Below are 144,179 nucleotides of genomic sequence, written 5' to 3'. Positions count from 1 at the left end.
TAAGGCGGTCTGTGGCAACCCCCCCAAAAAAACCTGAAGGCTGAGAGAGGAGCCACACTGAAGGGAAGAGCTTAAGTGGCACTCTTGAGTGCTACAAGTCGAAATGTGGAGCAGACAGAGCAGCAGACCGTGGCTAACATGCTGTTAAAGATCTCGCCAGGCTGCAGCAGGGAGCTGCACGCAGAGCACCCCGGGGTTCTCTCTCTGAGAGAAATAAAATTGTGAGCTTCCTCCTCACTGCTAAAGATCAACTGACACGGCCGCGTCATCAGTGCCTTAGGAAACAGAAAGACATTTGGAAAGCTTTACAGTGAAATGAGGCCTAATGTCTTGACTTACCCGTTCTTAGAAACTCACTGACTGGTTCACTGCCACGATTCTGGACTCTCAAAGGATTCCCAACAGTATTATCAACAGGTCTGATGGAATGATGGAGAACAGGGGCGGCACCAAGGGGGGACCAGAGGGGGCACTGGCCACCCCCTAAAATTTGATGCTCCTCAGTAGTAATAATGTAATAAGCTGGCATAGAAGCTGGTGCCAATCCCTGGACAGATCAATGGTGCATCTCAGGGCCAACATAGAGATAGGCAACAGTTCACACTCTTACATGCTCTAATACTTATTGGTCTTCCCTGTCTTTACATTCTGGCAGAGTGAATCTTAAGCTGCTTCCACTCCCCCCACCAAAACAACAACAACAACAACAACAACAACAACAACAACACACTTCAAACATACTGTCCTGTATAGTTTACATGAATCGTGCACCAAACTTGCAGTCTGTATTATCTGCAGTTCAAGCATGCACGGAAAGTCTAAAAATAACATCTGTTCATTAAGTATGACATCGGGTTTCTTTTCCACATCAGTACTGATGAATGCAACCCTCAAAAAGTCGTTGTTTGCTTTTTCCTTCTGAGGTTCCAATAAATGCTTAACACCCATTCACAGATGATAAAACAATCTGTGATTTCAGTGAGTCGTAACGAGTTACAGCACAATCTGCTGAAAATCAAAGTGGGCCTGCCACTGCGATCTGTTTCTCATAGCAAGTTTCAGGTCTGCAAGCTCATTATCATACTGCAGTGACATGCAGAGAAACCACTTGCCCTGAATGTAGATGGGGAAAAAACCCTATTTAAAACATTAAGCAAGGTTAAAAGTTAAAAGTACAGCATGTCATATTGGTCAGCATAACACATTTCTCTCTTACAGATGAAAACTTGAATTTGTAAATTATAAAATTTGACCTTATGTTGCACATTTATTTAGTCATAGATACAGTCCAAAGACTGTATATTAAAGATGGAATTCACCCAGTGGTTTCCCTTTTTTTTTGGTGGTGGTGGTGGTGGTGGTGGGGGGAAACAGCAGTGACAAGGGATTCTGCATGCTCATATTGTATACTGCTTTATTTTCTATTTTACTCTTTATGTAATCATAAAACACAAAATTATGCATTAAAATACATGTTTGTTAAGCCATTTAACACCAATCTGTGAATCATACAAGGTCAAGAAATTCAGGAGGCAAACCACTGTTGTGTTTTAGAATTGCAGACACCATAGAACTCTTCCTACAGGTGGTCAGGAGAAAGATTCAACAGCAAGCATCCACAGCTATCTGTAAAACACGTTGGAGGCTATATCATGGCTTGGGCTTCTTCTGTATTTGTATTTCCATGTATGTTTGCATGTTTCAATGAATCGCTGCATGTATCTCCCATTTTCTTAGGAAAATATAAAACAATACGGTGGGTTCTGGACTTTTGCGCAGTACTGTAGATCAAGGGAGCTGAGGGTCATTTTCACGACTTCTCCACAGTTTGACATGTTGCGCCTGGCTGACTGAATGCAAGTTTAAGGCATTTCTGCAATAGTGTTATTTTTTTTTTACCTGTCGTTTATATACAGTCTTAGGTCTGAAATGTTTGCTATTTTTAGCACAAAAATAACATTTTAAAGAAAAGTTAAAGAACATAAAACACCATCAATCCATCTTCTTCGGCTTATCCAGTTCAGCATTGCAGCCTGTCCCAGCTGTCACAGGGTGAGAGGCAGGGTACAACCTGGACAGGTCACCAGCCTGTTGCAGGGCCACCTGAAACACCACAAACAAAGGAAAACGCCACGTGCCTTTGTCCTGTATTTGCTACTTCGTGCCACAAAGATAGCCTTTTATGGTAAAAAAGTATAGACTGTATATAAAAGATGGGCGTAGCCACCGTTGCTTGTTTTGAAATCGAGCGTGACGCATGAGGGTTTGCTCTGCTGACAGGTCAAGACTAATGAGTGTTTGCACAGTGTCAATCACAGAGAAGCCAATCCCTAAAACATATCCAGCTTTGTGGTGCATTTTAGGATTGTGTTTAAAGGTCGTACATGAAGTGACAAATAGGTTTGTCAACCCCTTGTTAGAAAAATGCATCTTTGAGTCACTTCTGCATCTTTTAAAGATAGAAGCCATGGGCATCTTTTATAGGCAGTCTTTAGTTTAAAAACAAAACAAGAACAAAACAACAAAATGCTATTTTTGTTGTTATAAGTCAGTCTGTGATGTGGGTTACTCAGCAGCAGGTTGAAAATACAGATACATACAGATATACACTTACTGCCGTTACCACCTACATTATAAGTCTCTAACAACACGTAGGTGTTTCAACCTGCAACAATTTAGAAAATTAAAGTTCAGTTTTCTAATAAATTATTGAAACGAGCAGATCGATATCACCATCATGTGTTTTTTTTAAGAGTGCTACTTCTCTATGTAACCAAAGCTGCTGCACCACATAAACTTTGCAAAATAAAGATGATTGTGGTTCTGATCAAACTCCTTGACAAACTTGTGGTGATCCAGTAGCAGCACATCCAACTATTTGTGTAGACGTGTCATGTCTTTAAATGAAGATAGAGCAGGGAAATGTGTATTAAAAATGTGGCTGTGTCACTCAATTCAGGAAATGCTTGCGTTCCTGCGGCACTGCTGCCATTTTCTATTTTTATTGTTGATGCAAGTTGACACGACTGCACATGGAGGAACTTTGCATGCAAGGCTTTTCTGCCGCAGAGGCGCTGCAAGATGTGAAGCAGCAGGATGACTGTGGGCTTTTGCTAGCACCGACAAGTTTTGTTGCCAACTCATTTTCATTCTTGGACTATTAGAGCAGCATTTCATTGTTTACTCTTCAAAATTGTCCTTGTTTATTTATTTATACTTTTTGCTGGGATTGGAGCATCACTTTAATCCAATCTGAAACAAGCTATGTCTTATGATTTGCTGCCCCTTGTAATCAGGTTTGAACAGTTGTGTGGGGATTGTCTTTTGTGCTTTTGGCTCACAGGGGCTACTCACAAAGGGTAACCTCAGTTTTATAGGCCATATTTAATTTGAGTGCAGCCACTGTGTATGCCAGAAAAAAAGCAAACACATAGTAAGTCTGCTTTGTACAAGTGGTCAGTGCATTATATATTAGTCATCTACAGAGGGTGCAAAATGCCGCAGCTCGTCTTTTAACTGGCACTCGAAAGTTTGAGCACATTTCCCCTGTTTTAGCTTCACTTCACTGGCTGCCCATTTCTTTTAGGATTCATTTTAAAATTCTTTTATTTACTTTTAAAGCTCTCCATGGCCTAGCTCCATCTTATCTCTCTGAGCTGCTACAGCCTTATACACCCACCCGCTCTCTCTTGTTTACCCGCTCCTGAAGATATCCAGGACTGGGCGTAAACTTAGAGGAGATCGTGCTTTTGCTGTAGCAGCTCCCAAACGGTGGAACGAGCTTCCTTTAGAGATTAGACAGGCCACTTCTTTATTTGTTTTTAAGTCACTCTTGAAAACCCACCTCTTTACCTTGGCCTTTGACACCACGTGAGATGTTGGTTTTTTATTTTTATTTTAGTTGTTTTTAGGTGATTCGATGCTGTTTTATCTTGTTTTTGCTTTAACATAGGGCTGTTTTAATTTTATGTCTTATGTGTTTTATTTATTTAATTTGCTGTTTTTTGTTATTCTATTGTTTTAACTTATTTTCTGTACAGCACTTTGTTCCTGTGCTGGGTATTTTAAAGTGCTTTATAAATAAAATTGGATTGGATTGGAAGTGGTCATTGCTCTTGTCCAGACTTCTATACTTGAGTGAATTTCTGAGGCAACAACAACAACAACTTGTGTTCCTGTGGAATTTCAAATACAGAAGAACACACTACAAAAATTTTGCATTTTTTAATAATTGCATTTTATTAATTGAAAACAAAAACAAAAAACAAAAAAATGCAAATTGAAAAAGGAAAAAAAAAAGAAAAAAAAAAAAAAAAGGCAAAAACCAAAACAACATGATTAGGTAAGACAAGCAGAGACACTTAAATAAGAAGAGTTCCATGTTTGTGAGGGGAAAGGTGAAGGTGGGTTGATGCGGGAGGAAGGTGGAGGAAGGGTGTTGCTGAATGGGACATCTTGGATTATGTACACTGTCTCGCTGCAGGACTGGCAGGCCCCAAAAAGAGAGGGTGGGGCAGGAGGGGGTTGGGGGCTCAAAATAGCAGGTCGGAGACACTGAAACACCAGAGAGAAAGGCACTATCCAGAGAACAAGAAAACAGAAACCAGTTATACAAACACAGTAAACATGCACGCACACACGCACACAGGACCAGACATGAAATTAAAATGACAACACCGTGCTTACTGCAGCACAACTTTGAACGAAGAAAACAAACAAAAGACCAAAACAAAATCTTTTACATCGTTTACAGATGATCTCTCAAATTGAAGCAGAAAAGACAATCTCAGGTTTCTGAACTGCTGATCTGTGCCAGCTGCAGATCTACACTGGTGATTATTACACAACGTGATTATCCGAACTCAGCCTCTACGCTACGTGCATGTATTACAAGGAGGAGAGTGTCTGCATATGCATGCATGAAATGAATGTGTTTGAATGTGTTAACTGCCTCCACATATCCTCATTCACCAGTCTCTTCACAAATAAACACTAATTTCTTTTTATTTTTGCTGTTTTTTTCCCCCTCTCTACAAGTCTTAAAATCCCTTGCGTGGTTGTGAAATTCAGTTCTCCGACCTAGCTTCCCTCATGTTTGTGTCTATAGACTCGGTCAGCTACATTCACTGCCCTGGTAAAAAAGAAAAATGGCTGCAATAAATATATTGGCTTTCGGAAAGGTTGCTGACCTTTATGTACAGGGCTCTGTGTGACAGCTCTTGCAGCATTCATGGCTCTGCTATGCTGGTCAACATTAGCTTCCTGACAGGACTTCTTCAGAGAATCGACTTTACTTTCTCTGCGTTACAGACAAAAACATTTTTCAAATGGAACTTGTGACCCTTTAAATGTCATGTGGTTTTATCTGAGAGCCCTCAGATAATGTAAAGGTTAAAAAAAACGAAACAAAATTGACAATTCATCACATTCTAGAGCTACTAGGTCTTATTCAGACTGACAGAAGATTGAACATAATTTACAAATGGAAAAAACCCCAAAACAATTTGTGATGAGAGGTAAAACAGACAAACACATACAAATATATAATATATATTCTTAAAAAAATGACTTCTCTCTATAATTGATTTATTTATGCAGCCTGAGGCTGATGTACAATTCTCTGCCAATGATCTTAAACATGGAGACTTTATGTATTGTTGATGCAATCATCTTTTCCTCTTCTTTTTGTACATTTCTAAAACAGTTTCTTCTTCTTTTTTTTTTTTAATTTTATATATTTTTATGTATTTTCTTTTCTTTAAAACAGAGTTAGGATTCATCAGTAGGCTCTTCGTTCAGTTGATTAAAACAAAAAGTGGCAAAGAAAGCAGAACAAAAGAAAGGCAGACTGTTAGGAAGTTAAGGAGGAGACAGAAGCAGCTGTGGGAGCGGTTGAATCATTTGGTTATCTTCACGGTTGAAGCAGGACGCTAATGTATGCTGCATCTAGATTTCCCTCAAAGACAGTTCGGTCCTCGCTGAGGCGTTCACTGTGAACATTCTCAGCACATATAAAAGTTGATTTTTTTGCTCAGCTGTCACCCACACAGCGTCGCCCACGACAGCGTTGCTCCTGTCATTTTTATTCTCTGTCTTTCAGTTGTTTGCGTTCTCTTTGCTCCCATTATCGTGGGATGGCCGAGAGAGAGGTGGGAAGGGGGTTGGGTTTGGGAAGGGTGGGGTTCAGATGAGATCAAAAACGATGATGATGGTGGTGGTGGTGATGGTTGCTGTTGTGGTGGTTGTTGTTGTTTACATGGTCTGACTGTTTACATGTTCTGACTGACAGGCGTGACGTAGTTGCGAGGGAACATGCCCGTTTGGCCGTGGCAGCCTCCTTTCCACCAGTTGGGGTCAGAGTTGTCCAGGACTTGAATGAAGTCGCCGCGTCGGAAACCCAACTCGCCTTCCTCCTGGGGGTCAAAGTCGAAGAGCGCCTGCACATATGTGGGATTCTGCGGGATCGAAAGATGATGGTTAGCAAAACTGCAGCAACGGGGATGCAATGAAACTAAAGAAAAACACTGGAATCCACACCGACTCAACTGTAAACGAGACAAAATTCATGTTCTGAGCACCCTACAGCCTAACGCCACAATAACAGACAATATCCATGACTACAACGAATTAAATCAATTCTGTGAAGCTTCAAAAATCGGCAGTTTCCTTCATTTCATTTTCTGCTTTGTGATCTTTATGAAACCTCTGCAGTCTGCAGCTTTTGCTCACACACACTTGCTACCTCACTATGTCCTCTCCCACTACCTGCCTCTGACACCCACAGATACACTTGACTCTCTGTCAGTCTCTCTCTTCCTCTGGTTTACCTGCAACTTCTTCTCATCTTTTTAAGTTTGACTCATGTTTCCTCTTCATCCTCTGTGCAACTAACCCTGCAACATGTCCCTCAGTCTGCAGCTTTACCGCATCCAACACCACTACAAAACCACTACTGCTAGTTCAAGGTGACATCAAGATTCAATCCGAGCGTCCAAACACAGCTGCACGTTAACATGCAGGGTTGTCAGAGAAGAGATCACGTGTTACAGAAATAGTTGCTAGATTTTCATCTGACGTCTGGCTGCCATCTATGGTTTTTATACTGACACATTAGCCAAGAGTTCTTTAATAGCTTCAGAAGAGTATAATCTCCTCTAGCTGAAAATGCAACTGCAATTCTCAAATAATCAGCTGCTCTTTTCTAAACCTTGTTCATAACCAATTTGGAATCCAGGACAGCAGGTCACCTGTGGACATTTTTAATCAACCTTCTGCCACAACACTGACAGCTGTGTTTGTACATATTCTCCAGTGAAAGACCAACATAACACAGTGTGATCAGGCAAATCGTGCATCTGCATTACTCATCTCCAAAATATTAATGCAAATGATCTAAGCAAAAACATGTCCTCAGAATACGCACATACAAATTTGAGGGACAGTTTTCCATTCTGCTTCAACATAACATTTCAGTTTTACTCATATACCTTTAAACAGTCAGAAATCAAAGCAACTACCTCCACTCACACATGTGCACTGCATGATGTGCAAGTGAAAATGAAAAGTGCACAACTACATATTGGTCTTAATGGTTCTGCCCTCATGTGCGGTCCTTTTAAATCCGAATACTAAGATGCTAAACGCATGTCTGTGTCTAGAAAAATCTACGTACAGTAGTCTGTCAAAGACACTGCACCGCGTGTTTTTTTTAGCGTTTTCTTTTTTTTGGGGGGTGGGGTGGGGAAGAGAAGAAAAAGACTTCCAACCCACAGCTCATTTCGCTATGTGCGTGTCATGTCTTACCTGGGGGACCTGCTCTATATCTCGAAGAAAGATCTGCTGATTGCGGGAGACTGAGTTCAAGCGGTGGTATTCCACCAAGTCATTGAGGGAGTTAAACTTCACCACCCATAGGAAATACTTCCCAGCTCCGTCACGAAGAACCTTGAAGTGCTGGACATCATTTCCAAACCTAGAGAAGGTCACAGAGGGGACAGTAAGCGACAACTTCTGACAGAAGTACCTAGATGCCCTGAAGGCAGTGCAAATTACACATACAAACCACCACTTATCAAATAGGGATGTCTGACAGCCTTGTAAGTATTAGTCAAATGAATCAACATGCTGGTAACAGATTGGCATTTGTTCCAAAGCAACTAACTGGAATCAGAACAGTTCAGACAGTAATTAAGATCCATATCTTGGCATCAAACTTTACATGTCGCCTACTGTTCTTTCCAGAAGGACAGAATGAACAAAGACAGACAAGAGGAAATGTGTGTGTGTGTCGGCTGTAAAGTTAAGAACACTGAAGGCTCCGGTCCAACATGGCAAACACTGGCCACTGGAGGGCATCACTGAGACTTCACCAGAATAAGGAAGTGGCTTTGTTGATGACTCAAACATGCCAAATATGGAAACTTAGGAACCTGATCAAATGTCAGGAAACCATGTGCTGATATAATGATAATAGTAAACTGTATTTATAGATAACCAAGTGTGATACTAGTTGTTTCTATGTGATACTCACTTCACAGACAGAGAGAAATCCCCCGGTGCACTCTCGCTCTCTCTGATGAGGAAAGCGCCATCATGCCTCTGTTTGTTTAGCATCTCCTCTGCTTTGGCACGGGGAATCTTCCCAAAGAACCACCTGGAGAGCAGAGAGGACTCAGTGTCACATGACCGATGATACAAAACACCAAGCTCTCCCAAAGGTGGCAGGCTTCGAGCCCAGTTATACAAGGAACAACATATGACTGAGACTACATCCATAGAAAACAAACACATAACAAAAAAAGCAACTTTTACTTTGTTTTTACCATAAACAACATCCTACTGAGTCACTTTGAACCCAGTCTGTGGAATTTGGCTACACAAGTCTTTCCTTTTAAGAAATGACTAAAAAACATGTTTCTGCAAGCTTAGGTTTAACACACAGTTATTTATAGAAAGTTATTTATAAATCTGTATTGTAGGTCCCTTTTAAAACCTTATCTGATAACCTTTTACAGTAATATTGCGCAACCTCACTTGACTTTTGCATCTACCAAGCCAAAAGCGGTGTTTTACGAATACACAACTGAAGTAAGGGGAATGTTACGAGCACTTGTCAGTCCTATCTTCAAGAAAGGAAAGTGATCTCCATATTAAAATTAAATAGGTTCTGTTAATGATAAAAGGGTCTCGTAGACTTTCGTAATCTTTCTAAAAACCACACATGAAGAGCAATGAAAACACAGCTTGACCTCAACTCTCACATTGGCTTAGAAATGAGTGACTCAATCTGAGGTTTTGAGATGTGTTTATTAGATTTTAAAGTGCACTCTTTTTTTCTTTTTACACACTTGAACACAGGACAATGCTGGGATAATTATTTTCAGTAGTCATTTCTAAAATATAGCAAATCTGTTTACCATTTACCAATCGTTAAATCTGTTTACTAGTGAAAATAATGTTTGGTTAGAGAAGCTGGGTACAGCACTTACTGCCCACTACTGTGTTCTATGCAAATTTATTAGACTACTAGCTTATCTAGCCCTACACAGATTCTGTACTAACAAGCTTGCAGGGTTAAGTGTGTTTAGGGTCCAGGTTGACTGAGTGGGACAGGCTGAGAAACGTTCAGCGCTGCAGTGCTTCTGTTGTGAGTGAAAGCAGCTTAATATATCACAGTGAGTGAGATTTATAAAGACTGGCAGAGAGAGGAAGAGAAAAATGGGAGACAAAGCAAGTGAAGGCTTTTTACTTGTGTAAATAATTAAAAAGTATAGCCAGCCCAAAGACGAAATCTTGGCTCCTTTACACATCGGTGAAGATCAATAATGTAATGGCCAACTCTTAATCTGCTTTGTATCAGGCTTGGCAGGACAGTGCACCTGTGCAGAGTCCCTTTCCCTATTTGATAAAAGTAATAGCAGAGCAATATTGGAGCCAAGAAAACAGAAGTACTGGCATCAGAAACACGTTCACCTCTGTGAGAGGGAATTATTGAAACCATTTGTGTTCTTATTACATAACCGCACGGATAACCCACAAAACATCATTACTACTGGTAAGAGAAACAGAAATGCTCTTCTGCGAACTGCTGTACAGCACAGCTGTGTGTGCAGTTCTGTTGGGGAGTGCGAGTGCCTGGTGCTTTGGCTCTTTATTTTCAAAACAAAGAAAACTCGATATCAGTGCTGTCACTACCATTTCTACTTCACTACAGTATTGAATAGTTCCATCTGTAAACATTACAGTAAATATACAACCTGGCTGTCTTTCTCAGTGAACATCTGACTTGTGCTGAGTTGAAAGTGAGAAGTACGTACAACTTAGTAAGCTTGTCATGTTGCCATTTAAGGAAAGCAACTGGGGAACAAATTCAGCAGTTTTTAGGTTCAGATGGCAGCAGATTAACTGTGTCTGAGAGGGCCTGCACAATATCTGCTCACAGCATGCTCATTATGAAGCAGATAAGGAAACATGTTTTTAAACAGGAAAAAAAAAAGCCACACTGTTGAGAACCATCATACAATTATAAGTATTGTTGACGGACTGAAGTACTACAGATGATGCATGAAGCCCAGCTGAAAATCGATTCCCCATAACAATAATAAAATTCTGCAAACACTTTAGTATTGTTGTTAAATCTGTACAAATGATAGGCAAACGCACACTAAAGAAAAGGCTGATCAATAAGATCTCCTTTGAAAGGCACATCTGATAGCAATGCTGCAGTAGGTCAATATTCAATTAACTGTAAGAGGCCTTGAGCACGTTAATAAAGAGAGAGCTAATTTGGCACTAAGCACAGGTCCAGAGGTAATTGTCCTCTTGAGGATCAAGCCAGGAGTGATCTCAAGGGCTCTCTCTTACCCTCACACTCGGTCAAGTCTGCTCAGGTTGCGCATATCACTGAACAAAAGCTCCCCTGTTCACGCTTCAAAAATCAGTTAATATGTCCAATTTAATGATTTGCTATGAAAGAGTACAGATGCATAAGTGACAATACTTACGGATGGGGTTTCATCTGTATGTAATTCTTGGGGATGAAGCCTTCTCTTCCATCCTGCTCTGCCTTGTACCAGTTTTGATCACACTCTTCATTTAATACCTGGTGTTGGAAAAGAAAAGAAACCCCAAAACAAAACAGAGAGGTCATTCAAGTTAAAATGTCAACAAATGAAAAGCAAACATAAATTGAGCCTTACGGCAACTGGTTTAATTTCCTGTTATGTCAAGGTGGTGATTGTACTGCATACTAGAGAAGCTTTTGGTAAATATTAGCAAAGTACAAAAACACTGAGGCAAAAGCAGCCTGCAGCTTAAATCAAATGTAGCTTCAACCATAGATTTAAGCTGGCAAAAGAACAATAAATGTGTCCTAAACTTTAAAGCTATAGAAACTAACAAGCCAGTAATATCAGAGAGACACAAGACAGCTGTGAGGCCATTCAAGTCTGACAAGACAGAACCACAGTGCAGCTGTGCTGGGCTTGTGGTTCAACCATGTGTGTCACAATTTAATGTGCCTCTAAATGAATGCGTGTGAGGGAGGTCATGCAAGAGAAGAGGGGAAAAAAACAAAACAAAAAAAAACAACAACAACAACCAAAAAATAGTATTTGGGCATTTCCCAATGTTAACCCCAAATCTTAATCTAAATGAATGTCACGTCACTTGATCCATTATTATTATTATTAGTCAATTACAGAGCCTACCAGAAGTTTCATATATTTCTTGTCTCCGATTCAGTGCGATGGGAGTATAATGGTAGATAATGACTGCATCATGCTCGCCCTGACATGCTTTAAATGTGCTCAGATGAGAAACAGTTTCCTGCCGAGTAGGGAGGAGGGGTTGTAGGTGTTTCACAAATATTAGGAACATAACTGATGACAAATCTAACTGCAAAGACAGAGAACATCCTAATTTTCAGAAGCTACTTCAGAAAATACCTGTGACAGCATGTTGACAATTGCGCAACGATAGTGTGGCTTTTAACACAAGTTTTTTCGGTTTGTAACCCTGATTTCTGTGGGCAGAATCTGTCTCCATGATGTGTGTGTGAGGAGCACGCTATAGAATGCTACTGAACGATCCCCTGTGTTACGTTGCCTAACTGTGTTTGTACTCCATTCTCAGCAGCACAACGTGTTACTCTGAGATCATCGCACTCACATCTGTGCCATTCTAAACAACAGCAGGCAGGAACAAAAATTACTCTCAGAGAAGGGAGATGTAAATAAGGAATGCTCAAGAACTTTAAATCTCAGTGTTGCAGCCAAATATTAGTACTGGCCAATAATAGCATGTTGACTGAGATCGGCATATCAGCAGATAAGATGCCATTCCGAGATATCAGTGGCAGATATTTATCTGGCATGTTGCATAATTCTGCCCTCGCTAAATGGTCAACTGTGGGATGAAGAGCTGAGAAATTTGAAAAGGGATTCTTTGTTTCCCTGACACAAAGAGGAAAACTTATTTTAAAGCTAAGAATTTTGATGCTCCCCTACCAAACCTTCTTTACCACTCACCACTTGACTGAAACCGACAATTATAGAGATCTGTGAATAGCATAAAATACTGAGCATCAGATGCCCTGTAAAATAGACCCCAATAGTTGGGTCTCCATATCCTTGTGGAAAAGCCTTCGCTGATAATTTAGCTTCAAATATATAAGTTGAAGAATTACACTACATCCCTCCTTAAAGTTAATTATGCATTACATAACATTGGTAACATGTTTATGCTTTCAAGCAGCATCTTGACATGTAGATTTGAAGGAAACTAAGCTCTAGCTTACAGTCACATAGCTTTTATGTGAATGACAACACAAAAAGGATTCAAATCCTATCCAAGAATGACTTATGCCCAGCACCAGCAGTGTATAAAGCCTGAAATGAAATAAATATGTGACACACATGTTACACAACCAAGCTGTCATTTGTTTGATTCTTTAAGAAGCTTTTAAGTAAAGCAGTACTGGCATTAAGCTCCACTCTGTCATCCAGTCAGAAATCTGAGTTGAAGGACTGTTCAGTTCTGAGCGAGTAACGTCTGCTAAAATCCCCCCACCATCTTGGATCAGACTTTCTTTGCATAATTTGGAGAAAATATTTTTAGCTAGAGTATGCACCCCATCCCTAATGCAGCATCACACATCAACGTGCCCCTCTATTATAGTCACATTTTCCCACTTTGCTGGCCCCCCTCCCCTCCACTTAAATTCACAATTTACCCTTTGCCCATCCCCAGACAGCTGTCTTGTTGGCCCAGTGAGTGATGTGGGTCTATTTGCCTGCAGAATGCCAGCTGTCCCTCAACTCCCCAGCTGCTAACCCTGCACAAGACCAGCATTACTCAATGAGGGAGCGGCTTTAGAGAGTGAGGGGAAAAAAGAAAATGCAATGAAGTGTGGGAAGGTAGATGTGTCCATATTCGCATGTGCAACAGTGGATACAGGGAGAACTGTAGTACAATGAAGTACAAGAAAGAGTGACTGTGTTTTCCCTAGTGAATGTAGCACTGTCAGAGCTACACAAGTCAAAGGGCCTTAGCCTCTGGGATGGATGCAAGCACACAAAACTGGCCTTTTAAGAACAAGCCTTTAGAAAGACAGACTACCCAGACTAATACTGTGTGGCATCATTCAGTTCTCTGCAAACACAAAGCTGAATAGTTACTGCAAGTGGAGCATAACAAGACAAGACAAAAAGGTGTTTAATCTGGTGGTAGGCTGTATGAGATTTTATAGCTTCTAATACAAGTTTTTCCAGGTCATCCTAGGTCTACAGAAAAATTCAGATCATAAATGTAAGACTAAATCCGAGAACAATATCCCAGTACATTTTATGGTAGGGAAAGTTTTTCCTGAATCACAAAACTTTATGATAGCAATGAAAAGAAGTGAGGGTGGGCGTCAAATCAACGGAGCAGATCTGGGGAGCACACATTCATGCTTCCTAAATAATTGATTACAAGTTACTGCATGGCCCAGACTATTGGATCAACTGACAGAAATTTGTAGAGCAACACTAGCAGACTAATATGCAGAAATCAAACCATTAACTGTATCACTAACAGCCAGGCCATGCTCAACTGAAACACCGTCAGTAAGAGAAGATTTAATGAAAAAGTCAAAAGCAAAGACTGATTATTACCCACGATATCTTTGAGATATTGGGAACGCCAAGTCAGTTTTGTAATACACACACTCCATATACTGTACATGGTCGCATAAATTGTTGACTCACAGGGTGGATCATTTTGAGACAGAAACAGCGCCCTGGGCGCACAATCATGAGCAACATGTGATGGCGCGAGTGACTGATTTGCCTGATCTATGTATGATGAAGTAGAACTCATCCAAGAAATGAGCATACAGTGTGCACCCTGTGGTTTCAGCAGTGCTGCGTATGAGGTAGAGGTGGCAAGAAATCTTAGTTGTCTTCTTCCCATCTACTAAAAACAAACATTAAAGCAACAAATACTGTAGGAGTACAAAATGTGCTCTTGTACTCTAGTGTAGGATGAAGAGTTGCCAACAAGTAAGAAAGGCAATGATTCATCTTCATGACCCAGGCTCAAGCCCACTTGTTGGCAAGCAGGCACTCTGCTGAAGCACCCTTCAACCCAAAGCAGCATCAGTCGTGCTGTTCAAGTCACCCTCCACTCTGACCCCCCTCAAGGAAAAAAACGTTCTCAGCTCGATTAATTGTTGCATGTAGATTGATATGAGCAAAGGAGACTGAATGTGCAACTGAAAATGAAACTTGAAATGGCATTTTACATTTCATTTTCAGCTAGGTGACAAGATCACATTAGATTCAGACATTAGAAACAATGGAGCCCCTTCACAATCAAATACAGTAAAGTGTAGAGTAGGTTACAAATATATTTACCGGAATTAAAGTTTGTCACTTGTGAATCATGTCTCTTTTCTATCACTGTAGAGACTGACTGTCTGCTAGACGCCACAATATGCCATTAGGCCTCCTGAACTCAAACTTAGTCCATGACTAAAGTTAATAACAGAGCACTGAGGTTGCTGCATTATACTGTATGCTTTAGTTTTTTCTTATACCTGTGAGAAAATAGTTAACAGGTAACAGTTAAAAATGCATTCAAATCTTAAAAACAATTAAAATTATCTCCAGTGTTCAAGCAGCATGTCCCCGAGTCATAGAAAAACAGTCTGAGAAGCTTTTAAACTTTTTAATAAGCAAGGAAGTAAAATCATCTCACGTAACCTGAAGATGTGCTCTACTTTGTTAAAATTATAGGACCTCCAGCCACAAAGTTACCATGGTGAATGTTTAAAGAGGGAACTAACATGGTCAAAAAACTATTTATTAGTGGTTTCCATTTGAATGCTTCTGGGTTGGCTTTCAAAACTGAAAGAATGGCAGTCCACGAGGAAAAGCAGAAATAAAATATTTGCAAGGTTGGCAGTTTTTTTTGAAACCATAGAGGAGACAACCACAGCATTCTGTCTGACTGTGCTTTTTTCCTGTCCAAGCTGAGCAAGTATTGTGCCATTGCATTTCTGTGGATGATACACATTCCCTCCCCTTCTCTGAAGATTTTTTTTCCTTTGTAATCCGATTGAACCACAATAGTTGTATGAGTTTCTATTTGAGACGCAGGCAGAGGATTATCTCCTCCACAGCTGCCGCTATAGACTCCCTCCTCCCCCAGCTCTTTCCATCACACACTCTAAAATAATATACAACTTCCACCCACAAATTTAGTGCACACTATAGATGCATAAATGTCATGGCAGTCCTCAACTATTAATTTAGCATGTGTGTATAAAATAAAATGTACAATACAGTGAATAAATCCATGTCATAATGAGGCTTGCTGTGTTTCAATGCCCTTTATCTTCAGAGCCCAGTCATCTTTACAGAGGACGCGTATTTAGACTAATGTACAGAAAATGATGCCACATAACAGGATTTCTTCACTTATGCATAACTAAAAAGAGCTGATGTTTTAAAAATAATCTGCCCTGCAGCTGCCAATGATTAAAAAAAACAAACATAATGTACAAAAGGGGAAATGACAGAAACCATAAAAATGGAAAACGAAATATAACATGTAAATTACACTTGAATGTTTAAAAGTCTTTCACCTCTTCACCACACTATCTGGGCAAATTCAACACTACAAATTAAAAATATTAAACTCGAGCCACAACATAAGGACAGTAAAGTCGATGGGACACACACCCATCAGGCATTGCCATCAGTGAACGTCATCTTATTTGCTGATAGGCCAACAGGCGCCTTATAGGCAAATTCCGACTGATAAATCCAAACATCCCTAATGAAAACTTCAGAAATTAGGTACTAAATTCTTCTGTTATGTTGTTACATTGAGAGAGAAAACTGTTAACTAAAAGCTGCTATGACTGTCTATCAGAGGGCCTATACAACAATAGAGTCATCTGTTCATTACTGTCAGTATTTGATATGGAGTATATGTAACGATTGCATGGAGATTACCTTAAATCCCAAGCTTTAAGCTACAAAATGTACTTATGAAAGAAGAGAAGACACATCCACAATTACGATAGCATGAGTGGAAATGGTCATATAACCAAATACTGGTTAAAACGAGAAAGTGAGGTACACTGGGATACACACAGCTGCTGCAGAAAAAAAACAATTTGCTAAATAAAGCACATGTCTGCAAAGTCCACACAGGATTGCAATAAATCAGCAGCAGGGATTACCTTGGACTGCGGGTTAATCTCAATGTGCAGCAGGTCAGAGAGGGGCCCAGACAGAAACACAGACACGCTAAAGCTTCATCTGACCCTCACAGGCCAAAGACTAATGGATCTGCCATTGGTTCTAATGGACCTGATAGAGACTCATCTGTTTTCTGACTGCACGGCACAGGATAACCTTGGCATACTTCAAATATTGCTCGGTTATCTAATCAGACGACAGAAAATTAGCAGTTACAAGAATAGTATACAGTTTTAATAAGCAAATTCACTGTAAGTCACGGGTAAGAAGACTCTGTGAACCAAAGCTAAGAGCCTACATATTTTTTTTAATTATTATTATTATTATTATTATTTTTTAAAGCAACCCATTTGAAGAAGAAGATCATTTCCTGAAGTTTATAAGACATAATATTAATAATAATATCATCATCATCATCTTAATAATGGGTAATTGATTGGTTTCATGAACAAACTAAGCTCATTTCAAACCAACATGGCAGACTCTATAGATATAAGTGTGCAGACAAAACTGAAAAGGTCAGGAAAAGCAGAAGCCCTTTGAGTGTATTATTAGGGTATGCATAATAGATTGATAGTGTGTGTGCCAAATTAAAGACTGTGCACAGGATCCTGAGATAGTCTTTAGAATCTCCACACTAATGCATCACCGACCAGATACCCTACATCTGTTTTCAAAAGAGAGATAACAGTACTTTGAGACCGATGGAGCGACAGAATTAAAACTTCAGCAGATTTAGAGACGTTAAGGGGGGGGGGGGGGGAGGAGAAAGAAGCTCAGAATGAGTTTGACCTCTTTTGCTCCCAGCAGGGAGGTAGCAGACTTAGAGCAGGGCAGGCAAGAGCCAGGAAGGCAATGAGTGTGCCCCTGATGCAAAAAGACACAGATTACATTAGATTCTAATAAACAAGGCTTGAAACACTATTTTAATTAAAACAATGCTCTAGGTCACTACCAAATGTGGAGCAAAGATTACAGGGCAAAAATCGTGCTTTCAAACACTCATTACACATCTAACCAGAAATAAACTGAATCCTGATATGTTCTCAAAGTGCTTTTACTGGCACATGGGGAATAACCAGTTTACATGGACTGAAAACAACATTGTTTTCATTGTACCAAACTAGTATTCGTTGGGAAAGAAACAGAAACAAAGTTAAAGATGGACGCATTGTGTAAAAGGTAATGAAGAAAAAGAAAAATCTTTATCATTTCTGGAATAATGCATCTAGGATATAACTGTCAATAATGGAGAAAACAATACAGAACAGTCAATCTTTTTAAAATCACTAGAAAGGACCCTGTTATGATTAAGCTGATTTTATTATACATACACATATAAAAAGTAGAGAAGGAAAGCTCTTTCACACCAAGATGCTATTTATACCAGGTTTAATTCTCAGTGCACTCTTCCTTCTAATGGATGGAGCGTAAAAACCACAGATCTGTTGTGCAGTAAACAGACGTGACAGTTTAGACAATTGTATCTATTAATAACAACTGTTGCACTTGAAGCAACAAGATTAGGCTAGTTGCAGTCCAAGGTGACTTTTTTGTTGTGCCAGTGAATACAGGTCACCATGGCTAGGGCTGCTCGATTATGGCAAAAATGATAATCACGATTATTTTCACTGAAATTGAGATCACGATTATTTGACGATATTTATTTAACTCTTTAAGACCTACCATAGAACCAAGTCCACCAGAGCTTATATATATATATTTTTTTACATGTTGTAGTGCCATTTGTGGGAGCATTTCAAGTTGCTATACATCAATACAACTGTTATAGCCCATATTTTAATAATATGTATGCATTAAGTCCATAGTAATTACATAAATTGCAAAAAAGTGCAATAAACTACAAAAAAAATTGAAAATCGCTTTTGTTTTGTTTACATATATTTCTACTTGGAGAAATTTAAGAGGTTTATCCCTCAAAACTTTAAATACAATAAAGTTGCAAAAAAATAGTTTCCCACCACAGGAAATTTATTTTGAGTGTCTTCATAGTTTTATTTTGGAGATACAGCAATTTTTATATACTGCAGGAAAAACAAAAAACAATCCTATGATGCAAATTTGCAAAGAAAACAGCATGTGCATCATTTCACTGTGGGAAGTGTTACGAACAGCTGATAGGAACGGCGAAGCGTGTTTCTGGAATATTATGTTTTTGTTCCTGCAAGCGCTTTTTATGCAATTTTTGCAAAGCTATATGTGGAACGAAACCGTGACCGAGGACAAGCTGATGGCATAAGATGTAAGTACAACTCCTCCGGTTTCATATGCAAAACAAATTATTGCGCTAGCTTACACGGTTCAGGTTCTACAGGGATTTAAAAATAGTTACGCAAAACGGAGCGTGCTGCTCTGACCGGCTTTAAAGGGTTAACAATAACTTTAAAAAAAATAATATAAAATAGTGTGCAACACCACTGAAGTTTTTTTTTTTTTTTTTTTAAACTCTCTTTTCAACCAATGGCAGTCACTCTCCAAATAACTTCTGCTTAGCTTTCCGAGCTTCCCTCAGGTCCTCTTAATCAGCGGTCTCCACCCTTTTTTGCGCCACGGACCGGTTTATGCCCGACAATATTTTCACAGACGGCCTTTAAGGTGTCGCGGATAAATGAGGGAGGGGCTAATAATCGGCTCAGTCATTTTTAATGATCGTTGAAAGCCCAGATCGTAATCGTGATTAAAATTCGATTAATTGAGCAGCCCTAACCATGGCCATATCAATTTTTGTGGGCCATCTCCTATGCTATGCACAGTGGGAACAAAAGCTGAGGACACCCAAAAGGGGGTGGAGGACAGAAAGAGAATAAATTATAACTTTTTGGTTTAAATACAGCTGTCAGTGTCTTTATGGTGCATCATCAGGGAGTGATGTGAAGATGAGAAATAGCGAGACCTAATTACAGCTCTAACTTAACACTCAGAGGGAATGACTAGTGAGAAGGAAAAAAAAAAAGGAAAGGAAAGGCGCAGGATCAGGCAGAGAGAGGAAAAACAAGAGAAAAAAAAACAAAACAGTGTGACAAGAGAGACCAAGAGAGCAAAATAGCTAGCTAGCAAGAAAGAGACGGAGAGGGAGAGAGAGCACTTTGAAGATTCACACTCCTTGTGATCAGCTTAGGAAAAGTCCTCAAGGGCAAATCACATAAAATGAGGCCATTTCTTTTTCAGAGCAGAGAGGCTATGTTTTCTTCTGCAAAGTGCACACGTTCTTTTTTTATGTGGTACCCTGTGAATTCACTGAAGGCTGCATCCAAGGGTTGTTCAGAAATATCTGCGACAACATCTAACCTGCACCTGCTGTGCCACTGAAATGGTTGAGGGCATACAGAGAGAAAAAAAGATCAATTATATTATGTATTGTTAGGATAGACTGATAAGGGTATTGATGAAGGCTTTTCCGTTTGTGGAGAGGGTGACATCAGTAATCAGTCAAGAGATTTGAGCTGGCTTCATTACTACTTTGGAAGACTGATTTAATGAGCCACACAGATTGCCTTTGCTGATTACTGAATGACTGAGCTAATGTGAGTCTATGATGGCCACATCTTTAGGTTATACGAACATTTCTTTTAGCAAATGCAGACGTGTAAGGAGGAAGTACCTATTTAAAGTAAGCATGGTCAACACTATTATCTCTTTATAAAGGGCACTTAGTTCACAGCTACAAAACGGAATGAGTGTCCATCACCTGCACTATCAACCATTTTAATTTCAGTGCAGTTTACTTTAAAGGTCTGCCCTTTAATAGTTTTATAACAACTTACTTTAATTAGCCACTTTTGACAGCTTCATATAAACCGTGTACTACTGTGCAATTAATTACATTTAATGATATAGTATTACATTTATGATCCACCCCCCACCCAAAAAAAATGAAGTTGCACTAACCTACTTTCTGCTGTCAATCACAAAGCAAATGCCACGTGTCGCCACATTACATGTTGTCTACTCAGTCCCAAATACTTTGTCAAGTGGCTGAATATCAGTTGTGAAAGTGTGACTGCTGCGTATGGTCTACAGATGGCTCTTAGCACAGACAATTTATTGCACTAACAAGTTACTATCAAGCAAGGCCACAGAGAAGAGGGAAGGAGAGTGCCAATACAAGAGAGCAGATTTCAACTCAAGTGTTAGCTGCAGGCATAAGAGACTAAGTACACCATGGTCATTTGGGCAGCCATCAGCTCAAAGTGTGCACTCGCTGGGTCAACTGTATGTGAACTGTTCAGACCTGCTGTTGTGTATTGACTCTGAACAATGACAAAGGAACAGGACAGGAAAAAGGCTAGTTCAAACACACTTTCCTCCATTACTAACCTTAGGCAATATTTGCTCATATAACCCCCCCCCAGCCTTATCGCTATCCATTGGCACCAAACAAATGTGTGCTGTCACAAGAGGAAAGTGGTAACTAATGTTGACTCCCTCAAGCTGACCACTGACCCTTTTTGACTGTAACATTATGTCATTCATGAATGCAGTAATGCGCCTAGCTCTTCCAATGACTTGTAGAATTTAATATTGGTTGAGCCTTAGCCTCTAGAATGCCTTGAATAAAATAACTTTACATCGCATAGATTATATTTTGATGTCACTAATGGGATTTTTGCTTTGCAGACACCAGTTACAAATTGTACTTTAAAGAAACATTAATGATAAATTGACTTAATCGACATAACATTATTGAGAACCATTTGAAATTGAACAAAGAACAGAAAGGCAGAGAAGCAAATAAATATATTTATCCAATCATTCTCTACAGAAATTCAACACTTAATCAGAAAATAGCCTGCTCCTGCACAAATCTGATCTCAATACATGCAGTCTCCGAGACGACACAGAGATCCTACAAGTCTCTGGCAGTGTAAAAGTCAAATTTCTATTAAAACAGCATGAATTTATTGACCCTTAAGCTAGTCATAGTCAAATTCAGCACTGGTTTACAAAGATGGCCAAGAAATACACAGTAAAGCGTGGCCAACCTAAACCCAATGATGGAAAGGAAAATAAAAATAGCAGTATTTGGATCCTGTGAAATCTTACAACAGCTCATCAGTTTTTTAAGTTAGACTTATCATTTCAAAATATTCAAGCATTAAAAGATAGCACTGATATATTTTTTTTCTCCATTTAGTGGTCAAGAGGACAAAAGGAAATCAATTCCCCAACTTGCGACGAGGGTGTCATTAAGCAGCAGAGACTGTGAGAAAGCAGTCAAGTAACTGGCTAAACGCTCCATCTTCCTTTATTATGCAACTCCCAAAAGAAGAACAGGTTGTTACAGAGGGGTATTAATAGAGCAGTTTTTGAAAAAAAGAGCACAGGCAAGTAATTTGACAACAATTCTACAGTGAGTATGGTGAGCACCTAGGTTTATCTATGTCAGAAAGGGCAACGCCTGTACTTTTCTTTGTAAACTCAGTGTTACAGTGTAATACATGCACACTGTGCTGCTGGAGTTTGCTGTGGAAACACAGGAAGTTGCTGGGGGTTGGAAGACACATCAAACAGGATGTGAAAACAGCTAAGTTTTAGTATTAACAAATCATATAGATGCATGGACATGCTAATAGGCCAGACTAGACAACTTTACCACAGACTGAGCCAAGTATGATTTAAAATAGGTTTGGGGCACCAGGACAAAGTGGGTGGGTGGTGATAATACAGTTCTTTGAATAGAAAACCACCTTAATATTCAGATTACGTCAAAACCAAATGTTGTGATCTAAATACACCCAAAATTTAGAACTTATGAGTAAACAACAGCTTAAACATATTTAGAGAAGACCTTCATGTAGCTAGCAGAAATATATGAAAATGTGGTGAGGAGTGTTCACTGACAAATGCCAAAACTAACTCGTTGTATTCACAAAGTTTCTTTCTTTCAAAAGGAAGTTCAAACTGCAGCATATATCATCAACTCTACGTGTCAACAAGTCTTTGAATGCACACTCTGTATTTGATTTCTCAGCATAACAAAATATTAGTCCTCTCCTTTGTTGGCAGATACAAGACATCCAATTTCATTAATGCCCGAAATGTGATACTGACAGAGTAGCATAACTTGAACTCTTGCCTACAGATTTAAAACTTATTTAGTTATTTAAAGTGTTGTCAGAGCATATTTTACAGTTGCAGTTCAAGGATATTTTAATGGGAGACAATTCTGCAAACTAGGAGGATGGGCACGCTTTATTTATTTATTTACAGAAGAAATGAGAACAAGTGTGCAGTGCTGGGGGCAATGACCAGATCTGACTGTAGCCTCCTCATGCATGCTGCTTTGCCTCTAGATGTAATTTCTGACACAGAAAACTGACTAAAAAGAATCGTGTGTGTGTGTGTGTGTGTGTGTGTGTGTGTGTGTGTGTGTTGAAAAAGTAAAGAACACCAACATCTGTAACTGAGACAAGAACCACAGTTAAAAATGACACAAAAATGCTGGAAATACAGTAAGCTGCCAGATATGGTATCTTCCCCTTTTTTGTCTATGCATGATGGGAAATCACACTGTGAGACCAAGCTAGTCTGCACTATGCAAATTTGTCATGGGCCCACACACAGCACACTTGTACCGCGAGCCATTTTACACATAAAATCATGCCAGAGAATTATGAATTTCTGAAAACACCTAAGCATGGGTTTAAGTCTAAACGACTAACCTCTCTGTACGGTCAGATTAAGAGAAGTTGTAACGATGAATTGCAAGGCTAAAACAGGAAGGTTGTTGTCACAGCTTCGTCTGCCATTTGTTGATAAGGAGCAAATAAGAAGAATAAAGAGTCACAGCCTTAATTTTAATAGACAGTAGTTTATAAAATGCATTTAATTTTAGGTTGCTTCTTTAAAAGAAAACTCTGTTTATAACAAATACAACAAAAAACAAAGAAACTGCAAAACAAATGTTCTGTGAAGAAACACTGGAAGGGTAGACCATGTCTTATGTCACTCTATTTCCCAACTTACTAACCTAGAAAAATGAGACAACTCAATGTTGGTGTATGACTCCATGCTGCAAATTACTCGGAAGCCGAATAGGGAACCAGATGGGCTAAACACAGTGCTCGCTAGTTGGCTGACAGTAATAGAATATGACTTCTAAATATCTTTGTGACAGTGGGCAAGATAAGACTCCTTTTAATGTGATTGATATTCTTAAATGGGTTGCTGTAACAGTATCAAGAATGCAAACAGAAATAGCCTAACAAGGGGCCAGCCAGTTTATGCATTAAAAAACAAAGTAGTATGACTGACCACAGTAAACCACACTAGTGAAAAATAATCATTGCTAATAAATTTGCATCAACACACAAAACTGAATAAGCTTCTTTTTGCTGTAGTATGGCATCATTCATCACAACTTTCATCTAGTTAGAAAACTTTAATTTGACATACTGATTTGAAAATTAGCCATTGTGCCAATTGAGTTAAAAAGTCAGCACATGTGGTGGGTGTTCAGGCCAAAGCATCTTATGATCCAAATGCAATTCTAATACCAATAGGATCCCCCCCCAAAAAAACAAAACAAAACAACAACAACAACAAAAAAAAAAAAAACCCCAAAACACTGTACCAACTGAAACTAGCCCTGCACACCAAAGGTGCGTTTAAAACCAGTGGAACAATTCCCAACACTGGGCTAAATGCTGCCTGGACAAAAGCTGGGAAATATTTTGAAGCTGATTTGATAAAGATAAAAGTCGTTTTATTCAAAAACTGATTTTGAGACTCGTTTTCCAAAGGGCCACAATGTAAAAATACAGGCAAACCATCTCTGCAACACCATCATATTAGGTGTGTATTAATGTTATAGCAGCTAGTACTAGAATTTACCAGTAACATTAAGTCAAACAGGCAATTCAGTAAAAGACTACTGCTTTTTATTCCAAGTATATCTGGTACTGCACCCAGAGCTCATACACCACTAGATGATTATTTTGACATTTGTGGTTAAGAATGTTTCCTTAGATGAGACGCTGTTTAAAAACGCCAACGTGAGGCCACCATCTCCGAGTGATACTGAAAATGGTGTAAAGTTAAGGATGCTACATACAAGCAAAGCCTTAACACAGGGCTGCTCTCTCATGAGTGGGACCCTTTGTCCTTAGAGCAAAGCTGTTTAGTATTAGTATCAGCAGCCAGATAGCACTGGTGATGGAAGCAATGGAGCCCCAACTAATATAGTCCACCTCAGAAAGGCTCTCTTTATATGTATGAAGTATGCTGTGTTGCATCAGGCAAATCAATGTGTTTAACAGTTTAGACCTTCTCTCTCTCTTTCTTTTTTTACCGTAATGTTACCAATTAAGACGGGAATTTGGTATTAATGTTTAAATAACTTATGTAATCAAACTGATCTTTACTCTCAGCCTTGAGTCAAACAGAGTGAGGTAGTCAGAAAGAGACAGACCAACTTGCGCATCTTCATTTCACTAAAATGACTGTAGCTAATGCAAAACAGTAGATAGTTTACAGACTGACATAAGGCTGGTTGGTCAGTTATGACTGCAAAGGCTGATCTTCAAGGACTTAGGACTATCCTACACTTAAAAAACAATGACAATATGCACAACATCCTGCTCTTACAGGTTTAACATTGTGCCACTTGCATAAAACAAAAACAGAAATTTTTTTTAAGACTAATTACTAGCTCAATCACGAGTACAGGCTTAACTGACAGTTATCAACGGCAGCCACATAGTTACATCGTTAATGTCCAGCAGGCTCTTGAGTGGACAAATTAAATCTAATACTGGATTCTTGGACTAAAAGAGATTGTAGACAACAAAAAAAGATTTGAGGACACAAGCTGAGACCACTACCATTAGACTTCTGTTAGACTGACCCGGAGCAAGGCTTTAAGGCTGGAGCTGATGAACCGGATTTGCACAGTCCAGTGTGACAGCTGCTCCACATCAAGCTTGTGAAAGCACAAAAATGTGTCCAGTGTGACCCTGCTGAGTGCTACACAAATATCCTGAATTGACACTCGGCCAAACATGGACTGGGGTGTGGCCTCCACACCTAGAAGCCAAAGATGACGGCCTCTACAATTCAATGAGTTAATCAGTGGCAGGACAAGGCCTCTTCCTTATCAGGTGAGGCCTTGGAAAACGTTCAGCTGACTATTGGAATTCTGTTGCCTAAAAACACCCACATGGTACACACAGAAGAGGATGGGGTGAAAAGCCAAAAGTATTACAGCTAGAGACCAGTATGACGACCTAATCACCTTTTTGTGACAGAGGTTAGTTCAGGCTGCAGACACTCTAAATCCAAGGGACCAGCATAAAGATGGATGAGTAGACAAAGCCTTTAAAATGCTCAGTTGGTAACATCCTGCCACTGGATAACATCCAGGACTGCGGCATTCAAATTCCAACTTTCAAGGGCCAGGCCAAGGCAGCAACATGGACTGTGTGAAGGTGGTAAATCTCTCATCAGGTCCTGGACAATTGAGAGGCTCATCCATCACTCTGAAAAATCTCAGTAAGCGGTACAGTGCACGATGAAGTTATTTTCACACTACAGCAGAGATGGTGAGGACAAAAGCGATGAGACAACCCAACCCTGAAAAATCCCCCCATCATAAGAAGCCAGAACCCTGCTACAGAGATGACTGTGGTGAGGTCAAGTAAACAAGAAGGCAGTTCTCAGTTGAAAGGAAAAAAAAAAAAAAAAAAAGTTCAAACACTACATGAAGCACCGGATCACCCACCTCTCACACTGTGACACAGTAAGAGAGGGAGGTCTTGTTGAGCTCCAGCAGTGCAATCAGTGCAGATTCTCTGAGGCTCTTTTCTCAGTTCTGTTGTGGCTCTGTCAAATTTCTGTAGTAAGTATGTCAGCTCACCATGACACTTAAGCTAAATTCTGCTAGTATATTTGGCTAAATTTGTTTGACAAAAGAGCTTGCAGCAACTGCAGCCCAAGTTACACAAGCATCAGATATTTTCCAAATGAAAACTAGGCAAATTAATGGGAACGATCTTGATGAGGACAGCATTCCAAAACAACCATGTAACATTTAAAAAGCGCTTTCAAAAGAGTTTACTCAGCACAGTCCACACTGAAATAAAGAAATGTGCTCAGTGACATGCTCCTCCACAGGTCACATAACTTAAGATTATATACAATCATTACTTAAATTCCCAGAGGTAATGCCAATTAATCTCATTTCAGTAGTCAATCTCATTTTGAGATTCTGGGCTCACTAAAGCTCAACAAAGCAAGTAAGACATCAAAGTGGAGCTTGCCTCCGTGTGTGCGCGAGGGTAACTCAGTGAATGACAGGAGTATGTTCCCCTTTATCGCAAGTTTCCTGAGGGGGAAACATTTAAAGCTTAGACTAATGCACAACTACTGAGGTGAGTCACAAAAGAGGAAAAAAACTGGATAAAAGAGGATGAAAGAAACTGAGGGGGGGGGGGGGGGGGGGGGGGGGAATCTACAAAAATCATGCCAATTCTTACATTCAATTCCACAAAAATTAACAATTGGTCCTATGGGCAAAGCAGCCAAGAAATGATTCAGATGAAATATGGACACTGCTCGGGGCAACATTCATCCTGACTTTCTTTCCCCGTTTTACAGTCCTTTTCTGTTGAGACAAACTGTATTACGTTTATTTCTGTAGCCTTTATCGCAGTGCACTTACAGTATAGTACCCCATGGTCATCAACTAGTGTGGAACAATGAATGAGAACATGAATAGTTTTCTTTAAATTTCAAACCTGCATACCCAGTGGGCACGAAAGTCAGACATTTTATATTCTTCAAAGACATAAATAACATATTTTATGCATTATGAGGAATGGAAAAGTAAAATCTAAGGTTCGAAAATTACAACAGATAAAGGAAGAAAAGAAAACAAAAACCCCAAAATAAAATGTTGCCATATGTGTTCGATTTTTCTAAGTGTTTTTTACAGAAGTACGTGACTTTCCCAGTCACTAATGCATGTATTTAATATTTAATTGTGTAAAGTGAAAGAAAAAACCCCATTTCCTATTAATTTCTTGGATGGAACTCATCCATCTGGTGAAAAGCTTGAGATTTCTTGACAAGACAGCTGGCAGTAGAAATTAGTGAAAAAGTTCAATAATTCCTCGTCTCATATGCAAATTTAATAGAATTTATATTTAGCTCAGTGTTTCCTAATCTGACTTTCTCTCTCCCTCTAGGCCTCTCCCCTCCTGCTGTGATAAGAAGTCTTTTCAAGACTCTGCTCAAATCTCTTTTTCAGGGAAACGGCACCCATTCCCCTGACAGAACCGTCAACTTGTCTGCCAAAGCTGACTGCAAAGTAAAACTAAATGATAAAACAACAAAATAAAAAAAAAAATAAAACTCAAACAAAAACAACCCCCACCCCCAATAATAAACTACAAAATTTGGCATGTTGCATGTTATTGCCCCTAATTTCATTCCACCTATATCACAAAGCAAAGCAGACCTTGCCCACAAAAGCAATTTACTGTGATGAGGAAGACTTGACCACAGGTTTATATTACTAGTCCATAAAAGAAACCTTTACAGCTTTTATCTCTTATTGTGACTTCTCAAAAGTCACATTGATGATGTCCATTTACAATAATTGTCTCTTTGTAGGCGTTTTCTCTACCATTAGAGGGCTCTAACCCTACAATATAAAGTGCCTTAAAGCAACTGTTGCTGTGATTTGGTGCTATAGAAATGCATTTAATTGAATAATTCATGATTTTAAAAATAGCAGAAACATTTAACCATAAAGGTTATGCCATCAAATGTAAATACCAAGCATATAATCACATGATAGTGGTGAACTTTGGATATTGAGCTACATCCCAAACTACCTGATGTGTTAGATTTTGTTTCCTTCTATAATAGCCCACTACTGCCGAGATTTCGCTTTATTGGCACTTTTACTCAACAGTGCCAGTAATGGATAAAAACAAAACCTTAGGGCAAGAATACACCTTACAGAGTTGCATAATTATGAGCAAAACAGACAAATCTTAACATTTAATGCTCAAATACTTGTCACTGACCTTGAGGACATCTCCACGTTTGAAACTAAGCTCATCATCAGCAGTAGCTTTGAAATCGTATTTGGCAATGGCCTCCATGGTCCTTATAGCTGCTGTAAAACTGCTTATCTGCAGCCGTTTCAGTGACTGAAGAGAAAAAAAAACAAACTAAAAAATGTATCCAGGCTTCTGTGATCAAATACTTTCTCTGCGTCTCTCCTCCAGTCAATGACCCGTTCCCTTAGGTTTGAGACCTCACATAAAGGTGGCAGAAAGGTACCTGCAAAAAAACAAACCAAAAAACCCCAACGTGAACAAATATAACTAAACAGGCAAATGTTAACCCACGAAGCAAAATTAAAATAGTCTATATTGCATTTTTAGTCTTTAAATTTTCACTAAAAATGCATACTGGACATACGATTCAACTTTATTCCCATTTGACTTCTGAACAGCCTCCAAAACACAGCACAATTTCATGACCAGTGGCAAAGCTCTAACCAGAAATTATCAGAGGATAAGGGAACAAAGTTCACTCTATCGAGTGTCAATTTCAACAGACCTTCCAGACAACCAACCACCTGGCCCGATCAAAGATAAGACGGTGGTTACTTAAGTAGAGATGACAGTGATACGCTGGCTAAACCTACGGCTATTTAGTTAAACAGATAAAGTTAAGCTATCTAATTAGTTTGCTGCTAATATGCTACCGTACAGCCCTGATGGGCTTTCGCTAATACAACCGTGCGTCTAATAAGGCCTTTAAACCTGACAGTCCACCAGATGACCACAGAGGAACACCAAACGGATGAGAAATCATTTTTCCTCTTTTGAAAATCTGCATTTCCTTTTTATTTTTGAGAACTTAACTATTAGGCAATAACAAACGACACATGACATATTTTTCTAGAGAAAACGAGTTGCCGTCACCGGCATCATCAAGTCCAAAACGTTACTACATTCGCTTTCGTTTGTGTCTTTTACAATAACAAAACGCCAAACAACTCATCGCTAGTCAGCGTTACCGAAAACAAAAGAACAAAAGGCATCGTCGCTGTCAGAGGTGGCATTAGGCTTAGTATTAAAAAGGGAAGCTTGAAGTCCAAAGGCAGACTGTAGCTAACCTTAAACATGACAACCTTCTCACACGCCCATATTATTGTGAAAATTATATGGAATTTTTTCTTCATTTCAAAAAGGGCATGGAGAGCAACAGAGTATGGTTTTATACCTCTTTTTTTTTTCTTTTAGTCGCGCTCGAGTGAATCGATTCCGTTCCAGCCAACAGACTGCGCCCACTGTTCTAGAACGCTACAGCTAGCATACCGGCTAACGGTCGGACAACAATAACTGCGATGCAGTATGGTTATCAAACCCGAACCTCAATTCTTCCGCACCGGACCATCTGACATCGACATCACTTAAAGCTCGTGGCTGGTCTGAAAGAAGTGTGGGGTGTTTCTTAGCACCCGAGGCCTAGTCGCTAGTTTAACGCTAGCATATGTGGAAAGGAAGAAAACATCTTTTTTTTTTTTTTTTTAAACATAGCGCAAGCTGTTATTGCTACTGCTAGCCCAGCTAACGTTACTGAACTTCACTAAAACAGCGTCATGAAATAAAACAGTACACAACTTTTGAGTTGACAAAACGCGTACTGAAAACTCACCACTATAGATATTCCGTTTCGATAGTGTCACTGTATAAAAAAAAAACAGCAAAACTCTGTCGTGTAATTATCCACTCCCTGCTTCCTCTAGAGGCAACCAGCAAGGTACGTGTGGTGTCGCTTACACCCGTCCTAGAAGCCTAAAAAACTAGCCACTAGCATAAGGTTTATGACGCTCATTTCCGCTTCCTTCCAAAGAACTGGGAGGATCTGCCTCCGTGTACGTAAGCTCCTCCCTGCTAGTCTTTTTCAGTGTTAAGGAAAATTAATTTTCGCAGAGACATACTAGTTGTTAAGATTCACTCACTCTAAATCGTTCAATTTCTTTTTTTTTATCAACAGCTAAATAGCACCTATTTGTACCACGTGACTAAGGCACTGAGATCAGTTTAGCCAAGATAACTTTTAAATAATCCGGCTTAACTAAACCTAACGTCAGCAATTACACCAGCTAATCACGTGAAAATGGCACTCTGAAAGGTTATCCAAGAGGCAGTGACACCACAGCATGGGCAGAACCAAACTGTTTTCATAATCCTCAAAAGAAGAACAAACTATAACACGGAGAGAAAAAGAGGAAATAAAATATGTAATCCAAGATGAAAAGAAACTCAGCTGCAATTAAAGAAAGGAAAGCTGGCAAAAGATGACAACTGTGCAAGCCAGTATTATCACTAACATCACTACCTGTGAACAGATCGGACTTAATGGATTCAGCCGCTTCTACTGAAAGAAAAGCTATAGGAAATGTCAGTAAACTTGTCCACAAGGAATCCATGTGACTACCTGATAGCCAGGCTGCAGTTTGTGAGATTAGGCAGAGCTTTGTCTGATTTGGTGACGGTATAGTAGCTCTACAGGAGACTCTGCTGTCTCCATTTCCGATGGCTCTTTCCTGTTGAAGCTGAGATCCTTCAATGTATGCAGCAAAAATGATGACCACCTTCTCTAACAGTGATTCAGCTCCACTGCCACATGCTATCACAATATATCTGACAGAGAGGCACCTACCAGATAATATTATCATTATCATTAATATATTCTTATTCACCATCTCAGTTGTGTAACAAACGAATACTCCCAAAACGGGATAAAGATTTATCATCATCATCATGTCTTGTCATATGTTTATCCTTATTCTTTGAGCTAAAATCTTGTGGTGTCTAATGATCGTGAGATGCCAAAAAATCATAATTGTGGTGAATAGAAGGCATTTAAGGTCAACAAGCCTGCAATACTTTAGGACTCTCATGTAGAATTGATTGGTTATAAAAAGCTTGCAGGCAGCAAAAAAATAAAACAAGCGATAAAGTCCCTTATTATTGATCTTAATGGAAAGCTAGAAATTTGAGACCATCTCACTGTCAACTCATTGATCTGTGGGCTCTTCTGGGAATAACTACAGTGTTTTCAGAGAGACCTGATTGGTCAGTAGGCTTTGGATTTGTAAGTGTTGATCTGTTATCTTGAACATAACCTGCTCCAATGAGTGAATGACCTTTATGGCCCTGAAAACTTGTGATGTTGTCTCACGTTGTCTCGAGTCTCTCTTTCAGTCACAGGCAAGCTGCAGGATGGCTATGCATTAATTCATTCACAAACTTTCATTGAGATTTTCAGCTGTGTGTCCTGGCTTAACCTTATAGCTTGGTCATCTTCTAGTTACTTTAAACCGCCTACCTGATTGTCAACACCATATCTGACAAGACAAAAGGACTGCCAAATATGTAAAGGCAGAGAAGTGAACATGTTCACTGTAAACTAAACATTTATCAATGCCACACCCTAGTTCGTTCCCCCTTGCCACAAAACTGTCACCCATATTTATCATTATCCTACAAACTACAATTAACTACTATCACTGTTAACTATAGCCACATACATAACACATTTCTCACTTAGATGCATTTATGTCCATCTCATTCAGTCTGAAATGGGAAATTAAGAACACAGATTCATGCATTTTAGCTGCAGTGTAATAAATTAGTCTACTAGGTTAAAGTAGGACACATTAGAGAACGCAGGAATGCAAATTTCTCAATATTATGTTCAAGGATCCATATGGCTTCAGCCATAAAATACGATATGTATAAACGCCATCTCATAAAGCTTTACTTGGATAATTGCTGGAATATTTGGTCTTCTGTTTTCCTGTTTTCATTTCTTGCACATCTGCTTTTAATCCTGGCCTTTGACAGCAGAGGTATTAAAACCTTGACAATGCTGCCACCTAGTGGGAATAAACAAAAATGGGTTCTTTCTGTCTTTAACCAATCAAGGGTTGCTACCAGAAGTACTTAGCCATATGTTAATACCGCACAGTTGAGATAAGAAATGTGCATATCTTTTCCAAATATTACACAGCAAACAATATGGAGAGTGACACTGTTCAGTTGGACAATTAATTAGACTGTTTATAACAGATAACCTATCGTGTGACCTCCATCGTAACGGCATTGTGAATGATAAAGCTATTTGGTCTGACGGCTAACGCTTTTTAAAAGAAAATAAGGTGGAATGAAGCGAGGATATCGTCCATTAGGTATTCACTCAAGAATGACTTCCAGTATTACTCACACTGGCGGCGGAAAGTATAGCTCACAGCTGTTCAGTGGGTGACGACACAAACTTAGAAATAAGAATGATGATTTTTTTAAGGGTCTCCGAGTTGCGGAGTACTTTATCTCGCAGTTGCCAAATACCAGACTCAGAGCTGACGCGAGCGCGCGCGTTTTATCTGTCGCGTGCCTGCTGAAGTGTCTTGGACGACAAAAACATGCGCGCGCGGCTGAACCTCTGCTATCAAAGCCATAAAGCAACAGTTTAAGCTGGATTTTTGTATGCATATGTATATTTAAAATATGCGTATTTTCTCAAGCTCATCTATCTTCTTTGCCTTAAACTGATATATAAGTTATTTTAGAGTATATTCGTATTATTCTTCGAGGTTGGATGGAGGACTACATTATGAATTCATCTTCTTCGTACCTCAGCTCACCTGACAATCTGGAAAAAGGTAAGCTTTTCTTCTTCTCGTTTTTCTGTTGAATTGGGCACATGCATAGAGATTTATCACCAGAGATGAAATATTATGTTGTTCATTTTCATGCAAAAAGTAGTTATTGACACTTTGAAAACAAATGAATGAAAAAAAGTTATAAGGAAAGAAAGCTGATGGAGAATATTCTGTTTTTGTCCTTTCTACCAGATCATGAGCAGTACAACAATGTGCTCATGCCCAGCATCTTTGGTGTTATTTGTTTCTTTGGGATCACTGGGAACTGCATTCTCATTTACACCATTGTGAAGAAGACCAAGTTCTGCTCTCATCCATCAGTGCCAGACATATTTATCTTCAGCTTGTCCATCGCAGACCTCCTCTTTCTCCTTGGCATGCCTTTTCTCATTCACCAGCTCGTGGGCAATGGCTCCTGGTGCTTCGGTGGCACCATGTGCACTGTCATCACAGCGCTTGATTCCAACAGCCAGATCGTCAGCACGTACATTCTGACTGTCATGACTCTGGACCGCTACTTGGCAACAGTCCACCCCATCCGCTTCAAACACGTTCGAACCCCCTTCGTGGCAGGGGCGGCAGTGGCGCTGGTGTGGGTGTTTTCTCTGGTCTCCATTACTCCGGTCTGGATGTACACTGGACTCATGGGTCTCAAGGACGGCTCGGTCGGCTGCGCCCTCCTGCTCCCAAACCCGGCCACAGATACATACTGGTTCACCCTGTACCAGTTCTTCTTGGGCTTTGCTCTTCCTTTAGTGGTCATCTGCAGTGTCTTCTTCAAGATTCTTCAAAATATGTCAGCCACAGTTGCTCCACTACCCCAGCGCAGCCTCAGGGTGCGTACAAGAAAGGTGACCTGCATGGCAGTGGCCATTTGCCTGGCCTTCTTCTTATGCTGGGCCCCTTATTATATCCTCCAGCTGGCCCACCTGGGAGTACAGCGGCCCAGCTTTGCTTTCCTGTATGTCTACAACATCGCCATCAGCCTGGGCTATGCCAACAGCTGCATCAACCCTTTCATCTACATTGTGTTGAGCGAAACATTCAAGAGGCAGTTCATTGTAGCTATTCGGCCACCCCACAGAGGCTTCAGAGTCGCCCCTGCTCAGGCTGAAGGCTTGAGTTTGAGGGTTGCGCCAGAGAGCTCTCATCCATCCCGCTCGCAGTCATCACGGGAACTGCTCCAAAACATGCTGCCCGTCACCGTGGCTGTGCACTGAGATTGACAGCTATCTGGCCACCCCGACCACTGCTAACTGCCACCCCCAGCAACGAGCCATCTGCCAGTACAGATGTCTCTCTTTTTTCTTTCCCTCCTCGGAAAGCACCCGCTGTTCACATCAACACGTGACAAGAGGAGGAATTTCTATGCCACACACACACTGCGTTAATGTACCAAGTGGTGATATTACCGGTGAAGTTTGGAGACGTGTTTATGTTTGTTGTGAGGAATTAATGTATCAACTGTAGTCGTCATATTTTTAAAGAATGAGAATGAAAAAAGGAACAATAGGCAACTTGCAGCTGACATGTGCCATTTTAAAAAAAAATCTGACTTTGTTTAAACTATTCTTGATTTATCAGTATGGTATCTGTGTAAAGGTTTGATGTAAAGCCAACTTCATCACACAGCTGCGTTGTACTTAATGTGTCTTAAATTACTACATCGTGGTAGCAGAAAAGTGCAGATTTGTCACTGTTTTGTGTTGTGCACTGTAAGTTTATCAATGTTGTGGTGGAGAAGAAAAAGCATGTGAGCACATTTAACACATTCTAAAGGTCAAGCCAGCTGCACCATTAAAGAATAGCACACACGGCTGAGGGCAGATTATGCACTAATGAGACAGTATGCAAAAAACCCCTCTAGTAGCACTTGGAGGATGAGCTACTCCTCTCATGCAATCACCGAGGACAGACTGCACGCCTTCACTGGCAAAGACAAAGGATTTGCAGACTTAGTACTGATCTTCTCTTTGTGTGTGCTTGAATGTCATTATTCATGCATCTCCAAATGTTATTCTGCTGTACCTTGGTGACTGTGTGACCTTTTTTTGGAGGCATTTGTCTCCACGCTGGCTTTGGAGACTCTCACTGTGAATTGGCTGTTGCCGTGTGCAGCCTGTCTTACTGTAACTGTAACTCTTACCTGCTACTGGAAAACTGTGTTTACTGTGCTTACTGTGAAAGCTCTTGTCTCACCCAGTGGGTGGGTTTGTTTTACTCTAATCAATAATAAAATGTGTGTGTGAATTTGTCAGTGTGTGATGGATTTTTGTCTTCAAAGGCTCGCATTTTGCACCGTAAAATCAGACGGGACATCTTGATTGCAGTTTTTTTTCTTCTAAAGAGATCTTGCGATTCTCTAAATATAAGGGTGAGTGAAATGTGGATTTCATTTTCAGTTTCTCACTTCAATGGTTTGAAACATCATCTAATTATCAGTAGTGAAACATCAGAAGTAAAATGTTAGTTTTGATGAGATTTATTCAGCCAAACTGCAGCTGAAATTAACAGAAACTGTAACAAAACATCTTTATTGTTTTGATCCTCAATGGCATAGGAAACAAAGTAATGAAGTAATATAAAAAAGTAAAAGAGTAAATGATTATGATAATATATACTTGGTGGACTCTTTATTAGGTACACCCTCTCTTGTCTTCAGAGCTAAATTCACTCAGAGGTTTTGGTCCATCTCGACATGATGTGAATACCCCATTCTAACACATCCCAAAGGTGACTGCAGAGGCTATTTGAGTTCAGTACAAGTTCAAGAAACCGATTTGTGATGATCTGAACTTTTTTGACATTGTGTGTTATTTTCCTGGAAACAGCCATCAGATGATCGTCACACCGTGGTCATAAAGGTATGGACATGATCAGCATCAGGCGGGCTGTGGAGTTCTCTCCCAAACCACTAAAACTTTGATCCGGGGCAGGATGGATTCTTCCTTTCATACTGTTTAAATCAAACTGTGACCCAGCCATCTGAATGTCATAGCAGAAATGGAGACTCATCAGAACAGGAAACGTTTTTGGTGAGCATGCCTAAACTTTAGCCTCTGTTTCCTGTTTCCCCTGCAATCAGAGTTTGACCCATTGTGCGTTCACAAATGCCACACTCAAAGTCACTTGAACACCTTTCTTCCTCATTCCGATGCTCAGTTTGAACTCCAGCAGACCATCTTTATATTTCTAACTTCAATGAGTTGCTGCAATGTGATTGGCTGATTAGGTATTTGTGTCAAAGAGGAAGTTGAACAGGTGTACCTAACAAACTGGTCAAACTGGTGTTCCAGGTTTTGGTAGCTGTATTCAGTATCAAAAAACAAACAAACAAAAAACCCCCCAAAACCCAGCAGAGTGGGATAAAGCTGTCATTACATCTCATTTAAATGGTAATTCCTTACACACACACTTCATAATGAAATCTCAAGGCAGCCTATTTACTGTCAACACTACTGACAGATTACCTTTGACTGTGGTTATAGCCCTGATGACAAAACTGCGTGGCACCGCTAATGAGTGTTTTTCTGCTCCTGCGCGTCTCACCTCCTAAGAGCAGCATTTTGAATTTAAATTTCAGTTAAAGTCTCCGGAGGGACTTAATTACATAAACCGGTGTAATAACACTGGAGGGGCCCTAAATGAATTCACAGATTATCAAGCTTTAGAATGAACTTCAGATTTTGATTGCAAGACTTTTGTCACACAGATCCAGTGAACGGGAAAGCACACACAAATCAAAGTAGTGTTTTTACTGCATAAGGTAACATGAGGGTGAGTGAATCTCCAAGGCTAAGGAGCATCGGGTTACTGGGTTGAAGGAGGGGGTCATTTCAGGAAGGGACTTATCAGCAAACAAATTCTCAACAGCCAACTAGATGAAATGATGCTTGAAGAGTAATATGGAAAGACAGAGAGAGAGCACCGGGTCCACTCCAGCACGGGCTCAAGGTCAGGCTGACCCAGAATGAGAGAATCTGCAGGGGCTGCAGAGGGCAGCGTGATGTTTTTGCAAAAATATGTTATTTTCTCTACTCTAACCTCTGTGAATGGAGGATTCAGACAGAACTGCCAATACTTGTAACTCTTGCTGTGCCAACCTTTGCGAAGCTCACGTCCTGCTTTGCTCAGACTCCATTAAATGTCAACGTTAACGCTGTAAATGTAATGTTAGTGTAAATAAATTGGTCACAAAGGGACCACAAAAAGTGGTGGAAAATAATCCCATTGAGGTTGAAAAGAAACAGTAAGAAATTCAATGTGGCTGTGTCCTCTTCCAGCGGCCTGTAATTCCATGTTTTCCATCAATAGGTGTATTTGTAGCTCAGTATGAAAATGGCATTGAGCCAAACAGAACCACTGCTATGCTGCACAATGGATTGTTCATGAACACAATGTGGTATAGTTGTGCATGTATCCTCACACCCACTTTCACTGACTAGAAGTGCCTTCAGAAAAGAATTGCACGCTGTTGCTCACTCGCTATCTTGCCAGTGGCATTAGTCATCACCTTCAAGCCAAAGAGATGGAGGAGAGTGGCTAACATGCACTCAGCCCGCATAGATTTCTATAAATGTGTCAGTGCAAATGTGGCAGATGGGATGATTTCGATGCTGAGAGCACATGATCTTGTGATGGAAGTTAGGGGCTCCTGCGTGTGCCCACCTCCCTTTTGATTTACACTGACGCAATTTCATAAATTTCAAAAGCAGCTATAGCCACAGGAGAGTTAACCTCCCCCGAAATTTCTGCCCCAGCAACAGCAGCAATTACCCTTGTTATGATGAGTTTTGTCCACCTCCTGGCCTCAAACAGCCTTTTGATGCACCCTGTTTTATTATGCTCTGTATCAGAGCACAAGTGTGTCTTTGTAGCTATTAGGAAATTGATGTAATGCCATGCTATTTGTTATAACAAATGACACGTGGATTGCAAAAAGAGGAATAAAAGACACGTTTTTTTGCACCCTGATCGTCCCCCTGGCAGGTGAACTTTCAGAGCTGTATTATTCCACGTCTGTTTGATGTGACACACTGACACGGGGCTGGATATCATCTGGTTTTAATGCAGCGTTATAATATCAAGTGTGCAGGATCTGGGTGTAAGTCTATATAGTAAACCTAGTCTTTTGAAATGAGCTTGTATAATATTGTTCGCTCTAAGTGACATTTTGGGAAAAGCTTCTATTGGTATGTTTCAAGGGTTTAAAACTGGAAAAATGTCAAAAAATAATAGAATTCAATGAACAAACCCAACTATAATGAAAGCAATGCCTTGTGAAGGTGTGAAAATGTCAGAGTCATAAAAAGCAGTGACTCCTTCAGTATTAGAGCTATATTGTTCCACACTGGTGTGGAGCAGGAATTTGTTTGGAAGTCATTTTCACTCCAATATTGCAGCAACAGGTGAGCATGAGACTCTGAGCACAGCACACTGGCTCAAAGTCTTTTTAAAGCTGGTTCTTTAAGATGTGCTGATAAAAAAAAGTGCTTGGAATAAATTACAACTTTAATGAAAAACTTATCAGGAATACTATATTCTGTTTGGTATGCTTCATTTCAAGGCTTTCAAATAGGAATAAGTGCATAATTAAATGAAATAAATATGTATATAAGAATGAAGCACTTGCTTCTGTGGGTCTGATGAGAACATTGGTACTACTCTTTTTTATCTATATTTTTATTAGTTTATTGAGGATTGACATTAAAAAGCTGAAGAAAATAAAAGCTAACTTGTTTTCTTCATTGGGTTTATTGAGTCTGATATTTTGGGAGTATTGTTTAAATGACAGCTTGTTAAAGGCGAAGAAGCAGAGGGGGGACTGCTCGTCACACCTGATCAGAACTGTGCAGACTTTATGATTATTTGCAGGCATATGGTTAATATTAGCAGTACTCACCTTTTCCTGGATGTCTTCTCAGCAGGGTGTGGATCAAAAAAGCAAAAGGAGCTCAGCACACGAAGTGTTTCTAATATCCTAATAACCCCTTAACGCCTAGTGTCTCATATTTGATTCATACAGTTTTTTGTGAGTTTTTGAGGCATCTACATCATTGTTGTGATCCCCCCCCCCCCGCATTAAAAATCTAAATAAATGGCACAATACATTTTAAGCAATTGCTACAAACACGATACAAATATGGAAAATAAAATTGAATTATTATTTTTAACTAATTTGTCAGATGGTTCAATAACTAGAATTTTATGGCAATTATTTTATATTTCAAGCTTTAAGGGTTTAAATCACAAATGTTATTGAATCATTTAGAGGAAGTTGTACAATTTAAATGTTTCTTTTCTTTGTATGATACTTTGGTTTGGTGTTACCTTGTGTGGATAATGCCCAGACTTTGTTTATGAATTTAAATCTGACATTTTCTTTCTCTTGTCACTTGTTTTATTTAAAAGCTTGAGTTGCTTCAGACTTTAAACAAACTATAATCACCATATAAAAAACGATCATACAACAATGGAAATGAAGCTACCGACAACTTTGTAAAGTATTTACATGAATTATACTTTGCAGGCAGCAATATGATGCTTATTGCAGAAAAACCAAGAATACATAAATAAATGATAAGCCATGCTTTTTCTGATTTACCCATTGAGAGTACCAAAGGAGTCATGATTTATTCAAGCGCTGTGCTTCTGAACATCCATCAAGTCTTATTAAACACATGAGGAAACCCATCGTGATGCTGAGGAGTAATACCCCATGCTAACCTATGTTGATGTAGGGTGTCTGCAGAGGTAATTCAAACAGTTTGTCAATCAGGCACCACCACACTCAGGGTGATTCAATTCTGTTTCCTCTGAAATCACATACTTGCTAGTGGAACAGAGCCAGATTTGAGGAGAAAAGAAGTCCTCATCTATCAGTCCCATTTCCCTTTGTATCCATCCTGGATAACTGCATTGCAGAAAATAACAGGAAAGTGGTGCATTTGTGAAAAATGTGCTTGAGGAATAACAAGAAACAACAAGTACTTTGAAGTCTATGTTTTACACTTGTTAGTGAAGTGTTTCTGGAATCATTAAAAAAGAAAAGCTGGCATGTTCAGACATACAGCCGTGTTTTTCGCAGAGTTTAAGGGTTCTATCAGAGTGCTTGAGTGTGCATCAGGCTACAATCTTTTGATAACAAGAGTGAACATTGCAGTAACACACCAGACCCTGGCTTGTTTTCCTGCTGACATCAAAGAAAGCACCAGAGGCTGAATATGATGATTAATATTGCTCCAGCACACCGCTTCTCTGTTAGCAACCATTTTCCTGAAAGGTCTTGCGGAAATGTCAAACAGTGAAAGCTGTTTTTATTTACATTTGATCAGCAGTTCTATTCAGTGTCGTGTTGGGCATCTGGCCCTCCTGCTGCAGAAGAGCATATAATTGTATAATTATAACAAGCAGAGCCTCCCTTATTTTGGTAACTTAGACATAGAAAACACATTAGCCTTGTTGGACAACACTGGGCATTATATTAGTCTGTGTATGTTAATAGGAATTTATTTGCACAGCAAGTCCTGTTAATGAAGCAGATGCTGTGAGAACATTTAAAGCATGTTGCTGCATACAAAATAAGCTAATGTCTTTTTAAATGATCTTTGGTCATGGCAAGAATAAGAAAGTGAATAAGAAACACAAACCTCCTCATTTGAGATTCAGTCCATGATCCCTTTGTCTTGCAGTCTATAACCCTCACTGTTCTCCAGGGTATGCTGAACAAATGCAGAATATGCAGAGTGTAGAGAGGCTCCTGACTTTCCCAATTGGTTAATTGTTGATTCTAAATTGGCTCTAGGTGTGAACTTGAACGTAAAAGGTTTGATTGCCGACCTTTCTGGGGTCTTGTTTGGCTTCTGGCTCTGTCACACCTGGGATAACCCCTTCATGCTACCTTCACGCTCACATAGCTGAATGTCAAAATCGTGTCAGGACAGACACAGTCTCTCTTCAATAACACAGTGAGTTTATTTACAAGGGAACAGTGCAACAATAGTCCAACACAAAGTCCACAGTAGTGATGATCCCGCTTCCTGAGTGTGCGTGAGTGTCCTCGCTAAGTCTCTCCACAGGAGCTCTCCCAGGCTCAGTTTGCCCCCTGCTTTTTCGGAGGGGTTTCTCTGCAGGTGTCTGCACACAGAAGACAACAGAAAGTCTTCCATACAGATTACAGAGCCAGACAAGAAGCATGGAAGCCAGAGTCACTCTAACTGTGAGCTATTCAACAATACAGCGACGACTGAAGCTCTGCAGCTCCATAAGTAGTGGCTTTGAGGAGGGCTCAGGAACAGCTGTGTGATGATCAGCAGGAAGATTGGAAAAGCTGTAAAACCTGTGGAAATGGAGAAAGAGCCAGGTGCTGCTAATCAAATACACCTGATTAATTGATCATCTAAAAGTGAATGCACCGCTACGAAAGGAGAAGTTTTGTCAGTTTGCAGGTCTGGAACAATTGGGTCAGTGCTAATGCAATACCAACAAGGAAAGACATCAGCTTCACATCAATCAGGGGAGGGTTATAAAGTCACGTCGAAACCATTTGAAGTCCATCATTCAGCAGTGAGAAGGATTATTCACAAATGATTCAAGATAGTTGGCAGTCTTCCCAGGAGTGGATGTCCCAGCAAATACACTCCAAGGCCAGACCGTGCAATGCCTGTAGTAACTGCCAAAACCCCAAGAGCTACGCCTCAGACTCTACAGGACTCAGTTAGCAGGTTAAATGTTAAAGGCCTTTTCCAAAACAGGACTTTAAACCTGGCTGGGGTTTAAGGTCATTGTGGAAATGCTGGGGTGGGAACTTATAAGAGCTGTGCATACATGAATGACTGCAAACCCCAATGAACTGAAACAATATTGTAAAGAAGAGTGGCCCAAAGGTTTTTTGTTTTTACAAGAAGATACTTGATTATTTTACTGATGCTTTCTCCTGATGCTTGAAGTTTTTTCAGTAATACTGTAATTTCTAGAGTGTGTATATAGGGGCACTTAAGTTTTTACAGTAATAGTGTAATTTCTGCAGTAAGTTATTTTGCAAAATTATAATATATTTGACAGAAAAAAAATACCTGTTATTCATATCTAGAGATTAGTACAAGCTAATTGTGCAAATGTCCCAAATGTAACAGACTCTCTTTAATAATTTGGTCCTAATTCTGTTTCCCACAGAATTGCACTCGATTAGTGGCAGCAGTTTGTGCCCAAAAGAGGTGGCACACAAGCTTTTGCAAATATATTCATGTATCATACTACAAATACTTTTAGGAAATAAATAGCAGAACAAAAATTGCCATTATTCTGAACTACAGTTAGTAATAACAATCCTTATTTCTCTCTATAGCCTCAGTCAGCTTGGCACAGAGCAACATTTGAACCTATTATCTACATATAACATGAGGAAACATGAGATGGGACGGGTCAGTGGTAACCGTTTAGCATCGACTGAAATTTAACTGTAACAGAGGCGACCGCCACTTTCTTCACAGATTAAAAAAATAAACATGTAAATAACACATATGGATGTTGCTTTGGTGGTTTGTCTATATCTTAGATTGGGTAACTCTGATTCCAGCAGTGATTGGGAAATTGTAATTCAAGTATAGTCAGTACATTTGATGTAACAGTCAAATAAACTTCCACCAGCTCCCAGAATGCTTTGCTGTTTACACAATACTACTGGATTTTTGAAACACAGCCTGCTTACTGTAAAATCCTGCTGCAGTTTTTACAGGAATTTGTTACAGTGTATTTATACAAGTGTTGAACAGCTAACACACAGCCATGTTCCTGTTTAAATAGATGAAAGGGCTTATTTTTCTTCCCCTATTTGGCCTTCTTTAGTAAAAGACCAAAAGTTAGACTCCATTTCATTTTATTCTAATGCTGGTCCGTTTGAAAAACACCCTGAAAATGTACATCTCCCAGTCTCAATGAAACTGATGTAACGATTTCTTCTTCTAGCACAGACTCCTTCAGGGTAGAGATGTCCTGATATAGTTTTAGACATTTTTAGATTTTTAGGCTCTTTCAAAGAATATCTCGCACATCTTATGTATCTTTGCAACACCTAACCCAGTGAGGCTCTGTCAGTGTGCAAGAAACTTCTTTAACCTGGGAAACTAAAGAAAAAGAAGGCGTAGGCAGAAACAAAATGCTGCTGGTAACAGCTGTGGTGAGATAAGGCAACCTTGTAGTAATTCAAATAGTTCACCCAGCGCTGTGTTGTGTCAGTGTATGAAATGTGGTGTGAAGCACTTCATGGCACTTCCCTACAAGCTTTGAAATATGGCTCACACTTGGACTATTCACTCCATTCAAATCAGCTCTAAGTTAATACATAGGTGCTAAAGAACATTTAAAAATAGCACAGGTACATACAAAGGGTAAAAGTTCAAGACAGATGACAACTCATACTGAGTTAAAAGCCAAAGAGAAAAGGTTTTAAAAACAGCAAAGGATATAGCCTGCCTGCTTCTGGGGGCGGCTCATTCCACATTTTAGGAGCCAAAGCTGCAAAGGCTTTGGCTCCTCTGGTTTTATAAAATGTCTTTGGGACAGTCAAAAGCTGATCTAAGAGCACGTGACGGCATGTAAGGGTGAAGCAGCTCAGACAAATAAGAAGGGGCAAGATCATTAAGAGTCTTAAAAACAAATTACATCATTTTAAAAGGGATTCAAAACTGAACGGGAAGCCAGTGAAGGGATGCTAAAAATTGTGCAGCAGCATTTTGTACAAAGCGGTAGATGTGAGAGGGAAGCCTTGTGAATTCCACTTAAAAGACTATTATAATAATCCGAGAGATGATAAATGCGTGGATCGGTGCCATCTAGACAGGATGGGCTTGGTTTTGCACTGCCGCCTCAAGTGGAAGGAGGCTGGGGTCCATCTTCACACCTAAATTGGTGATGCTGGATTTTTCATGTGGAGCCAAACAGAAAAAGTCAAAGGCAGGGAAACAGCTGGAGCCACTGGATTTAAGAACTGTGACCTCAGTCTTTTCTTTCATTAAAATGGAGCGGTTGGTCCTGGCTCAGCTTCGGCGCCTAATAAGCTCATCACTGGACCCACTTCAGTTTGCCTACCAGCCTGGCATTGGAGCGGATGATGCCGTCATTCACCTCCTACATCGTTCCCTCGCTCACCTGGAGACCGCTGGAAGCACTGTGAGAATCATGTTCTTTGATTTCTCCAGTGCCTTCAACACCATTCTTCCCTCGGTTCTAAAGGACAAGCTGGTGAACTCTGGAGTGGACCATCACCTCACTACCTGGATCCTGGACTACCTCACCGACCGACCACAGTATGTGAGGACTCAGGGCTGTGTGTCGGACAGGGTCGTCTGCAGTACGGGGGCCCCACAGGGAACGGTTCTGGCTCCGTTCCTCTTCACCATCTACACTGCAGACTTCTCCCACAATTCCACCCAGTGCTTCCTGCAGAAGTTCTCTGATGACTCTGCAATAGTCGGCCTCATCACTGATGGGGACGACAAGGAGTACAGAGGTCTGACCCAAGACTTTGTGGACTGGTGCCAGCTGAACTACCTCCAGATCAACGCCAGTAAAACCAAGGAACTGGTAGACTTCCGCAGGCACAAGCATTCTCCACTGCAACCACTGAACATCCAAGGTATGGACATTGAGGCTGTGGACAGCTACAGGTACCTTGGTGTTCATCTGAACAATAGACTGGACTGGACTCATAACTCAGACGCCCTCTACAGGAAAGGGCAGAGCAGGCTGTACCTGCTGCGGAGACTCAGGTCGTTTGGAGTGGAGGGCCCACTCCTGAAGAAATTCTATGACTCTGTTGTGGCTTCTGCTATCTTTTATGGCGTGGTCTGCTGGGGCGGCAGCATCTCTGCTGGGGACAGGAAGAGACTGAACAGGGTGATCCGAAGGGCCAGCTCTGTTCTAGGATGCCCTCTGGACCCAGTGGAGGTGGTGAGTGACAGGAGAACGGTGGCTAAGCTGTCATCCCTGATGGACAACATCTCCCACCCCATGCAGCAGACTGTGACAGCACTGAGCAGCTCCTTCAGTGGGAGACTGCGGCACCCACGGTGTGGGACGGAGAGATTTCGCAGGTCTTTCCTCCCCACTGCTGTCAGACTCCATAATAAAGACTTTAACTGATCAAGCACACACATCCATACATATGCAATAATACTAAGTGCAATAATCCTTTCTGTCATCGTTGTATTTTTACTCAGTTGTATATAGCATTTGTATTTGTATTCTATTTTTATCTTATTGTATATTTATTTTATTTTATTCTACTGTATATAGTATTTTATTTTATTCTATTCTGTACAGTTGTGTACTGTATTTATTCTTATTGTATTCTAATTTTTGCCTCATAACTTTTGCACTGTCCACTTCCTGCTGTGACAAAACAAATTTCCCACGTGTGGGACTAATAAAGGTTATCTTATCTTATCTTATCTTATCTTATTAAGAAAATTCACCCCCTGATGTCTTTGAGACATTTAAGGAGAGGCTGAACAGAACCACTGTGTTTTAAAAGGAAATAGACTTGACAGCCATCAGCATATAAGCTGGTAGCAAATAGAAAGAGAACAGTAGAGGACCAAGAATGGAACCCCAAGGTACCCCCCAGGGGAGGGCAGCGGAAGTACAGGTAAAATCATTCATTATGACACACAAAGTCCTTTCAGAGAGGTCGGACCTAAACCACTGCAGAGCTGAACCAGTGATGCCCACCCACTGCTACAGTCTGTTTTTACAGTCTGTCGGCTTGCAAAAGCAGGTACGGTCTTTCAGCGGCTCCGGACGATCTGGTCAATCCCAAAGATCGATCTGGTGACGAAGATTCGTCTGCTCAACTCCATCGTTATACCTACCGCGATCTGTACTTGTGAGATGTGGAAAACATCAGCCAGAAGACTCAATGTGGCCCAACAGCGATGGCTAAGAGGGAACCTGGGGGTCTCTTACCGGGACCATGTCACCAATGAAGAAGTACACCGTCGGACTGCCACACGTCCCCTCCAGGACATTGTGACTGAGCGACATGTGCGCTTTGCAGGTCATGTTCTATGCCAACCCCCACACCAACTGCCCAAGATTGCCATCATGTGGAACCCACCCTGTTACGACCCGGCTCAAAAGCCACAACATAAAAAAAGGAGACGAACAACAGAGTGTGGGTGAGAAGAGGTTTCATCCTAAAATGGAAAACCAGGTTGGCTAAAATGGCTGGTGCCACCAAGGCAAAGACTAGTGCACTGCCGGAAAGCTTGCCTCAGGTATGCTTTTATCCACACCTGACTAGGTGTGGCCAATTAGCACCAGCTGAAAACACTGAGACGATTAGAAGCTGCAGAGGGACGTAACCAAGATGGAAACCAGGCTGTCCCTGTACAACATGGTAGAGAACTTTCATCGATGATTTACGCACCACAGACATTGCGATGAGGGCGAAGCAGCTGCAGCTGATCGAGTACGTTGGCGGACATTTGACGCCCAATGCGCCGAATGGCGCAGGAGGACCTAACTAACTAATTAGAATAATAACCATTATGACATGACATCATCACACAGTTACTACAGATTTGTTGGCTGCACATCCATGATGTGACTCGCCCATTCCACCACATCCCAAAGATGCCCTATTGGTTTGAGATGTGATGACTATGGAGGCAAACTCATTGTCATGTTCAAGAAAGCAGTGTGAGATGATATGAGCTGGACATGGTGTATCATCCTGCTGGAAGCATTAATACTCAGATAGGCTGTGGTGTTTAAATGATGCTGAGTCGGTTCCAAGGTGTCTGAAGTGTGTCAATAATTTTTGTTTTTGCACCAAATTCTGACCCTATCATCTGAATGTCAGAACAGAACCTGACACTCATCAGTGGAGGGAACAGTTTTCCAGTCTTCTGTTGTCCAATTTTGGTGAGCTTGTGCAAACTCTTCCTCAGTTTCACCCAGAGAACTGCCACATACTGGATACTTTCTATTTTTCAGACCATTGTCTGTAAACCCGAGGGACTGGTTGTGTGAGAAAATCTCAGTAGATTACCAGTTTCTGAAATATCCACTTAATTTCACTTAGTTTGAACTCCAGCGGGTAGCCTTGAGCATGTCAGCAAACTTAAATGCATGTAGTTGCTGCCATGTGATTGGCTGATTTCATAGTTGTGTTAACAAGCAGTTGAACAGGTGTAACTAACAAACTGGTTTCTGGAAAATTAATCTTGGTTATTATCTATACATTGTTTTGTATGCATGAACATTTTTTTTTTAAATTTAAAAATGTTATTATTCACACTTTGAGTTTAAAAAAAAAGATGATTAAGTATGAATTAAGAGGAGCCATGCAATGCCTTTTTTTTTAAATAAAAGAAAAAACTCAGCTGTTTTTCATTTATTTGAAGCAATGTTGAGAAAAATGCACCACAAATAATTCTGCCACACTGACATGATTTGTGAGAAAAGCTGTGTTTAATTTGCAACCCACAAAACTCTCAGTACGTTATGCAGATGTTACAGACAGTCCGATTCAAGAACTTGCGTGTGTTGTGTCACATTCAAACCTACCAAACCTATTATTCCGCCCTTTCGTGGTAATCTGAAGCATACAGTTTTAATCTGGTACTTAAATTACATAATTACACATCAGGTACAAAATGTAGACTTTTAAAAAAGTTAATAAAATAGAATCTAGCCATTGTTCCCAAATAATGTATCAGACACATCCTTCATGTATGATCACTTAATTTGGTAAATAGTGATTTTAAACAGTTACGTCAAATGACAGAACATAAAACAGCGAGGACAGATACAGTGTGTGCAACTAACAGGGACTCTGAAAAGCATCAGTGACAAATTTAAAACACTGAAAACAGTTTATTGTAAATCAAAAGCTTATCGTCGAGTTTGAATAGAGAAAAAAAATGTTATTTCTGGTTTGCTCATCCTTCCGCCGCATCGGAGAAAGCTATCACGGTGCAGCTCCAGAAATGGTGATTACTCTGAATTAAACAGACACTAAATATTCAGGAAGAGCTCCTGCTTCTGGCGGCTACTTTATACAATTTTCAGGGAATGCTTTGAAGCATGATTGCCATTAACACTCTGCCTATCTTCAAGTCTTCGATGAAAGAACAACCTACGATTTTTTTAAATCAGCAAAATTTCAATCCAACTCGAGTGAAAAAGACATACAGTACACACTCACTCTCCCACACACTGGAGCAGCAGATGTGGAGATAAAAAAAAAAAAACAGCCCTCTCCTTTATTGCTGTGCAAGCCACTGAGGTGGTAAAAACATGTGCTTTCTTAAAATTTCCTCATGACGTCAGAGCAAACCAACCACTGGAAAATGCACATTTGGAAAGAATGGGGTTTCACAGCTCCAACACCCCCCCAGAACAAACCTTTAGTCATGAAAGTCCCCTTACATACTCTTCACCAGCCGAAGTACAGATGAGAACAAAATTATTATCACCTGTATGAAATTTCTAATTTTCCCTATTGCTTTTGTAACAGAGCAATCTTGATAATCCCAAAGCAAGGATATACAAAGTGGTCACAGCATTTCCAGGTGTCAACAACTGGAGTGAGAAGTATCATCAAGAAATTAAAAGAGAGTCACAGAGTACAGAACGAGCCTGGCAGAGGTAGGAAGCCAAAGATCTCAAAGACTCTGGAAAGAAAATTTGCCAACAACTGCCAAGACACCATTGAATGACTTAGTCAAGTAGGGAATTGTAGTCTCCAAGAAGACTATCACTCGAACCATGTACAGGAGTGGATTGGGAGGTTGCAGAGCAAGAAAAACTTCTGCAGAAGAGACAGATGAAAGTATGTTACTAACAACTTGGAGAAATAATAAGCGTACTGGAAGCGTGTCCTTTGGTCAGATGAGATGAAACTAGAGCTCTTCGGCCACAGAGACTCTGCTTACATTGTAGGCCTACAACCAAAGAACACCGACCCCACAGTGAAACACGGTGGTGGGATTATTAGGCTGTGGGGATGCTCCAGTGCATCTTGAACTGAGGATCTCATCAATGTGGAAGGAACTCTATCTTGCAACACAGGAATGACCCAAAACACACATCGCTCCTGGGGAAGAACTCGACTGAGAAGACCAAAGTGAATATTATTGACTGGACTACACAAAACCCTAAATTGGATCCTACCTAAAATCTGTGGGATGAACTGAAGACCAAGTTCCATGCCAGAAGGCCATCGAATCTGTAGGAGCTTGAGAGATTCACCAAAGAAGAACATGCAGGTGGTTATCCAGCAAAAGGGATTCACATTTGACTTTTTACATCAACTGGGCTAATAATTTTGGCACTGATAAGTAAAATAACATAAGCATCCAAAATAAAACTAGGATGTTTGGAAAAGCTTTGTTAAAAATTGCCTGCTCTGTGTATCAGTACTTTGGAAAAAGGGGAGGCTAATAACTCTGTCCTCATCTGTATCTGTTGGTTTTGCCCAATTTGTACAATGCAATTGTTCCAAATGAGCTCAGATATGGAAAAGTGTACAAAAAAGAAAGTGCAACAAAATATAATATTTAACTGATAATACAGCCGGTTAACAGTGCTGTGTTAGTATAGTTTTTGCAGCGCTTTAGAACAATCTTACACATCATCGCCCATTAACTGTAAACTGTTCTTTAGTCAGTACATGCCACACTCCACAATGGACTAAAACTATGCAAATTCACCATATCAACCTCCACTTTCAAAAAAGTTGATCATAAACTCAAACATGTAGTGTACTAACAGCAGACAGCAGTGTAAAAACAACACAAAAAGTGCAGGAAACAAATCACATTACAGCAGTATTTTCCCTTAGTAATTCATCTCTGCATAGATTTCATTTAAGACACACACAGGTGAGAACTTAGAACAGTACTATGAAGGGGAGAGAGAAGATGTACTTTGATTCGGCGATGCCTCCAGCTGTGGGCTTCTCCCAGTGCGTGGGTGTGGAGGAATCAGTAGGGAGCTCGGGTGTTCAGCAGTCATTCAAGGCTCTCACAGAGGCACTTATAATGGGATATAAAAGGAAACAATTAGTATTTGATCACCTGTCAAACAGGAAATCAGCATTAGCATTGGTAACAAAGAAAAAGCTGGCTTCAACTGAGATTTTGACATGTGTGGCTGCATTTGCTGGAATTTAATAGCTTACACCTAATCCATCAATTGGAATTCATTCCACAGTTTCAATTAGTGCATTACAGCAGCAGGAATGTTTGGCCAATCCGCTTCCACTGTCACCACTTCTTTGTTCACCAAAGGCAGTTTCTCATTTTAAAACCAAGCTGACATAAGAAGAAAAACATCAACCATGCCGCTGACATTAGCTCTAATTTGTGCTTTTTGTTTTTTTAGACCAGACAAACTGAAAGGATTTTATTTACAATTCCACATAACATAATAATTAATTTCAGAGTGCAATGTGACCTTTAAAACAGGCCTCAGGGAAAGCTCCGTGCCTACCCAGTGAGGTGGTACTGTATCGCGTCCGCTGCAGAGTGGCGTAACCCGGCTTGTCCGCCAGCAGGACGCGGTGAGCTGCAGGGATCGTGACTTCTCCGTTCCTCTGCAGGGAGGCGCACCTGCGAAATGTCAAATCTAGTTTCGTCTGGATGTTGCTGGAGCTGTGAGCGCGTTTGATGTCGACAGGGTCATGACTTCCAGCCTTTCCGTTGACCAGCTGGACTTTGCAGTTATGGCCATCGCAGTTGGGCCCACCGGCGCCTTTCCTCTCTTCTAGTGCCGCAGCAGTCAGAGTCCCGTTGGAGAGGGACAGCTTGGCTAAATTGCTACTCGCCAGCCTTCCCAGATCTTCATGGTCTTTCAGGCGCTTCTCTTGCCCCTTGACTGGTGACCTTGGAATGTCTTTCTTCAAGAAACCGGGCTTAAAAAAAGAGAAGAGACTTTCTTGGCTCCGACCTTCATGTCCTCTTTGCACCCTCCTGTCCTCAGGCTGAAGGACCATCTGTAACAAGTCTTTTTGTGCCCTGGGAGTCGCCCCTATGTGGACCTTAGATCTTCTCAGTGTAGAATCTCTGCTCGGGGGTGCGCTGTGGCTGAACTGACCGCCTAGAATGGCCCCTCTCTGTAGCTGGAACTCCAGGGTCCTGCCCTGGTCTGGCCTCGCTCTCTTAGATGATCTCCTTCTCAGAGAATCATCATCTCGAGCTTTGACATCTTTGCTGCCATTATCGCCTCCATGGCCGATGTTTCTCTCTGCAAAAGTTCTGCTCTGTCCCTCTGGTATTTTGGGGGAGTAACAACTTTCAGAGCTGACTCTGTCTGTACAGCTGAGGCTGCTGCCGCTCGGTGAACTGCAGTCCTGTCCTGCTTCAAAGACTCTTCCATGGGGGTTTCTTTGTGGCGGGGTAGCCACCAGCGTGATGATGGGGTCTTTGGTACATCTTGGACGCCGACCGGACTCGAGATACTCCACCAGCTCTCCAGATTGAGTCTGGGCAGAGTGCTTGATACGGTCTCTGGAACCAAAGGACCACCTCAGTGGGAGAACTTTGTTCAGGGTGTCCTTGGGCTTAGTTGGCGATCTCATGCTTACACTCCTGCCCTGGTACCCTCTGACAAACTGATTGTTTTCTGACCCATCTATAGGAGACAAGACACGAGACAAAGTTTAAAAAAAGAAATTGACATGACCTGGATAGATTATTGTTATACCAGAATGCAAAAAATGCTTCCAAGGAGGAGGAGAGTTTAGGATGATATATTTGTAAAAATCTGCATGAATCTGCAAATTTTGCATGATTAACAAAGTCAAAATAGTCCTTATTTAAAGTTGGGGAAAAACTTATTTGTAGGTCTCCTGAGTTACACAAAAATGAACAATTTCTGACTTTCATAGTAGTTTCATTTTGATGGAGAGAGACAGAACATCAAAGAAAAATGCAGAAAAACACATCACATAAACATTATCTATTGATTTGCATGCAACTGAGTGAAATAAGTATTCAACAACCAAACCAGAGTCTGACTCTCAGAGATTGTGGTTGTGTTAGATTGGTGTGAATGAAGCACACAGAATACATTTCATCCATTCCAACCTCTCCACCACCTCTCCACTCACTGCTTAATTTATTTTTAATGAAATTAAATAATTCACATTGATATATTTTTAAAATATCTTTTTTTTTGGGCAAGACCAAAAAACTGTCAAAGGACGTCAGGGTCAAGATTATAGACCTGCACGAGGTTGGAATCACATCAAGATCATCAGCAAGAACAACAATAAAATACTAACTCAAAACAAGGAATTGTTTTCTCCTTTTGTTAAGATGAGAAAGGAGTTAACCAAGCTTTCCATAGCTTATCATTGAGACTGGATGCATTTGAATACAAGTCCTTTGGTAACAATGTAGCACTGTAAACTATAAAATGCACCTCATCTTTTACTCTTAAAGGGTTTTTTTTGCCTTCTTGTGTTTTATACAATATACCAACTATACACATTAGTCCAGATACCTACATGTTTCCACTGTTTTGGGAGGTTCATCTCTAAACACTGGCAACTCAGGAGACTCAGGGGCTTGTACGGCTCCCAGAGATCCTGGCACAGGTCCTCCTGACACCACACTGCCCCTCTTACTGCCCCCTGTCAGCCGGACCAGCCAGTGGTCAGAGGCGGACGAGCTGGTGGAACCTAAACAGAGGAATGAAAATAATTTGTTTTGTTGCTCTGCAGTCCAATAATAAGCATGCACATTAAGAGAAAAAGACCAACTACAGCTCCATTAGAAGAAGCAATCCTGCATTGAGATGGCAACAGATCTGTGATTGTGGAGTAGTATCTATTTTTCATCCATTAGGAAAAACAGACATTAGGTAGAAACTATGAAAAAGAGCGTCTCTGTGACTCATGTAAATAGAGACTGGCAGCAGGTCTTGTTGGCTATTAGCTACAACACAAGATGAGGCAGTGAAAATGAACACTGATGGGGCTAAAAATAGAGTTTTTACCAGATAATGAGGGTGTGAGGTGCAATGACACTCTCATGTTGCCTCCATTAGTTTTATATTATATGAATGAGGTGTAGCAGATTCCAGCCAACTAATAATAGCAAGGCACTCTGCAGCATCTGAAAGGACTGACCTGTGACTGAGGAGCTGGCAGACCAGGGGGGGATAGTGTTTCTCCTCTGGTAGAAGAGGATGTAGGCTCCACGTGTGCACACCTCCGCCTCTGGAACTGGCTCAGCGCTGCTGTCATCATAACTGTACCACTGGCCGTCAACAGAGTTCCTGCAATAGGCTGAAATTACAATGGAAAAAGCAGAGAGACCAAACTCTTTGATTTCTGCTAGGCTCCGGCGAAAGGATGTCACTGCAGTTGTTTCTTTATTTGACTAATTAATGAGTGAAAAAGTGGTACACAGATGGGTGTGTCTGTGGGAGTTTGCTCATAAACATACACAGGAAAATACACAATGCATGGGTAATTGGATCCTTAACTGTCTGTTCAGCTTTCTATTAATACCCATGCTGCGGCTAATGACCAAGGCAGCTGATAATATGAATGCTTTTCTATGTCTTTACCACAGGGTGTCCTCACTGGGCTTTTAAACAGATTGGATCCTTTCTGAGACTTGGGATGGCTCAAACTGGAAGTTCTGGAACAGCTCATTTCTGGCAGCTTGTCTGAGATGAGTGCAAGTCAATTACACTGTTTCTTCTCGCACTTGATGTAATTCTTTTTTACCCAAAGTCCTCTCAGTTAAATCCTTTGAGTTTCTATTTTTTTATTCTATTGCTTACTTGCAGTCATTTAGTTGTAGGCAGAGGACCTGTTTATGAATCAGACTTACATCAATCAGCATGTCAGCTGGCGTCTAATGATGGTGGTGGTCATGCTGTTTGTTTCTGCTTCTTCAAGAAGATCATTTTCGGGGCTTACAATGTCAATTTTTATTTTATGGAAGACTTGCCGAGGTTAATTAAGATCCTTGCTGTCTTTTTTTATTTTCTTTAAAGTCACGCCGATGTGCAAGTTTGCCCAGACAGAGCCATTTAGCATGCACTGAAGATCTTTTTCTGTGTGGGCGATGTTAGTGCCGTCATCTACATATTGCAACTCCACGAGGGCTGTGTGGGAGAAATCGGTCTTGGCCTTGAAATCATTTTATTTCATCGCCTAGCTTGAGCAGGCGACCCATATATCATAAGGCTACTGCAGAAACCTGAGTTCTATCTATCCCAGGGCTTTTGCTGCTTGTCTTCCCCCGCTCTCTCTCCCAGCTTTCCTGTTCACTCTAAAAACTTCTGTCATAATAAATGTATCCTCACTTTTATGGGAGAAAATGCTGCAGCCTTCTCTGGACCTGAGGTAATTTAATACAGACTGAGGTTAAGTGGAAAAGTGCTCTATGGTTGTAAAAATCAAAATTTGAAATTCTTTTTGGAAGTCATGACACATCCTCTGAGTGAAAGAAAAGAAGGCCACAAAAGCCACACACATCTCACAGGATAAAGTGTGAAGGCCCAGTTTATACTGAACGATGTAGCCTATAGAAAGGTATCATTATAACTTATGGTGCCAAAACTGCTTTTTCAGGGAAAGCCTTGCTTCTTTCATCTGCGTTACAGCATCATGACAGTTTGGGTGAGGGGTCAAATACACCAATTACTCACAGCATTAAAACCTGGAGCTGGTGCAGAGAAAGACCGGTTTCTGGAATGTTCTTTTTTACTGATTTTCGGACTGACTTTATCTGCTACTGTCACCTGAGCGCATGCCAGATTATTTTAAAACAGCCTCTGTCATCCCTCTGCTTAAAATCCCCCCCAAAACGTCCGGAGATCCCACCGACAATTACAGGCCCATTTCCAAACTTCTATTCATTTTTTGAAATCCTTAAGAAAGCTGTGTAAAAAATTCTGGTAAGAACCTTGCAACAAACAACTGAATTTTGAATCTCACATCCCAAAACTCATCCAGTCTTGCTTCCTCAGATAAAACTCAGGTTTTACATAAATCTCTGATCTCCCCAGCCTATCTTCAACTGGTCCAGAAAGCAGCGGTTAGACTGCTAACAAGACTTCGCACAACCTAAAAAATCCCCATGGTGGTGTGGTGTAAGAAGTAAGAAGGCCCTGAGTTCAAATCCACCATCTGGCTGGGGCCTTTCCCCCCAATGCGTGCACGTCACATGCACTTAGTGAAATTAGCTTAATTGGCGATTCCAAATTGCCCATAGATGTGAAAGGTTGTCTGCCCTGTGACAAATTAGTGACCTATCCAGAATCCCCACCTCTTGCCCATTGGCAGCTGGGATAGGCTCCAGCTCCAATAGGATAAAGTGGAAAAAAATGGATGGATGGATAAAGCCCTACATGGCCAGGCTCCTGTGTATAAAGTAGAGCTACAGAGACCTTAAAACTGCAGCTCTGATCAAGGTCTCCTAACGCTCTTATTTTAAAACCAGAGGTGATCACGCTTTTAGGGTTGTAGCGTCTAAACTTTTAAACAGCTTCCCTCATCCTAAGAGGTCGACTGAATATGTGATTTGTTTTTAAAAGAAGGTCAGCTTTTCTTAAATCATCTTTAATCCTTTTGCTGTGATCTGTGGCCTCTGCTTCTCCTAATACGTGTACAGGAGTTCATATGCAGGAATGAATTTACATCTATAAATATGGTCACTTGGTTTTAATGTGTTTTTATCTAAACTGTGAGGGACTTTGTTACTGTACAAATAAAGTACAAACTTCTAAGTACATTTCTTAGATGTTACCTGTGTAATGTCCACCGTGCATGCCTCCGTGGTGGTTGCACACAGCATACAGATCATACAGATAGTCAGGAGGAGCCAGGTCAGGTCGTCTGCTCTGCTTCCAGCCCGGCTGTAGAGGGTGCTGATGGGCGCCGTGGCTGCGATGCACCACGTGCGGTGTCATGTCCAGGCCCACCAGGGGGAAATGCACGAATGTGGTGAGCTTGTTCCTCCGCTCACCCACCTGCCTGAAGCGCTTCAGATGGAGAATGAGGATGTCTGGCAGGGTCCACAGGCTCATCTTCACCATGCCCTGCTGCAGCTGCTTACAATGGGGGCACTTCCAGGCATCATCAGGTGCCAGCTGATTGGAAAAACAGAGAGGAAGGGAAGCAGAGACAAAACTGGCGTTTAAATATTTGACAGTCTCTCAAAAATCCCTCTTCTGCGTCATATGTTTGCAAATCAGTTTTCCCCTCCTGTTTTATTGCATTCTTATAACGCACACACTGGTGCAGCGAAAACCTGGAAATTCTTTCTTCCTTTGCTCGTGGAGCACTCGGCTCGACTTTGACCAAGACGTACATTTAGAATCTGTTGCCATGGTTACTACTTGTGCACACTTTTCTCGCTTCCCTATGTTTACCATCCTGAATACTGTGAAGTGATGAGCTGTTGCATTCAGCAAGGTCATGCACTCAAACTTTACAAAGAAGCGCTGAAGATTGTTTATCGCTTTGTTAATGTCACATGCATCGCAAATAAAGCACGGCTGCACTTTTCGCTGACACACAACAACAACGACCATCTCATTGCTCAAAAAATACTCTGTGAGGCGAAAATCACCTCAAACATACGGAGAATCTCAGAAAAAAAACACATCCTCCGCTTGCCTTCTGTACCTTTGTAAATATTTGCATTTGCTTTCTGGACTGCAGTGAAAAAAAAGATAATTATGATTTTATGATTTTATCTTCTTTTTTATCAGGTTTAGAAAGGAATCAACACCTGCAATTTGTAAAAAGGAATTTATTTATACAGTGAAATATTGGTAAGTTGGCTCAATCAGAGGAACATTTACCGGCTTAGATTGAACAGCGTCTCCCTCGAGACTGCAGCTCCACCAGCTGGTAACAAAATGCAACTGTAACAAAAAATGGATTCAACTACTTTCTAATCTACGTCTACTCTTAATTATTCTAATAAAATGTAATAATAAATTACATTCATCTACATCTCCATGCAAAAAAACACAGGAAAAAAAAGTGCCTTTTGGATGTTTTACTGGGAAAAGAGACATTTTTGTCTCTGGAGTGTTTGGCTGAACGCATCACTGAAGCACATGGACAGTCATATGATTCTGACACTCCACATAATGGGAACAACCCACTTAAAAGCTGTCTAACACTGTCATGTACTGCCCACAGAGGAGAGCATGAACAGACATTTGACATGTTGCAGTCGATAAAAATACTTCGCCTGCTTGTTTTTACCTCTTTACCACCTACTGATAGACGATAGACAAACATAACCTTTCAAAAACAAACATTCCTTTCCCGTTTCAGTCAGCGTCAGTGTGTTGTACGCTGGCATATCTACATGCAACAACAACTGTCTATTTTTGAACTACCTGATTACTTCCTGATTTAATACCAATACAAACACAAACACGTGGAGCCAGTTTCACACTGCACTAGTTCAGTAGCAAAATGTACACAGCTCAGAAAAATGAAAGGAAACCTTTGAAAACACATCAGATCTCACCTGGAAAAAACAAACTTAATGGATGTCTATACTGATATGGACTGGAATATGTGTTAGGATATAAAAATATGTCACATGGTGTGACAGAAATGAAAATGATCAAAAACACCACAAAGAGAAGAACTGACGAATAGTCCGTTTTTTGCAAAATTTCATCGCAGCAACTCAAAATGTTACTCAGTACATGCTTGTATGCATGCCTGACGACATTGGGGAACACTCCTAATGAGACTATAGATGGTGTTTTTGAGGATCTTGTCCCAGGTCTGCACCAGGACCTACAATACTATGACCAGAGCCAGTTATTAAGAGACATTCACATTAGTTTCCTGCTGGAGGTCATTTTGTCACTCTGGCAGTGCTCGTCCTCTTACTCCCTGTCTGTCCAGCTCTCCTAGAGTAACTGCTTGCTTCCTGTAATCTTCTTCATGCTCTTGAGACCATACAGGGAGACGCAGCAAACCTTTCAGGCAGTGGCAGGTATTGATGTGCCATCCTGGAGGAGTTGGGCGATGTGCGTGACCTCTGTAGGGTCCACGGTGGTTGGTATGGTTCCAGCACTTCGAGCATTAGCTCTTGTTCTATTCGAGCTCTTGTCTCTTCTTATCGTTTTGTGCTTGTGGAGATTAGAAGCACTGCTGGTGCTTCGGCGTTGGTTTTGCATCCTTGGTTTTTATTCAGCCTCGATTCCTATTCTGAGTTTGTTATTTATTTTTAGTTCCTTCAGTGTTTCCCCATCTGTTCCTCCATCTGTCACTGCAGCTTCAGCGCCTCCTCATTTCAGTTATAGTGGCTCGTTCATTTCCTGTTTTTATTCTGTTAACTCATTTCCTCTGGCATCTTGTTCCTGGATTTTACTTTCTGTCTGTTGACTATCTTGTTTTTCTTCAGCTGAGCCTTGTCCCCCACCTGTCTCCACTTTATTGGTCAGCCCTCTGAGTATAAATAGTTCTGCCTTCTTCTTCCTCTTCGTCAGATTGTTTGTTGTACTTCCTGGTTTGCTTGTGTGGGTTTTCAATGCGGCTCCTCTCCCCTGCAAGTGCCGTCTGTTTATTTTGGATTGGTTTTGTCACTTTGGATTTGTTACCTCTGCTGGCCAAGCTATCAATTTTTAATAAAACTTGATTGTTTTTTTTAAATTCCTCATTCTGCTCTGAATTTGGGCCAAACTTTTAGTTGAATCTTGACACATACAAAACAACTTGCTAACTTCTATCCCATTGTTAGCTTCAAATGTTAAAGTGTTTTAATTGTGTCTAAAGTCTTTGTCTTTCCCTGATGGGTATCAGTAAGAAACATAGATTAGATGGAAATGTATTCATTGATTGATCTATCAGCATTAATATTGTATTATATTAAGATATTAATATTTTCTTTTATTTTTGTGCACAAGTTACCACTTTAAAAAAAAAACAAAAAACAGAAATCAATTACACAGTTTAGGCCGCTGAACTAAAAGAGCATAAGCAGCAACACATCCGTGCTGAACTGTTGTTCCAAACTGTAAATATCTATAACAGCACACAGTCTACCTGTTCCTCTTTGGTGTAGAGCTGGAAGCACTCATCCAAGGTGCAGCTGTACTGCTGTACATGCTGCTGTTGCTGATTCCTCACGCTCTCCGCATCCTTTACCACCTCCTCCTTAATGTTACCGAAGAGGCTGCGGGCACAAAGAGTTAGTTAAGGTTAGCGCGAATGCTAAAGTGATACTGAAACAACTGGATGCACAATGTACTGACCAGTCTTTGATTCTGTGTTCCCACTCGATAATGAGCTTCACATGTGGAGGGCCTCCTGAGCCGCACAGCTTCAAAGCTCTAAAAGACATCAGGATCAAAGGTAGTTGTGAGGCATCGGTACAACGTGACATCGATCCTGTCAGCAGGACTACTCCATCTGTTTTATTTCCATCAGGCTTTTCTAACATTTGCTGCAGTTTCAAGTTATGACACATTTATCAATTTACTGGACTGTTTAAGTACATGTGCACTGACGCTTTCAAACCACTAGGTGTCAGCATCGTTGTTGCTTTTAGATGGGACATAAGCAGTTGATGTTTTGACTCTGAGAGAGATGAACAATTTATCCCCATAAAATTAAACATAGGAGTGAATGTTTATGTGAGATGTGCAATACAGATGAACATATCTGAAGTAGCTGATGTTGATTTCAGCTTGTGCTGTTAGACTGCTGTCATCCCATTAAGACAGAACCTTTAAATGTCTCCATTAAAAATCAACTTTGAGCATTTCTGAGGTGCTGTGGAAGCTGTCGAACAAAATCAAAGTTTCAAAAGAAAATTAATAGAAAGAGCAGGAATCTACCAGCAGCTGTCATTCGTTTTTATGGCAGTTGTGATATGTGTGACACTATGCACATTATTATTTTAAGAAGAGCATTCTGTTGTCGGTACACAGATACAGAAATCTTTGAGCTAAAGTCTTAGATCAGGATGCTAAAACATGCTGATGGTAAGCAAGTGCAATTCCTATAATTGACACCATCTAGCTAATTATGGCAGCATGCTAACATTTAATAGTTAAAGAGACACCCACTAAAATAAGACTCAGGGGATGACTGAAGTCAGTAGGTGGTGCCGTTTCAATCTGATAGTGGTTCAGAGGTTTCACTCAAAACCAAAGTTGTTGCCATCCAATATTTACATCCATGCTTTAATGCTAACATGACCAAAAAGGTGCTAACAAGGCAATCTCTGACCTGTGTGACATTACACACAAACACAAACAGTTTACAGAGGCCAAAAGAAGTGAACAAAGTGTAGTGAAGCACTTGCACTAGAACACTCTTGCCTACTTGATATGGGCTGAGTTGGGGACAGAACATATTTCTGAATCATTAGAGTTCAAACGCTATCATTACACGAGATTCTCGGATACAGTGTGCTGCTTTTGCATTTGCATTTCAAAAGATTTCAAAAGCATTTGCCCCCATCAGCACCATTCAGTGAGTGAATGAACTGTTCTTCGCAGCCACACAAATGGAAGTCCTTTAAAGACCTTGCCAAAATGGTCCTTTGAAACAGCAATTCACTTCTGCAACTGAAAGCCATCAGACATGCGCCTGTAAAGAAAGAGGAAATGTCTGCACATTTCAGTCACTGCTGTGAAAATCAAAGCCAATCTTTCCAGTAAATGTGATATACATAAAAAAGATGAAATTAAAGCCAACTTTGCCTTCAGGACAGCATCAATCAGAGAATGCTAAACTTAGCATTGTCAGCATGCTGCTTGTAGCTTTTATTTTCAAGAAACCTTCTGGTTAGATCAGAGAGGAATTCAAATCCATTCAAACTGATTAAATTAGACCTAACATGAGTTAGCTTATTGAAACAGGTTATTGAAGTGAGTTTGTTGGATTTCAAACATAATACCAGTCATTCCACAACTCAGGAGATATTTACAATGATCTAATAATTCTTTAGACCAATAAAATATGAATATATCTGTCAAGGTGTGTGCTGTAGTAGGCAGGATGAAGGACAAATGCAGGACCCGTACACGGAATGAAAACTTAAAGTGTCACCTTTTATTGCGGGGAAGACTTTCCATAAAAAATAAACTCACAAAAAAACCAACCAACCAAACAAACAACAGAAAAAACTTGATCATGAAAACTAGAAATTAAACTGGAAACTTGAAAATAAAAAACACAGACTAGGAAAACAAACTAGGAACTGAGAACTAGAATTAAGCCAGGAACACAAAGAGAGAAAACAGCACGATGAGGATATCTGGATTCCTTATCTGGAAAACACGGGGCTTTAATACACAAGGGAGTAACGAGGGAATGGGAAACAGGAGGGAAGCACAGCTGGGCTAATCTGACATAACGAGACACAGGGACATAGGACACGGACTACCAAAGTAAAACAGGAAGCACGAGACAGTTTATAAAGAGGCAGGATAGACACTGAGACGTGGAAACATGACAGACTCTGGAACAGACAGAACATGAAGCACAGATACAGAAGGAACTAGACGTGGAGCACAGGAAGACATAAAGACCGAAAACTAAGACTAAGCATGCAACTCGCAGGGACCAGAAACTGAGCAGAAACCTAGAAACCAGGAACAGTAAATATAATACAAAACAGAAAAGCATAATTCAAAAAGTATAACTTAATCCAAAAACACAAAACACTGGGTCACCGACCCAGGACCATGTCAATATCAGCCTTATAGTTTGCTCAAACGAGATCTGTCGCACTCAGTTTTATTTATATAGCTTCAATTTACAACAACAGTCACCTCAATGTGCTTTACATTGTAAGGTAAAGACCTTATAATAATAGAGGAAACCCCAACAGTCAGAAGACCCCTATGAACAAGCACTTGGCGACAGCGGGAAGGAAAAACTCCCTTTTAACAGGAAGAAACCTCAGGCAGAACCAGGGTCAGGGAGGGGCGGCCATCTGGACTGACTGGTTGATGGGAGGAAGACGGGACTTCACTTATCTAGTATAAACCCTTACCAGTTGGCTAGCTACGCAAAACTAATAATTATCTCACAGTTCTGACTGTCCTTCCTATCCTTGATGTTCAGAAGCAGTTCTCAATGCTACCACCACCTCTTCTGTACTATTAGCATTTTCTAGATGATAGGCATCCCAAACAGTTCAGTTGTATAGCTGCTCTGATGGAGTGCTGCTGGGATGGTGGTCCGTTCAGCAGGTTTTTCCGGTTCTACAGAGGACATCTGAAGTCTTGTTCTTGATCGCCTCTCTTAGCTGGGTTACACATTTTGGTAAAACTCCTAGAAGACTCTGATCTCAGTCTCCTTGTATTTGACAGTGATTGAGGCCACTGCACTCCTGGGAAACCGCAAAGTTTCAGATGTGGATTTAGACCCTTCTGCCGATCTACACCTCGCCTTAGTTTTATCACGGGAGCATACAGAGTTATTCTTGGATGTTCACAGCTTGATCTTTTTCCTGATGTGTGGAGTCAATTTTTGTACACTTTACAGCCAATCCCTGCAATTTTCCACTGGTGGACTCTAACCAAGTTTAAGTAGACACCTCAAGGGCCATAAAAGATAACAGGATGCATCTGACCACAATTTAAAGTGGTACAAAATAGCCTCTGTATCCTTTTGCGAAAGGGAGAGTTGAATTTTTGAGAAGTGATAAATTTTGAAATAAAAATCTAATTATATAAAAATACTTTACACACTGTCTATTCAGAGCTCAGGGAATATGTTCTGTGACCTTTCGCTTCATGCACGCTTTCAATTTTTTGTTTGGCATAAAAGTTGCTGCAGCTGTGGGGGCTCCCAAGAGCTGCAGAGGAAGATTCAAGTTTCAACAGGAACTGCAATTAACACCCCAAAATAAGAAAAAGTCATTATGAGTGAATAAGTGATAATTGGAAGAACCAACACATAACATGGGGACTTGTTATGCCCTGATATACGCTAACTTATAAGATTCAAGGCATCCTGACCTGTCGACAGCAGGGTGGTAGAGAGGCTGCCCATCCTGAGGTGACAGGTAGCTGTAAAACACAGATCCCCCCACCACACGGATGTTGAACAGCACTCTGGTGTTCTGAAAGAGGAGCATAAAACACACGGTAAACACACGGACAGCATCAGGATACTTTATCATACAGCAGCACCTCCTGAATGTCTTTAACATCTCTCAGCGCCTCTCTATAGATACTGTAAGTGTTTTATACTTTCTGGATCTCAGCAGTATTATTAGATAAATGCATCTGCATGTAAAAATCAGTGTTAGTTTGCTCCTTAAGACGTTCTCACATTCACCATTTAAAAACGTAATGTGCTTTTATTTCTATGCAGTGTCAGGTAAACAAGTTAAAGCTCACATTTTCATTCATGTTAGTGCCGTGTGGCTACATGGATGGTTAATTCTTCATATTCAAATACACAAACTCACTGATTAGCTGTTTAGCATAAATAGCTGTGGCCAACACAGGGTCGACCCTTTCGGCGTTTGGATTTCTCCCCCTTTTTTCTAATAACCACACAGATGTTCACAATAGCTGCTAGTTTATTATTTCTTTTACATTTCCTACCTACGCTGCTTATTGCTTTTTATATGATTTATCACATTTTGATGCATTCTCAATCATCCAGGAAAGTAAATCAAATGTTGCAGGAAAGTAATTGCAAATGTACTGTTTATAAGATTGGGGAAACCTGCAGTCAGCTGAGACTGAAGAAGTCACCTGGATGAGTGACGAAATGTTTCTCCCACAAAACGCTACGTCCAGATGAACAGAATCAACTTTTGGAGATTTATCACATTATTTAAAATCACTTGGTGAAGTTAAAGCATTGGGCGGTATTCTCTTCTCTTATATTTACAATCTAGCACAAAGTACAGACGGCCTCAAAGAGCTGCTATTATCGCTGCAGACTTGTTGTCTGCATGTTACCACAACAACTACCAAAGCTCTGCTGCTTGGAGTTGAGTGTTATTATTCATCCAGTCAGGGTTTTGTGTACTGATCAGGCAAAAATGATGGCTCAGTTTGCCGAGCGCAGACCAAAAACAATTATTTTATGAACCTAATACGTGAAAGACAGTCGGCAGCTATATTAAGAGGTTGCTAAAAAATTTCAGGATTAGAAAATCACGAGATTATTTGCAAAGGCAAAAAAAAAAAGGCTTGTGAAAACTTCATTTAGTCACATAAAAGCCTTTTATTTATCAAAAACCACTTTACTGTCACACCCTATAACACTAAAACTACCTGGAAGGTCAAGCTTAACCACCTAGCCTCCCACCCACAGACATCACAAGTCAGAAAAAAAAGAATAGGAGGAAAAAGGGAGGTGTAGAAGTAGCAGTGTAAGAGAACAGAGACAGAGAGGGACTCAGTGCAGCTGGTAAACTATGGAAATGATCGCATGTCTAAAAACTGGGTGAGATGTCTGTTTTTGTGTGTGTTTTACCACACGGTGGGGTTAGGGGAGCAGGATTTTTGGAGGCCATCATCTGGTTGCCTAGTCACAAACAAGATACCTGAGCCTTCAGTACTGATTTGACTCTTTGTAATCTTCTGGAGTTTTTTTGGACACCGACACATGAGTGCAGAATGTACAACAGCTTCTGTTTTCCCATCACACGATCAGTCAGTGCTTCGCCTTGGCAAATAATTACTTCAGACATCACCCACTTCACCATCCCATTAGGTACATCCTTCCCCGCGGCTCACCAAAACATAGCCAGAATTTCTTATGGAAGGAATGGTGCCTCTTTATATAAGGCGTCATTGAAGGCTAATGATCTAAATCAGTCTTTACAGGCAATTTGTTAAGAAAAAAAAACTAAGAAAAAACCCTGAGTGAAACTTCCTGCCTTGATATCTTTCAGACGGTGATTAGTTGCTGGCGCTTGCGTGCTAAAAATGGTTCTTGAACAGCTGTTCCAAACTATTTAAAAATTCTGAAATGGAAATTAGTGTGGATAAAAAACAATGGCCTGTTTTTGTGTTATATTTAAGTTGGAGAAATGTGCTGTGTATGGGCTCGGGAGATACAAAAACAAAAATGGGCCATCGTGAAATATAGGCTGAGACCTGCACCTGACATTTTTAGCTCATGGCTTGAATCAGCACGGAGCATAGCAATTAAGTGTCTTTTTCTTAAATCCAAACCACAAACAGACTCAGGCTTTTCTCTCATATGCTATTCAACCACGCTGGAAAACACGAGTTCAGGAGAAAAAAAGAGAAAAAGAGTGTTTCTTGTCCTCTGAAGCCCGAGTATATTACCCTGAGATCTGCCTTAGATCAGAAGTGCTTTAGGAACGAAGGAATGGAAAAATGAAATCGATTTCCTTTTGTTCTGGGGAAATCTGTTGCTGGCTGGCCTCAAACACAAACTCCCACACGAGGCTGAGAGGAAAAGCTCAGACCGGCAGGATCTTTCTGATGACCAGGAGCACAGCGGAGCAGACAGAACATTCCTGGAGAATATTGACGTGCTGAGCCCACCGGTGCGCACGCACCCCTGGGGAAAGTTAAATGTTACTTTTGAATTACTGCCTCACAAATGCACACGCAGTACTATCCAGAATGTCAGCTAGCTGCTGAAATGCAGCAGTTAGCACTTATCGTTAGAAAGTAGCATTTTGAGGGCACACACACACACATACATAGTAGTTTATAACGAAGCTATCTTCACTGTCTGTGGTCAGTGAAGGCATCAAACGTCCGTGTGGTGTCTAGGTGCTTTGGGCGGCCTTTCCAAAGAATTCAAAACCATTCCTGCCTGTTTATTTGAATGCTAGATGACAAGTTTAAAACCAAAGTGACTTTTTATTACAGCCTTGCCAGGCTTGTTGTGAGTTCCACTGCAAGGCTTGTGTGTACATGCAGAGCGACCACCCAGTGAGTTCTTCCAACTCGAGATTCTCATCTCAAGAAGCAGAGAAAACTTCCTCTACAATAAGATACATGCACTTATATTTTTAAATGCCCTTCTTTTGACTCCTTCAACAACATTACCTCTCCTCGCACACATGAGATAATTCAGTCTGAACTCTTGTCTTGAGCTGCAATTCTCCAGAGATGGCTTAGCATCCATAAGGAGTCATGACAGAGCTGTCAAGCTTGAGATGTGTCTACATGATGTAGAGCTGTGAAAATACAAAGAGTCTGAACAGCACTGCAATGCAAGATCAGTGCTGTTTTCCCATATTCCCACATTCCATAAGCATCATTAGTGGGCGAGGAGGGAAACTAGAGTTTTATTTCCCTAGGACATGCAGCTCCAGTCTTTAAGCACAATATAGCATCAAGTGCTTCTTTAAGACCTTTAAAAAAATAGATCAAACTCTACTGTTAGAAGTTTGTTTCCTTCTGTCTGTCTATGCTTTCAAAGATGACTTTACCTTTTGACTGTCACTTAAATTCGTAACTGTGTCAGACCATATTCTTGACAAGTGACAAAAGTAGCATATTGTTCTGGTAACTGTTCTGTATGCGCTTATCTTCCTCCCAGCTTTAAGATGAATCTGTGAAGGCAACGCCAAAAACGAGGCGGAGCTAACAGACCATTGGTTGTGTGTCAGACAGTAAATATGAGATAAAAATGAGCCGAGAGATTCTCAGGTCAGTGTCGTAACCATAGAAGATTTGCATAGACTGTGCAGGCGCCGGGCTGCAACAGGTGTGGCAACACTAGCCTGAGGACCACGCCCTACATAAGGTCCACTGTCTGGAGAGGATCGTTTGATTCCCTTTTCATTCAACGAGTCAGCTCAGCGATTGAGACTTGCTGCGTGCCAAGGAGGATAGAAGGAGTAAGTAGGAGTGAACTGCTGCTGCTATTCTGTAACTGTGTTCTCTTATTATAAATAGACTAAAAATGTAAGCCCATATTTTTTGCTTTATGTCCTGCCTCTCAGGTTGGAAGTTACCACAGTGAAACATGAATATAGTCATTCTGAGAAATATAATGTGATAAGGATATTAAAGGTATCTGAATATACATTTAAAGACAATTTTCAACATCAAATGTGGTCAAGACGACGTGCTGAAGTTCAAACAGTAAAGCATCAGAGTGAGGAAGAAAGGTAAAGTAACTTTGAAGCAAATGGGAAGACAACAGATACTCAAATATTCACTTGTTACAATCAAGGTGTGCAGAAGAGCATCTCTGAACACACAACACATTGAACCTTGAAGCACCAGCAGCAGCAGAAGACCACACCGGCTGCCACTCCTGTCACCTAATATCAGGAAACTGAGGCTATGATTCACATGGGCTCTACAGAATTAGACAACAGACGTTAGGACAAACAATACCAGGTTGTTGTTAGTTTTAATATCCAATCAACAACTGATGGGAACACGAAATGTTTTTAAAAAACTTTTAATATATTTAAAGTAATGAAACAGACAGTTACACGTTTTCGTGAATCCTGGATAGAAAGGCTGTATGTGGGGTGCATCAGCCATTTACATGGAAGATCATGTACCACATTTCAAGTTTGAGTCTTTGAGTTTCATTCTGAGTTGTCATCCTCTCTCTCTTTACCTGACATTTTCTGATGCAAACGGTCATATGGGTCTACTTAGAAGGGCACGGGTCTCAACACTACATCGTTAAGTGATGTCAGTACCAGGAAAAATGGCAGAGGATGTGCGTTTTTTGCCTTTGCTAAAGCTAAAATTAGACAAAAGCGGAAAATATCCACTTGTGAGCATAATTCATTGAGGCAAGAAAACCACATATTCTGCTGAGTTGAAAGATTTAGAGCAAACATCTGCTCTGAGCACTGCTCCCTCCTTGGCAAAGGTAGGCTTCCAGAAAACTGATTATACTCTACGAGCCTGGTTTTAATTAAACAGCTGACAGCATGGGGCACAAAGGAGGCTGCAGATCTCCAACAGAGTTACAGAAAACGCTGCACCTGACTCTTCTCTTCCATCTCTCTCCTGGCGCTTCTGAAAGAGTGGCGAGCAAGTCTGCGCCTTTCTTGTGCTCTGTATGGCTGTTTATTGCAGCTGCATGGCACCTGCACCACGCGGGGAGAGGCACTGATTGAAAATCAGTTTGGCTGCACAATTAGCAACAGGCTTATGCACACAGTGATATGCTCAAGCACAGGAATGTGTTCAGTGCAATCATAGACTCTTTGTTTGGGGGTGTCTTGGTAGCAAAATTATTTACAAAGGTGAGTTGAGAGCTATGCAGTTATCTTTGTCCTTGTGTGCACAATACGACTGATAAATGCATATTGAGATAACAATAGCTGAAAAGAGTGATTGTTCTTGTATTTGTTGCTGAGGGTAACATGTAACCTGAGAGTGACATCCCGTTCTTAATCCATAGGGTTTAATGTGATGTCGTTCCACCCTTTGCAGCTACAACAGCTTCACTTCTTCTGTTTATGGGAAATTGAGGTCAGACTGATGATAAGAGACTTGCAGTCTCCGCTCTAATTCATCCCAAAGGTGTTCTTTCGAGTTGAGGTCAGGATTCTGTGCAGGCCAGTCAAGTCCTTCTTGCTCATCATCTTTATGTACCTTGCTTCGTGCATTGTTGCGCAGTCATGTTGGAACAGGAAGGGGCCATCGTCAAACTGTTCCCACAAAGTTGGTAGAATGAAATGATTTAATTAACTTACTAATCTGATCGGCAGATGGAGGAGTATTATTTATCGCTCCAGAGAACCTGTCTCCACTGCATCTGACGTCTTGTATTGGACTTGGTGATGTAAAGATGTCACAAACCTTTGGGAGATTATATAAATATATCACACAACTGTAAATTTCAGTTTAACACTGGAAGAAAAATCACAGCTTATTTTGTGTCTGATGTGGTTTTGACAGTTTGCATATTTGGAGGGGAAGGTATCACCAGAACGAATGTATGATTGGCACAGGTGGACGCTCAATGCTGTGAACGAGGTGCGCAATGATTTGGTTCTGTCCTGTAACTCTTTGCTGCTGAGTACAGATTTTTCAGGTCCTCATTAACACCAGCATTTTGATGGAAGGGAGCAGAAGTGAACTGAATGTAGAGCGTCAGGGGAATGAGGAACCCGATGGACAAAATACAAACAGGCAAGTTAGCTTTATTTCTTTTTACACAATGAAAACATCTCGTGCGTGTTGTTTCTCAGCAGTGCAAATACAGAGCGAAACAACAGATACTGAGACTCAGACACACCTGACGTGTGTTGTCTTTTTAATGGTGCAGATCAGTTATAACAAACTGTAACAGTTTGTAACAATGTAGCTCTCCTCTGAGTCAAATCTGCAATAAACCTGAGAAGAAATTTGATTGCCTTTATATTAAGAACACATTGATTCTCCTTTTTGGGGCTGCTTCCAATCACATGGTCTGGACTGATCCCCGTGTCCTACACAGGGACGGATGCATCAGTCTTAAGTTGATGCATCTATCGTCCATGTGAAGGTTCAAAGATTACAAAAAAGTGCTATTTGAATGAGAAAATGAGGCTTGTAGAAAGAAAGTGCTTTGAGTATGAACGGAGTAGAAAGTCAGTTTTAGATCGACCTTGGGTTGATCTAAAATACCATGTTATTCCAATTTTTGTGTATTATTTTTATTTACTATGTCAGTGCGCCCCAATCACATCCCATGAACAGCTCAGTGTGTATTAGTAAAGAATCCACATTCACCTCCTAAGAAATTCCAACATTTGCTCATAGAAAAGATAACACAGCGTGATTGAGACTGAGCAGGACCAGTAAATGTGATTGGCAAACAACAACGCTACACCGTAATGCATGAGTGGACAAAAGCAATGCTCCCAGCTCAAACGTGACTATATAAATGACTTATAAATGAGGCTCTGAGACAGAGGAAGCAATCTATTCATTCATCAGCACACGAAAAGAGGGAAATAAACAGCCTAGACGAGAGAACAGCTACGCTCATGCATCCCTTTAGGGTGCAAAACTCAAATAAATATTTATTTGCCTTAAAATAACCGGATTACATATAAATTTGTTACATAAGTATGACATAAAAGGCTTTTTTTGATGAGTTGGTCAAATTCACCTGACTAGCATACATTCAGTTCATACCAAGCATATCTCAATTTAATGATTAATTATTCAAATGCAGTAAATAAACATTTTATTTTATATATTTCATTTGCATTTTACCCAAAATGATTGCCTTGTGTTTTTCGAGGGCAAAGAATCTTTCTTTTTTCTTTTCTTTTTTACGACACAAACCAGCATTTGTCATACCAGTACACCTGACTCTACTTTGGTGTGCTGGTAGGCACAGCGAGAGGACACCAGCTCGTCTCTGCTGCTTCCAGCTCTGAGCTCTGAGATCTCGCGGCTGTGAAACACAGTGTCACTGTGTTCACTGTGTGGGCATGCTTTGCTCTGTCTCGAGCCAATAAACCTGGCCTGGAACAGGTGCGCCAGCCGGCTCTGCAGGAACTCTAGCTGGTGCTTGAAACACACCCGCCTACGCACACTGCCATTAAATATAAGCTTTAAAAGCATCATAGGTGTCATAATGCAGGGGTACAGTACAATATCTTTTCTGTATTATTAATATTATTATTGTTATTATTATAATTATTACTGATTTATTGCACAGGGCTGTATTGTAGTTTTAGTTTAGTCTTTATGGGGCTTTACTATAGCTTTAGTTGTGCCTAATTAGTGTGTCTAATAATCAGTGTTAGTTTTTTTGGTTCCTAGACTGAATTCCTAGACATCTCTGGCAGTTGGGTTTAACCAGAGGACATGGAGTTAAGCATCTGTTGTGCTAGAATTTCTCTACGTGAGTCTGTGAATCCCTACCCTGGCATGGATATCTCAATAGGACATGAGGAGAAGACAAAACAAAACAAAATTTCCTTCAATCATTAAAAAAAAAAAATCTATCTTTGTATTACCTGTGCCTGAGCTCCGTTGATCATCAGGTAATAAAGCTTGCTGAGGATGCTCTGCTGCAGCTGATCCCAGGAAATAGACCGGTCCTCCCTCATGAGGAACGGAGGCCCGAACCTAAAACCAGCACAGAGGAAATTAGTGTCACAGGAGCTAAAAGATGATGAATTCAAAATGGCAACACCACCACTCAGCCATCCCATATTACCCCTTACTGACTCACCGCCTTCTTATCCTATTGTAATGTAAATAATTATTTATCATCATTATCAGTATTAGAGCAGAATTCTCATTACAGCCCATCTACAGAAGGGAGATAAGAAATGGAAAAGACCCTGTGACATGACAGATCACATGACGCATTTATTATAATACTCATTTAATTGAGGTCAACCCGCTATTGTATGTATTAGATTTATTAGCATACACGTCCATAAAGAGACAAAATAAGAAGCAGATACACATCAGAATTGTAATGAATGAAAGAAAAGCTCTGGTGCATGTTTAAAGACACTGTGTTTTTTCATTTGCACATTTTTGCAGACACTGAAGCAAAACAGTAGATTTTAACATATTGTGCCAGTGAAAGCTGGGTGAGGCCGTAGCTTCCTGCAACCCCTGAATTGGATAAGCAGTTAAGAAAATAGATGAATGGATTTCTTAAAATAATCTGCAAAGTTCTCCACTCGACTCCAAACCTAAAAAAAAATCAAAAACAGTGCCTCATTCAAATGTGTCCAAATTTACCTGCACTGCTTCCAAAACACCAGCTAATTTTAGATGGCTTTGCAGGATTACCATTGAACTTGTGCCTGAGCCATGTGTGCTAAATTCCCCTCACTTTGTCAAAACAGTCACTCTTTAGCTTGAATTTTATTTTGGGTGAGAAAGCAAAGTCACAAGGAGGCAGATCAGGCAAGTAGGCATTGGTCAGTGGGTTAAGAGTAGTATGAAATGTAATTGTCTTGCTCTATGGTTTGTGACAGATAGCCTTACCTTCAGAGATCCCAGTTTATTATTTCTTTCACACAATATTTTGGAAGTTTCATGAAAGAAATGTGAGAGTTGGGGTCATACAGAAATATCTATTATCTACTGATAGGTCTATATTTTATACTTGAGCCGACAGGTGTAAGAATTGGCATCTACAGGCAAAATGCAAAAGAACCAAATTGCTAATAGAAGTAACACCTTTGGGTTTCCACACATAAAAATATCCCATCACAGTTCCAAGTTTTCACACTGGTGCTCAGAAATGTGTCTGTGATGCTCGACTAAAAAGAGTGAAACAACTATGTGACTCCAATGTCATTTTCTTGGCGCTGCACAGTCCTCCAGCTGTCATCTGATGAGAACGAGATAGGTGGGTGGGCTGAGCAATGGCAGAGAGGCGTTTGAAGGAGAAACGGAGAGGCCGACCCTTATAGATTTGAGCGGACTTTCTCTCAGTCGCGTTGGCGAGCTCACCTATATTGATCTCTCTGGACTCTGTCACAGTGTCTGATGGATCTCTGTGTATAGCGCCAGATGTCAGAGTCCTCGGTTGTTTGATTTGAAACTCATCTCACTGAGTCACAGAGTGAAATGTGAGCCTTTTCTGTGACAGGGAGATAATCTGACCTTGAAGTGGTTCCCTAGAGGAAGGCTATGTATAAAACAAGTTTATCAAAGTTGATTAGGTTTAAAGGACAAGTGGCTACTTCCTGGATTCATTATTTCTATATATACAAAAAAATATATATAAAATAAAGAAAGGAAACATTTTAAATTCTAAAGTATGAGCCTGCATCTTATAGCATGGACAAACTGACAACACAGGCAAATGTAACATCCAATGGCAAGACACCTCCATGAGCTTAGAATTCCATTTTTCTAGTACCTCGGATAAAACAGGGCGGATGAATGTTCAGCTTAAAGTGTAACCTCACAACATTAGGTTGTCCACCACTTGATGGCAGGACACCAATGGACTTATACTCCTGTATGCATTCACTTGTTAAATCTATGATAGTGTATGGAATTAAAGCTGCTTAGCTTGCCCAAAGATGCTCCTGCATCTGCAAGCTGCTTTGCAACCCGCCACCATCTCACACCTACAACTGATTTAGGCCTGGTACCCTAACATGCATGTCACTGGGAGGAAGCTGGAGAACCCACATAGACATAAGGAGAGGGTGCAAACGCCACACATAAAGGCCCCGTGTCACTAGTGGGTTCGACCTCAGGAGCTTCTTGATTTCATGCGATCATCCTAAATGACTGGAGATGGAAATATCAGTGTTTTTAGACTACAGTGGCCATGAATAAGCTACGTATGACCTGGCAAGGAGCAAATGTTTTTGAGCGAATAAAGTTAAAGTTGAGAGATGAAGTAGATGAACTCTGATACTTAAGGAAGTCATCTTCCAAACTCTTCCCATGGAGAGTATCACTCTTACTGGGACCCCAGGCACGCTCCCACACAGCGATCATTTGACAGGTCTGCTGCTTAGGTGTGATGTCTAAGCTATTACAGAACAATTGCTGTCAGAGAGGATGTTACAGTGAGCAGCCCATTGATGTAATTACCTAACCGCCTGCTGGCCGGCTCCTGCAGCGTTGCACACCAGCAGCAGAATCTTGACGGGGGCACCTTGGTTGAGGAACTCTGATGATAACGTCCCAGATGGGGGTAACCTCTGACCCTCAGGACCTGTTGCGTATGGGGATGATGGTAGGCTGTGATGGTACCCTGGAAGAGGATGGGGAACACAAGTCTGAGAAGTAGAGCGTGCTCAAAAGAGGAAAGAGGCACTAAAATGAGTCAGCTTTTAACAACTTTGCATTTACAGCACCAAATATTTCACGTTGCTCTTGAAAGGAAGCTGAACTGATTCCATGTGCCGAGAATGTGTTCACGAAACTTAACACCTCTACTGGGGAGTAAGGAGGAGAATTGAGATATATAAAGTGGCGAGACAGCAACTTTCTATTTGGGGAACAGTGATTCAGAGGGGAGAACAGATGGACCAATGGCTGCCTGCACTCTCAGCAGGAGGTATTATCTGATACAGCTTCTGTTCCACATCCCGTCCTGGTGGGGTGCCAAGAAGCGCCACTTCTCGCTCGGTCCCCTCGTGTCTGTACCAACACACAGAGGAGTGTGACCGAATGAGGGAAAAGCGGAGACTATAAGATTCCTGCTTGATGTGACGTCAGTGGAGCTGCTTTCCCATCACACAGCTGACAACCTTCAGGCTTGGCACATAAGTAGGTGATTCAGAAGTTCACGGCAATAAATCACATGTTAAATTACTTGCAGACGGTATTGATTGACCACAGCGGCTGTGTTCCCATACAACAATGTTTCATTAAACAATGCTGTTTACACCTAACACATGATTCATCAATGACAAAGCAAATGTCATGTTACTGAGACTGTTGTAAAGCAGCAAGCCTGTGCTGAAACATGCCTCCTCTTACACATTTAATTCAACTCGGTTCAGTTTAATTCAGTTTTATTCACGTAATGCCAAATCACAACAGCAGTCACCTGAAGGCACTTTATTTTGTAAAATAAATTAATGCATTAATGCAGAGAAAACCTCAACAATCAGATGAGCCACTATGAACAAGCACTTGGTGACAATGGGAAGGAAAAACTCCCTTTTGACAGGAAGAAACCTTCAGGAGAACCAGACACAGGGAGGGGAAGCCACCGCCCTGGTTGGAGGAGAGGGGAAGAAGACTGGAAAACACACACACATATAGTTGAATGGTGAGGGCATTAAGCTGTGCACTGTATGAAGGACAAGATCTCTTCAAAATGAGTCAAACCACCACAGCTTAAACATTAAACTTCTGATTGCAGTGTCTTGACCTTGCGATTGAGCGCAATAAATATGCACAGCTTTTGATTTCCTAATGTTGCCCTAATCAAGCAAGCGGGTGATAAAACTTGCTCACTAGGAGCTTTCCATTTACATGAGGGTTGACCTCAGGGGAATGATTTATGGGTGAAAATCTCCTTTTAGATCCCCCATGAAACATGAAATTCATAAGCCATATTCTGGCTTGTCCCACTAAGATTTATGCAGGGGTGCTTGGGAGGAGACCTACCTGTCATTTGTCATTAAATCTGTTTTTTACATTAAGCTGTCAAAAACTGAACTGTTTCTAGGCTTTTTTTTTTTAAAGCTCCTGTTGCTGCTCTCATTATTTTTTAAACCTTGTTTCCAGGATGAATAACAGTTCAGTGTGTGTCTATTTGACTGTTTTCATTCATGTAACCCGAACTTGTCTATTGCCACAGGCATTCTATAAAAAGGCAATTACAGTGCAGCCATGAGACATTTATAACACACAAATGTGCACCACACTAAACCACAAACCTGTTGATCCTGACCTTTTATCCTGAAAAAGCCTCTAACTAATTCTAAGAAACCGCAGGAGGCCGGCAAACTCTTCCTTCCCCTGCACTCTCAGGCTTCTTTCACTGTCAAACAGATGAAGAGGTTGAGCCTCACTAAACACAGCCAGACTATGAGAACCCATAATTAAACACCTCTACGCCTAATGGGATATACTCTACCCACAGCAACAGCTATCCCTCCTTTCCATTAGCAGTCTGCACAGTCGTGTCTTTGAACAGGAAAGGCAGTCAGACGTGAACTTCAGTCAGGTAACAGATGCACATTTACAGCTTTGAATTTGTAGTAAAATATTACATAACAAGTATGTATTAATGACAAAAAAATTAAGCACTGAAAATATGATGCATAAAGAGGAAGATTGTCTGTGAAAGCTGTCAAAGCGCGATTTCAGACCTGCTTGGTACTGTTGTGTGTCTCAGTGAACTGATGTCATTTAGGCGTAACCTTATCTTCCACAGTGATTTATTGTCACATTTAACAGATTTAATCATATAAACAAAACAGTGAAAGGCAGTGGTTTGGCTGGACAGATGTTACTCATAACGAATGCTCCATTCATTATTGGGAAACCTAATAACACCACCAAATATTTGATTTGAGCTAAACTGTTTGTTCAACAAGACTGTAGGTCTTGTTGAACAAACAGGGTTACAAACAAACGATATTCCTATCGTTACAACGCTGTTTCAGTTACTAACAAGAAAATGCGGTCGTGTTACTATTTTTCAACAAACAGCCGGTTGAAGCCATTGACTGTAGAAAAGTTGTTTTCTACAGTCAATGGTTGAAGCTGTGTTCAGCTTACCGCATCTTATATCAGTTGCACGGAAGTAGCTATAAGTAATCTGGACGCTACAGCTTTAAGGGGCTGCGCGCGCTCCCGCGGACGGCAATCACTAGGGGTGCAACAATACTCGTATCGATATTGAACCGTTCGATACAGTGCTTTCGGTTCGGTACGCATATGTATTGAACAATACAAAATTTTTAATTTGTATTGTTTTTAATTTGTATTGTTTTTAATACAAAATTTTTTTAACATAAATTTTTTTTTTAATGTGATACCCCTGCTGCTGTCAGACCTGCAGGTATCAGGCTGTGATGTTCTCCTTTATAGTGGACAGAAATTATTTTTTTGGAGTGGCACAAATAATTTGTTTGGCTTCTGATTGAATGCAGAACACCTGATGGTTATGTTAATAGTCAAGGTAAAAGATAAATGGATACAAATAACTTTGTTGTTTGCAAAACTTGTGCATATGATTTTAAAATTCACAATTTATATTTGTATTTAAGGTTATGAAATATGATTCAATGAACATGTTTGTGGTTGTTACAGTAAAAATATCACTTTTTCTACTCGGATTTTATGTTTTTTTTTTTGTCTGATTTTAGATCAATTAAAATGGCCAATTATACCCTGGACCCCAGAGGGTTAAACATATATTTTTTTAAAGTAACGCAATAGTTACTTTTCAAGTAATTAATTACTTTTAGAATCTGGTAACTCAGTTACTAACTCAGTTACTTTTTTGAAGAAGTAACTAGTAACTATAATTAATTACTTTTTCAAAGAAACTTGCCCAACACTACCTTAGCATCTTGAGGCAACTATTTTGATTTGGCACTGATCAATAAAACTGAATATTAAAAAGGATTTTAGTTAAAACCACTAATATCAACAAACATGTGGTACAACGGTCGAGTGGTTGAGGAAAAAAATCAATACAGCATACTATTGTGACGTTTTGGATGGTAATGCCCTATTGATATAGGGACACCAAATAAATCATACTGCTGTGAACAAGTTGGCTCATCTCACGCACCACCATCCTGAGATAAAATTAACCTTGTGTTAGCTTTATATTAAATTGACTCAACCCCCCCAAAAACCATCCAACACTGGACACACTTAGCTTTGCAAACCTACCTCCTATTTATAGCCTGCATGGTTCGTTGGCATTGTGACTGGGCAAGCAAGGCAGGCAGTGCTTGTCCAATAATATCCAAAACAGACATGAATTAAAACCAAAGTAAAAGCAATCTCATCTTAAACTGATAGTCTTCTGTAATGTTAACTTTTTTTTATTACCTGTTTGCAAAATCCTGTGAACTGCTGCCATGTTGTGGCTACATTTGGCTAGTTGGACAGGCAATGATAATAGAACAGGTAAGTCGAACAGCTTCAGACCACAAAAGTTCTTCCATATTTGCATCTCTAAGAAATCACTTGACAAAATGTAAAGTTGCTGTTTTGCCAATAAACCACCATTACATCCTTATTAACATCCACCTGTAGATATTTACAACTAACCATGACACAGTGCTCAAGTGCTTTTTTACTAATAAGATATTTTAAAATACATTTTTTTTGAGCTCATTAAAAGCAGCTTATTTAGTGATACACACTCCTCACAGGACTACAAACGAATAATAGAATAAGAAGCTACATTTGGTTGTTCATTTAATCAAAGTGATCGCCACAGCGGGTAGCTCTGAATGCATTAATGTAGAGTTAACAGAACATAAAGTACTTTAAAAAAGCCTTTAACATCTGCACCATTAAAATCAATCCATTTAACACTTGTTCTAGAAAATAATTACTTTACTTTGGGTACTTCATGTACAATGTTCCAAATATACATTTTTATGTCTAATAAGGTGTGATATTGGTACATTTTTTTAAAGGAACAATTCTAATTCAGCTAACATAAAACATTCTGTTTATAACCATAGAAGTAATATTTTTTGCCAATTATTCAGCCTAGAAAGAGTGCAGAAAGGTGAAGATGTCCAGGTAGAGTGCACTAAGATGCACAAGGATGTTGGCTAATATAAAGAAATACAAGACAAGCAGCAGAAAATCAACATAAGGTACACTGTGGACCAAGAAAATACGCTGGGGGGTGGTGGTGTGTTCATCAGCTCTTCCATAAAACACTACATGCCGCTGTCATGACTAGATCTGAAAGTCTACATGTTTTGAAAGCAGAAATTGTTAGAAAACTGATACCTTGGCAGATTTCACACTAGATCCTCTAAGTTTTTAGGATGTGCAGATTAAGAAAGCTCACATGATGATGTTAAATCAGTCTTTGCTTTAAAATGATGAGACAGTAAACGGTAAAGAAAATGTTCAAACAGACTACAGTATGGGAGATGATGTCATCTTACTGAAACTTGGCAATAAATGAAAAAAGGCAGAAACTGTTCTATGTTTGTAACAAAAAGAAAAACGCGTGAGATGGATATATAACCGCGGAAGCCAAATATCTGTTTCCAAGTATTCTCTGCAAGGCGCTCCTTTATTCAAGTCTAACCCCTGGCAATAATCTTCCTGACAATGATATTGTGCTCATTATTTCTTGTCAGAGCACCATCAGATCTCAAACAGGAAAGACTCCTCTTCACTTAAATGTGTCAAGATTACATTTTTAATGTAAATCCAACCTAGTTGTTTACCAGTACATTAAAGAATCTCAACATTAAGACATCAATTTAAGTGAGACTGAAATGAATGAAAGAAAGTATTCCAATAAATAAATCCTAATTAATAAAAGATGGTCATAATTCTGTCATCCAGCATGAACATGTGAATCATAGGATGCAATGACGTATTTAGTATACAGGGCAGGTGATAAGCATCATGCGGGAATATGATGCAAGAGATTAATTTTAAGACTGCAGCAGCGATGGTGAGAGTTCTGAGTGGAAAGGTCACATCGTCATGGGTTTGACTTTGGTTTAATCCACAGCACACAATTTTTTCATTCATCACAGCTCTTTAGTGAGCACCTCATGCTGTCTCTAACAGCATTTCACATCTGCTGGATATAACGCTAACTTATGAGTAGCTGTTACCATGATGTTCACTACATGAAAAAGTAAATATTAGTCAATCAAAAAAGTGTGATAGGAGTAACAGGGACCACACATCAGTGCAACTGCATCAGTGCAACTGAGGATTATAAAACATGGTTACATTTTTTGGGGGGTTTAACTGCACACCAGCTGTATTAGATCTGTTCTTAAAGTAAACGCTTCAGGGTAAAATCCACACGGGTCCATGCACCGTTCATGAGCACTGAGTGGAAAAATGTTTTTAATCAGACTCCTGGTGAGTGTTGGTTATCATATCATATAGTTAAACAACATAATTAGTTTTGTTTTCCTTTTACCGTTTATGAATAGTTAAATAAACTCATGGATCAGACCTGTTAGTGATTGCAGACTGTGCCAGATTGTGTAAAAGCATTAGAAATCACTGAAATCAGATAAAAGCAATAAAGTATTGTTTATTTAAATATAACACTATAGCACTAAAATAGCACAAAAATAAAAATAGCTCATACTTTGCTCATAACTTAATTTCATTTTTATTGCATTGGTAATAAGACAGAAAACATTTGTCTTCCTGGACTAAAATGAAATCAGAGATAAAATTTAACTGAGCAAAGTATCTTTACTTATGAATTGTGTACATAAGTAATTTAGACATAGAGGAGTGTATATATATATGTGGGGTATTTAATGAAAATCTGTAGATTAAACACTTCAAACAACTCATAACATGAGGTTATGCTAAAGACTCACCAGCCACTTTATTAGATACACTTGTTCAGCTGCTTGTTAATACAAATATATCCAGCGAGCATCATTTATCTGGGGGAAAATACCTATTTGGTAACAGCAAGAAGGAGAAGAAGAAGAAAGTGTGCAGAACAGCATGCGGCAGGTCGGCTGCAGCAGCAGAAGACCACACTGAGTGTTCCTCCTGTCAGCTAAGAGCAGGAATCTGAGGCTACGATTCTTAAAGGCTCACCAAAATTAGACAGCAGAAGATTGGAAAAATGAGTCAAGTCTTAAATTTCTGCTGCAGGGTCAGAATTTGGCATAAACAGCATAAAAGCACAGATTCATCCCGCCTTTCATACTAGCAAGAACTAGCAAAGTGTCTATGTAATGTGTTGCTGAGATGTCTACTAAAGCTAGCATGCTAACAAGCTAGTGACAGTAGCCTTGTATAATCAGGGGTGCACATAAGTGGTCCGCAGGTGCGCATGCGCTGTCAAAATAAAAGACGTGCACCAGATAAGAAGTTGCAACATGCGTTTGTGTACATATAAAATGCACTGTTTTGCCTGCTAAAGTGGGATTTTCACGGCATACTCTGCACCACATCTCTCATCATTTGTTTGAAGCCAGCTCATCTCCTCCAACCACTTTTCCAAGAATACGCGCTTCTTTTGTGGTTCAGACTCCTTCTGACATTTCTTTGGAGGTGGAGGAACACAAAAGTAATTGCTTAAAGGAGCTTGCTTCTTCGACATCCTTAAGAGTTCTAAACAAATGTCTGTCCTCCTCCAGAAAATCTTATGTACGCAAACGAGCGTTGCAACTTCTTATCTGGTGCGTGTCTTTTATTTTGACAGCGCATGTGCACCCGCGGACCATTTATGTGCACCCCTGTGTATAATATCCGTTTGCACCAATCAGGTTGGATGATAGGCAGTCATTGTATGAAACTGAATGCAAAGATGGATGAAGGCAGTCCTTCATCATCACTGAGTTAGTAGGCAACCACTGAAGAGAAAGTAAGATGGGAGAGCTAGAGTTTGTTTTTAGCCTAACACTTAATTTTCCTGCACACTGCGTACAACATCCTCTATCTGCCCGCTGCTTGCTGTTTCGTATCATTGACCCCTTTTAAAATAAAGTATTTTTATATTTCAGCGTTGAGTAGAGCAGAGCAAATAAAAACTTCTCTTCTGGTAGCCCTTTACACTGGGTTTTGCCAGTTTTTTTCCCTCTTAGAAAAGCTGGCTAAACAGAGACTGAGACATTACATAATATAATGCGAGATAATGTTTAGCAGAGGAGCTTTACTCAAATAACTTTATTATACCAAGGGGCCATTATTAGATGGATGCATCATTTAAAAGCAGGTTTTACTGTGACTGAGTGACACCATAATTGAAAAAAGAATTACTAGCATTTTGGAAAAATAAGCAAAATATCAATTTTCTTTCATATTCCAGCAGCCTGTGCAAATGGAAAAAACCTATTTCAATCAACGCGACTTCTACTGAGACTGTGTGTTTACTGGCACTACAGGTGCCTGACTACATCCTGTGCAAGCACAGACGGAGGGCCTAAGCTGCTCTGCTAACACACTCTTCATACTCTTCACAGCCTGTGCAGACATTGTGTAAGTCAGGCAGCAAACAAACACATATCTTGCAATTTCCTTAAAACATAATAATATCTTACGTCTATTTTCACGGGGCAAACATTTCTCAGTGAATGATGGGACAGTCTCATGTGGGCAGAAAAGTGCTGAACGTCGATGTTGACTCAGCCAGTGAGAACCAAGAGATTTAGTCTGGAGACCAGACAGACTGTCACGTGGACCTCGTTTTAGGCAGCACTGCTCTGTACGGTCACTGACCGACATAAATTAAAGCACTAAAAGGACTCCTTCAGCGTTGACACGACTGGAACTTACAGCCCTGTAAGAGTGGACGACAGTGCAGAACCTATTTGTTTCCAACACAAATCAAAGAAACAAGGGGATACTGTGCACTAAAGGACTTCTGAGAACACATTTTACATCGCTAGCTGAGAAATAGATGAAATGAAGACATAAATCTGATAGCACAAGGGAGGCCTGCACGGGGGATGTAATTCACTGCACTCTTTGTAAAGTTATATAGCTGTTAATGTGCTCCCTGAGGACCCCCTACAGGAAGGTGCATTCCCTAATGGTTTCATTAAGCAAAGTAAATTCATAAGATGAGCTTGTTTGCTTACAGACTTGTGTGCACTCGCACATTAATGTGTATAAATATATCCATGCTGTACCACAAATTAGTTCTAATACTCAAAGACAGTGTGAGTGCTTTGTTGTGACTGAAAATAGCATGTTATATGTTTAAATCTAGATTAAAAACTGACTTGCTTCAGTCATACCTGAGATCCGTGCAGAGCCGCCTCTGATGTAGAGCGGGGGAGCCTGAAAGGCATAGATGACATCGTTTTCAGCTATGCTAGTCAGGTCGTCTTCATCAAAGAAGGAGCGTTGGAAACCAATGGAGTAAACCTCTGTCAGGATCACCTGGAGACCAACATGCAAACACAAGTTGGTTCCTTGATGTACATCCTTGAACGTGGTGAAGGAAATGACTTTACTATTATTTACTTCATGTGTTGTAGCCAAGAGGAAATTCAAGCCAAAGGCGGAGTAAGAAAAGTACAATCACACCAGTTACAGTTGCTTTACTGTACCTGGTCTGGAGAAATTTTCCCCTCGTCAGCCACCAACCTCCTCAGGAAGGCCACAGAGCCAAACAGCGGCACAGCCAGCCCGACCCGGAGATAGCGCTGTCCTTTGGTGCTGAACACCAGAACCACACACAAGGGCCTGCCGCAGACAAAGACACACAATCAGGAACAGCGGGCAATGGGGTGGCTTCTATTTTGATTTCTGTGCCATTTCTACTGCAGCCTCCTCTACAGCCAAGAAGGGACAAAAGAAGACTTTCATGAATAAATCAATACATTTTAACATTAATAATAGATCATTAGGACTCAGTTTTATGTGTGCGAAATAATGGAATCTCTATTGCATTTTTAAAAACGGGGAGCACTCGGCTCTGACCTCTACAGAGGCAGCTTTGACATACGGTGCTGGGACATAATGGCTTCTCTGAATAACAGCTCACTGAGGAGGTACAAAAACTCTGTCAGGGACCTGTTTGAGTCTATGGCCTGTGGGCAAGAGCAATTATGTTTAAGAATTTAAGGCTGATGACAGATTTTTCTCTAATCACAAAAAAGATTAAAGCAAAAGAAATACAGCAAAATATTCACAATACAGATAAGGAACAGAAAAATCATCCAAAGAAATTGTAAGAAAGAAAAAAAACTGTATACACAATTAAAATGAACACAAGTTGGTAGAGTTGTTCGATATAACGATATATATCGGATGACGATATAAAAACGTCTGTTTCATTTTATACTATCGTTTGTTTCGTGGTGTCGCAAAAGATGCTAAGATTTTAACTCAAATTAATTAAAAAATAAATACATTTAAAAACGGAATCTAATAAGCAGTAAAATAAAATAAGAAAACATCATGGAAATTATCATTTGAAAGAATGGATGTTATGCATCCTGGGGAGACCCTGAGGATGCCCATGTGTGCAATAATTGTGATACCAAATACAACTTCAGTACTGCAGATCTCCAATTTGCTTAGCGTACAGTGAAATAACAGCTTCACCAATCTGCATGTCAGTCCACTGCCCAGATACTTTGAGCCTCTGAAAATAGGAGATTATATATGAAAATGTCTGTAATTCCTAAACTGTTAACACAATACCTTTATTAAACACCTCAAATTAAAGCTGAACGTCGACACTCCAGTGACAAAATTTCAAAAATGTGTCATAGTCCAAAAACCTATGGACCTAACTGTATATGGTCGCGCATAATTTTCATCTTTGTCTGCCTCCAGAATTATTCCGATGCAGTTTTTCTGTCACAACACACAAGTTAGTGTGAATTATTTATTTTGAACTGGACTTCATTAAGTTCTGGGACCACCAACTTTATGTGTTTGAGACCTCTAAGGGTCCTGCTGGCTTTATGTTTCCCAAGCATATCAAATATATTGTGGCAATAAGTAATTAAGTGATGTATAAACTAGAAGCACTTTGAAGCTTGCTCAATAACTGGTGCTAGCATCAAGTTCAACAACAGGACTTTTCTGGCTCTTGTTAGGTAAAAAAAAAGATTTTTTTTTATCTATTTGCAACTAGTGAGCTGGTGCATTTACTCCTGCTCTGCTGATTTGGACAGGAAATAGGAGACTTCAAACAAGCCACAGTCAAAGGGAGACTAATTTGTGCTAAAGACATTTCAGTATGAACAAAACCTAATTGCTATTAATGACTGCTGTACTGGGGACTGAAATGTGCTCTTCACTAACAGTTTTAATTTCTTTAAATAATATTCAATGTGATGGAGGTTTCTTCTTTGGTTCTGCTTGGTCATGGGGTGTCTTCTGTTTGTTGGGGTTTTCTCTCCACTTTATACCTTACAGTATAAAGTGCCTCGGGGCGACTGTTGTGATTTGGCACTATATGGATAAGACTGAATTGAGCTGAGCAAGCGTGGTGGCACAGTGGTTAGCACTGCTGCCCCACAGTAAGAAGGTTCTGGCTTCAAAGACACCAGCTGGCATGGTATCGTCCTCTTTAGCAGAAATAACTACTAACTGTTGCATAACTGTCTGCCTCCTCTGAAATCAGCTGACTGAAAATCTTCACCACTTTTACATGTTAAGTTCATTTAGTTTCTAGATATTTGATGGTTTTCTTGATTTTTCAATATTTCCTGGGGATTCAAGTCTAGTTTCATAACTACATTTCTTCTTTCAAAGCAATTCCTTGGTGGACTTCTGTGGTGTTAAAATGCTTTAGTTTTTAAACTGATGTTCTTTTTGGATATCAAAGGATTTTCCCCCCAGCACGCTTTCAGGTATGTCAGATTTGGGCAATCTCTTTGTGATTGTAGATGCAGCTCTAAAAGTTACCTGTGGTCAAATGTTTTGATTCTGTTTGTTAAAATCTGACAATCTGACAATGGGCAGCAAGTCCTGGACAAACAGACATTAATATAAAACTTTGCTATGTGTGGATGATTTTTATTATAGCTGAATGATCTGTTTTAGGATAATTTACCAGTTTCATGTGTGACTCTCTGCCTGCAGGCCTTAGAGGTCACTCCCCAAAGATGTTCTAGTCACTGGCACCATTCTGAAATCTGTGCTTTTGAGTTTTCCAAGTTTTTCATTAAAATTATGTTTTATATTTTATAATTTTTTACCAGATGAGTTTATGTTTAGATATATTAAAGAAAAAAATCCAAGTTTCATGAGATCTACTCGTATGTATAGTGTAAACAATAGCAAACAAGGACACGACCGCCAATGGATGGGTTTGGATCGTCAAGCCCAGCAAATGTTGGTTTGGTGACAAACAGTATGTGTTTATGGCTTACACACATGATCTGGGTGTGATTGTGCTGAACTTCTTCACACAGGGAAATATATAATGAATTCTTTAAAAGATAATCCATCTGTTTTCTCCTCTGTTTATTCCTTCTGATGTATTTTTTCTCTCAACCTATTTACTGCACACCAAAAACGACAGGTTGGAAACACAGCACTCTCAACCTGGCGCACCACGAGAAATCAGCTCTTAAAAAACATTTTCCTAAATTAGAAGAGAGGTAGGCTGAACTTTTAGGAACTATTTAAAAGAATGGATAATAAAAGGCAAATGTTTAGTGACAAATCTACACTCACAGGATGTGATGTTCATTTTCAGGTCTCAACAAACGCTGTCCATCAGACACACGTCTTCATGTTAAACCAGTTTATTCTGCAGTTTGGGAAATGCATATATATAAATATATTCATCTTCTTGCTGAAGGTGAAATGAAAAAATTGATAAAACTCCCATTTCTGTCCTTTTATTATGTAGCCAGGTTAATGCTTGGCTTTTGAAGTTTGGTATCAATCTGATACCAAATACAGATCCTGATACTTTTAACCTATAAAGGCAGCTTGTGTAGGGGAGAGCAGTGTGTCACGATTTATGAGATGAATTATCATCAATCTGCACATTCTGAACACATTTTAATGACCGCTAAATCTCTGTGATTTTTACTTTCCATATAATTGATAGCAACAAAACGCTGCTTTGAGCTTTTTGTGTATTTTGAAAGTGGGATTTTTGGAGACCTGGGTCGACTTCTGATGTGTAAGGCTATAAATAAAACAGACAAAAAGCCTCGGACATTATTCATTGTGCATATTTTAGGTACATTTTTTATTTCCCCCAAAATAATGCATTTAACAGAATTCAGTGGACTATATACTGAACTTAGAGGAAAGGAACAAAGTATTGATCCTGTCACCCTAGTATCAACCCGATATCAATACCAGCGTTGTAATTGATACTGTTTGGATATTTGGATCAATCCACCCACCTCTAGGCTTTAGCTAGCATGAAAGAACACAACTAGTCCGGCTCTTTAACAAAATCCAGCTTTCACGGATCATTAAAGTTTAAATTAAATTAGCACCTTATAGCTTGTTTGCTTTTAGCCACCATTAGGCAAAGTATGTTCCAGACTAAGGCTATGTCTACACTAATCCGGATAAATTTGAAAACAGTGTTTTCGTCTAAAAACGCTCCGCGTCCACAAGATCATTTTCAATCATTTACGAACAGTTGTTCAATTCTTACGTCACTGTATTGCACATGCATGAAATGTAAGACGATTTGACCTTTCTGTCTGCCATTTATTTACTTTCCAGATTTTGAAACATTGCTGCAAAATGTTGAGGAAAAGCACAGAGTTTTTTAAATGGACTGACAATGAGGTGGTGTACAAAGTTGCAAAAGCGAGTGAGAATTAAAGAATTTGAAGAAAAGCTACCTGGAGCATGTACAAACTGATATTAATCTTCAATAGGGCTGTCAAAATTTCAATCAATTGAGAGCAAACAAAAAAACTGCTGTAATGCCCTCCGCCATCTTAGTTTAATTGGTCACATGACTGCATCATATGATTAAAATGCGTCATCGTTTTCGAAAACCTCCGTTTTTTCGTAGTCCACACTGCGATGCAAAAACGTATTTTTCAAATGTATCCACTTTGGAGAGCATTTTCAAAAAGCTCAGGTCTCCTTGACCAAAAACACCATCTCAGTGTGGACGGAAGGCCAAAGCTAAGAGAAAAAGATGCGTTTTCAAACAAAAACGAATTAGTGTGGACATGGCCTTAGAAAAAGTCTGCCACGTAACACCCTTACAACTCTGAATTGCTAATTTTACATTTTAAAATGCCGTTTCTTGTACCCAAGTCTTAATGCTAAGCTAAGCTAACTGGCTCCTAGCTCTCGTTTTATACCAAACACACACACCCACACAAACACACATATAGTTTTACCAGCAGCAAGCCTATTTCCCCAAATTCTTAACTGTGCTCTCGGGTTTGGAAACACGTTGTGCTGTTTCCTGTGGATACTGGGAAACACTCCAGGCTCTGTAGCTCACCTACCTTATTACAACTCATACCAGCTGTCTAAGCAAGAGCTTCACTAAACTACTAACAGTCCACCTCCACAGGACAGGACATGAGAACAGGCAAGTTGTGGGAGACAAAATATTCCATGTTGTTTTTAGAAAACTATCAGCATTACGGTAAAGATCAAAAGCAAGCACCTGGAGTGTGTTGTAAGTGCTTAAGAGCCAGATTTTTATCCAACTGCTAAAGACAGGTGATAAAATAAAATAAAGGGTTAAGTGCTGGATCACTGTGTGTTGCCAGAACAGCTTTAGTGTTCCCTGGCACTGGTTCTCCAAAGTCTTTACTGGAGGGATAGGCACCATTCACCCAAAAGATATTCCCTCATTGGTTTATTGATGACGATGGTAGAGAGCACCATCTAACACGGTGGTTCAGACATCTGTGTTCACCTGGGTTGACCTGAGTGATTATGGCCAAAGTATATGATTCATATCATTTCATCCTGTAAGAGACCACTCCCACAACTCTGTTTTTGCAGCGACCCATCTTAATCCACGCCAGCAAAAACGTTGTGAAAGTCTCTTAACTTGAAAGTCTTGGTCACCTATCTGTAGATATGTACATGTGTTTTTGATAAGAAGGGGAAAAAAGCCTGATGCATAAATAGAGAGGCACTGGCTGAAAAAAGGAGGAATGGGTTACCCCTCCCTGAAAATGTCAGGATTTCCTGAACGGGCTCAGGGCCTCGTTAATCTAACGTGGAGGAGAAGTGGCTGTTTTCATGTAAATTTGAATAACACATTGTTTTAATGCGGAGAAGGTTTCCCACTAGCTTTTCCTTTCTGATACCAGGCCCTTCAGCTCCACAATGACCTGTGTTCCTACTGTATGTAATGCATGAACAAAGCTGGGTGTTGTACATCCTATTTTCTAATTGTGTCTCGATTTGTTTGGTGTTTTATTGCCTGAAGTTTCAAGAGCACCTATCATGCTTTTCCTTATTTTCCGTCACATACAGTATGTACTGTTACAGTAGTGGATTCACATATTAAACATGCACAAAGTTTCAAATAATGAGCTCTATGTATGCAAAAATAATCCCTATGTCACAATATCAGGTTCTCAATGTGGTCACAAAAATAGCAGTGTTTTGCAATATCTATATAAAATTACCAATATTGCTATTAGTCAAAGTCTTCTGTGATTTTATAACAAAATATTCACAGCTCAAAAAAAAGAGGAACACATTCAAAAATCATTAGATCTCAACATTTTCATGCACCAGGAGGAATCTTGGACCCACTGCACCAGGGTAGTGTCAAGAATTTCATCCTGATAACTAATGGCAGTCAGGGTGCTGTTGCTTAGTCGGTCTGTGAGTCCTTCCATGGATATACCATCACTGACCCACCACCTAACTGGTCGTGCTGAACAGTGTTATAGACAGCATAACATTCTCCACGGCTTCTCCAGACCCTTTCATGTCTGTCACATGTGCTCAGGGTGAACCTGCTCTCATCTATGAAAAGCACAGGGTGCCAGTAGTGCATCCGCCATCTCTGGTATTCTATGGCAAATGCAAATTTGGCTCGGCAAAACGGTGCTGGGCAGTGAGCACAAGGCCCCCTTGGGGATGTTGGTCCCTAGTGTACCCTCTGCCTTATTCAGTTAGTTCTCAGATTATTTGGTCAGTGACATCCACATCAGTGTCCTGCTGGAGGTCATTCTGTGGCTCTGCCAGTGCTCATCCTATTCACAAAGGAGCAGATATCGATCCAGCTGTTGGGTTAAGGGCCTTCTATGTCTCTGTCCAGCTCTCCCAGAGTAGCTGGAATCTTCTTTATGCTTGAGACGGTGCAGGGGAACATAGCAAACTTTCTGGTAATGGCACTTATTAATGTGCCAACCTGGAGGAGTTGGACTGCCTTTGAAACCTCGGTAGGGTCCAGAAGTGACAACATTAGGCACCCTAGTCCAATGCAAAACTAGTGAAAACAGTCAGAAATAATGGGGAGGAAAGAAACTTTTTTTAACAGTGCTCACATGGAGGTGGCGGGTGCGTTGGCATTAAACCATACAAAAAGAAGAACTGCACAATTATTTACAATATAAGTTATTAATAAGTCCATTATCAGAACTTTTCTAGAGTGAATATCCTTTAAATGACTATCTCAGAAACAATCATCCACCTGTGAGCATAGAAGCCTGGCACATATGATGTTCAAAGCTTCTGTGAGGTGTAGCCAATCTGAAGAAAGTTAGCTTGAATGGAGATAAGCTAGCTTGTTTCAGACACAGGAAGAATTACAGAGCTCCACAAAACTGCAAATCATGCAAAGCTACTGTGGCAGAGCAAGAAAAATATGGAGATGAAGAATGAACATAACAATTTGACTTCAAAAGAAGTAACTATCAAACTATCAAGATTAACAATCAAAACATATGAATATTTATATAGATCACGTATTGTAAGATACCTGAACAGTGTAATGATCAGAGGTCCACATCATTATTGTGAATGAGTTTCTACTCGTCGTTCTGACTAGAAAAACCATATCAGATAATAGACAGAAGTCTTTTTTGAAAATAACAGCACTGCTCACCTGGTCTGGCGAAGAGGAATCGGTAATGAGATGCAGAGGAAAGGGTCAAAGGTGTTGCTCTGTTTCAGGCAGTGTGGGCATGTCAGTGAAGATCTGCGGGGACGAAAGAACACAGTCACATTAGTCTCGAAAAAACAGCTGCACTGACTTGACACGGGCTTCCAATTAATCTCAAAGTCCTCCTGATTAAGTCTGGCAGGAAAGGAGATGGCTTAATCTTGTTACACAAGTGAACACCACAGGAAAAGTGTTCACAGTGCTCCATTCAGACGCCTTGATCTGATTGTGAGAAAGGAAAAGATGAGTGATGTAACTGGTGGGAATGAGAGAGAGTCGAGGGATGGGGTGGGGGTTAGAGGTAGTTGAAGCAGCCCCCCTGGGATGATTGGCGCTATAAACGCAAAACAGCAAAAGCGGTTTCCACGCTGTTGCGTCACTTTCGCTGCTCATGTGATGCCATTAAAGGAGGCTCGAGCAAAGGAGGTAGGTGAATTTCCTAAGTTTCCTAAGTACGTCTGAATGCACAGAAAGGAGGGAGTGACTACAACAGCGATTTTTGTTCCTGTGGATGGCTTCACTTCTTTCAGTTAATCCCTCTTAATGTCATTGGAAGAAATAGCTTATTCTAGTGAGCTAATTGTCTCAACAATGAGTCAGGGAGCCCACAGAATTTAAAAGCAGGATTGCTGGAAGTGATTTTGTAAACCTCAACTCTCTGTAAACAGATCTAATTATGTGAATGTTCAATAAATTTATAAAAAAAAAAAAGCCGTACAGATTCAAAAACAGGCGTACTCATACACACTCTTCTGAAGTTACCAATAGAAGACTGAGCCTGTCCATGGTTTTTATGGTTTACAGATGAAATGAATAAAATAATATATTCGCACAATGAGCCATCTGTACCACCTGCAGTATTTGCTCTATGTGCTGAAATTCAGGCTGTGGTTTTGGTCAGTATGTAGACCAGATTCCTTCAGATTCCTTCCAGTCCAGTTAAAAATCCAAGTTGGAAACATTCCTCAGAGATTTTGATCCATGACATGATGGCATCACACAATTAAAACCACGTTGAAATGATTTGGGGTTTGTGACAAACAGAAGAAGAGTACACTGTCGTCATAAAGGGTTGGACATAGTCTGCAACAATACTCAGGTAAGCTAACCTATTTAAAGGATATTTAGTTGGTACTAAGTGGCCCAAAGTGTGCCAAAAAATTTACAACACCATTACATGACCAGCAGCAGCCTGAGCTATTGATCAGGATGGATCCATTCTTTCATATTGTTTACAATATACTTACATCAAATTCTGACCCTGTTATCCAAATCCTGCAACAGAAATCAAGACTCGGACCAGGCAGCATTTTTCCAATCCTATATTGTCTAATACTGGTGAGCCCATGCAAGCTGTAGCCCCAGGTTTCCTGTTCTTAGCTAACAGAAGTAGTCCTCTGCTGCTGTAGATACCAGGTTCAGCACTTTAAGGTTCAATATCCTGTGCATTCAGAGATGTACATACCTTAGTCATAATTAATTATTTGAATTTCTGTTGCATTCCTATCAGCTTGAAGCAGTCAGACTCTCCTCTGACTTTTCTCTAAAATACAACAACCATGTTCAAAACCACTCAAATCAACTTTTTTCCCCATCCTGATGCTAAGTTTAAACTTCAGCAGGTCTTCTTGTCCATGTCTGCATGCCTAAATGCACTGAGCTGCTGCCATGTGATTAGCTGATTAAACAATAATACATCATCACATCATATTATTTGCTCCTTATAAGATAAATTAAACATACTATATGTATAAAAATATATATTTATAAATATAAATGATAATGACCATCAGAATTTGTAACTTCCATGAACTGACCTCCTGTGCTCAATTCAATAGCTAATTAAAACCAACAGTTACAGCTGAGCTTCGCCTTTGGCTGCTGTTAGCTCAAAAGTTTAATTTCCAGACTAGCTAGAAAAATTATTTTAGTGTAAAAATTACTAAAAAGTTTCTCAGGAGCACCATTTGACTGTGTTAACATAAAAACGTGTGGTTATACTTTGCAGGTGTTTGGTATGGCTCTGTGTAACTGCTTAAGTGTGACGGACGGTTCTGCTGCAAACATCTGTTCAGCTGTAAACATATTCCCGAGGGTTTTCCTTTCCCGCCGGCACAGGAACCTCACACCACACCGGAAGCGTGCACAGCATGTTTCAATGGAACTAGTGTTGATCAGTCATTACTCTAATTTATCTTTTCATTTGTATTACTTCAATATCAAAACAACAGAAATAAATCTGTTGAAATAGTGTGGAAAGCACCAGGCAGAACATTAACTAAGAGATTTGTGGGAAATACAGCTCATGCACAGCAATATGTAAGCGTAAGTAGAAGATCTGAAGTTCACATCATGTCTTGATTGAACTGAGGTCACGCTAACGACCTGTGAACCTTTTGCGACCTTAGCACACTCCATGAGAAAGACATAGATAAACTGACCAAATGTGTTTTCCTTACAGAAAGGCACCTGACAGACCCAGTGAGGGAGTAAAGGGAGGTGTGGGAGGCTGGTGAACAAAGCTCTATTCAAACAAGCCCAGCTGACATGGGCTCTTAGTGGATCTCTCCATTTTGGCAGAGTCGAATGGCTGCCCTACGGATGTCTTATTCTCGCCAGGAAACAGTGAGGGCAACCGCACTGCATGCATACAAATCACACTCAGCCTTAGCTAAAACATAGATGTGCCCAGCGCTGCTCTGAAACACTTAGAAAGAAAAAAGCAGCAAAGGAAGAGGTGATATTCTGGTGATGCTCTAATGGAGGAAGCGTGGAAAGGTTGAAAGGTATGTATCCCCTCATCTGTGATGCAGCCATGCTGAAGAGACTCTTGGCTTGATGCTTTCCTACAGCACAGAGCTTTGAACCTTCCTGAATAACACTTAATTTACTTATCTGCTTCCACTTCATTTTCTTTTCTAAGCAATTAGAAAGAAAACAACTTGGGTTGAAATGAAACGCGCTGGCACCTCATTTTTCTCACTAAGCCTCGTCGCTATCCTCCGCTGGGAGGTGGGGAGCAGTTTATTGACCACGTTAATGTTCTGAAATTGAAAAGGCATGAACCTTAATTTGTGTCTCATAATTCTCTAATTAAAAGTACAATTGAGACATAATAATACTAGAACGAGAGAGTAAGCGAGATCCCTCGGAAAAATTGGCGCCACAGTAAGACGAGCTCCACACTCCCACTGAAACTGCACCATATCTGTAATTTGAAACACTTGACTGACTGTCATTCAGCCTTCATGCGGTGCACACTGCTGGAAAGTCTTTTTTTTTTTACTAACTACAGCTACGGTAACTCACCCACATATAGTAAAAGATTACAATCTTTGATCTAATTTAGGCTTTACTTTATGTCAGGGTCCTGGGACTGGGCGACCCAGGATCCCTGAGCAGTTATGTATTATATTATTATTATTATTATTATATGTATTTTGGTATTGCTGCTGCTCTCCTCCATGATTGTAGATGTGAGTGTGTGTGTTTATGTCTGCGGGGATGCTTGGAGGATGGAGCTCAGCCACCTGCAGGCCTGAGGGGTGTGGCCCTGCGGAAGGACTCGTCGGGGGAGCTACTTAGGAGAGTCTTGGAGCTCCCACTGACGCGGGATCATTGCATGAGACTCCACGTTAGTCGTCCTGTTACTGAGTTAGTGTGTGTGTATGCCCGCGTTGTATGTGTCCTGACGGCTGCGTCTTTTGTTTCCCGCAGGAGGAGCGTGGAAGACACGGGAGCAGCGAGCACCGGGGGGTGCTGACACGGGAGCGGAGAGCACAGAAACACGGACTATTCACGGGGAGACACGACACGGGAGTCTGGGAAAACACGGGGATTTATTGTTACGTTGTTTGGATTGTCACCATTGTAAATAAACACTGTCTATACATAGAGCACCGCGCCTGGGTCCTCCTTCCCCACTCCTTCCACGGTGTGCCATGCCATACCGTGACACTTTATGTGGACCTATTATTTACATTTTCTGCCATATACATGCTGTTATAATATCAGATGCTCATATTCAACGTGGCCAAAGTTTACAGTGTACACCGATCACACATAACATTATGACCAGTGTTGGTCAAGTTACATGAAAAAAGTAATCAGTAACTAATTACCGATTACTTCCCCAAAAAAGTAATCCCGTTACTTTACTGATTACTTATTTTCAAAAGTAATTAGTTACTTAGTTACTTTTTAAAAACACGATTTAATACCTGAGTAGGTGATAAAGTGATAGATCTTTCAGCCCAATTCTACTTTTTCTGCATAATCCATCATACAAAATGTAATCAAATGGAAAAGTCTCTTTTTAAAACTTGTTTTATTAGTTTTAATCTTTTAACTTTATGCATCAAACAAAAATTAAATTATATGCACCATTCTCTGACTGGAAGAAATTTGTTTAACATTTAAACCTATTTTCTGCACATTCCAGCACATAAAATAAAATATTTTTTTGTGTTTACACTCAGTCTTCCAAATAGATGCAAGTGAAATACAGCAAAAAAATGTTGAGTGAAAATGTTGAGTGGCATAGGCTGAGGTTTACCCTGGTGCAGGTGTGCTGCAGCGGTCAGTGGAAGAATCTGCGAGTTTCTCTGTGAGTTTCCCATTACGTCGTAGCGCACTCGGTGCTTGCTCGGAAGTTAAGGGTTTTTTTTCGCTGTAAAAATAAGTTTTCTTCCCACTAGGGCTGGGCCATATTATACCGTTCACGGTAATACCGGTATAATGTTAGGCAACGATAGGAAAATGAAATATCGCGATAGAATATGAGTAAAACGCGCATGCGCAGTGCCTTTGTTTTCATACGCACATGGCCGATTGTTGAGTGAAACAGATGAACCAGAATTGGTTTGTAAAAATGGTGCAACTTCAGTGATGTGGAACTGGTTTGGTGTTTGTCCGTCAGATACACAACAAAGCACATTTTTTTGCAGAACATGCAATCGGCCGTCGTTATTGTCGTATTTGTCGGACTAAGATGCTCTTAAATCTGGGAGTAATCTGGGTCCTAAACTCCGTATGCTTCAGGTCAAACAACACTGCAGCATCACTTAGAGTTAAAAACTGTCTAAATTCTTTCATCTTTAATAAAACGATCAGCATTGCTGCTTTACCAGGTGTAACTATAAAGTTTAACTTCCAGGCATCCATGAAAACAAAATGTATTACATTTAACGGAGTTAGAAGCTAGCAGGAAGCTAGCGGAAGTTAGCTCGCTAGTTTCGCTAGTTACCTAAACATGATATTGCATGTTCTGACTGAGAGATTTCTGAAAAAAATCAAACGTACAGCTCTGCTATCACTTCCAACATAAATGAAGACAGGAAACTAAACAGCAGTGACGTCTGTAGGGTTACTGAAGTTGGGCTAGCTGGTATATAATTATGTGCTACGTGATCGCTAGCAACACAGCTATGTTAGCATAACATACACAGTGAAGCTGGAGGACAAACACTAACACTTTTCCACTTATAAAAGTTAACGTTAAGGTTCCTCATGGTTAGAGACAAATGCAATCGCATGGCAGGATGCTGTAAAAGGACCAAACTTCAGTCAGGAGAACAACTGAGATAATCCATCCACAATACGAGGTTAGTCATTAATATACTGCAACAACATGGGAATAGAGCAGCTGCCAGAGAATTCAACATTAATGAATCAATGGTACAGAAGTGGAGGAAGCAAGAAGAATGAGTTTAATAAAGTTTGATTTATCTGACTGCTTTGTTTCGCTTAATGTGCCTTATAATCCCGTGCACCTTATGGTCCGAAAAATACGTACTGCACACTGCAGTTTAATGTTGCAAAGCACCTCTTTTTAACTTCAGTGGATATTATACATGGTTATGCTCAGGATATGTCAGCCCATTTCTACTGGAAATGCCTTTTGGTTAAACTTTCAGCAAGGAATTTGCATTTGCACTGTTACATTTTTATAAAGCTTTAATGTACATAAAAACCAGCTTCTTGTTTAAGTGAAAATAAATGGAAGGTTGTCTTTTTACGCTACTAATGTTGTGGAGTTGTATTTTGTCTCGCATCAATTATATCGTCAGTTATATCGTTATCGCAAATTTTCAAATATATATCGTGATAAATATTTTTGGCCATATCGCCCTGCTCTACTTCCCACGCACAATGGACACGAATGTTTTTGTCACTTTTTACAGAATCAAACTCAAAGTAAGGTCAGTACTTCCACGCTTTAAACGCTGCACGCTCATACTCTCTCCCGCACTCGATATATGATCCATTGTTGATCTGCACACAGCTGTTGTCACAAACGTCGCACTCGCTTACGTCACTGTCATGAGACATTCTCGCAAAAAAATCACGGTTTTAGTAACGCAGTAATGCAGCGTTACTACAGGAAAGTAACGGTAATCTAATTACCGTTTTTGCTATAGTAATCCCTTACTTTACTCGTTACTTGAAAAAAGTAATCGGATTACAGTAACACATTACTTGTAACATGTTACTGCCCATCTCTGTTTATGACCAGCTGCATAATATTGTTGGCGAAGACCTTTACTGGTCTGCAGCTCTGCAGCCCCATACACAACAAACTGTGTTGCTCTGACAACTTTCTACCAGAACCAGCATTAACTTTACAGCAATTTGAGCTACAGCAGCTTGTCTGTTGGACCAGACATCACCAGCCAGCCTTCACTCTGCCCATGACCCTGTCGCTGGTTCACCACGGTTCCTTCCTTGGACATTTTTTGATAGATCCTGACCACTGAAGAATGGGAAAACCCCATAAGATGCTCTGACTCCGTCATCTAACCATCACAGTTTGGTTCATGTCAAACTAGCTCAAATCCTTACACGTGCCCATTTTTCCTGCATCAACTTTGAGGACAAAATGTTCACCTTCTCCCTAATATCTCCCATCTACTGACAGGGCCAAGATGAGATAATTAGTGTTATTCACTTCACCTCTCAGTGCTCATATGTTATGCCTCAAGCTATGGTTTCACTACAGCTAAACACTTGGAGCCTTATAGTTTTTTTTCTGCTTCTGGCTTAGTGGGACGTCACTGCGAGCAGATTTCCCTGATATCGCATGTCAAGCACGCAGCTCTGGCTGTGAGTGCAGCAGCCTCGTCCAACTTCTACTTTTTTGGCACAGCCAATAAACCAAGAAGGAAGAGAGTTAAATGGCTTCCTTTAGACATTGTACAAAGGCCCAGTATACAATTATTAAGGATTATATTAAACTTCATATAATGTAAAGATGCGATAATATAAAATACTGAGCTAGGTCCATTTTAGAGGGCCTAAAATTCTATGCATCAGTGAGTGAACCGAAGTAGAAATGAAACTAAAGTCATCACAAAACGAGCTTTTTGATCAGCTCCAGAATGTGATGACACATAACATAAATAAAGATCTAATAATTGTTGGCGCTGCTCGCTTGGACAGTGATTTAACTTGTTTGAACATGTATAATGGCCGTGATGATTGCATAGTGACAAACCGGGCTATTACAAGGATAATTCTCCGGTCTGTCAACTCTAGATGTTGTATTGCATTGGACACTGCATTGCAAAGTGCTACACGGGCAGTGACGGAGCCCCAGGACTCAGTTCCTTGGAAGCCAAAAGAGAGAGAGAGACAGGAGTTGGGAAATTTTTCTTCCAAGTCTAATTCTAGCAGTGCAATACATTCATAAGCAATTAAAAACTCAGTGTTTGGATGCTTGTCTGCAACTCTTGCACTGGTAAAATAGACTGACAGTGTAATGTATATGCTGGAGTATCTGTGTAAAGGTTTTGCTAAGGAAAACTCAGCCTGTAGTACACAGTATACAACAGAATTGAATGCACGCATGTGCAGTAGCACTTTTAAGCAATCAAAAACAAGTAAAGACTATATTATAAATAAAGGACCTGAAGTCAGAGTACACCGGTGTATACTTTAGCTTATTCATTCTCATTTGACCCCCTGCTGAGGTAAAAAAATATACACAAACAAAGCAGAGGGTCAACAATAAATACATCTATCACCCATGTCCAAACACAGATACAATCGCTTTAAAAATTCACATTTAATAAAAATGTCTTTAGAGTTAAACAATGTCGTTATCTTATATGCATTTGGTCTCAATCTAAAATATACAGCAGATATATTTAATGATTATAAATAAATAATGAAATAATGATACTAATATCCAAGGTTTCCCAAGCTACAGAGTATGTGATTAACATATGTAACATAATAAAATCTGCCCCACCTACACCTCGCCAAATAACACCAAACCTAAACTATGCAAATTATTTTCCAGCTGGAACTGTCGCTTAAATAATCCAGAATGTAAACAGATACATGGATACACTCATATCACTTTTAAAACATGCCAGGTTTCCAATTTTGCCTCAGGATATCAGATATCCTTATGTCAAGTGCTGCTTTTATGTACTTGCCATTTACCACTCCAGTCTGTCCCCATAAATAAGAAAGTCCTACATGATCAAATATTTGCTTTACCTTCACAGCCCAGTTTGATATCAAGTGGGCCGGACCAGAACACTCTGTTTTCCTGCAGTGTAAAGACGTTTAACTACACATTTAATCTCTGCTACATCTTAATGTGGTAAAAACAGAGTAGTGCATCCATTTTTGGACTCCTTCACATTTTTCAAAGTAGTCCCCTGGGCCAGATTGGAGTCTTTATTGAGCTTATTCTGGCCCTCAGGCCTTATGTGTGACACCTCTGATCTACACCAAGATCCAAGAAAGTCCTTGGTAAAACTAAAAACGCAGCTGCAGCAGTATTAAGGATGTACAAAAGCAGGTAAAGGACCACTAAATACAACCACAATGGCTGTCCGTCTGCAGTGATGCCACTGACAGTGCACTGCTTTCATCATCTACCTCTTAAAAACAGACGATTCAGAGCCGGCGGTATTCTTGTCTGTAGGAATTTTTGTGACAGCTTGCTCTCAAATTTGCTGAAGAGCACGAACAGAAGCCTAACGAACACCGGGCGCAGGCTAAATGCTTCAGCTTCAGCTCCAGTATGTTTCTTGTGAACATGACCAATACATAGCGCAGAGGTTGGAGTGTGATGATATGGACCTGGACGAGTGCAAAAGGGAGACAACATTTATAGGCGGCACAGACAATGCCTGAATGCTGGCTGACAAGATGACTTCCGTCTCCTAAAGCTTGGCAGAAGATGAATATTCCAGCATAAAAAGGATCCACAGAGCTCTGCCAGAATCACACAAGAGTTTCTAAAACTATTACTTGACCAAGCATTTCACCTGCCTTTAGTCAAATAAAAAACCTTTGGGGTGTTTCAGAAAAAGGAAAGGTGAGGCAGCACATCCTCTCCATCAAAGACGAGCAGGAGGAAAAAAAAGAGTCTCAGAAGAATGGCAGAACATTTCTTCAGAAATTTGCACAATAGCAGCATGAAAAATAAAGGTGGACATAAGAAGTGTTGAAAAAAAACTGCTTCAGATCTGAGCTCCTTTTGTGGGCTCAGATCTGAAGCAGTTTTTACTGCAGTAAACCTCAAACGGTGGTTCTAATTTTCAATAAGAGCAATTACCCCGCCCTTCAAATTGGTGCAATTATTTTGAGGTGATAACATTTTCAATCTTTTGACATCTACGTGCTACCGCAGAGCGATGCACTCGCTCCTGTTGTATACTGCGCACTCTCTCTGTGCCGTCTCACCCACTCTCGCTGGCTAGGACACTATTTGAGTGGGAGAGAGGAACAAATCTTGCCTGCCGGGCTGCTACGGCTGCTGCTTCCTATGTAGACCCACACAGTGTGTCACAGCTGAAACATTTGAGAGTGAGGGTGGCAATTAGGCGATGCGCTCTGACAGATGTAATACTGGCAGTCACACAGAGCTGCCAATTTTCCAAAGAATTAGCAGATGGAAGAAGGTACAGGCCACAGAGAGTACGCATCAGAGGCAGTTCAGCCTGGAAAGCCTGCACTTTTATAAAAAAGTCTTGTTTATAAAAAAATTAGATTTGAAATCAGCAGCAGCAGCAACAACTGCTTAGATGTTAGGTATAATAGAAGTAAACTGTAACCTAACTCAACTAACCAACGAGGCAAAGCGTTGAAAGCTAAACTGCGGCATAAACGTAGTTTCTAACGGACAAGATTAAAAATTCCATTGAGATAAAGTCGACCTGTTCCACTCTCAGGAGGCTGCAGCTGACAGACGTGTACATCAGCCGCCTCTTTATCTCCAGGATGACTGATCTGTGGGAGACATGAGGACATCCAGCTGCACCGAAATGTTAATAAGACAGTGTGCTAAGCGCTTTCCCCCTTTTTTCCCCTTAAAACCCACCTTCCAAAAAAACAGGAAGAAAAGTCTTTGATTGAAAAATATTCACAAAGCATTACAACAGAGAAAATACTCGACCATTGTGACATCCCTAATTGTTTCAGCACAAAAAGGAAAGCACTCTAAATAAGTACTTAAGAGATTTCTGTTTTTCTAAGAGGCTCAGAGGTTAGAGAAGCAGGCCAGTTTTTCATTGGGCCTTTTCAGAATAACTGCCTCTGTCTGCCTGGTAATTAGTGCTGTGTGTGTGTGTTTGTGTGGGCGAAGATTTAAAGTCCTTCTAACCTGGCATGTGTGTCTCTGAGGGCTTCTCTGTAAAAGAAATTATGACATCTCCATTAAATCGGCCGTATTTAGCAATTACTCTGCAATCTGACCGGTGAACCCTGAACACCGTGTACTGTGAGCCTGTAAGTGGATTGTGTGATTTGACCCCCTCTCTTCACTGGTATTATTCAGTAATATTTATGTCATTTATCTACACAGTGTGAGCCTGGACGAAACACAGGAGTGCCATGAGACAGACGTGTCCGCAGGAGCTATTTAAGTCGTGACCTTTCTCTTGCAGAGCAACCTGACATTTAGACCACTTGACAACATGGCAGTGGACCTTTGTGCAAACAAAACTCACAAGATGCTTGATATGGTATGTGCTGATTTCAGCCAAACAGAAAGAAATGTCTGCTGGCAAATAGTTTTTGGTTCAGAAGAATTTTTTTTTTTACAAAGTCACTTTTGTCTTGCTACAGTCATTCAATGGGAGAAACAGTTTGACAGGCCTTCTGTGTCTGGTAACTGTTAGACCAAGTTACAACCATAGTCTGTATATAAAAGATGGATACACCTGTTGAACCTCTGCAAAAATCCCTTAAACCCAATTCTTTCTACTGGAGTAGACTCCTTTGGATGCACAAAGGAATCTTTTTTTAGTACTTAGGGATGAGTTGATTCTTGTTCTGTAACTTACTGTAGGTAGTATTGTGATTTTCACTTAAATAGTTTATATGCTTTACTAAGTCTGAAAGGTGAAAAACAGGTTTTTAATGCAAAATGATGTTTAAACTGTTGCTTTTATGTAATACATCTATATAAACACAGTTTTTTCCTCCACTAACTTTCTATATTGTGTTCTTGTGTGCCCCCACTCCTTTGTTCTTGGTCTCCCTCTGTGACATACATTAAAATGCCACTTCAAGGAAGTTACCCGCATCTTTGAAATACAGTCTATTAATGACTCTGGGAAGGTTTCAGCAGTCACTTGTACCATTATCTCTTCACGTAATGATAGTAAGCCAGCAAGATGTGACAAACTGATTTGTCCTTAATGTCGACTTCATTTAAATCAAATTTTATCCTTAGAAACTCACTTGTATTGTGCCTGGAAATGCTCCTGGACAAAGCTGTGCTGGACTCTGGGCTGCTGTGACTGGGATGGATCAGGAGACGGCACTTCCTCAGCTCCAACAGGGCCCTGCGGCACAAAGGAGGCCACACATAAACACAGAAAGTCTATCCCATTCTCACATTTATTATATATATACTGCAAAAGTTGTTAGGCATTGTTAATGAGACAGCAAATGTGTACTTTAAAGGTAAATTGAGTAAAATATCACCAGTAGATGTCAGTAGATTGCAGACAACCACCCATCGAATTCTGTTGTTTTTTTTTTTTACCCCTTCCTAATTCAAGTGTATAATCTTAGCTATGGGGGATGATGTAGGACAAACAACCTCGGTTGCCATCCATCTGTAGTGAACTGTTATGTGTCCATATCTATCTACTCTGGAAGAAGCTGTAAAACCTTGTGAAAGTAATCTGAAGAGATAGTGAAGCTTAGTAGCAACAGCTAATGAAACTTTCTTTGAAGTGGATCCAACATTGTTGGATTTGGACGCTTAATAAATAAACTCTCATACGATGTGAGAGTGTAATCAACCTTTTTGAAGGAAAGTGTGATTTTTTTTCTGTTAGCTAACAACCAGCTGTTTTTTTTTTTTTAGCTAGCTTTGTGTCAGATGCCCGAAGACAGGATGGTTGCATGTCTTATTTTCTGAGTAACTGTAAAAATACCAGGAATAAATCAACATGTTTACGCACGTTTTTGTGTGCTAGAGCCCTGACTTCAGTTTAGGAGACAAGGCTTGAGGTAAGGAGGAAGTGGATGAGGTGGAAATGAAGGAGGAAACAGAGCAGCGTTAGAGGAAGAGAAAGAAAATATACTGTACATGTACAAATGTTAAACAGCCGATTAGGTGTTAATCGATGTCCATCTCGGTCACTGAACAAAGGCATTTGCACGTTTTTACTTTGCTTTTTAAAAAACCTTTAAAAGAGTGCTCCGTCCTAAATATAACCCCTTCAAGAAGCCTTTATTTTTATTTTATCAAATTCTTACAAATGGGAGGAAGCTGGCCTTGGATGGAGATAAAAGTAGAGAAGTTTAAAAAAAGGAGTGAGCAGCCAAAGAATTGCAAGGTCACACTAAATGTGTGGGATGAAACACGCTGGGAGGATCATAAGCAATGCTGACGACACAACTATGTGAACAATCTTCTGCATCAGTTTGCAGATGAATTCATGTTTTCCTAATTACAAACCATAAGCAATAAACGTTTGAATAATGTGCCTTTCACTTCATAATGCTGCCAAAATGTATAGATCTGTTTGGCTGTGTGCGTAAACCAAAGTTATGTGACGGGCTGAGAAGAACACAGTAGTGTTTGTTGTGCTTTAATGCCTAGTGCATCATATTTGATACACAGAAAGAGACTTCTGCATCATCAGTGTAATCCCCCCCATGAAAAACCTCAATAAATGACAAAATACATTAGAAAAAAAGAAAATATGAAAATCGTTTTTTAAAATTTGTCAGCAGGTTTAATAAAAACTCAAGACACTGAATTTTCTGGGAGTTATTTGATGGTTTAGGCTTTAAAGGGGTTAATAATGACACACTTTAACTAAAATTTAAAAGTGCTGAACGTTATGACACGTAGTCACACAGTGATATTTCTGTGCTGTATTGACTCATTCACACCTTTTCAGGCAGGGGAAAATAAAAGCTGGAAAACATTCTTTAAGTGGTTCTGCTTTAAAAGGGCATAATGTGGCATACAGACCTGCTGCTAGCATTCCTCTGCTCACACGCTATCAGTCCCACAATAGCCTGGTGTAAAAAGTCAGGTACTTGAGACTGCATTAAGTCATCATATCATCTCGGTGCTTTTTACGCCGGGCTGGCAGAGCCAAATGGAAATGCACTCTCTGAGCCTTCTCTGTTGACCCACACTCTCGCTCTGTTTACTATTCCTCAAGTTTCTAGCTACTGGTCCCGTACTGGCTGCCGCTGTTCCCAGGCTGGCAGCTCGACCATGACGTCCCCTCACAAAGTTAAAAAAGGGGGTTTTGAATTTCTAAAGGGGAGAGGGAGGTGGAGGGTGTGTGCGTTTGTTTGTCTGTGAGGTGCACTCAGAGTAACGGAAGACTCCTTTGCAGTTTGCCAGCATTTCCAAATGCTGACTCTATTCTTCTGAAAGCATTTGAGCTCACAGAGACCCCAGCCTGAAACCTGACCACCCTGCTGCACTGTGCTTTAAGAGGAGCACAATGACAAACCTCTACCTCCTCTCTTTTCATGGAGTCGAGGAGCTTTCATATCTTCCTGTCACGGGAGGATTAACCAAAAGCGGAGGTTCAACACGGCTGATCTTCCAGTTACCGCTTTATGTACAACAAGCAGTGAGAGCTTGAGAGTGCAGCCTGTCGTGCATTTGCATTTCGAGCTGACATCAAGCGCAGCATTTTACTCCCTCTTTTTCTTCCACATGCTTGCTAATGGATTCCACTGCTATCTTTATGGAAAGATAAAAAGCAACACCGAGGCCACAGAGTTCAAACACAGTTGGTCTTATCACCTCTCTGGAAACCCATGCCCTGCCGTGTCAGTAGACTGCAAGGTGTTAGATGTGTGCTAACAGTAGCTGTTGACGGCGTGGACATTTAAACACAGTGAGGAAGTGGGGGCAGCTTATGTGCCTTCTGATATGGGGTTCTGAAGAGTTATCTAAATGATCGTGGTCAGATATCAGTTCCCACAGAGGAAGCTGCGTCTGCTGCTGGTTTAAGAAATTGTTTTACAGGTTGGGAAATGACCCCAGCAGAACAGGGGGGCCATCTCAAGGGATGGCATGCACAAGTCTGAAATTGAGATGCTATCTTTGAAATTGCTTGTCAGAAAAATGTGCCATCTTTCAACCTGATAAAACTGTAACTAAACAGACAGGCAACAGAGAGAGAAAAAAAATTCACCCAGCTATTTATAGAGCCACGAAGGAAAAGAGAGAAAAAAACCCGACATAAAATGTCACTACTTTTCTGACACTTACCTTTCAGTATTTGAAGCAAACACACACAAATGTTCCCTACTCTTTACAAATATTTTCATTTTGCTTGTGTCTCATTACGACATTTGTGACAAGCAGAGGCTCATCCAAGGGGAAACTGTTTTACCAGTCCAGTTTTATTTTATTTTATTTACACAGCTGCTTTATATTGTAAGGTAAAGACTCAACAATAATACAGAGAAAACCCCAACAATCTGATGACCCGAGCACTTGGTGACAGTGGGAAGGAAAAACTCTCTTTTAACAGGAAGAAGACTGCAGCAGTGATAAGGAGTCAGGCTAGCAGCATTATGGCTTTCATTTGTACACGTACAGTAGAATTACTGCTTTAAAGTCTCTTTTGGGTTGGTTTTGTGTTTATACCTAAAAAAAAATCTAAGAAAGATTACTTGTGTATTCTCATTGGGACAGGTATATAGAACTGTAGCCTAAGGTTTATATAGCTATCAATTTAGAGTGTAATGTAAAATTAATGTAATGAATGGCATAACAAATTACTTTCTCCAGGGAGTATGTATGATAAAAAACTGCACTGCTTTTTTATGACAAGTTATGCGTAATGTGTAATACATTACTTTTTAGAGTAATGACCCCAAGACTGGGTCTAACCTCGTTGGAAAACTCAAAAGTAAAGTGTGGAACAATTCACACATTTAATGCTCAACTTGGTTGTGAACTGAGGACAGCTGTCTAATCTTCACCCTGCAGGAGGAGGGCACATCATCAGCACAGAAGGTACCTCTGCTAGTTAGCCAGCTAACAGCAACAGCTTTGTTAATGTCATGTCAAGGCAGACAGTGTGGAGTGGAAAGCAGTGGACCCAAATACAGATGAACGAAATGTGGAAACGTAACTGTATTATAACAAATGCCGTGCCTTTTATTGACGCCGAAAAACAGAAGATGAACCAAACATAAGAAACAGACAAATGAGAAACTAACCACAAAAACCTAAACTGGGGAAACTAAATACACAAAAACCAGGAACACTAGGAAACACACAAATACCTGAGACATGGGACGTTAGTGATGGATGATAAGCAGACAATCAGACGAAGACAAAGTGCTTAAATACACAGAGGAATAATGAGGGAATGAGACAGCAGGAGAGCATAGCTGGGAGTAATCACGTACAACAAGACCGTGAGGAAGCAAAGCTGAAAACACTAACATAGCACATGAGACCGTCAAAGTAAAACAGGAAACATGAGACAGGCACAGAGACACGGACTTGACACTGAAACGATGAGAAGCATAGACATGAAAGCATAACTTGATTAAACGTGACAGAAGGAACACAGGGGAGACAGAAACCTAAAGACTAGAAATCACCATAAATACTAAGGAATAACTAAAAGAGCCAGAAATACAACACACTGAGAAACCACTAAATCACAGCGCACTGGGTCACCAGACCCCGGACATGTCAGGCATTAATGTTCCACCATTAACATTACTGTTAGTATTAACTGTGGTCTTCAATAGAGAAAATATGTGTAGCTATAGTTTCTTTTTATTTGAAACAACATTGCTAAGAATTGAAGTCAGATTGAAGTCATTTCAATCTGGGCTACCTTTTAACAGCAGGTTCCCTCGTGGGGCTAGTGCTGACCTATCACTGGTGGCAGTGCTTCTAACGTTACTGCATCCCTGTGGCTGTTAGGCTGCTGTTACACACTGGGCCTTCATAGTTTTACATGGTAACACAAGAAGGGTGGTATCACCCCACCCTTCTTGTTGCAACTGACCAGTCATATATCTGTGATATTGTAGCCTTGTAACTGTGTGGACAAATACAATAACATGGCTTGTCCCTAAGTAGAAGTAGGATGAAAAAAACACAGGGTCATGGTGGATATGTGGGCCACACATGAGACTTTCACCCAGAAGAATGGAGCTTGTGTCCCGCGTCAAACTTGAGGTCAATGATAGTTGTTTTGTTTTTTCAGTTTGACTCAGTATAGCCACCAAAACTACCTGAATAGATTTTGAAAATAAAATCCTGGATGAAAATTTTCTCCTGTTTCTTTGATGTCCTGGGAATGAGAATGTGTTGGGAACACAATGTAGCGCGTTTTCAATCCAGATCTGTTTGAACTGGTGAATTCTGATGCATTTTCATTGTGAAGACTGTTAATTTAGCTGGACCAAAGGGAAAAGGAGAGTCTCAGAGTGCATATGGACTTTGTTATGGATACTTTAAAGTAAATTCTTTTGATTTTGGCACACTAATCCAGTATTAAATTAATCTGGTAAGGGGAACTCCAAAGAACTGGCCCCTCTGACTTATAGAGTCAGTCAGAAGAAGAACACTGCCAAGAACAAACTAAGTTGCTAAACAGAGAAAAGACCCCAAAATGAAATCGAAATAAAAACCAAGGCCAGTCATATCTACAAAAGCAACACTGGGAAATGTAAACACAAAAATGTGCAGCTGCCAATATCCGAGATATGTAAAGCCTGAGAATTGTCTACCTCTGCTTAATTCAATAAGCCTCAATGCCAGGAGAGGGGCATGTGCCAGTGCCTGAGGAGCAAGGAGTAAATTAAAACTCAAATCCCTCACCCTGGCACCTTGGAGTGCTGTAATTGATTTCTGGGATTTAGATAAATGACAAAGATACGGCACGCAACTGAGTGGTGGGCTGGAGGCCGACCGCCAGCTCAGCACTGTCAGCAGGAGGCCAGAGTTCACGAAGTGTGATTTTTTTAAGTCGGCTGAAAGAAGAACAGAGAGTGAGGCCACAATGATTGAGAGCGAGTCGTGATAAGCAAATTGTTGTGCGGTTGGCTGCTCAGCATCAGACAGCCGCCTGGAAAGAGTCAATTTCTAGAAAAATCAGAGAACGCTAGCTGATTTAAAAGCAGAGGTCAGGTTTCTTGGTAGTTACTCATGCTGGAAACAAAAATATGTCATTGCCTTAGTGTAAGTACATTACTGACTAGGATTGTGATGGTGTATTAAATGGATTCCAGTCGTTTGGTTTGGTAAATAAAAAAAACATCTTATTTTGCTATGCCCTTTAAGCCAAACATTTACAACATGCTGACAGCGCTGGCCGATTCATGTCTGAGTGACACGACAGGCACAAGTGATGTTCACTATGTCTAAGTGATGATATAAAAGTCATGTTTCATGTTACTGCAAAGCTTTAAAAGCTGCAGCTGCAGCCACCCTGCATCCAGCATGGCAGAAGCTGAGCAGACACCCTGCCAATTTTAAGAAATGTGTATAATGTGTTAACTCACACTACATACTGAGTTTATGCTATGCTCATGGTCTGAATTTGCAACATCACAGTGCAGAGCTCATATTCAGCAGAAATACCAAGGCCTTCTGCCTTCTTATTGTTTTCTGTGCAATAATAATATACCTGTGATACAAAGGGTCATACCAAAAGAAGAACTTTATGTAATGTTACACCACTTGTAGAAGCTGCTTTTGGAAGTTTGCCTATAGTGTTTTAGGCACCCTTGGCAAAAGCACTACATTTACTCACAATACGTTTCAGCAGTGTGGATGTAGACACCGATGACTAGCGCACTACCACATCTCTGTTAAAGACTGTTGACTGCTGGACATCTGTACTTCAGCACGAAAGCCTGAAATCACACAGATTAACAGTGCACTCTCATCCCATTGGAGAGGCTTTCAATAATTCACCCCCCAAAAAAGTGTTGCTGGGAGTGATTCATCTGTGAGTGGATCCACTGTAAAAGAACTCAGGCGCTTTTACTCCACTGTGGCGAAAACCCAGGAAATGTGGCACCCCTCCCATCCTAACAGACCACCCATCTCATCCTGATGGGGGGAGATGATCGTATAGGAGGGGGTGAGTGTTCTTAGTAATGGCCCTGATGTGAATAATTTAAACAAACCCTGGAAATGCACAGGAACGGACACTGGAGAAAGCACTATGAGGAAGTGATTGAGAACAAGCCACAACAGCACCTAAATCCCCATGGCGATCGTAACAGAGAGGGTCAGAAAAGGATAGACAGCGATATAGGGCAGCTGTAAAGACACACATATGCATGCATTTATTGATATAAGTAGTGAGTCAGTAGTGTACTCAGCTGACAAAAAGACTGTTGATAAATAATGGACGGTCTCTTTCAACACCACCTGCTGTTGCACGGTTATCTCTCTATAAATAGTCTCAATAACTGATTCTGGGAGCTTTTCTCTCTGACCCTTTTGGCCCATTACATCCTCCCCAGGCGATCGCTCGTTGTGGGGTACATTCATATTTATTTGCTCAGCGTCCAGACATAAGGGCTTGGACTCTAAGTGACCTCATGGTTGTAACTGAATGACGGCTATGTGCTGCACATCTTAACAGTATAATGGCTTCAGTCTGCTCTAGTTTTGACTGACTTTGATCTTCCACAGTTTCCACAAATCAGAAATGATCAAGACAGCCTGTGCTGCTAGGCAACAGCCACGGAAACATGTACACTGCTTTAAAAAAAGTTAAAGAAAAACTTTGAAAACATCAGATCTCAATGGGGAAAAATTAAGCTGGATATCTATAAGGACTGGGTAAGGTGTAAGAAACAAAAGGATGCCACATTGTTTGATGGAAATGAAAATTATCAACTTCACAAGGCTGAATTCAAAGGCAACTCGAAAATCAAAGTGCAAAAAATAATGGAGCAGGCTAGTCCAGTCTAACAGTGGGTCTAAGGATGTTATCCTGATACCTAATGGCACCTGTCTGCATCTTTTTCTTTCTCCCGCTCTCTCTCATCTATCTTGTCAATGACCCTCACCAACCTGTCCTCCCATCTGCCATCTGTTTGTGTAGCAGCTTAGTCTACCACTGCCTCATGAAAACCTTGGAGCTCAGTTGCAATAAGATGCTCATCCTTGAAACACCTTTTTGGATTTCAGTTACTACCATCTTCACCACTTCTTCAATCATGTGCTGTTAGAGATTTGCTTCTATGCTTCTGAAATAATCAAGTAATCAATTGGCTTTGTTTTGCATCTTATATGTTGTCATGGCAATGACATCACTTTATGGATGGATAAATTGATCAGTAGATAAAATAAAGCATTTGATAGCTGCTCTGGTCTGTGAGACTGAGAGACACAGATTTATAGATGAACATTTCCTTTTTTTCCCAGCTAAGGTGGGCTTGCGTCACCGTGCATCAGGAGGACAAACCTCTCTACTACTTGAGCTGGAGCCACAACAATAGGCGTTCGCCCGACATGAGGCCAAGTTGTCAACTCTTTGCACTGAGGGGGAGGGGTTTCACATTACACTAACCAGTCACTGAACATCAACGTCCCCCTGCTTTACAGCCATGGTGCTGCAGTGCTAATCAATAGCATTCCCACAGCATTCACTGGACTGATTACTTTTCAGCAGAGAAAGCGCTGTTTCCTCTCACAATGCCACATGAATTACTCAACAGAGCAGTGTGTGCTGATTCAAAGTTCTGGACCAAGGCAGAATAGACAGATGACATGGATTCTAATATTTCTTCTTGTGTTGTGCTGTCAATGGGTTTTGCAATTTTCTTCACATTCAGATCATCCTATCATTTTCCTGAGCTATCACCAATAACAGATCCACTGCTCCCACTCGCCACACAAACAGTGCAGAGTGGGAGCATGAACCTGTGTGAGATATGGACATGTGACACACTCTCCAGATGCTTCATTACATACACCTTGCTAGCACTTGGTTGAGCCCCCTGACACCTTCAGAGGTGCCCTAATTCTTCATGGCATAGATTCAACAAGGTGATGGAAACATTCCTCAGAGATTTTGGTTCATATTGACCTGACTTGTTGACTTGTTGGCTGAGAATTTCCCAAAGGTGCCCTATTGGAGTGAGATCAGGTGACTGTGGAGGCCATTTGAGTTTGAACTCATCGTCGTGTTCAGGAAGCAGGTTTGAGATGATTACTTTGTGACATTATCATTATTATCATTATCTTTAATCCAAATTCTGACCCTACCATCTGAATGTTGCAACAGAAATCAAGCCTGTGTGAACAGCTTCTTGTTGCTAGCTGACTGGAATAACACCCGTCATGGTCTTCCGCTGCTGTAGGCAGCATGTCTGATGGTTCAGGATTTGGCTTGTTGTGTGTTCAGAGATTCGTCCAATTGTTACGCATACCACAGCTGTAATGCGGGATTATTTGAGCTACTGTTGCCTTTTAATCAGCTCAAAGCACTCTGACCATTCTCTGACCTCATCAAAAAGGTATTTTCAACCAGAGAACTGCTGCTCAATGGATACTTCAAAGTTCAAAGTTAAGTTTTGAATTTACTTTAAAGGCAATTCACTTGCTGGGCCCATGTCCGGATTGTAGGTTTAACAGCATTTTAGTAGGTAAAGGTGATTGGCTTGGACATGAATTGAGCTGCAGTTTGGAGAAGGCCTCGAAGGGGACTGGCAGCATCCCCCAGGCAGATCCTCATGTACTAAATAGGCACATCATCCGACGTGCAAACAGCATAGTGAAAGGCACTTTCCACCCCTCACATGCATTGTTCTCCCTCTTCCCATCTGGCAGTAGTAGTATAGTCTTGTATAATATAGTACTGTATAGTTAGTAATTAGTACCTTTTTATCCCTTAATTTTACCGAAATTTAGCATGTTATTTATTTGTAATTTCTAGTTTTATATCTCTTGGAGATATATCTTTTATATACACCATGAGGGGCTTGGGGTGAAACAGCCTTGTTGTAAGCTGTATGCTCTGTATACTGTTGTATTGACAATAAAGCTCTTGAATCTTGAGAAGTGAAGAAGTAAAAGAAAAAGGGCAGAGAGGATAGGGCACGTAAATGATAATGAACAGCTTGTAGAACTGGGGTAACCTATGTAGATGAGAACCGGAAAGAGCATGTTTGCAGGCGTGGTCACGCTCCTGAAATTCTCCAGAAAAACCAAAACAATGAACTACGTGTGAATTAAACTAGCAAATACGTGATATTCTTTCTGATTTTGAAAGACATTATGTAAAATTATGTAAAAGCCACTGTGAGGGAGCTTTGTGTACTTGCTCTGCTAGTCTAAGAACATCATGACAGCAGAACACAGACCTATAAATGGATTTCATCATCATCATCATGATTATCATCATCACCAGATGGTAGAGAACGGGCTTTCAGCAAAAGAAATGAAAGCGACAGAAGGAAAAAATGATGCATCAGACAGACACGGTGACACGAGAACAAGCCAAGATGCAAAGCTGGTCAGAAAGCAGGCTATAATCATGTGGCCTAAAAGGTCTTGGTGTGGTGTAAAAACAGTGTCTGAGTGACAGGTGCAGCATATCCACTAACCACGCTGTGAAAGACTAGGTAGTGTTTCTATCTTTCTGTTTGTTTTGCTTTGTGTTTTTAACCATTCAGTGTCATACGAATGAGTCATATTTTTAAAGCAGGTCATGAGCTGACTGTTATGCGTAACACTGAATAGGACATCAGTTTTGACAAAACAGCCCTTGCCCCAATAATTTGACCTCGGCGTGAGTCACAAAAACGAAAGACACTGACTAAGGGCTGCAAAAAGTAGAGCTTGATTAAATAAAAAGTGATAAACGATGAATCCTGGTTTCTCTCCATTTTTTTATCTACTTGTTTTTAGCTTTGTATTTGTGAGCTGAGCACTTTTTCTTCTCAGCAGTTGGTCACCTGTAAAAGGAATATCCCACACTTTAGTATCTGCTGCTGCATTTCTCTGTCTGACTTTAAAGGCCCTGCTGGAATTATACTTCTTGTTTTTAACCAGGTAATGAACTGAAAGATCTTTGTACCAGTGCCTTAAGACACTCACAGGCATAGTGTGTGTTTGAGTGACTGTCTGCATTAAGAGTGAACTTGATCAAGACCGATCCTGTGCACAGGAGCTAACGCTGATCCAACACACACTTTGAAATTATTTAGTTAGTTTATTTTCTTGCAGAGAGAAAGAAAACTGATGAATAGTATGTTCAGTAAAATGAAGGTAAAAATTACTGTACACCAGTGGATGTAATGTAATGTACGTTCATGTCACTGGAAAAAAAGTGATTCATGTCTCTTTGAAGGTATCTCAAACAATGTCATGGTCTCTGTGTCTCCTTGGTGGACCTAGGTTTCAGGCTACATGTTGATTTTAGTTTGTGTCTCTCTCCCCCTCCCTCTCCTCTCTCTCACCTGTCTGCCTCTCTCACCAGCTCAGCTGGGCTCCCGCCCTTGGCCCACGCACCTGCTGTGAATTTACCTGATTACCTGGACTCCTGGGCTATTTAAGCTGAGGGCTCAGAAGGCTTCTTTGCTGGATCGTTGAGTTACACAACGAATGAGCGGAGTGTGTTTTGGACCGTTGCAAATCCTTGCCCTGTACACTGTATATACTTTCACGTGGTGTTAATGAACATTTACAATGAAGTGATGCGGAAACATGAAAAGTGTAATGTTTCCAGAAGTTCCCTCCCTGTACTCTGAGAAAACACAATCATGTTGCCACCATTTAGCCTGAAGAACTTGGCGTGGTTGTGATATATTTGATTAGGTTTAAAACATGACAAAGAGAAAATCTCAGGAGTCAAAAGTGGTTACACCCTTTATAAGGATGCTTAAAGCAAATGTAACGACTGAAAATACAGATAAAGTCGGTCCACTGATAAGGCCCCCGCTACTGTTTAAGAATAAACCTGCAGTTAAAGCTGGATGATATAACAGATCTCAATTTTGTTCATGTGGAGCGAGTTACAGAAAAAGGCTTATCCACATTTGGTGAACTGGGTTTACTTGATAATGTCAATAATTTTAGAAGATATTAAAAAATCCCAGAAAATATAACATAGCGTTATTCATCCGAATATGAGCAACAAACATGTCACAGTTACTTTTGTTTAAGTGGAGAAGATAGGTACGTCAAGTCTTTTCTAAAGAGTTTATGGTGTCAATCACCAGTTTCAAGTCTTATTGACTACAGCTGTCATGATCCTGGGCCATGTTGGCCCAGCATTCTTAGTTTCATGTATTTTTGTATTTTGTTCCTTATGTGACTTCCCCTTGTGACTTTTACCCCCTGTGTGCCCCTCTGTGTATCTGTGAGCCCTCGTTTCCCCTCTTGTTTTATTCCCTGTTTTCCCCAGCCCGTTATGTCTGTGCTCTCCCCGTGCTCCCTCTCTCCTCCTGTCTGCGCCTCTGTGTACTTCCTGTTTTACTTTGACAGTCTCCCGTCAGTATGCGTCATGTTGTGTTGCTCCTGCCCTGTCTCGTTACGATTATCTGTGTCAGCTGTGTTCCCCGTGTGCTCCCACCTCCCTCGTTAAACCTCTGTGTATTTATGTTCGCGTCTCCCTCTGTTCAGTGTTGCATTCTCCCTCATTCATGGCCGTGTGTTTCTCTGTGTGCTAGTGTATTGCTTCCCAGTGTAGTTTCTTATCAGTTTGTTTCGCCGTTTCCCTCCAGCAATAAAGCTGTGTTTTGAGTTCATTCCTGCCTCTGTGAGCTTGCGTTTGGGTCCACTTCCTGCCTGCTACACAGCCGAATCATGAAAACAACATGTTTCATTTGTTCATTTCGTTTGCTTCACCTCTTCTCACAGCTGTAAATTACTGTCCCATTTAGAGTCCAAAAGGCCAAATGGGTCAAGGATATGGTGCGACTGATGAGTCTCTATCATATGAGCATGCAGTTTAAGTCAGTTTCTCTTAAGGATGGGCCCCACTAACCAACAGATGATGTCACAGTCTCTGGATCCATCTTTTGTTTACAGTCTATAGCATGAACCCAATGGAGCCAATCGTCACTCACTCTGCCTCACAGCTTTGTTCCTCTCTAAAATAGGAAATGGGCATAAAACAGACAGATGTTAAATCTTAAAACATACAAACAAAACCTCTGGGTGAAAAGGGTTCTTAAGATGAATTCTTCCAACTTTAAGTCGGAGAAGCTGAGAGATAAATTAATTCTAATGAAGGAAGGTCGACCTCCTGAGCTGATGAGGTTTATTATTACCCTCCTGCTTCTGCGGCTGCTGCTGATGATTGTGGTGACACAGATGAGGATAAATGACATGCGCATCAACAGAGCTACACAGGAGACTCTGGTACCCGTTTCATGGCCTTCAAAAACAGCATATACTGTGTTATAAAACAAGTAATGGAGCTTAACTCAATCACATTTTTATTTCTGGATCGACGTTCTTTCTCCAGCGTGGCATATCTTGGTGAGGCTGGATTGATAATTACTGCTTTCCATTCATCTTTACAGGCAGCTTCAATTTAAATCAAGATAACACATTAAAAGTGGACCTGGCGTGACAGGCACACCTCCCTCCTTAAATTATTTCTATCAACAACTGTTTAAATCATTTCACTCAGCCTCTTTCAGGCAATTGAATTGACACACTCGCTGGAAAACCTCCACTCAGCAAATCTGAATCATTTAAATTGTTGGGGCCGGTGCTGTACGCCAATCAGACCCAGCAGGGTTGTGAATAATGTGTGTGCAAGTCAATCTCTTTATATTAAATAAAGAATCAGTGTGGTCATTTAACTAGATTTCTCTTCAGGTAAGAAGCGCTTCACTCGTGGCTCGTGTTTGTAGACCAATCTGTTAGAGTTCAAACAATGACTTTTAAAGCTTTAAATATTTTAGTTTGAATGTAATTAAACCCATCTAACCCCTCCGAGAACTCACAATGACACAAAAGCAAACCCTAACCATGTTTCCTTTCATTTCAAAGCTCTCCACAACCTAATGAGAAAATGTCTTTCTGGGTTGGGCTGCATAGCATGAGAGCAGCTTTTATAGCAATGCCCTTAAACTGTTATTCAAACCACCAGTGATACATTGTTTGGTCTGGAGATGTCAGACAGTTAGAGTTTAGCTGTGTGTCTGCTGCAGTGAGCAAGCTCATGCCTACAAAAGTGTCTCTTTTTGCAAGAATCCAGCCTCTAAGACTGACAGACTGACTACAGCTAGATCAGCTCCTGTGCTGCTTCAGATATCAGTCCCTTATTGTGCTATTCCTTCCTATGACATGCTCAGAACTTAGCTAAACATTGTGGTTTCGGATATACATCATTGTTTTTGAATCATACTGACAGCTACAGTGCAACACAAGGGTTCAAAGATAAGGCCTGGGGGCCAGAATCAGCCCAGTGAGGACTCCACGCCAGGTTTCCTACTGATAAATAGCCCCATTGTAATTCATGCTAGACCAAAGTAATTAAATAACAGATAAACAATTAAATGACAGTCCATTTTTTAAAAACAAGGACATTTTCTATGACTTAACAAAAATGAAAGTCAAAAACTATCATAACTTTTTCTGCAATTTTACATCATGTTGTTTCATTGGTCCAGCCCACGTAGAAATGTGGATTATTAAACATTTTTTGTGTGTCTTTTTTAGATCAATATATCATTGAGTGGAAAGTGTTATGAGCAAAGATTTCTTAGATTTCATACTACATTAGACTGGCAATATACTGGAGTTGAGTGTGTTGTAGTGGTAGAGTTGGAGCAGCAAGGAAAAATGTATTTATTTTGCTCCTTAGCAGTTTAGAGCCACTCATGTATCACTGGCATTACGCTGCAGTGCCGCAGCATGCTTATGCATAGAGCCTGGTCAGTTGGTAAAATGGCCTGCATTTGTATAGTGCTTTTCTAGTCCCTAAGGACCCCAAAGCGCTTCACACTACATTCTAGAGTGAGTTCTAAGTGTATGGCTTCTTTAGCGAGTCATAAATGCACAACAGCTTTAGTACAGACTGCAACATTTAAACCTTTACATGCGCATTAGTTGGGTATGGGGTTGGTGGGGTTCCAAGTTAGAAGTCTGATTTAAGGGGGAGTTCTGACTTGGATCTTGGACATGGAGTGCACCATAAGCCAATCAACACTGATGTGGGTCAAAGATGAGTGAGGAGCTCAGACACTTAGTGGTCATATTTGCACCCTAACCTCCAAGCTGCTCTTCCAGCTGGGTAGCTCTGAACCACAGGAAACCATTTCTGCTTGGCAGGACAGACAGTATCAAAGGCTGAGCACAGAGGAAACGCATACACACACGCACCCACAGCACAAAACACACGGGATGCCCAACAAACCCATTCACATCCCAACCCTACCAGAGTGGCGAGCGGCACCGACCGCACACAGGCAACTACTTAGCTGTGGGTTTAACTGTGCACTGCTATAGTAATTGAAAACAACCCAAGTTTGAAACTTGGGCCCACTTCTCGGCTCCTGGCTGGATGTGTCTAATTTCAGTTCACGAGCACTGAGGACGAAAAGCTGAACTACTGGGAATGCACTGAAAAATCAGCCGAGTATCAGACTTGTTGACTGATTATGGCCCAGAAAACGCTGTTCTAGATTCTGCTTAAAACAGATCATTTATTCTGTCATGACTAGATGAGCCTGTTTTTTTAAGCTCTCTTCAGAATCTCCTGTTTTTGTGTTTGCAGCTTTAAATTCACCTGGCTGCCATTGGCCACACACCCCTTTTAGATCAGGGTAATGCCTTTTCCTAGGAGCGATTATTATAGTTGACCAGTATAGCAAGGAAAAAAAACACAGGAGGGTTTGATTCAAAACTGGAAAAGGCATCTTAGAGTTAGCGACAGCAGAAGCGGCTCTAGTGAGTAAATAAAAATAAAGAAAAGCGCAGCTGCTGGTTTGGAATTGAAGAGCAGATCTGCTCCAGTTCATGTTGATTCAGACATAAGCTTCCTGATCTATGAAGAAAGGAAAGAAACAGTCACTTCTCAGATTTTGTGGGTCTATAGACACAAATGAGTCACGCAAATTGGAAGCTGCTGAATATGTCCGACCACTGGCTGAAAATTACTGTAACACAAGGGAGGTGGAGCACTGCAATTTTAGGTGACGCTATGACTTTGTGCGTCTATTTACTGTTTGTGCTCTATAACACTGCCATTACTGATTAAGACTCAGGTGTATTAAATATATTGTTTTAATAAATGCTAGAAATGTTAGAAAATGGTGTCGGCAACATGTAAAATCTGAATTTGATGCCAACCTCACGATTCGACAAAGTTGGTACAGGAGAAGGTTTACCACTGCATTGCATCACCTCTTCTTTTAAAAACTGAGGGAACCAGTTGCTGTCATTTTGAAAAGCAAATGTTTACTCAGTTCTTGCTCAATATTGGATTTCAGTTGTTACATAATACGTCAAATTATAGGCATTTGATAGTTTTGCACTGCAGCCAGCTACTTCAGAACCTGAACTGTTATGCATGTTGTTGTACATAACTCACTTTTTCAGAAAAAGGAATGTTTATACACTGGTCAGGCATCACATTCTGACCACTGACAGGTGACGTGAATAATTTTCTCTTCATCATGGCACCTGTTACTAGGTGGGATATATGAGGTAGCAAGTGAACATTGTGTCCTCAATGTTGGCGTGTTAGAAGAAAGAAAATTGGGCAAGCTTAAGGAAGTTAAATGAGTCTGACAAGCGCTAAACTGTGGAGTGGTCAGTGATGAACCAGCAACAGGACAATGGGCGGTCAAGGCTCACTAATGCACGTGGCGAGCGAAGGCTGGCACCTGCATTATGATCAAACAGATGAGCTACTGTAGCTCAAATTTCTGAAAAAGTTCATTCTGTTTCTGATAGAAAGGTGTCAGAATACAAAGTGTATCACAGTTTGATGTGCATGGGGTGCATAGGTGCAGGACTATCCACGACTGAAAGCACCAACAATGAAGGTGGGCTGGTTTGATGAATAACAGTTTTCTTTTAATGTCACAAGGCTGTGTGTCATTTACCTGAAGAACACCTGGCACCAGGGTGCATTATGGGACTAAGGCAAGCTGCTGAAGGCAGTGTGATGGTTTGGGCGATGTTCTACATGCAAACCTTGGGTCCTGTCTTCCACGAGGATGTTACTTTGACACGCACGACCTACCTAAGCATTGTTACGGATCATATACACCCCATCATGGAAACGGTGCTCCCTGATGGCTGTTGCCACTTTCAGCAAGATAATGCACAAAACAAGGAACACAACAACAAGTTTGAGGTGTTGACTCGGCCTCCAAATTCTCCAGATCTCAATCCAATCGAGCATCTGTGGGATGTGCTGGACAAACAAGTCCAATCCATGGAGGCTCCACCTCACAACTTACAGGACTTAAAGGATCTGTTGCTAACCTCTTAGTGCCAGATACCACAGCACAGGGTCACGGGTCGAGTGGAGTCCATGACGTGACAGGTCACAGCTATTTTGGCAGCAAAAAAGGGAGCAACACAACATTAGGCTGGTGGTCATAATGAAATGCCTGATCGGTGTACATTGGTGGAACAGTGATGTGATGGATAGCATTGTTACCTCGTAGGAGGGTACTGGGTTTATATAGAACATTGGGTCTTTTCTATGTGGGTTCTCTTCAGGTACTCTGGTTTCCGCTCACAGTCCAAATACATGCTTTTTAATTGGTGGGTGACTCTAAACTGGCTGCAGGTATAAATTGCCCTGCCTCTCACCTATGACAGCTGGGTTAGGCACAAGACACCTTGGCCCATGACCCTGAACTGGATAAGCAGAGGAAAATAAATGGGTAGATAGCTTTGCACATTCACTTTGTATTTATTTTCCTGATAATGACAATTCAGTCTTGGTTCCGTTCGGTCAGGCCTCATTTAACTGTTTATGCAGACATTTTTTTTGTCTTGTAGAATTGAAGCAATTTCTCACTTCGTATCCACTGGCTGTCACCGTTCTTTGCCACACTGTTGCAAAGAACTCAGCCTCACCTCACAGGCTGCACAACAAGCGTTTCTTTCTTCCTTCTACTTACAAAGAGACACATTCATGGAGAGAGAGCAAGAGAGAGACAGAGACAGAGAGAGAGAGAGGGAGAGAGAGGTAGGGAGGAAGGGAAGTTCACACTTGCACTGTGTTTCCTAAGAGATAAATGATCAACAAACTAAGAGTGAAAGTGTGTGCCTGAGTCAAAGCCATGGAAAGTCAACAGTGAATGTTAGTATGTGCATAGTTCAACTCTGATTGTGTGCGTGGGGAGGATGTCACCTATGATTACAAAAACAGAAACGCTCCAACTACAAAGCAAAACCAGCACAAGCAGGTCATCAGCAGAGAGGGATAGCGGGGGTTCCCTCGTCCTCTCTTTTCTTTTGGCTCTGGCCCTCCTTCGCTAAATGGTAACTAAGAACAGATGCTTAAAAACAATTAGAAAAAAAAGCCAATGGGCTCCTTGATTTGCAGCAGAAGAGAACGGCGCTTGCAGACTCCTTGGCTGTGAGAAGGAACGTGCATGGACTGGTAAACTGACTGTGACCCTGGATGACTCTCAGCCAGCCACCAGAGCCACAGAAAGCTGACTGGGGAGAACATTAAACAGTGAGGTGAGGCAAACCTCCCCCACAAAAATCATAGACAGAATCATGATCCTGAGTGACTCTTTAAAGTTTTAAAGGAATGTGATTTACACTCTTTCTTGCAGTTGCACTTCTCAGAGTCAGCGAGGCCCTTTCTGCCCCTCACAAAGCTCCTCTGTGGGAGGGGCAGTGATATCAAACTGCATACCACAGCTTTGCTACATATTGTACCTCCTACAGAGATACAATATGTAACAGGTATGAAGGACAAAAGACAAGATAAGGCAAAGAGTAGACTGATTCATGGGAAATAGAATAACTAGAATATCCTTTTCTTTATGTGATACTAAGCATCTGACCACATGTTGTTTTTTTTTACCAGTAAAACTGAAACCCATGACAACCTTGATTTCTGCAAAAAAAGCCTGATAGCAGAAGGCCTGAACAAACAACTCTTATGAGGTTTTCACCTCAGCGCAGAGGCCATAGTGCTGATTACTGCCTCTCTATTTTCTCCTACACCTCCAAGCATATAAATTCATATGCTGCATTTACTACTACAGCACTATACAGCGCTCAAATAATTACTGATAAAAACATGTCAGAGGAGCTTGTTCCAGAGTCTGAAGTCTCTTAGCAGAGATTTTATTTTTTTTAAATTTTGCTTTTGAAAACAACAGAAATATCTATAGTTAACTGGGAAAAAAACAACATAATTTTAAATGCATATTGCTTTTAATACTTGGATTTAAAAAAAATCCTTTGCAGTCAATAACTTCCTGATTTCTAGAACCCATGTGTCATGGTCCTGGGTCCTTTTGACCCAGTCCTTGTGCCTTGTTTCCCTCTTCTACGCCCATGTTCTCTTCCTTGTGTGTCATTCCATGTTCCCTCCCGCCCATCATCCTTATCCTTATCAGCCTGTCATGTCTCTCTCGTCTCCTCTCTCTTTCTCACTCTGTCTCTCATGTTCCCTCACTCCTCCCTGTCTGCCTGTGTCAAGCTCGTTTGATAGTCTTGCGTTCCGTTGTTTCCTGTTTTATTGTGAAAGTCTTGCAACCCTTGTTTAGTGTGTTTAGTTTTGCTCCCCTGGCCTTGTTGTGTCTAATTCGTCTCTGCTGTGTCTCTCATGTGTTTTCTGTTCCCTCATCATTCCCTCTGTATTTAAGCCTCTGTTTCCCTCAGTCCACTATCGTGTTCTCCCTCATTCATGGCTGTGTATTTCATCGTGTGTTTCTCCGTATGTTTAGGTTCCGGATTTGCAGTTTAGTTTAGTTTAATTTTGTATCACCTGCACACCAGCAACAAAGCTGTGTCCTATCCTAAGCTGTCCCATCCTGCCTGCTGCACACAGCCAGCTCATGACACCATGGACATCATTAGCTGCTATGTCTCCTCCCCTGAAATGCAGCTGCTATGATTTGCTGTTTATTTGTGGGTCTCTATAACTTCGGTTTTGTCTTTAGTAACTGAAAAGCTGCTCTACTAGGTAGAGCTGAGTTGACTGACATGGCCATTGCATTGAGAATCTCTTGAGTCGCTTCTGAAGTTTGCTTTGGGTCATCATCACTTTGTACCGTGAAGAGCTGTGTGATCAGCTTTGCAGCATTTGGCTCTTCTGAGCAGGGAGTACAGCCCCACACAATTCATTCAGCTACTTCTATTCGTCACATCATCAATAAAGACTAAGACCAGGTTCCACTGGCAGCCACACATGCTCGTGCCATAACACTGCCTCCCCCATGTTTCACAGTTGATGTGGTGTTTTACCCACCATGTGTTGTTTCTCCATTTGTCCGCACTTTTCTCTTCCCATTCTGGTATAAGTTAATAAGTTGGTTTCATCTGTTGAAATCGTTTTTGTTTGTTTTTTTGTTTTACAAAACAATGCAGGGTTTTTTGTGTGTAATCTGACCTTTCTGTTCTCGAGTGCAACCCTCTATCTCCTATAGACTGCAGCTCCTATTAATGATAGGCCCACATCTTTTAAAGTTTTCCTGACTTAGTTCAATGTTGTGAAGTTGTTTTTCTTAACTATAGGCATATAGGGTATAGGCATCACCACCACCTGGCCATGAAATGGGTTGTTAGTCAGTTTTCCAATTAGTTTTGAGGCTCTGGAAATGGGAGACTGTTTAAAAATGGCACTAATTCCTTACCTGGTGTTAATCCCCTTGAATTAAAGCTTAAAGTCTGCAGTTCAATCACATCTGCATTGTTTGATATAAAATCAAGTATTCAACATGGTAAAACATTTTGGTTACAATATTAAACTAATTTAAGGATGAAGAAAAAACAAATGAGCTTCACATGCTGTTGCAATTTTTCTCTAACTGGATGTAAAGGTGTTGAGCAGGAACACCCCAGTAAACATCCAGCTCCTTTGATCAAATGAATCCTGATGCTGACACCATCATATATCAGGATCAAGGAAAAAGTCAACATGCTTTTTTAAACCTTTATATCCTACAAGCCACACCAGCTGTGCTGAGCAAGGTGTGAGAAAATTTTCCCGGGGGGTGCTGCAGGCGCGTAACATACCTTATCAGCAGCTCCAGTCCTAAGATTCTCTCATGCCCCTTGCACACCCAAGTTTACTCAAAGATACAGTCCTGACCCTCCCTCCTTTGGCCTAAAGCCTCACCCCATCTTTCACTATAACTCCGAGCTGAGATTACAGCAGGAGGTAAACTCCAGTTAAGAGACATCAGATGGGTCTTTGTGTGATGTAAAAAGAAACAGAAGAAAAAATAATTTAAGGGATTCATCGGGCTGGTCACACAAAAAGGGCAAAGTGAACAGAGCTCCAAATTCTCACAGCTACACTACAGAGAAGACAGGAGAAATGCTATACTTTACAGTGTGGCTTTGGCCTTTTAATGACATGCTGACAGTGCACCTTCTGAAAACAAGGACTTTCCTCCTTTCTAACTGAGAACAAAAGACATCCCAATAAGTACTTGGAAGGTCACTTTGAAATATAATAGGCTACAGATGCTAGCTACCCTGTTAAAAATCAATGATATAACTTCGGTGATTACTTCATTAAAGCACTGTAAGTTGTTACCTTTAAATATTCTTTGATTATTTGTCTAGAAAACATATAAAAGACAAATCTAGTTGCAAAGAGATTAGACATAAAGATACCCAAATTTAGACTGTAACCGTGACTATTACTTCTGTAAAATTTGAAGCCAGTTTAAAGAGGGCATTTGGATTCCAAGGTTGCTACTTGGTTTTAAACTGGATTCTGATGTCGACTGCACTTTTATGTAAACATCTTTTACACTGTACACAAGAGCCATTTTCAGCTTTCGATATTGATGCATTTGCTGTACTGAAACATGTTCTTGGCCACTGCTTGGACAGCTGTTTGTTGTTAAAAGGCTGTTTAACCTCCTGAGGCCCAAATTTTTTCATGGCATGCATTTTTAATTTCTCTTTGCTATTTGGGCTTTTTAGTGTTCGATCCAACACTATAAAGTACAACTGAGTAATGATGTGCAAAACTCTTTATTTGGTCTCTAAACACAACAGCACTTTTCCTGAGTACAAAAACAAAATGAGAAACAATAGTTGTGCCGCTTAGAGCAATAAGGCTCATTTGAAAGCCATTTGAAAGAGCAAACTTTTGTATTGTGGTCTAGACAACCCAAAATGTGATGTCCCCATATGTGGACACCAGATCCTAGGAGGTTAAACTCAAACAAGAAAACAATTCAAAAACAACACTCAAAATTTAACCTGATGATCCAAAATCAGTGAAAGTTGACTAGATGTAGAGACAGCTGCTCGTTAGCAAATCTAGTACTGATGGTGAAATTTGTCCAGATGACGTGTTCGTACCCAAACAAAAATAAACAAGGATCAAAAGTCATATTCTACACAATCTTTTTACAGAGAATACATTTGGACTATAATCTCTAACATTTGCATTTTTAACTAACTTAAACCATATTTTTTCCAGGAAAAGTTTGATTATGAATGCATATTTTGGGCTGTTTCGCTGTTTTACAAATAGTGACTTACTCCCCTACATTGGGCGGCTCTGACTCAGGTGGCAGTGTGGGTCATCTACGAATTGAAATTAGTAGATGTAAAGTTTTTAATCTACAGTCGAAGTATCTTTGACGTGTGAGTGATCAAAGATAAAAAGCACTTAAGCACAGATAAAAGCGCTTTTGAATGTGTCTGTGTGTGACTGGGTGAATGAGACTTGCAATACAAAGTGCTTTGAGTGCTCAAATTGAGTAGAAAGAAACTATATAACTACCATTCATTTATGTATTATAACTCAATTATACGAAACTCATGGAAAAAGGCATATTTCATATCTAAAGCTAATTAACATATAACCTTGGGAGTGTCAGGCTTCTTTATCCCTATCTCACAATCACATGTTGAAACAACACATTAAATTATTGCCTTGAGAAACATGGGGCAGTGAGATGAGTGGATTTATTTGCAATGACTCACCAACAGCACTTCTCATAAATTGGTTATCAGCCCAATAACACTTCAAATAAAGAGGTATATCTATTTCAGAAGTAAAAACATATTTTTAATAATGCATGAAAATTCTGCTTTAATGTCTCACGGCAGAGCAGTTCAAAGTTCTCTTCAAGGGGTATCTGGATGCATCGTGCCTGCAGGCATGGCTTCAGGAGAAGACATGCTGAGAACAAATCAAATTGCCATACTTGTATTCCCTTTGTCCACTGGCAATGCATTAGACACAGGGCAATATTGCAAAGTGCAGATTGCCACATTACATCTGGTGACATGAAAAGCTGCTTTGCAAGACAAATTTCGAAGCTGACCTGTGAAGATGTGACTATGGCGATGTTATCTGTGGAATTATCGAAGCCAGTCGGGACGTTATCAGTGAGGTTAGACTCGCTGGCTTGATAATAAACAACACGAGATATGAGCCACTGGGGGGAAGAGAAGCACATGAGATCTGAATGATGGATGCTCTCTCATTAGCTACACGGCTACAGGCCATGAATAGTATAGATGCATAAACAAAGACCAAATGTACAGTGGAGCGTTTAGACAATTTACATTACAAACACACTGATTCATAACCCTAATTATATAACTGTGCGTTGAGTTTGATTAACATTGACAAAATTATGACTCCTTAAATATTATTTAAGCTCATGAAATAACAATGCCTGTATAATATATCAAGCCAAAGAAGGAGAAACAGATTATTCATTAAATCACATATTTAGTCACGTATTACTTCTGCATTAGTTAAGCAAGTAGATCATTTATATTAAATTATTACTGATGTGTCTGTAGAGCTGCGATCCAGATGTGATGTATTTTACATACTTTTATGACTTTACGAAGATCATTTCCAAGAGTTTCTATGTAAATTTCGGAAATTAACTGCATACATGCTAACTGCTTCAGTCCTACCTTTCCAGGAGCTTTGGTCTTGTTGTTGTTATTGTGGGAGGCCAGAATGACGTCTTCGTGGACGCGATCCAGAAGCCATAAGAGAAATTCCAAGGCATCGTGCTGGGAATTACCACGAAACTGTGATCCATACTTGGACACTGTAGCCTGAAGAAAAGAAAAGCAGACACAATTTAAGTCTCTTATTTTATTTATTTATTTATTTCAACGGATGGATCGACTTCAGAGAGAAACCTTCATTAAAATAATATCTATTCCATTCACATACTCCCCCATTCTGTTTTGGTTGTTATTTGAGTTTTATAATTTGACAGCCTGTTAGATTTAAAGCAGTGTCAGGAGAACCCAAAAAAGTGCCTCGTTAAGATATCCTTTCTACACAAGTTACTCCCACAATATGCGAATCTCTTGGACTGCTTGTTTACTGGTTTTAACAGCCCCAGTGTGTTCGCTGGTATAGCTGAGCCTCCTGAATGGGCAGATGTACCCTGGGCTTCTCCACAGAACGCTGATCAGAGGAATCCCAGAATTGCAAATTTGCACTAACGCACTTCACGCTTCCCTCGTCTCAGCCCAGCCCACGCTTTGACTTAAGAATGTGCAAAATCTGCCTTTTGTGTAATACTTAAAAAAACATGCTTTCTAGTAAAAGTTTAGCCAATCTGCATTTATCATCTACCCACCTTGTTGTCTAATTTAACTAAAATTTCAAGATTTTCATATCAAACAAGAGGTGCGGATAACATTTTGCTTAAAAGCAGGTTGAAGACTGCATCAACTCAAGTACAGTTTAATGTCACTTCACATGTGAATTGCACACAACTCAGTTAGGCAAAGAATTTGCTTCGTGAACTGCAGCTGGCAGCCCGGAGAAGCAGAGGCTGTGATGAGAGATCATTGCAGAGGGAACAAAAGACTGACACTAATATGTGATATGCCTCTTAAAGCTATTACACCCCAACGTGATGTAGGGTGTCTGCCTAAGCTGGAGGATTGGGAGTCGAGAGCTACCATTTCAGTTCTTTAATAAATGGGTAGATATGCTGAATTTAAAAAAACAAAACAAAAAACAGCTAAACCAGCCCTGAAGTGTCCTTGTGCAAAAGCAAGTAAATGAATTTTGCTTCAGCTCGCAATATAAAAGGTGCAGTTGTGCTGGGCAGCTGTCCAGCCTGACTGTGTGCAGCTGTTTGTTAGGAGGATAGAGGAATAGATGTGGAGCTGGGACTGCCTCTTCAAAGTAATTACTGAAATGTGGACAGGAGCAAAAAGTGAACATAAAAATTCATAAACATAAAAAATGCTGGCATAATCTCGGCTGAGCAATAAGGTTCTCTAATCTTGTCTTCTGATCTTGTCATGAAAGTGAAGTTTCCCTTGCCTCATGCATCTCGAGGAAGCAAAAAGTGAAGAGTTTTGTCACTGCAATAGCTACAAGATACGGCAGTCGGAAGAGACACCACAGTTAATGAATACAGAGCTGCTATTTTTAGCTGAAACAACTGGAAATCCACGCCTCTGTCGACCAACATTTCCATTATGTTAACCCTGTGAGGACCCTGACACTTTCAACAGTTTATGATTCACCCGGCCTCCTTCTGTGAAAATGCTCAGATAACATTAGCTCTATAGTACACAGTCTTTGTTCTTGGTAGCGTATATCAATATAATCTAAAAATATATAGTATCAATCCATTCACTGTTATTCCATTTGCTATCCCACATCTGAGTCTGGAAGACTTCTGGAGAAGCCAAGACCCATCTTAGGCCACCTCCTCAGCCTCTTCTGGAGGCATTCTCAAGGTCAGCTGAGACATGAAATCTCTCCTCATTTAGGAGGCGTCCCCGTCAGCTGACACAACAGTGTCAACTCGCTACAAAGCCTATGCTGTCAGAACATTATTGAGAATTTTTAGCTTTTAAAATTAATCACGAGCCAAGTCATTTGTGAGGTCATAAAACAATAAAACTGAAGCATCTGAACAGACTCTTTTTCAGAATCAGAATACTTTAATAATCCCTGAGGAAAATATATATGAAATTATGTATGTTTTTGCAAATATTGCGGGCCTCACTCACTATGTGTTCATACACCACACTTAAATTATTACTTGTTATTTTCCCTGGCTCTCTTCCACACTATGTCGCTTGTCTTGTGTTCCTCATCTCACCCCCCACCAATCACGACAGATGGCTGCCGCCCCCTGAGCCTGGTTCTTTCCGACGTTCCTTCCTGGAAAAAAGGGATTTTTTCCTTCCCACTGTCACCAAGTGCTTGCTCACAGGGGGATTTCTCTGTGTTGTTGTAGGGGCTCTATCCTACAATACAAGGAGCCTTGAGTTGATGCTATGTAAATAAAGCGGAATTGAATTGAATTGAATTGAATTGAAGATAACACCTGGAAGCTACTGTGTATGTGATATCACCATGTTCATGTTGCCACTGGAGCATCACACTAATTCCCTTCCAGGACTGTCATTAAGTACCTTATAATTTTTGGACTTAGAGGTCTTATTCTGCAAAAAGAAACCCCAAAACCAATTGCCAGTTGGGGTTTATTTTTGTTTAGGGAAGGATTGTGACTTTTTTTTTAATTGGACCTTTCACACTGTTAATTGTGTATCAAAAACTGGAAGTTCTGAAGGCAAACTTCTTCCAAGTGTGGTCTTTTTTTTTTTAAATCAAAACTATGATGCTGCTACACGAACTATCAACATAATATGAGATTGTGCAGAAGCTACATATTTTATTATGGTAGACTATGGTGACTTCTAATCAGAGCTATTTGCAGAGTCAGACCATGAACACTGGGTTATGGGTAAAGTGACACTGGCAGTGATGGCTTATTTTTACCAGTATAGATGGTGTACCTTTACTATGAAAAGTCTTAGGCATGTACCAGTGTTTGAAATAAACCCTCTGCAGTCTCAAATATGTGTCTTGTAAGATCTAAACAGACTTTACATTCGGTCCAACAGCCCAGCCTAGGATCGCACTATCATACCTTACATTACAGATATTTCTGAATGAGACCAATCAGGGGAAAATCAGTCTAGTAATAGGGCTGCTCGATTATGGCAAAAATGATAATCACGATTATTTTCACTGAAATTGAGATCACGATTATTTGACGATATTTATTTCGTCCGCCAGAGCTTATATTATTTTTTTTTACATGCTGTAGTGCCATTTGTGGGAGCATTTCAAGTTGCTATACATCAATACAACTGTTATAGCCCATATTTTAAAAATGTGTATGCATTAAGTCCATAGTAACTACATTAATTGCAAAAAAGTGCAATAAACTACAAAAAAATTGAAAATCGTTTTTGTTTTTACATATATTTCTACTTGGAGAAATTTAAGAGGTTTATCCCTCAAAACTTTAAATACAAAAAAGTTGCAAAAAATAGTTTACAACAACAGGAAATTTATTTTGAGTGTCTTCATAGTTTTATTTTTGGAGATACAGCAATTTTTATATACTGCAGGAAAAACAAAAAAACAATCCTATGATGCAAATTTGCAAAGAATGTGCATGTGCATCAAAATAAACTATTTCCAGCAGTGCAATTCTAAGGCCTACAAGTAAAAAACTAAATTTTCCGCAAAAATGACGTCACTTGCGATAGTTCACGTTGATGTCTTTTTCAATGTGGGAAGTGTTACGAACAGCTGATCGGATCGGCAAAGTGTTTCTGGAATATTATGTTTTTGTTCCTGCAAGCTCTTTTTATGCAATTTTTGCAAAGCTATATGTGGAAGGAAACCGTGACCGAGGACAAGCTGATGGCATAAGAAGTAAGTACAACTCCTCTGGTTTTATATGGAAAAAAATTTATTGTGCTAGCTTAGCGTTCAGGTTCTACAGGGATTTAAAAATAGTTACACAAAACGAGCATGCTGCTCTGACCGGCTTTAAAGGTTTAACAATAACAATGTATTGAATAATGACTTTAAAAAATAATATAAAATAGTGTGCAAATACTGATAACAGTGCAAATGTTTGCAATATAAGAAATAAATGAAAAATGTGAACTTTGCAGTGTTGCTCTGTGGTGCAGCTACGACACCATAGCAAAGTTTACACACTGTGTCTACTTGATCCACGTCTGACTCCGCGAAGCCATAATGTTTCCACACCACTTAAGTTTTGTTTTTTTTTACCTCTCTTTTCAACCAACGGCAGTCCACTCCTCTCCAAATAACTTCTGCTTAGCTTTCCGAGCTTCCCTCGGGTCCTCTTAATTGTTGTGATGCGTGTTCGAAATGCAGAGCAGTGCGCTTGATTTGCCACATGGAGCAGCGCGAGAGTAAAGCATGAGGGAGGGGCTAATAATCAGCTCAGTCATTTTTAATGATCGTTGAAAGCCCAGATCGTAATCGTGATTAAAATTCGATTAATTGAGCAGCCCTAGTACAGCAGTCGTTTACAGCCGGGGAACAAGCCTGAGGCATTCAGGCTCGTTTTGAAGAAATGCTTTGACATTAACTGTGAACCATGACCTGCGCTAACCTAAAGCTTTTGTGCAGCTAGTCATTACAGCAAAGTAATAACAGTAATTACCATCAGCCCTCTGAAGGTGGCAATTGTGTCAGTGATATAATTAAGGCTGTGGAAAAGGCCATGTTTTTGTTTTTTGTTGTTTTGGTGTCTCTGATATAATGATAACAAGCCACTGTATTTAGACAAAGTTAAATATTTATGCAGTTCATCCATCATCAGTTAACTATTTACTTTTTTTTTAAGTTCAGCTTTATATTTCATCCATTTCCACTTAGCTATTTAAACATTCAACCTATGATTTCAGGCGCTTGTTAAAATTATTATTGTTCCTTTTTAACCATTGGTGATATAACTCTCGGTGCTTACTTCATAGTTTTTTGCCCTCCAAATATTTATGAAGCAATAATATTCAATAATATGCAACAAAAATATATAAAATCAAAGGCGTATTTATTCATATAATTAATCATTAACCAATTAAAAATATGCTTGGTATGTATGTATATATATATATATATATATATATATATATATATATATATATATATATATATATATATATATACACATAGTAAGATTCCATTAAATTGAACATTTTGTATTTATGTAACAATATTACATGGAAAACTTAAATGTAATCAAATGAATTATTAAAATATTTTTTTGTGTATTTTTGATTCAGTTAAAATAGCAACAACCTCACAACCAGTTACTTGTAACGCGCATTACTTTTCTTCAAGTAACGAGTAAAGTAAGGGATTACTATTGCAAAAACGGTAATTAGATTACCGTTAGTTTCCCGTAGGAACGCTGCGTTACTGAGTTACTAAAACCGAGATTTTTTGCGAGAATGTCTCATGACAGTGACATAAGCAAGTGTGGCAACATCTGTGTGCAGATCAACAATGGATAATATATCAAGTGCGGTAGAGAGTACAAGCGTGCAGCGTTTAAAGCGTGGAAGTACTGACCTTACTTTAAGTTTGATTTTACATAATATACATATTTTATGTGCTGGAATGTGCAGAAAATAGGTTTAAATATTAAACAAATTTCTTCCAGTCAGAAGAAGAAGAAGAAGACGAAGAAATGCATATAATTAAATTTTTGCTTGATGCATAAAGTTAAAAGATTAAAACTAATAAAACAAGTTTTAAAAAAGGACTTTTCCATTTGATTACATTTTGTATGATGGATTATGTAGAAAAAGTAGAATTTGGCTGAAAGATCTATCGCTTTATCACCTATTCGGGTTGTAAATCGTGTTTTTAAAAAGTAACTAAGTAATTAATTACTTTTGAAAATAAGTGATCAGTAAAGTAACAGGATTACTTTTTTTGGGAAGTAATCAGTAATTAGTTACTGATTACTTTTTTCAAGTAACTTGACCAACACTGCTCACAACACTATGACCATTATCACTATCACTGCAGTCTAATGTAGATCTCTTTGTGAGTCATGTTCTGCACCCTGCAGCATAGATAATTGTGCAAACCTTAACATGGAGCTCGTAATTACTCACACATACCTGTGACAAAGACCCACTTTCACCACAGCATATGCTTCCCAAACCGGCCTATCAATACACGCCGCTAGGAGGATTCCCGTCCAGCCGTCACGCCTGCTCACCCTAACTCCCAAACTCCCTTCTTTCTCAGGCCTCTCATGTTATGGAAACCAGTAAACTGGTTGTTGAGTAATTGTTTGAGTTTCAGGCTCCGTTCCTATCTAGGCCCCTCTGTGCAAACACACCACCCCGTTGGGGGGGCGACGATGAACAGATCAAAACAACACATCTGCTCACAGGTTGAAGAAACTCGGCACCTCAGCCGCAATGTGAGAGACACGTCAGTGGGAGCCGAAGCCTTGGACACACTGCCAGTGCTGGTGTTATCACAAAGCAACCCAGAGGTACTTAATCTTTTTTTTTTTCTGGTTTTTTTGCAAATACTTATAAAAGCTGCCTCCCTCCTTCTACCTGTGCTGTCCTATAAGCCAGGTGGTACTGGAATGTAGCACAAAGCTTGTTTTTCCTCCACAGCAGGACTGGAACAGACCTCTGCTGAGTCATTAACTGTAAAGATCTGCTGATCAAACCAGGATGATTCGACATTTACACCACCAGCAGCATCGTTACTTAAAATATAAAGTGCGGCACTATAAATTCTACCTAGGGTCCTTTTCAAAATGAGAACCCTTTCCAAGCCTGGCCTTTTATCTTTTCTTATAAAAGTCAATTTGATATGAAGATGGGTACTGTGGTTTGTCCTCTTCTGACAAAAGACGCAACTTTCAGATACCAGTAAAGAAAGATAATCAACTTAAAAAACGACTAGATTAATAGAGCTACTAAAGCAAAGCTTAGTCCTTTGTGGAGAATTGTTTATTATTGGTTTGTGCTGTCTGGAGTTCCTGCAACTGGGAGCTAATTTAGCCTCTTAGAAACAGGCCTCAGAGCTATCTGATCATTTTATAATGCCTCCCTTCAGGCAGCTGTGGTATTTACTCAACAGGCAATTTCAGAAAACCCAGACAGCACGAACTCTGGACCTCCTATGGTCACAAACCACAGCCAAGAAATCCAGTGTGTGTGTGTGTGTGTGTGTGTGTGTGTGTGTGTGTGTGTGTGTGTGTGTGTTTGTCTGTTTATAGCAGGAAACATCTCATCACATATAAAGAAGAGGGTTTTTTTTTCTTTTTCTTTTAATCTTGGCAAGATGTTTCTGTGCTCTCCTCTTATTGTTTTAGTAATAAAATGTGATATCAGAGTCTCCCGAGATCAGAAGGAAATGAAAGTGTGGGATCGAAAAATTATTGGCAGCATCAATTATGTTTGATGGGGGACTTTTTCGGAGAGAACAACAAATGGGACAGCAAAAGAGTCAAGACAAAAAAAAATAACCTCCGTGATGATCAACACTCCGTTTATAGGCTGCAAAATCCTGATAATCTGGCTATCTGGCTTTCAGGTAAACCTTCCGCTTCTCTGTAACCACAATGAGGTGTGACAAAAAATCATGCACGTGTCTGTGCTGCAGGGGTCAAGATCTTTCAGCAGTCATCTTCACAGAGTAATTAGCATTTCCAAGAATAGATCCATTGTGAGTCTCTTTGTTCGCCGCTCCAATATTATCTACTTCTTGCATTGAGCTAAGGCTCAGAGAAATCCAGAGCAAAGAAGAGCTTCAGGCAGATAAAGTACAGTTGCATTTCCCCTCCTATCTTCAGCGTGGGTAGAGTAGGAAAAGCCTGAGGGTCTCCTGATAGTGCTCACTGTCCCTGATCCTCAAGGAAGAAAGTCTCTTAAGTGTAAAGTAAATCATCTCTTTCTGGTGCTCACTTTGCATCACAACTTTTTCACCTACTATAAATAAATACTGTAAAATAGAGGTGACCAAGTCAGGTAAATCTAAACGATTTTTCCCTTAACCTCTTCTAACCCAGTGCTCATAAAATAATGCGAGCAGAGTGAACCTTTTTAAAGTTTTTGTTAGTAGTATCCATCAAGTCTTCATGTGCAAACCCAGCAACAGCATGAGAGCCAGGCACCTGCTCACCTTGTGCCCTCAGACTGCTGCAACTCTGAGCACCAGTGTCATTATCACCTGTCAGGGAAACCCTGGAGTGTCAGGGCAAAGCACTGCGCCCTTGTTGTTGACCATGGCAGAGGAGTTGGTGCTGTGCTATTATACAAAATGATAATCATCTGAACAGGACACTGAGAATAATCATAGTGGTGTTAAAGGCATACTGTCTGAATAACATGTGATTATGTGTGTCTAAACAGAACACCTGTACTTACCAAGGAGCTAATAATGCAGTAACTAACTGGTTGCTACAGTGCCCTTTTTAATACTGTTTCCAGTACCTTTCATTTTGTGCCTATGTGTGCCTTTCACGTTAGACAACTCACAACCACCTGCAGACTAAATTCGGGGTGGTGGTGGTGGTGTGGGGGGGCGGTGTACCTTGAAATCCACAGACAGCTGAGGGGTGTACTCCAGAGTCCAGAGGGCTCTGACAAGTGACGCCAAGTGCTCCGTGACTTCTCCCCTGACATGCCTCGTCCCGTCGCTTTTCACCACCCCGTTCATTCTGGTTTGGCTCATGTCCATCTTGTATCGCTCCAGTCCCAGATACTCCGCGAGCAGGTCGGTGTTGCTCAAACACTGGACCACGGCGTTCATGAAACAGGTGTTGCCGTGGTTTTTCAGTCCCAGCACACCTGGGATTTTGTCTCCGTATTGGTAAAGTAGTTTCTCTCTGCCGGTGCACAGAGAAGACGACGTGCTCGAAGTGTTTTTCACTACCCGATCCCGAACTACTTGTACATCCTCTCTGATTATTCCTGAGCTGGCGCTGAGGGTGCAAGGTGCGCCATTCCGAAACCCTCCATCATCATCCTCCGCGTCCTGCGCGTCAGCGTCTCCAAAGTGGGTGAAAGTGCCCAAAGTTTTGATAATTCTGTTCATAAAACTCCCCACAGACTTTAACGATTTTTTGCGGAAAAGCTTCCCAGATTTCGGCTTCTTCTCTTTGCGCTTCTCCTCCTTCGATGTCAGCATTTCCTCCTTGTTGGCTCTGCTCTGTTTCTCCATGACAGTACCTCTACTCCCGTGCCGAGCTATTCTGAGACTGATAATTGTAGGAATTCCGATTCCGGTCTGTCACTCCTCTGCCAGCGTCCCTTGTCCGGATAGCAGAGGGGAAAGCGCACGGGGGTGCCACCATCGCGGAGGAGCCAAGAGACACAACAGCACACTGTTATTCCACCGCGCTCTGACTTAAAACCTCCCTCGTCCATCCCAACACTTACTGAAGACGTTCATTATCATCCCGACACCGCTGTCACAAACAGCATCTCGTCATGGCCGGGACAATGCGAGCCGCTGCGCCGTCCAGTTGCAGCACTGCGCGCTCCTCTCCCACTGCACCCATTCGCCTTCATAAGAAGGCTTATTATTGTGTAGCTGCCCCCTCCCACTTTCCCCACACACGAATGACCTAAGAGAGCCCTGTATATAGCTTGATTTGTGGTCATACAGGCCGGTCATTTAAAATCCTGAATACAAATAAAATATTATGAACGTGATGCACTTCTAAAGTCAAAACAAATTCGGTAGAAAATCACCCCAATGATGTTATAAGATTAATACAGTTGCATTGGATAAGCATTTAGATCCAAATATAAATATACGTTTAACCTTTAAAAGCAGCTCAAGGCAGGGGAGAGCAGTGTGTCACGATTTCTGAGATCAATCATCATCAATTTTGCAAATTATGAACAGATCTTAATGACCATTAAATCACTGTTTTGCGTTCCACAACAAATACACACCTCTCAGCTTTTTTCATGGATCCTGAAACAGTTTTTTGGAAAAACAGACCTGGAATGTAAATGTGTCCGTCTCTAAGGCACTTCCAGTCAGTTTCTGTTCTTTAAATGTGCTACAGGCTATAAATAACATATAACATGATGTGACAGTCAACACAAAAAGGTTCAGACATTTTTCATAGTCCACAGTGGTTTTAGGTACATTTTTTCATTTCCAAAGAAAAAAAATATTTAACACAATTCAGTTGGATTTATACTGAACACTGAGGGTAGAAACAAAGTATCGATCCTGTCACACTAGTATTGATCCAATATCAATACCAACATTTATATCGATACTATCAATTCTTGAATGAACTCACCCTCTTCTACTCTTAAGACAGAGTGAGAGGAGCTGTAAAGAGTACATACCGTTAATGTTACAGTTTTTCAATGAAACTGAAAAACACCAGAGCATTTGGAGTAATGACAAATGCTCTGGTAAGACAGACATGTTTGGTACAAAATAATTAAGACAGCTTTTCAGTGGAGCAACCTCATACCAGCTGTGAAACATGAGGGTGGAAATTTTATGGTCTGAGGTTATCTTGAGCGTTTGGAAGCTTGTAGTCAAGTGAGTTATGCATCCTGTCTCAGAATGCTTAAAGATAATGAGGGACCATCTGCCTGAAAGTTTAAGTTGAACCATGAGTGGGTCTTTGCAACAAGGAATGGCTCAAAAGGGAGGGTCATGGAATTTGAATCCTGTTGAAATTAGGGGGGATTTGAAATAGTCAGCATGTGTATTAAAATAAAGATGTGGATGAGTTTTGTATGAAAGAGTTGGTCACATTTTTTTTTAGGAAGACATTGTCAGAGAATGTTGAACTGTTATGAAAGAAAGGATTTCTAGTTTAGCATTGCTAGTTTCTTTTGCCATGACCCCCCCACCGCCCCACCCCGCACAGAATAATTGTTTTTATACTTGATAATTTGGTTGAATAAAAAATTGAAAAAGCTTTTTTATCCCTGCACTTATGTTCAAGAACTTTTCCATGTGTTTAGCAATTATATAAACATTTTACATCATATGAGTTTTAATGTAAAATCTTACTTGCCTCTAGCAGATAGAGTTTTGAACTGAACAATACATTTTAATGTTTTTATTTATGTACCACCGAGTCAAAAAACAAACAAACAGTCATTTCAAGTCACTTTATATTGTAAAGACAGTGGGAAGGAAAAACTCCCTTTAAGCCGGAAGGAACCTCCAACAGGACCAGGCTCAGGAAGGGGCGACCATCTGCTGTGACCGGTTGGGGGTGAAGGGAGGAAGACAAGACAAATGACAGTGTGGAAGAGAACCAGAAAGTAATAATAACTAATAATTAAATCTGGAGTGGCATATAAACATCATGGAAAGCTGACAGCAGCCCAGACTTATTGCAGCATAACTAAGTAAGGGTTCAGGATCACCCGATCCATCCCTGACTGTAAGCTTTATCGATAAGAAAAGTTTTAAGTCTAATCTTAAAAGTAGAGAGGGTGTTTGTCTCCTGAATCCAAACTGGGAACTGGCTCTGCTGAAGTGCCTCCCATTCTACTTTTAAATACCCTATTAAAGGGAAATACTGGAATGAAGTAGAAAACCATTTAGACGTCAGCACAAAATCGAATGCAGCGTGAGGCTGTTTTATGAAGAAATCAATAATGCTATTCTAAAGTCATCACAAGTGTAAGATCTTTCATTTCACATTTCCACATTCCACAGATCCTTTGGCTGAAGATACATTTGCATCAGTGCATCTTTTATATGGAATCTCCTTTATTATTCCACGTTTTACTGCCAGCATACCTCAACTTCTGTTACACAATGAATCATTTTTTGCGAAGATGATATTACTTACGTGGGTAACGCTGTCAAAGCTCCCTGCAGTCAGCTCTCTCCCCTGAGGCCAATGCCAGTAAATTAAACTCTTGTTTATTGGCCTTTCACAGAGATATGGCTGCTAATGAAACTGCTAGTCTAATGTCCTGAATTCTAGCAGTTCTGAATAAAAAAGAAGGGGTGCATATCTTGAATGAACATGTGTGTGTGCGTGTGTGTGCGTGTGTGTGCGTGTGTGTGTGCGTGTGTGTGCGTGTGTGCGCGCGCGAGTGACCCCAGTAGCCTCCAGCAGAAATTCATTAGCTAAGCCTTGGAAGCTTTTATCACAGGTTACAGTGTTCTGGATTATTACTATCATTACTGGGCCGTGAAGCATGGGAGAGCTTATCTCGTTTGCTCACCACATAGATATGTTTAATCACACTGTGCTGTCATTTATAATAACACTAAAAACTGCAGATTTATTGCAGCAGCGAGCAAAAGCGTTATGACCAAAGCTCCTCCTGCCTTCTAATGCAACCTGATGAGTGAGACTGAGCCAAGTTTTCTCCGAGAGCCTCCTACTCTTCTTCCCTTCAGAGTGGCGTTGATGATGATATGAAATACCTGCTGTTGTTGTCGGTAGGAAACAACAATCCCACCAGGAGGCTCAATTTGAGAGGAGAGAGAGAAAAATCATGAAGTGCTCTAAGCTGAGAGCCTGAAAGAGCTGTCAGTGCATACAGCAGAAGGGCTTGCAGTCTGAATACTACACGCTGAGTCTGAAGGCCCGTACCCAACCAAGCAAAGCCGGAGGCCTACTTTCCAAGCAGCATCTGACTCAAAGAGGAAGTCTCTCTCTGTCTGTCATGCATCACTTCCCAAACACACCACAGAGGCAATGCAAAATATAGTCAAGCAAATCTAACTTCCATGAAATTAAATCATGTTTAAATTGAAGTCGTGCTTCTGCACAGACTGTTTTTTTTTTATGTTTTCTTAGTCACAGCAAATCTGAGACAGACAGATCTGCTCAGGATTTTTTTTTTAAGTCCAATGAAGCTACAAGGAAGTCTGCCAAAAGTCTTGGACCAAAATATTTGCTTCATTCACTATCCAATTTTTTAACTTCGGAAATAATGAGCCTTGGGCACCTTTGAGTGGCTACCATCTATCATTATAATGCTGAGCTGTCTGTGGCAAAGCCGTAATCACCTCTGTTTGGCAGTTGCCTCCTTCCTGTTTCAGCCTCCTCTTTCAGTTATTTGATGTTATGTTTAGAGAGATTCTCAAACCCCCGTCTCCCCTGGACCAGTCGCCAGTCTGTCGCAGAGCTAACATAGACAGACAAACATTCACACCTACGAGAAATTCTGAATCAACAGACATGGGGAGAACACACAAACCTTGCCTCATGGTGGATTCAAACCCAGGACTTTCTTGCTGCTGGTGTCTGTTCAGGGTGAGTGACTCTAGCAGATCCCAGGAAGGACATCCAAGATTTTTGCCTAGAAGTGCAGTCCTAGGAGGGGCAATGATACCAGGCAGGACCCTTAAGCATCCAGGCCTCTCACAGAGGACCCGAAAAGACTACACACAGGTGAAGAGGGACGACTTTTCCCCAACCAGATGTACCGGATGGCCCTGCCCTTCCCTGAGCCTGGTTCTGCTGGAGGATTCTTCCTGTTAAAATGGAGTTTTTCCTTCCCACTGTCACCAAGTGCTTGCTCATAGGGGGTCATCCAATCATTGGGGTTTTCTTTGGATTATTGTAGGGTCTCTACCTTAAAATATAAACCGCCTCGAGGTGACTATTGTTGCGATTTGGTGCTTTATGAATAGCATTGCATTGAAATTGAATTTAATTAAAAATGCTATAAAGCAGATTGATATGTTCCTGCATGCACGGCCCATGCTTTATTGTCTTTGATGTGAGGAGGCTCGCACATAAAGCCGCAAGCCTTTAAAACATTAATGTAGTACCAACTCAAAGTTCTGATTATAAGGATAAAATACACAGCAGAGTGTTTTTCTTTCAGAGTGCCGCAGCATATATAATCAGTTCTGCAGCGTCTTGGCCCAGTAGTTAACTAATGTTATTCCTCTAAATGAAGCGCTGGTTTTCCCTCCGTGACACTTTTACTGCAAAGAAGAAAATGTCATCCCTAAAGATGAAGTAGACAGCAGAGCCCATCTGGTTTCCTGAGTCACATATGCTGTATGCTGCGGGAACAAATGCTGCCTTAACTGATAGAACAATGCGCTATCACTGTCACGCTGCCCTGTTAGGGCTGCCTTGACACAAAAAAATACAACCAGAGGCAAGAGCACACCAGTTTATAGTTTCTGAACATTTCTGAACTTCATCAAACATAATGGAGCACGGTGAAAGTTTTGTTTCATTTGACTTATGGTGTTGAAGCCCCGCTGTGGTTCTTTCAGTAATAATGGGAGGTACAGTGGGGCAGTGCAGATCACAATTATTTGTGACCACTTGACAGACACGGAGAGGAAACAGCACACCCTGAGGAAAACAAGTATTTTTACAGGATGTTTTGCAAAAGTTATTAAAAAGTTTAATAAGGTAATGGCAAATATTAGGAACTAAAATCATTTCAATAATTTCTTTACATGAATGTGTTTCAGCAAAAAGAAAGCAGAAGGGGTTGAGTGGGCGAGTTCTGGCTTCAACCGGGTCCCAGATTATGCAGGCCCCCATCTGAGCTGGCAATTCCTTGTCAATGCCTTTAATCTTAATGCATTTGGCAGAGGCCTTATGCTTTCTCATGGACTCCAGGAGCCTGTGAGTCCTGGGCTGGATCTCCCACACACGCACCTGGATGGAGAATAGACAGCCATCAGCTTAACAGCACACATGAGGCAACTAACACAGCACTCCCTCCAGAGACTGGTGCCCAGGCTACTGAGCTATTTCTATTCATGCCCTATTTCATCCACCACCAGTCCTATTTTCACTGTATCAGGACTGTTATTAGTAACAGCAAGAATTCAGCAATGAACCAAACTGGCTCACATTTAACACTGTGGCAGGAATGCCTTTTATTTCTTTCGCTCAGCACCGTGCTTAGATCATGAATATTAAATATATATTTTTATTAAAGTCCCCTGGTGTGTTTTTATCTTTCTTCCCGATCCTCATTATTCTTTTGCTAGTTCAGGTGGTGGCATCAGCTGTCAATCCCAAGCTGTTTGCTGTGAGACCAGACACCATCCTCTGTCCTCTCCCAAAAGTAAACACTTTTCTCGCCATTCCTGTCGAGAATAAGAAAAATATTTATATATATATTTTATATTTATGTATATTAATGGAAGGAGAACGTTTGTTTTGTTTTGAAGCTGTTATAATTGTTGACATCTAGAAGAAAGAGGGGCATATATGACGGGAAGTATCTGCAAACTAAATAGAAAAGCGAGAGATGAATAGCAAAAAACACTTAGATTTAGTTCAATGAAATCTGCTGGTTAATGATGCTTCTATCTGTCAGGAACTGTAGAACAGCAGGCACCCGTACTGGATGCTTTGCTGCAGTAAAGGGTTTATAATTGCCTGTAGTGCCCCAGAAGCAAACCGAAAAGAAAAACAACCATCATTTTTATAATTTCTATCATCTCTTTTAATAATTCAAAAATTTAATTTCTTCAGAAATAATAGACAAAACAAAACAAAAAGACAGCCTTCTAGTCCATCTATCCAGAGGACTCACACAGGGCTTGTGCTGTAGCGCCCTCTACTGATGTTTTTTTGAGTTTGTCTTGCAACAATTTCCATTTCAAAGCAGAGACATAATAACAAATGAATATTTAACAGATGATGCTGTTACTGATGATGATGCTACCGGTGACAACAGGCCAGCGCTCACAGCAGTAGGACTGCCACAGTGCATGAGCATCTGTTACAAAGGGCTGCCCATATCGTTTGCACGGTGAGCTCTGAAGTCTGTGAGGGCGAAAGAGACCATTTGTGCTGCGTCAGCATATCTACGCACAGCCACCTGGTACTCTGACGGTGCACCTGCAGCCACAAAAATGCAATCTGCTACATTCTACGTAAGCCGTGTTGTACCACTGATATCACCAGAAAGGTGATGCCATGTTTGACCTCACGAGAGCAGCAGGGGATCCGCTCCATAACAAGAGGCACTCAGAACAGGAAGAAGAAGAGAAGAAGAAGGAAAAGCAAGAGTGCAAACTCGCTCTCTGGGCAGCATTTACTTCTAAGAGAACGTAATTGCATTTAGCTCATTCATGATATATAGAACCCCCATACACCAGTGTCATGTCCTAAATGTTGCCAATGCAAATAAAGGAAGCAGAATTTTGAGCAAAGTTTTAAAGATAAAAGACATTTTTATAAAAGCTTGACCTTATTCGACCTTTGCCCTGACTATTTCTTTTTCATTCGCCTTTTTTACTCACTGCATGTACACACCATTCTGCATTTAATCAGTAGTTATTAGCTAATCTGTTGCTCTCTTCCACAGTGAGTTTTCTGTTCTGTCTCCTTCCTATCACCAGCAACCGGTCACAGCTGGCTGCCCGTCTCTGAACATGGTCGCTGGGAAGTTTCTGTGCCATTCACTATGTCTATGTGTTGCCAATGCAAACAATGGGAGAAAAAAACATAGCTTCTTAGCTCTATATATCATTATTATCACTTTGACCTTGAAGGAGGGATCAGAGGTCAAATGTGGGATATTTTAAATCTTTATACTGTAGTTTCTATATGTACAATACACACCAAACTTTCTGTGTTATAAGGCTTGTTGTCAGTTTTCGACCAATATATCACTGAATTAGGCTTGAAGACCTGGAAGGCTTTGAACCCTTAAGGCAGATCTCTCATGTGTTTTCTTCATAGTAGACTTCACAGATTTTTCCTTGGTTTCTGTTTTAAAATATCTGATGAAATATGTCTCACTCTCCTCCGTGTTGCCTGCAGTGACATCTAACGGTCTGTTGCCTCAAGAGGAGTTTTTTTTTGAAGGAGGTACAGATCAGAATGTATTCTGGTGTTGTGGGATTTTCCCTTTTCTAACAGATCATTTTCTGTCGTTGCATCATTCCTCAGCAAACTGGAGACCTCTGTCGTATATTTGTGTTTTTGTACACCTTACCAAGGTGTACCAATATATCCGCCCTTCATGAAGAGTATAACATTCAGTTATGTCCGAACAGATATTAATTTAAATGTCTGGACAAGCTGCTGTAGTAATTAAGCTTCACTTGTGCAACTGCAGAAGTCTGATAATTTATTGTGTCAGTTTTAGCTAAATAGAACAAATAACCTTAACACAGCATCACAGTTGCATCACAGTCTGCACAGTTTTCAGTTTGCTTATGTGTTCAGTATTACAGTCATGGGATTTGGTTTTACCTTTTCGATGCTGTAAATTACCTTGATGAGACTAATTTCCTGATAAATAAGTAAACATGCTGCTGTTGACTGGCAGTAAATTTCAATGTGTCTTAGTAAGACACGAAAGCATGAATCATTGGCTAACCTTGCTAACTTTATGTCAAGCCCTCGATAATCTAGTGCTAGTGAATAAAAGTAGTATTATACACCTGCACAAATATGATCAGTATGAACCACCAGCCTGGGCCTCTGTGGAGACACATTACAAACACTGATGAAAAGTGTCTGATGTGTGAATTCTTCTTGTCCAGGACTCATTCATATACTGAATGAGTCCTGGACTGACACTCACTCAACAACAAAACTTTGAGAATCCACTGATACAATGTTACAGGGAACCTGTGAACTAAATACTTGGAAGCCACGTGGAATTTTCTAGCATTCATTGAAACACTTCTTATAGTCATGAATGACAATTTCTAGTTCAGCAACAATAGTGTCAAAAAGACCATCAGACAGTCAGAGTTTCATATGTAAAAATATATATGGACCTGTTCATGTCAATGTTTGAGCTTTTGAGGAAAGATACAACAAGGTTTATCCATCACTAGCCACACATATAAAATATATTACCATTCTGTTACAACAGCATGCATACTCCTGCACCCTCTGTCATTGTCTCTTCTTCTGCTTCTTCAAATTTGGTGGCTGCAGACACTGGTAAAGAGAGAGGATAGGAGAAACTGGAGAACAATAAATTCACAAAAGATGACAAGGTGACATAGTGAAAACATTTTATCACAAGAAAGTGATATTTTAAAAGAGAAAAATTCAAAAGAAATAATTCTGAGGAAGAGATCTCAGCTTTCACTCGTTTATTCAATTCTCAGAGAAGAGATGTCCTAGCGTAGTTTATTGATGTAGTCATATTGTCATCATTCATTCTCTGATGATACAGATCCACTATATCAAGATCCATTACCAAACTAATCTATACATCTTAATTTGACAGGAAGCCTCTGCAGTGGTGATTTGATGTGACGAGTTTGCACAATCCCACAGCAATAAC

General features: G+C 40.4%; 3 protein-coding genes across 4 annotated transcripts; 1 reads left to right on the top strand and 2 right to left on the bottom strand.

Moving 5' to 3' along the window:
* Positions 1 to 4,213: 4,213 nt before the first annotated feature.
* grb2b (growth factor receptor-bound protein 2b) lies at positions 4,214 to 30,612 on the bottom strand. 2 transcript variants are annotated; one of them, XM_086288444.1, is made up of 6 exons: positions 30,444 to 30,612; positions 28,799 to 28,924; positions 11,004 to 11,101; positions 8,531 to 8,653; positions 7,804 to 7,972; positions 4,214 to 6,455 (listed from the first exon to the last, which is right to left on the bottom strand). In XM_086288444.1, the coding sequence occupies exons 2-6, from the start codon at positions 28,874 to 28,876 to the stop codon at positions 6,270 to 6,272; spliced, it is 654 nt and encodes a 217-aa protein (XP_086144570.1). In that variant the 5' UTR covers positions 28,877 to 28,924; positions 30,444 to 30,612; the 3' UTR covers positions 4,214 to 6,269. The 2 variants fall into 2 exon arrangements, with proteins under 2 accessions (XP_086144570.1, XP_086144569.1); XM_086288443.1 differs by having other exon boundaries at positions 28,799 to 29,057; positions 30,444 to 30,611.
* A 2,424-nt stretch (positions 30,613 to 33,036) lies between these two features.
* mchr1b (melanin-concentrating hormone receptor 1b) lies at positions 33,037 to 35,646 on the top strand. The gene is made up of 2 exons (XM_086290550.1): positions 33,037 to 33,459; positions 33,652 to 35,646. Exons 1-2 carry the CDS (start codon positions 33,396 to 33,398, stop codon positions 34,677 to 34,679), a joined length of 1,092 nt encoding a protein of 363 aa, XP_086146676.1. The 5' UTR covers positions 33,037 to 33,395; the 3' UTR covers positions 34,680 to 35,646.
* A 12,244-nt stretch (positions 35,647 to 47,890) lies between these two features.
* On the bottom strand, positions 47,891 to 135,495 carry usp43b (ubiquitin specific peptidase 43b). The gene is made up of 16 exons (XM_086288442.1): positions 134,521 to 135,495; positions 126,045 to 126,191; positions 102,233 to 102,336; positions 90,476 to 90,568; positions 83,052 to 83,187; positions 82,737 to 82,881; positions 73,924 to 74,086; positions 71,361 to 71,472; positions 63,439 to 63,542; positions 59,716 to 59,793; positions 59,507 to 59,636; positions 56,232 to 56,574; positions 53,597 to 53,755; positions 52,973 to 53,146; positions 50,956 to 52,095; positions 47,891 to 50,498 (listed from the first exon to the last, which is right to left on the bottom strand). The coding sequence occupies exons 1-16, from the start codon at positions 135,148 to 135,150 to the stop codon at positions 50,488 to 50,490; spliced, it is 3,669 nt and encodes a 1,222-aa protein (XP_086144568.1). The 5' UTR covers positions 135,151 to 135,495; the 3' UTR covers positions 47,891 to 50,487.
* Between the last annotated feature and the right edge of the window lie 8,684 nt (positions 135,496 to 144,179).

Source organism: Aulonocara sp. 'chitande type north' Nkhata Bay, linkage group LG4 (assembly GCF_057382095.1).
Source record: "Aulonocara sp. 'chitande type north' Nkhata Bay isolate Kocher_YH1m ecotype deep benthic linkage group LG4, A_spYH_male_GT1.1, whole genome shotgun sequence".
In the NCBI taxonomy this organism is placed as follows: Eukaryota; Metazoa; Chordata; class Actinopteri; order Cichliformes; family Cichlidae; genus Aulonocara; species Aulonocara sp. 'chitande type north' Nkhata Bay.
Note: the sequence above shows the minus strand (reverse complement) of the source record. Positions and strands in the feature narration are given on the sequence as shown.

Excerpts from the sequence above, each read along its gene's own strand:
- grb2b (XM_086288444.1), bottom strand. The coding sequence starts at position 28,876 with ATGGAGGCCATTGCCAAATACGATTTCAAAGCTACTGCTGATGATGAG. Across the intron at positions 11,102-28,798 it reads AACGTGGAGATGTCCTCAAG|GTATTAAATGAAGAGTGTGA; the intron begins GTCAGTGACAAG and ends TTCCAACACCAG. Across the intron at positions 8,654-11,003 it reads ATACAGATGAAACCCCATCC|GTGGTTCTTTGGGAAGATTC; the intron begins GTAAGTATTGTC and ends TCTGCTCTCCAG.
- mchr1b (XM_086290550.1), top strand. The coding sequence starts at position 33,396 with ATGGAGGACTACATTATGAATTCATCTTCTTCGTACCTCAGCTCACCT. Across the intron at positions 33,460-33,651 it reads ACCTGACAATCTGGAAAAAG|ATCATGAGCAGTACAACAAT; the intron begins GTAAGCTTTTCT and ends CCTTTCTACCAG.
- usp43b (XM_086288442.1), bottom strand. The coding sequence starts at position 135,150 with ATGGAGAAACAGAGCAGAGCCAACAAGGAGGAAATGCTGACATCGAAG. Across the intron at positions 59,794-63,438 it reads TACCACCCTGCTGTCGACAG|AGCTTTGAAGCTGTGCGGCT; the intron begins GTCAGGATGCCT and ends GATGTCTTTTAG. Across the intron at positions 56,575-59,506 it reads TCTACACCAAAGAGGAACAG|CTGGCACCTGATGATGCCTG; the intron begins GTAGACTGTGTG and ends TTTTCCAATCAG.